The 143394-nt window shown below is 35.9% G+C and overlaps 12 protein-coding genes, 2 long non-coding RNA genes and 1 pseudogene across 25 annotated transcripts; 3 read left to right on the forward strand and 12 right to left on the reverse strand.

Moving 5' to 3' along the window:
* Positions 1–5554: 5554 nt before the first annotated feature.
* LOC132295661 (pyruvate kinase, cytosolic isozyme-like) lies at positions 5555–8454 on the reverse strand. Its single transcript, XM_059793964.1, has 3 exons — positions 8191–8454; positions 6658–7119; positions 5555–6529 (listed from the first exon to the last, which is right to left on the reverse strand). Exons 1-3 carry the CDS (start codon positions 8452–8454, stop codon positions 5753–5755), a joined length of 1503 nt encoding a protein of 500 aa, XP_059649947.1. The 3' UTR covers positions 5555–5752.
* Positions 8455–16369: 7915 nt separating this feature from the next.
* On the reverse strand, positions 16370–22279 carry LOC132293718 (uncharacterized). The gene is made up of 6 exons (XM_059791309.1): positions 22135–22279; positions 21929–21979; positions 21693–21744; positions 19583–19641; positions 18906–18951; positions 16370–16781 (listed from the first exon to the last, which is right to left on the reverse strand). The coding sequence occupies exons 1-6, from the start codon at positions 22201–22203 to the stop codon at positions 16651–16653; spliced, it is 408 nt and encodes a 135-aa protein (XP_059647292.1). The 5' UTR covers positions 22204–22279; the 3' UTR covers positions 16370–16650.
* A 725-nt stretch (positions 22280–23004) lies between these two features.
* On the reverse strand, positions 23005–31560 carry LOC132293719 (conserved oligomeric Golgi complex subunit 1). The gene is made up of 6 exons (XM_059791310.1): positions 29127–31560; positions 28144–28338; positions 26992–27272; positions 25721–25900; positions 25252–25429; positions 23005–23627 (listed from the first exon to the last, which is right to left on the reverse strand). Exons 1-6 carry the CDS (start codon positions 31335–31337, stop codon positions 23460–23462), a joined length of 3213 nt encoding a protein of 1070 aa, XP_059647293.1. The 5' UTR covers positions 31338–31560; the 3' UTR covers positions 23005–23459.
* Positions 31561–34102: 2542 nt separating this feature from the next.
* LOC132295662 (F-box/kelch-repeat protein At3g23880-like) lies at positions 34103–35314 on the reverse strand. Its single transcript, XM_059793965.1, has one exon. The coding sequence runs from the start codon at positions 35312–35314 to the stop codon at positions 34103–34105; it is 1212 nt and encodes a 403-aa protein (XP_059649948.1).
* Positions 35315–37418: 2104 nt separating this feature from the next.
* On the reverse strand, positions 37419–38138 carry LOC132295663 (F-box/kelch-repeat protein At3g06240-like). The gene has a single exon (XM_059793966.1). It carries the CDS (start codon positions 38136–38138, stop codon positions 37419–37421), a length of 720 nt encoding a protein of 239 aa, XP_059649949.1.
* A 2316-nt stretch (positions 38139–40454) lies between these two features.
* On the reverse strand, positions 40455–44173 carry LOC132293720 (uncharacterized). The gene is made up of 3 exons (XR_009477904.1): positions 43191–44173; positions 41055–41300; positions 40455–40810 (listed from the first exon to the last, which is right to left on the reverse strand). It is a non-coding gene; the product is annotated as an uncharacterized LOC132293720 (long non-coding RNA).
* Positions 44174–44207: 34 nt separating this feature from the next.
* LOC132293721 (myb-related protein 2-like) lies at positions 44208–47872 on the forward strand. Of its 3 annotated transcripts, none has more exons than XM_059791312.1 (7): positions 44208–44401; positions 44491–44701; positions 44793–44869; positions 45258–45312; positions 45413–45485; positions 45592–45661; positions 46913–47872. In XM_059791312.1, the coding sequence occupies exons 2-7, from the start codon at positions 44491–44493 to the stop codon at positions 47660–47662; spliced, it is 1236 nt and encodes a 411-aa protein (XP_059647295.1). In that variant the 5' UTR covers positions 44208–44401; the 3' UTR covers positions 47663–47872. The 3 variants fall into 3 exon arrangements, with proteins under 3 accessions (XP_059647295.1, XP_059647297.1, XP_059647296.1); XM_059791314.1 differs by having other exon boundaries at positions 46919–47872; XM_059791313.1 differs by having other exon boundaries at positions 44208–44701.
* Positions 47873–50221: 2349 nt separating this feature from the next.
* LOC132293722 (uncharacterized) lies at positions 50222–51720 on the reverse strand. 3 transcript variants are annotated; one of them, XR_009477907.1, is made up of 4 exons: positions 51544–51720; positions 51331–51402; positions 50999–51191; positions 50222–50605 (listed from the first exon to the last, which is right to left on the reverse strand). It is a non-coding gene; the product is annotated as an uncharacterized LOC132293722 (long non-coding RNA). The 3 variants fall into 3 exon arrangements; XR_009477905.1 differs by having other exon boundaries at positions 51502–51720; XR_009477906.1 differs by having other exon boundaries at positions 51047–51191; positions 51502–51717.
* Positions 51721–62329: 10609 nt separating this feature from the next.
* Positions 62330–85573, forward strand: LOC132293723 (general negative regulator of transcription subunit 3). 6 transcript variants are annotated; one of them, XM_059791316.1, is made up of 17 exons: positions 62330–62609; positions 62702–62833; positions 64218–64355; positions 64807–64857; positions 65408–65497; positions 65586–65732; positions 66038–66148; positions 67382–67450; positions 68981–69676; positions 70958–71128; positions 74959–75121; positions 75422–75570; positions 79212–79490; positions 79583–79717; positions 79807–79988; positions 84529–84643; positions 85156–85573. In XM_059791316.1, exons 1-16 carry the CDS (start codon positions 62517–62519, stop codon positions 84593–84595), a joined length of 2673 nt encoding a protein of 890 aa, XP_059647299.1. In that variant the 5' UTR covers positions 62330–62516; the 3' UTR covers positions 84596–84643; positions 85156–85573. The 6 variants fall into 6 exon arrangements, with proteins under 6 accessions (XP_059647299.1, XP_059647300.1, XP_059647298.1 ...); XM_059791317.1 differs by having other exon boundaries at positions 85022–85162; XM_059791315.1 differs by lacking the exon at positions 85156–85573 and having other exon boundaries at positions 84529–84782.
* Positions 85574–89273: 3700 nt separating this feature from the next.
* On the forward strand, positions 89274–93652 carry LOC132293725 (glucan endo-1,3-beta-glucosidase 8-like). The gene is made up of 2 exons (XM_059791321.1): positions 89274–90515; positions 92425–93652. The coding sequence occupies exons 1-2, from the start codon at positions 90181–90183 to the stop codon at positions 93539–93541; spliced, it is 1452 nt and encodes a 483-aa protein (XP_059647304.1). The 5' UTR covers positions 89274–90180; the 3' UTR covers positions 93542–93652.
* A 9610-nt stretch (positions 93653–103262) lies between these two features.
* On the reverse strand, positions 103263–104947 carry LOC132293727 (GATA transcription factor 5-like). Its single transcript, XM_059791325.1, has 2 exons — positions 104599–104947; positions 103263–104237 (listed from the first exon to the last, which is right to left on the reverse strand). Exons 1-2 carry the CDS (start codon positions 104722–104724, stop codon positions 103497–103499), a joined length of 867 nt encoding a protein of 288 aa, XP_059647308.1. The 5' UTR covers positions 104725–104947; the 3' UTR covers positions 103263–103496.
* Positions 104948–107761: 2814 nt separating this feature from the next.
* Positions 107762–124098, reverse strand: LOC132293726 (uncharacterized). 2 transcript variants are annotated; one of them, XM_059791323.1, is made up of 8 exons: positions 123584–124098; positions 114024–114078; positions 112899–112973; positions 112621–112712; positions 108935–109016; positions 108438–108521; positions 108179–108262; positions 107762–108072 (listed from the first exon to the last, which is right to left on the reverse strand). In XM_059791323.1, the coding sequence occupies exons 1-7, from the start codon at positions 123940–123942 to the stop codon at positions 108218–108220; spliced, it is 792 nt and encodes a 263-aa protein (XP_059647306.1). In that variant the 5' UTR covers positions 123943–124098; the 3' UTR covers positions 107762–108072; positions 108179–108217. The 2 variants fall into 2 exon arrangements, with proteins under 2 accessions (XP_059647306.1, XP_059647305.1); XM_059791322.1 differs by lacking the exon at positions 108179–108262 and having other exon boundaries at positions 123584–124094.
* LOC132293728 (uncharacterized) lies at positions 120325–123577 on the reverse strand. Of its 2 annotated transcripts, XR_009477908.1 has the most exons (3): positions 122834–123577; positions 120816–122569; positions 120325–120666 (listed from the first exon to the last, which is right to left on the reverse strand). XR_009477908.1 is itself a non-coding variant. In XM_059791326.1 (2 exons), the coding sequence occupies exon 2, from the start codon at positions 121776–121778 to the stop codon at positions 121152–121154; it is 627 nt and encodes a 208-aa protein (XP_059647309.1). In that variant the 5' UTR covers positions 121779–122569; positions 122834–123577; the 3' UTR covers positions 120673–121151. The 2 variants fall into 2 exon arrangements, 1 of the variants encoding a protein (XP_059647309.1); XM_059791326.1 differs by lacking the exon at positions 120325–120666 and having other exon boundaries at positions 120673–122569.
* A 3554-nt stretch (positions 124099–127652) lies between the features above and the next one.
* Positions 127653–133444, reverse strand: LOC132293729 (TATA-box-binding protein). The gene is made up of 9 exons (XM_059791327.1): positions 132816–133444; positions 131863–131950; positions 131560–131631; positions 130488–130538; positions 130063–130107; positions 129830–129922; positions 128505–128606; positions 128337–128410; positions 127653–128119 (listed from the first exon to the last, which is right to left on the reverse strand). Coding segments are annotated over exons 1-9 (603 nt in total). The 5' UTR covers positions 132893–133444; the 3' UTR covers positions 127653–128118.
* A 5414-nt stretch (positions 133445–138858) lies between these two features.
* Positions 138859–139821, reverse strand: LOC132295665 (NADPH-dependent aldehyde reductase-like protein, chloroplastic; annotated as a pseudogene).
* Between the last annotated feature and the right edge of the window lie 3573 nt (positions 139822–143394).

Raw genomic sequence — 143394 nt, forward strand, 5'->3', positions numbered from 1 at the left:
TCATGTGAATAGTAACTCAGGGTTTTTTTTTTTTTTTTTGTTACCCGAGAGAACAGTACTTTTCCTTTTATAAGGGAATAAATTATACGAGTTTCGTCCCTTTAGTAAGAGAATTGAGCTTTACGAGTTTTACCCAGCTCACCTCTTTAATAAAGGATTTTTATTTATTATCCCTTATTGTAAGGGGATATTAATTATGGGATTCATCCAACCCAGGTCATTGTAGTCTAGGACATTTATTTATTATCCTTATATTACAGGAATATGGATTACGGGATTCATTTAACCCGGGTCCTGATAATACAAGATACTTATCCCCTACAGTCCAGGGATATGGATGACGGGATTCATTCAACCCGGGTCCTTGTAATACAGGACACTCATTTACTATTCCCTTATAGTACGGGGATACGGATTACGGGATTCATTCAGCCCGGGTCCTTGTAATACAGGACACTCATTTACTATCCCTTATAGTACGGGGATACGGATTACGGGATTCATTCAGCCCGGGTCCTTATAATACAGGACACTCATTTACTATCCCTTATAGTACGGGGATACTGCACGTATAAACTAAAAGGAATTTTATTAAAGACCATCATTATTAAAAACAAAATAACACGTGATGGAGCTACCCTCCATTTAAACTGATTAACTAAGATGCCCCCAGTCTTTATTGTGAATGACTTGATAAGGCTAATTCCAGCCGCGAGACAATTTCTAGTCGGTATACTCATCTGAGTTATTCTCGTGATATGTGCTGTCACTCTGGCTAAAGAACGATTTCTTATATTTGGTATTATTTTCATCCCTGGCGAGAGGGGCTGGCCTCTTCTTGTCCTCTCCTTCCTTCCGTGCACTCATGGTGTCTTCAGCGTTGATGTGTTTTTGCGCTCTGACTAACAACTCTATCATGCTGGTGGGAGGTTCTTTTGATAAGGAGAACAAGAATCTGGAGGTTTGGAGTCCTCCTATGAAAGCGGTCAAAGCTACCTTGTCGTCCGCCTCTTCTACCTGCAACATCTCTGCGTTGAATCGGGTGATGTATTCCCGAATCGACTCTTCCTTTTGTTGCTCCACAGTAAACAGGTAGGTAGTCGGCCTCCTATGCCTCTGACCTGCAATGAAGTGGCTCACAAACTGCTTACTCAATTCTTCGAAGGTGTTGATGGTTCTTGGTTTCAACTTGTTGAACCAAACTCTCGCTGATCCCTTAAGTGTAGTGGGAAAAGCTCGGCACATGATTTCATCTGGCACAACGTGTAACTGCATAAGAGCTTGAAAAGTTTCTAGGTGATCGAGGGGATCTTTGGTCCCATCGAAGCTTTCGAACAAGGGCATCCTGAACTTGCTAGGTAGTGGACATTTCATAACGGCGGGGCTGAAAGGCAAGTTGGTTCTTTGTACCAGGTCGTCTACGGTGGCAGGACCTTTCCCTTTCATAGCCTGCATTACATCTTCCATTTTCCCCTTGAGATCCTTGATCTGCAAGTCGAGATGGGTAACTTTCTTTGTCTTTTCCTTAAGACAGAAGGCTATGCTTTCAGGAGGTCGGGAACTCCGTAGGAGAGATAGGTGAACCACCTCTCTATGTCGGGTTCCCACCTGGCTTTGTTCCACTTCAGTCTCATTTTGGGGGGAATGATTATCCCTCTCTTCAAGATTTTCATTACCTCCGTTTGGACCTGAGATATCTTGTCCTGGAAAGTTTTGTTGAGCCAGTGGAACAAGGTGTTGCAAGAGCGTTGCATTTTGTTGGATCAACTGGTTCATACCCTGACTCAGAGTTTGAACCTGTAGTTCCACGCTGCAAGCCGTGCCTGGTCGTTTGGGACGTCTAGGTTTTTACCCGACTCTACCCTTTGACCAGATCCCTGCGACGGTGTTCCTTCGGTAACCATACCGGACTGCAAAGGTATATACCCAACGAGTAATTAATTGATTCAAGGGAATCGTGATTCCCACAGACGGCGCCAACTATTGAGGCTGAAATTCGCGCAGTCCGATATGATACCGTTTTCCTGCAAGGAAGAGAGGAGAAGATCGATGAACCTTGACGGCACCGGTGTGGTGCCTGCCAAGAGCTCTCCGACGATCAAATTAGTCATGGAAGTCTAAAGAGAAGGCAGGGATTAATAATAGTTTTTACGTCGTACCTTCTTTAATGGCTTGATGCCCTATTTATGGCTGTCGATTGGAATCAAAATCGTTCCGCTGATATCGATGGTTGACCTTATCTTCCGCTTGTGCAAAATCATAGGAGATTTATTACCAGATTTGTCGGGATATGATTTAATCATTTTGACCTCCTCTAGTTATAGTAGAATTATTCTTACTTGTTGAACCACGTCAGGTTTGATTTCATTATCCTTGATAATGAAATCTAATCAATCTTATCGAGGGTAGGATAGGTTTATATTTTTCCCTATCATCAACTAATAAATATTTTTATATAAATAAACTCTTTAGCAGAACTTCTGTATTTTACTCTGGAATTTTTAATAGGATGATTACATGTGTCCTCTCCTGATAATGACATATTTTATAGAAATTATTTTTATATTAATTACTAAATAAATACTAAAATACTCAAATTCTGAAACTTTTTGTACATTTAGTATAGAATAGATATAGATATAGATGTGTGTGCGCATATTTTAGAGCTTTAATGCCCTGCTAATGGACTCTCGTCTCTGTTAATGCAGGACATGATCCACATTGTGGAATCTAAACCGACCAACATATATGGGGAGATTACTTTTTGCGTCGGATTGTTAAGGTATGTCATTCTCTCTTATTTTGTAACTTTGCTGTATTATCTCATGCTTACCAAATTTGTGGACAAGCTTTATCATAAACTCATAAATAATGTTTGATTACAGATTGAAGGAGTGATGACTGATATGGACAGGATAAAGCCGGACTGAGTTTCCCGGTCTCTGTTTGGTCTTTTCCCTTTCTCTTTTGAGTTTTTATGGTAGTTGTAAGAGCACTCCCCCCCTCCTCTGGTTCTGGATAAAAAAAAGCCCTAGTTTTTATGGTAGTTTATTGTCTTGTATTTGCGGAAAGGTTGTGTGTAAGAGAGAACCAACAGTAGATTTCATTAATTCTAGTATTGGCGAATATTTTTCTTTCTTGAAAATAACTCCAATTATTTTATTTTTACTGATAAAATTTATCCTTATTGTCATAGAATTCAGACTCCCGAATGGATCTTGTCGAGTGAATCATGTGCCGTGGTCTTATGTCGTTAGTACATAAAATTTCGGGGGGTGTTACCAACCCATTCCAAAAAAAAATCACAATATTCATGTCGGATCCGTTGTAGATAAAGGTCCCCCCTCTCTTTGTAATTAATATTAAAGAAGATGAATAGCTCCTCCAGTGATAGCCTAATAATGGCCACTTCAAACCATTAACCAATCGCCTTCAGAAAAATTAACGTTTGACACACCATATACGACTGTAACCTCCTTCTCTAGGAAGCAATCTCCGCCTTATTTGTCAACTGTACGTATACGTCTCAGTTGACAAATGCCGAAAAGTCTGACGTTGCGATCGAAAAATCTGTGTTTTTCTGATTGATGATCCGTCGAAAAGCAATCTCTCCGCCAAACACCCCATCTTCCTCAGCAAGAAAACCATTTTTTTTTGGATCTAGATTGAACTTGTCGACTCGAGCCCATTGAAATTAATCTGAAACAAAGCCCTAATTACAGAGGAGCTTGTAACATGACAAAATATAAAAAGTGGTTTTTGTATAGTTTTGCAATTTGTTTCAGAAAGTTGGTAGTAAACCTAATAGCTTGAAAAAGTTGGCATTTTTTAAAATATGCAAAATTAAGTAGTGAGATTTTAAAATTTTCCCTTGGGTGAGATCTTAAAATTTTCCCTTGTTTACCGGTTGGGTTTCACTCGTTTAACCATGGGTCTTCTCCATTTTTTTTTTTTTAATACTACATAAATTTTTGTATAAATGTTTTTTTTTCTATTGGGCCACCTAACCAATTACGATTGAAAGACGTGTGTCTTTGTCTAAAATGATAATTTTACCTACTTTATTTTAAAATATTATTTCATTTTACTGGCAAGAGGATATTATAGTCTTTTTATGTAGACAGGGGGCTATTTGCACCAAATTAAAAGTAGAGAGACAAGGAATTTTTTGCACTGTATCGATAGTAAGGTTTTTTTTTTACACTTAACCCTATAGATATTGATATATAAAGAACAAATAGTTCTACCATTGAAATTTAGACAAATATCAGTGCTATTTTGCAAAATGATCAAATTTTAGTGGAGTGGCGTGCACCGTAGGATAGCAATGAAGCAATTTGAGACTGCCCACATTCCCGTCCCTATTTACATAATCGATTTTTCAAAATCGCCCCTGTCAGGGTGGAAATTCACCCAGCTAAATGTTAGACAGCGGAAATTAATTTTTTACATTCACCTGTCCAGAAATCTAGCTCTGCATATCTATTTGAGCTTTGTTCATTTGAATTTTTTTTTTTTTTTTGTCTTTCTATTCGATCATTAAACTAACAAGTTAAGCTCAAGTCTTTTCTAGGATTTGTTTACTAGACCCGGTGTTCTGCTGGGTTAAATCCTTCAATTCAAATCTGAATTTTATTTGTTCCCCTTCTCAACTTGCAGGGTTGCGTGTAGGAAGAAAGGTGGAATCAAATTTTTTTTTTAAATTTTTTTTTTTGTTTTGGGCTAGGCTAAAGGAGCAAATAATTTATATTAACCGATTCGGTTCGGTTCGGTTCGGTTTCAAAAAGTCTGGAATCGGAATCGAACCGAAACTTAACAGTTCCACAAATTTGGAACCGGAACCAGGCCGGTGAGAAACCGAAACACCGATTCAGTTCTCTGATTCCACCGATTCTTTATACACCCCTATTAAGAATATCTTTGGAGTGCCAATATCACGAAGCTTTAAAAAATTTGCACCTTTGCTTTTCTTAGTTGTTTGTTAAATAAGGAGGTAAAATGAAATTATTATCCATTATTTACGAAAAATATATTATTAAATAGAAAGTAGATCACAATGGTAATAATGACGTATGGGCCTCAATGACTACTAGTTTAATTTATTTAGTAATATAGTAGAAGGAAATACTAGTAGTGAATAATTCTATCATTTTATTATTATTATTTTTATCTTTAATGGGCAACAAAGTGAGATGCAAGTGTTATGCAAAGTATACATTAGAGGTATTTTATGCCCTTGGCCCTTGATATTGATATATTAAGACGACAAATAGTTTCACAATTGAAATTTAAACAAATATCAGTGCTATTTTGCAAAATGATCAAATTGTAGTGTAGTGATTTGCAGCCCAGCTAAATGTGACCTCTGCAGCAAAGTGTTCTACATACCTTTCAAAACTTCACATGTTGCGAGACAGTGTTGGTCTTATTGGGACGGTTATCCCATTATTGTTTAGTGCTTCCTTTGCTATTATGGGTTTCTTTTCCCTTCGTTGGAATAATTTGGTGATCTTCCTCTCTGTTTGTGTTTTGTTTAGTTGTTAATAAAAGTTTACTTAGGAAAAAAAAAAACAAGAAATTAGAAGTTTAATAGCTGAATGAGCACCAACCATATGACTCTACTACGGCACTCAATTACTCATAAAGTCAGTCAACTAAAAAAAATTATATATCTTATTTAAAGAGTAAATTGCATCACAAAAACATGTATCTCCTATAAAAAATTCCCAGAAATAGGCCATAAAAAACTATCTCACACTGTCAAAATTTTAATCACAGCATTAGTTCCAGGACCGTGCAGCGCCACAATTGAGTCTCCTGATTTGCAAAGGTGTTCAGCCTTTGCATATTGAATAGCAAAATCCAAAGCTTTTTCTTCGGATTGCAAATCTCTGCTCAAAATAGACTTAATGCCTCGAAAAATAAGGCTGTGTTTTGCAGGAGCTTCATCACACGAATCTATTGTAGTATCAGACATCACTAATGAAATAATGGGCACACTTGGTCTGTACTTAGACAGAAGCTTTGCCGTGGTTCCACCTTTGGTTAGGACCAAAATAAGAGCTGCTTGAGAGGTATATGCCGTCTGCACTGCTGCAGAAGCCAGTGTCTCTAATGGGCTCATGGGCACTGGTGCAGCTGCCAAAATCTTCCTGAAAAGATTCTTATAATCCAATGAATCCTCTGCTTCAATGCAAATCTTCGCCATGGTCTGAACAGCGATTTCAGGGTAGGCACCAGCAGCAGTTTCACCACTGAGCATCACACAGTCTGTACCATCAAGAACGGCATTGGCAACATCTGTGGCTTCAGCTCGAGTAGGCCTTGGAGAAGTGATCATGGACTCCAACATCTGTGTCGCAGTCACCACGGGTTTTCCTTGAATATTGCACTTGTTTATCATCACTTTCTGTGCTAGAAATATCTTCTCAATCGGAATCTCCATTCCCAAATCACCTCGTGCCACCATAAAAGCATCCGAGTTTGCAAGGATTTCGTCAAAATTAGACACCCCTTCTTGATTTTCAACCTACAAAAATAATATCAAAGTTGAACAATGTTAGTTAAAAGATCCAAAAAGTCTTAAATCAAAATATATATATATATATAAATATAGATATATATAAATATATATATGCGCACATTGCACATGTATACCTTTGACATGAGGATGATAGTCTTGGCATGATCTCCGAGTAACTTTCGGGCCTCCACAAGGTCTGAACCTTTGCGAACAAAGGACAAAGCAATAATGTCAATCTTATTGGGTATTCCCCAATTCAAGATATCATCTTTATCTTTCTCAGTCAAGGTTGGGAGATCCACGATAACTCCTGGAAGATTGACATTCTTTCTCTCACCAAGCAATGCAGAGTTGTCACAACGACACCGCACCAAGCCCAATTCCTTATCACAAGAGAGAACTGTGAGTGAAATAGTCCCATCAGAACACAAAATCACACTCTGTGGCTTCAAATCCTCAGCCAGCTTCTTGTAGCTCATACATATGAGCTTATCATCACCCTTTATGCTGTAATCTGTGGAGATGGTGATTTCTTCCCCCTGCCTCAGTTGAATGGGTTTTCCATCCTTCAGAAATCCCGTTCGAATCTCCGGACCCTGTAAAATATCAAACCTTGTTCTTAATTCAACAATGCTTAAAAAAATTTCCCCAAGGTAAGGTTAGTCTTCATGTCAACGTAAACAAAACCCAAAAAAAAAAAAATATGAATAATCAATCTTTTAACGCAATTTTTCTATTTATTTTAATTAATATTGATAAGTCTCTGCTCATCAGAAAAACCCACACAGCGATTTAAGGAAATTGATTTTTTTTTTTTTTTTGGTAAGTCTCTGCTTATCAGAGGTAAAAAAAACTTTTAAGGAATTTGATTTTTTTATTTTATAATTAAGATTCATAAGTCTCTAATCTTCAGAAACCCTAAGAAAATTGTTTCTTTTTCTTTTGTTTTTTTTTTTATTTGGGTTGTAGATATATGATGCTAATTATATCAATAAAAAAATTAATGCCTATAAAAAAATAAATTACGGAGTAGAAGTTTAATAGAAACAGAGAGGCCATTAACAAAAATGCTTAAAAAAAATTCCCATAAAAGGTAAGTTAGTCATAAAGAAAACCCACACTTGATTAGGAATTAAAAACCCGGACTTGATTAGGAAATTAGGAGAAAGAAAAGAAAGGGGACTTGAAATCTGGGAAGGCAACATTAAACTTTTTTGGAACTTAATAAGAGGTCAACATTATGTATTAATAATCTTAAAATATTTAATTGTGTATCAAAATTTATGAGTTTAATCACAGTACTAAAAAAGGAATTTTTCCTTACAAGATAACCCAGACAACCTTTAAGGAAATTGATTGATTTTAAAAAAAATAAAAAATAAAAGAAATTAAGATTGCTAAGTCTACTATGCTCATCAGAAAAACCCACATAACAATTTAAGATTATTATTATTATTATTTTGTTATTGTAGATATAAGAATCTAATTATAATAACAATACTTATAAAATAAAATATAAAAAAAATGAAGAAGTCTAATGGAACAGAGAGGCCACGAACAAGAACAATTAAAACAGAGAGAGGCCAATAACAAGAACATGCAAAAACAAAGAGAAAATAGATTAATACATACGCACATTGAATTGAGGTGAGAGAAAGTAAACAGACCTTGGTGTCCAACATGACAGCACAGAGTATGCCGGTGTTATTCATGGCAATACGGAGGTTATTGAGAGTCTCTAGGTGGTAGGAGTGAGAGCCATGTGAGAAGTTGAATCGAGCAACATTCATTCCGGTTTTCAACAACTTCTCTATTATCTCCACCGATCTCGAAGCCGGTCCCAATGTGCACACTATTTTAGTCTTGGGCCTCGCCCCCTTCCTACCCTCATTTATTAGAGAGAGAAAATTACAATCACTTACAACCGCCATAGCCAACCTTCAAGATCGAAAACACACTGGAAAGAGAATATTTTTTTGCAGTTTAAGTCACTCCTCGGTATTGCTATTTATATAGAGAAGATAGTCAGTCACAAGTCCCAAATAAACCAGGAATTTGATTTGAATCTTGTTAACGTAATTTCCTATTTTATTCAGAGTTGGGAGAGAAAAAGGAAACTTTGACTTGGGAGAGAAAAAGGAAAGTGGACTTCTTATGCCTTTATTTAACTAAAGTACGGTGGTGCATAACATCCTCTGAGGGGTATTTTTGATAAAAATTCAAAAAACAACACCCGTAATTTTTTAATAAAAAAAATAGTAAATGGCCAATCTAGCTAGGAATTGGGCATCGGCCACTGCAGTGATCGGACTCACAAGCGCTTGCGGACTTATTCGTTGGCTCGCTCATTGGCTCTGGCGATTCCGCCCACAATTACTTAATCTTTTTTAAAAAAAATTCTTTGGCTGACCAGCTATCGGATGGTGGAAAAAAAAAAGATTTTGCAAAACTAGGCTATTTTTAAAATAAAAATAAAAATAACAATTCTTGCTCAAAACGACGATGTTTTGAGGATATAATTTTTTTTTTTTTTTAAATAATTAATTCAACTTACACTCCTTGACGTTTGCCTATATTCCACACACACCTCCTCTACGTTTCATAATTCCACCTACAACCCATATCAGTAACCACCGTCTAATTTACCAACGTAAATGTGTGATTTTATTATTTTACCCTTGAATTATATATTAAAATTTATAACTTAATGAAAAAGACTTTAACACCTTCTATTTAACTCTATTAAATTTCTCTCTTTCTACTAACACACACATATATATTCGCACTATATATATATATATATATATATATATATATATATATATATATTTCTTTTTTCTTTTTTTTTTTCTTCCCTTTCTTCTTCATTGTTGCCGGCGATGAAGAAGCTATGCCACCGATAAAATACACAAACAGCAACCACAAAAAAAGATGGTTCTTATCACAACCAAGCCGTTCTCCTTACTGTCCACCGTTCAATTGCAAGGACAGTTCATTACAGCTCCGTTGCGAGACCACCAACGTGCAGTGAACAAACCGCGAAGCTTCGCCGGACTGAACTGAGCTTCACCGGACTTGGGATCGCCGGACTGAACTGGGTCGAGGTAGCTGTGAACTTCACCATCGTCGTCTTTGATCCGGCTTACCTCATTCTTGTCCAGCGTTACGACGGTGACTACACAACCGTAGATTCGACGACATTGAAGTCCGGCGTTTGGACTGAACTAAGGATTCCTCCTTTTTCAGTTCAGCGAGCAGTGATTCAGTTATACGAAACCCAATTCAGTGATTCAGTCGTTCTCAAAGCTAGAACGAGAACGAACTAAGTTCGACCAAACCCAATTCAGTCTGGCGAGCAGCGATTCCTCAACCCACCTCGGTGAAACCCAATTCAAAACGGCCATAAACACGCCGGACCCAACCCTTACAGCCTTTCCAACATTGTGCTGTTGATCACTACCGTCGGCGCCGGAACCCTCGACCGTGACTTTTTGGCCTCGACCCTTGGGCAAACTGAAACTCTGGCCTCTCTCAGTCGACAAACCACTTTAAGAATAAGCAATTGAGAGCTTGAAGCCAGCAAAATGAAGGACCAATTTGGGCTCCACAATTGCTTCAAGGGTAGAGGGAGAAACTTTATAGAGAAATCGATGATATAACTGTAACGACCCATTCCACCACATGGTGTGATATTGTTCGCTTTGGGCCTGAGCTCGCACCATTTTGTTCTTAGGCTTTACCCTAAAAGGCCTCATGCCAATTAAAGTGACACACCTACATATAAGCACTTCACATTTCCCTTTCCCAGGCGATGTGGAATTATACACCCGTAGTTCGCCAATGTGATAATCTGTCAGTATCTTGCACCCGCCCACAGAGTCATCACAATCCACCCCCCTTAGAGGCCCAACGTCCCCGTCGGCACACTTCCGGCTGGGTCAGGCTTTGATACCATTTGTAACAACTCACTCCACCACATGGTATGATATTGTTTCCTTTGGGCTTAAGCCTGCACGGTTTTGCTCTTGGCCTTTATCCCAAAAAGTCTCATACCAATTGGAGTGACACACCTACATATAAGCACTTCACATTTCCCTTTCCCACCTTTCCCTTTCCCAAGCGATGTGGGATTGTGCACCCGTAACTCACCAGTGTGATAACCTGTCAGTGTTTCTCGCCCGCCCACAGGCCATCACAATAACCAATCTCTGACCCTAGAAAAGAATTACATGGGTCTGTGTGTGGAAAAAAAAGATGATATATGAATATATATGTATATATATATATATATATATATATATATATATATATTGAAGTGAAAGGAAGGGTATTCTTGTACACTTGAGTTAACAAATTAAGGGCAGTTTTGTAATTGCGTATTAGCGAATGAGGTTAAAGATGTCATTTTAGACATTAGAAGGGCAAAATTGACTTTCTAAAAATTTACTGATGCTGACATCAGCACACACCGTGAGTTGCTTAACGACATGGGGTAATTTGCTATACAAATCAAAACCTCAAGGGAGGTATATAGAATATTAAAAAGTAGAGGAGGTGTAAGTGAAATATGGGCAAACGTTAGGAAGTGTAGGTGGAATTAACCCCCCCCCAACCCAAAAAAAAAGAAAATAATGTTGTTTTGCAAACCTTTTTTCTCCACTATTGGGCAACTGATCAGCCAAATAGTTAGGGCGTGTTTGGCTGATCATTTCCCACAAAACCTGTTTTTTCTACTTTTTTGGGTAAATAAATAATAAAGTCCTTAGTCACTGTTTTGCTGACCCTAGTAGTGCCTAATTACTATATTGCCCTAACAAATTTTCTTTTTTCTTTTTTTTTTTTCCTTACACTGCATGTGCTTTTGTGTGTTTGTATATAATAAATATTCACCCCAATATAAAGTCATCGAAAGTATACAATGGTCATCCAAAGTTTATTGGAAAAAGAATTAATAATAACTTTTATTAGATAAATTTGGTTTATGAAACAAATTATAAATTTTTGTCATATACCGTTAAAATATAACTGTTGGTAAAAAAAAATTATTAAAAAATTTTTTTTAGAGAGGAAAAATTTAGAGAAGCGGCTGCCGTGCTAAAATTTGGAGAGTAAAAATTACCTTGAGAAAATTAATGGGCATTTCGAAAACCTGCTCTTGAAACAATATTTTAGGAATTATACTTTATATGAATCATTCAATTGCAAGGTCAAACACTCATATAAAAATGCCAGTCACTCTCGTTTGACTGAAATCCAAAATACAAAAATGTCCCAAATTGTATGTTAAATACTGAGACAAGCGACTTGGCCAGAGAAATTTGTTAGCAACTAGGCATAAATTTATGGTGGAGCCCACCAATCATGAATCATGATAACCTTGTGGGCAAAGAAAAAAAATTTTACTAAATTATTTAGGACCATGGCAATGTTACAATTATATCAAGGGTAAAGTGAACTAAATTCCCTAAACTATAATCCAATTGTAGGAAACTCTCTAGAGTAAGTAAAACCCTTTAAACTATCATTTTGTTGCATTGAAGGACAAAAGGTTAATAGCTGTTAACGGAAAAGTTAAATTACCTTTTAGCCCTTTAGTTGAACGAAGTCGTTTTAAGTTCAATCTATCTCCAGCTGCTTACGTGGCACATGCAATTTCAATTTCCAATAACAAAGTGACAGCACATCAATTTTTATTTTTTATTTTTTTTGATCGACTGTGTAGCAAAACCTCCATTGTTGCAGAGGATAACACAAAGGAGAGGTAGAGAGAGCGCAATCGCGTTTGTAACGATGGCAATCTGTGTTGAAGTGGTGGCATACAAGCTCGCACCGCATCGGCTTCACTTACGTTCCTAACTAGTTCCAAATAAAAAAATAGCTTTGTGTCTCTAAATATGGCCACTAAAGACCCAGCTCCTTTTTGGGTTGCTTCATTGTCCTTTCGTCTTCACTTTCTCTCTTCACCTTCTTCCTTCTCAGGTGAACCAAAATTTCATTCTCTTGTTACCCAGTTAAATTTCATCACATTTCGCTGACAAAAATCCCAAAATTAAGCTCTGATTGATTCACACTTTTATTTATTTATTTTTTCTTTTGGGCGTCTTTTGAAATTCATCCAATTATGTGGAATTTTTTAGCATTAAAATTGAAGTTTGGGCATGATTCAATTTTGGGTTTCCTTCAGTTGATTCAATTTGGTGTTTGATTAGTGAATTAAGTGATTGATATAAGGATTTTGTACTGGAAATTGATATAGGGAATTCTTTCATTGATAACAAATTGAGTAGAATGATGGAATTGGAGTAGTTCAAAAACTGCTATTCACGCGTGTTAGGATAGGCACTTCAACTGTAACCTATTATATGCAGTGTTATTTTCACGTTTTGGCAAGGATCCGACGCTTTTTCGGTATACTTCCCAATTTCAGACCTCCCTGCTTCGCTAGACGACGCAATCCTCCACATCGTCGCCGACCAACTTTCTGGTCAATACCCACCTCGCAGATGGCGAATTCATCGGAACGGTTGAAGGTGATTTGGTGAAGAGAGCTTTGGTTGCTCTGATTCTACCTTTGTCTCACCAGTAGGAAAAGAGAGAGAGACTGAAGATGGCCTATTTTGCCGAATATACAAATATGATATATATATATATATATATATATATATATATATAATAATATTTTATCTCTGATATAAGGGTTAATTTTGTCTTTTTAAAAATTTTGCCCCACACGTGACAGGCATGCTGTGGTTTCTATTATTTTTCTAACGGATATTTAACGATTTGCAACAAAAGAGATAGTTAAAGGAGTTAAGTGTCTTTCAGTTAGTTCAGGGGGATTTCTTGAAAAAGATAAGAAAGTTTAGGAGGATTTAGTGCACTTTACCAAACTGATTTAGATGTTCGATCGAGGGTCATGTTTTTTAATATTGGACTTGGGCATTCTTGTTGGGTTGGGCTTATTGCCTTGTAATGTGTATTGTCTAAAAGACTGGGTTTTTGGGCCTGTAAAGAATATTTACACACACATATATATATATACAATTTGAAAATTAATCTTCAATAAAAAGAAAAAAAAGTGTTAACTTGGCCCAATAGCCACACAAATATATTCCATTAAACTATAATCACAAACTCATTCTCTGTCATATTAGACTCGTGATCCAAATGTCATATTCATGTAACAAAACGTCATTTCTATGATTAAATGAATGGTAGATGTATGAAATTGTTATAAAAATGAAAACTCCATGATGAACTCACAATAATAAGTATAAAAGTTTGAACTCTCTTTCTCAGAAAAAATAATAATAATAATAATACTAACCCTCTAAATTACCATCCAAAAATATGCATGCATTTCTTTCCTTTTAACCATTTTAATTATTTTGATTCTAATTCAGACCTATCAATTAAGTTTTAATTTATCTGTAAATTTGTGATATTGGAGGTAATTAACAACCTTCATATATCGGAGAAGTTGAATCAAGCAACATTCATGCCAGTGTTCAACAGCTTCTCTATCATCCTCACCAATCTCAACGCATTGCGGCCCTAATATTCACACTATCTTAATTTTTGGTCTCGCCTCCATTTCTTTTTTAGCATATGTTATAGAAATAAAAAAATTACAAACACTTACTATATTGGTTTTTCTATGTCCAAAGACTAATCTACGTGATCAAATAAAGTAAGCAAGGTGATTGTTTTACTAATTATATTTGAAGTACTGAATCGATAATTTGAATTTAGAATATATTCAAATAAATAATAAAATTGTATTCCTCACACAATCTTTATACTCTTTTACGAAGTTATGGTGATGAGCATCTCAAAACCTGCTCTTGAAACAACATTTAGGGATTATGACCATTCAATTGCAAGGTCAAATCGTCAGAGAAAAATATTGCAGTCACAAAAGCTACAAAGATCATAAACCTAGGAGCATAAAAAGTTTTAAACTTTTTTTAAATATTACAATTTTACATGAATGGTCTTTTTTTTCAGGTGAATGCGGATGTTTTTTACATAAATGACCCATTAATTTGTAGTTGAAAATTTTATATTAGAAGTGTATAGTCCTTAAACACTAAACTTTCTTTTCATTGAAATCCAAAATACAAACATGTCCCAAATTGTTTATGTTAAAGCATACTTTGACACAAGCTTGTCGCTTGGCCAGAGAAATTTGTCTACAACTAGGCATAAATTCATGGTGAGGCCAACCAATCATGATGAACCTTGTGGGCAAAGAAATAAATTTTTATTAAGTAGAAGTGAAGTGTTACAACTACATCACTTATGCCTGTCGCAATGTTACAATTATATCAATAAACTGATCTAGATGTTCGATCAAGGGGCTCCCTTGTTGGGTTGGGCTTATTGCCTTGTAATGTAATATCTAAAAGACGGGAGCTTTTGGGGGCTGTATAGAATATATATATATATATATACCTTGGAAAATTAACCTTCAAAAAAAGAAAAAATAGTTTTAACCGGTATTCCATTAAACTATAATCACAAACCCATTTTTATGATTAAATGAATGGAAGAGGTATGAAATAGTTATAAAAATAAAAACTCATGATTAACTCACAATAATAAGTATAAAACTTTAAACTCTCTTTCTCAAAAAAAAAATAATAATAATAACCCTCTGAATTACCATCCAAAAATATGCATGCATTTATTTCTTTTTAATTATTATTTTTTTTTTTTTGTAAATTTGGGATATTGGAGGTAATTAACAAGCTTCTTGTATATTAGAGAAGTTGAATCGAGCAACATTCGTGGCAGTCTTCAACAGCTTCTCTATCATCACCACCGATCTCAACGCCAGCCCAACGTTTCTGGTAATGTGAACAATATTTTGGATCCTAGAACAATGTGGACTTTTTGGATCCTAGAACAATATTTGGAAGGTAATGAGTATCAAATTCTCATTGACATTACAAAAGGGTAATGTGGTAATCTTTCGGAGACAATGTTTTGCCTAAAACAAAAAGGTGAATTGTTTTAAATTAGTGATATGTTTGTAAGAACAGATGGATGGATTGGATTTGAATTGAAAGAAATTTGGCAAAATTCATACCACAAATTTCATACTCCCAAAAATATATATATATTTAAACAAATAATGAGGGTGTGCTCTTAAAACAAAATTTTGGGATTACCCTTGTTTGAGTCCTCTTTTGCTCTTGCTAATTGTTCTCTTATCAGAGTTGTTTGGATCGGTATGAACCATTCAATTGCAAGGTCACATTGTCTTCAATTGCAAGGTCACATTGTCAGACAAAAAATTGTAGTCACGAGCTTTTAATAGTTGGAGCGTGAAAAGATTGGAGAAATCCTTTTTAAATATTTCCACTTTTCATGAATGGTCTTGGGATGACATGATCACAGCTTCAGTGTGCAACAAAGAATCACAGCTTCAGTGTGCAACAAAGAATCTTTCCTTCTCTTTTATTATTATTATTATTATTATTATTTTGTGCACATATCTCCAACTTTATAGCAAAACAAAAGGGAATAAAAAAAAAAAAAGGAATTACTTACTTAAAAAGGGCAAATGTTACACATGAAAAAAAGACTTCACGGTCCATAGAAAGTTAATTTGAACCAAACACACCCTAACATACAAAGGTCGTCCCATTGTCACTGCATAAATTCCCAAACAGACAATTACTTCCAAAAACACACACACAACCATGCTGTTGATAGTTTAAACAAAATTAGTTCCCCAAAGTTTCTAACTGAATTCAATTCTTCTCTAACAGAGGAAAAAAAAAAAAAATGGGGGGGGGGGGGGGGGGGGGGGGGGGGGGCGGGGGCGTAGCATAATAATCATTTCACAGAGCATAGAACTTTTTTACTTCAGAAATAATGATTCTTAAATAATGAAGATTTCTATAATATTAAAGATTTTCTCAGGTGACTGTCGATGATTTTTACATAAAGAGGCTCCTAGGTCAAATTCACGGCATTTTATACATGAGAGCCATGTATGTGCATCCCACCTAGGTACTGTTGATATTAGCTCATACGAGCCAGGTCCACAAAGACGGACAACTTCCTGGCCTGACCATTTTAGCGGGCACCACCAAAATTCTCTTCAACTCTTCGAAAAATTATAGTGTGGAGGAAGTTCTGGAGTTCTGAATCTTATCATCCCGTGACGTTGGAGGTGGAAAAGATGAAGATGAAACTGCTGCATGATAAGACGAAGATGCAAGTTGGGCAAAGGCTGGAATAGCTCCACCTGCAATTTGCAAGCCCATGAGGCACATTAGGTCCAATCAACTAAGCATACGAAATATTCATAGTCCTGCGGAGAAGATCCATATTCTATTCTAAGAAACGAAAAAGATCAATTTCCCACATCCAAACTTTCTCTTTCCTTCTCTCTTAACATATTAAATTGTTAGTTTATTCTCTTCTCTTCTATCCAACCGAACAAAAAGAAGGAAATACACAATCTCTTCCCTATAGATATTTCATCCATCCTTTCTTCTCTCCCTTCCATCCAGATTTTTTATTTTCGTACCTAACAAAGCACAAGTCACTCAAATAGACAAAGTTGTACCTATTGATATCAATAACTCCCAAAACAACTTAGAATCTGGAGGGGACTAATCATTCACATTCTAGTAACATAGAGGAGTAGAGGGAGTAACTACTTTTCTGTCTCAAATAGGAATGGAACAAGGAAGCTTTAGAAAACACTAAACTACTAAAGCAAAGCCCAAAAGGACAGAATGTATTTGGATCCGTCTGTCCACTGTATATAAAATTTACTCTCTCAGAACACTTCTAGTATACCCTTGTATTCCTCCCCTCCCAAAGAACCAGCAATGAACCTAGCATTTCTTGAAACAAAAAATTGGCCCGTAGCACAACTAAACATAGAAACTGTACTCTAAAAAAGATCATGCAGAGAGACAGCTACATTACTTCTTGCTGTGTTTTTTTTTTTTTTGGGTGGGCGGGTGGGGGGAAAGAGACGAGAGAAAGAGAGGCAATATGGAGAAAAAAATAAATATAATTATATGTAGGAAAATGATATTCACACCCCACTTGCACTCCACTTGAACTTTTATTATATAAATTGACTAAATAACCCACAAAAGTGGGGGAAGGGACAAGAGAAAGAGAGGCAATATGGAGAAAAATAATATAATTATATGTAGGAAAATGATATTCACACCCCACTTGCACTCTACTTGAATTTTTATTATATAAATTGACTAAATAACCCACAAAAGTGCAATGCATGAATACCGAGTGTGAACATGTTTTTGAGGGGTGATTGTGTAATTTTCTTTTTAATGAAGGGCAAAGTATCTAAAACATCCCCCTAAGGTTTACTTTTTGAGCAAATAACACCCCTTTTTACTTTGGGTATATAACTCCCTCAAGAATTTAAAAATGTTGTAAAGGACTTTTCGGCTGTTGCTGTTAAAAAAACATATGTCTCGCACATGACTGATTAAATTAATAAATACCAAAATTACCCTTTATTGATCCCCAAAATGCCCTTCCCTTTTGTAAATAAATCTAAAAAATATAAGATATAATAGTAATTTTACATTAACTGAATTTTTATTTTTTTTAAATTGAAGGAAGGGCATTTTAGTATTTTCATCACCCCATTAACGGTCAATTGATGGGAGGTCCTTATTTGCCCCTACAATAAACGTTAGGGGGTTTTCAGAACCTTTAGGAAGTTATATGAGTTATATGCATAGTACAGGGGTGTTAAATGCTCACGAGCTTTAGGCTCCGTTTGTTTGGAAGTAAAATATTTTTCAGAAAATATTTTTTAACATATTTTTTTACTTTCTGGTGTTGGTTGTCGTAAAATATTTACGAAGAAAAAATATATTAAAATTTAACAAAAATTATTTATCCATAAATTTTCAACAAGTTATTTTACATGCCCCGCCCGATGGACTCGACCTCAACCTCGACGTAGATCTTTGCCAAACACTAACAAAATAAAAATAAAAAAATATTTTACCTGAAAAAGAAAAATATTTTCCAAAAAGAATATTTTACGTCAAAACAAACGGAGCCTTAATGAAAGCAAGTGGAATGCAACTATCATTACCCTATATATACATGATGATCTGCTTAGATATGGTGTCACATATTCAGGAAATAAAAAAAGATATGGTGTCACATGCATAAGCAATTATATTCATTTTTACCTTGACCACGTCTTTGTCTCAAACCTCAAAAGGATACAGCCCAAAAAGTACAGTTACTTTTGTTCATTGAGAATTTATGTTCAGTTTCACAGCAATACTACTAAAGTAAATGACAGTTCATGTAACCAACAAAAATACAGCTACAATTTTAACTGATCTATGGAGAAAACTCTAACCTGCCAACCCCGCACAGGCTGAAGAAAAAACTATCACTGGTGGAGCCTGCATCCATGAAAGAAATGTCAAAGAGTCACCAGCAAAAAGATTTTAAAAATTATATATACTTATTGGTTGCATTAATTCTTTCAACATCATTATCCAATGGTTCCTGTCTTTCCTTCCTTTCAATCCACTTGGGTCTTTTCAGTCAGGGGAAAAAAAATAAAATCCACTTAGGTGGAAAGTAAATGGTGGCCTAGAAGGAAACTTTCTCCTTTTCCATCTCTCTTCACCTATCTTTCCTACCAAATGACAGATACTCACCCCATTCCCTTCCTTTTACTCCCCCTTCCCTTCTTCTCTCTCCTACCTTGAACAATAAGGAGCATAAATAATGATCAATAAACCTACAATGCAGCTCGTCAACATAGGAATTCTAAGGCTTTATTCCACAACATTGTGGCAAAAATCATCTTCCTAACTTCCAGCCATCGAATAATTTTTTTGCACTCACTCCTTATAAAAGAGGCCATATACAGTGTAATCCGCATTAACAGACTCCAAAAGGTTGCCTTTTAACAATTCAAAAATGAAATGCACTTCAAATAGAATGTTTAAGTTATCTCAGGACTCCAAAAGGCATGGGAAAGAAGAAAAAATAACGGATCTCAAATAAAAAGTACTAGTCACTTACACCAATGAGGAAATGTAACCACATAGGTCCTTTGACCGACTTCTGAACAATTGGCATCACTGTAAAATCAATAAAAAACAATAAGGGAAAAAATAAAAATAAATAAAAAAAGGCCCAACACAAAGGTTAGGATTATTTTCATGTTCTCTTAGCAAATAATTTTTACTTGACAATTTCAATGCACGTGGAAAAAACAAACAAACAAACAAACAAACATACAGAACAAAAACAACAGTAGCAACAATAAGAACAAGAAGAAAAATAAGGAGAGAATTTAAAATGATTGACATAAAACATAACCTAATAAAAGTTAAAAACCAACACATGACAAATGACTAATACATCTTTTGGTTTGTGAACCATCTATATTTCAAGAGGAAATGCAACCATGAGTGCTGATAACATGTTCAAAAGTAACTTCATGACTTTAACTAAACTAAATATAGCAATTGTTCTAGAGGTTAGTGAAAGTGAATATATATAACAGGAATCAAGACATTTCATGATGAAAATAGAGTGCAAAGAAAGAAAAAAAAAAATGTTGCCCCCAGCACTAGTTGAATCACACCATCAGAATACCAACTATTAGTTTAAGTATTGAAGGTTCTGAATCGCAAATTATTTATAATTTATGCAACATTATATTACATTGAATTTCATACAATTAATAATAAAAAAAGGACTAGCCCAGTACACGAGGCGCCCGCCGTTGTGAGGTCTGGAGACAATCAAATGTATGCATCCTTACCCCCGCATACGGAGATGCTATTTTTTGTTTTGAACCCGTAACCTGATCAACCTTATCGGTGCGCAAATGCCCGCCATCACATAATAATTGATAATTCTTTTGGGGGGAAAACCTACTCTTTAATTGATCTAGAATAGGAACACAGCGAACCAAGCAACAATTACGAAATACAACAAAAAAATAAACACATCACACAAAAAGAACACAAAGATTTATACGTGATTCGGCAAAGCCTACGTCCATGATGGAGAATTGGCGAAAGTCTTCACTATGTAAAATCAGAGATTACAAGTTTCAGTCCCACACTCTCTTTCTGTACGATTTTCAGTATCTCTCTATCTTCCAACTCCAAACCCTAAACGCCCATATATATCAGGCTACAAAAGAGTCCTAATTAGGATCCACGACCCACAAACAAAGACGGGTCAAAAAAAATTCCTCGGGCCCAAACCCCCATCCAACGGGTCGAAAGTAGGTCGCAACACGACCCCACACCAAATTCGGGCCACGACATCACAGGAACATACATAAAAATGCAACCAATCACAAAGAGGAAATGAGGATGTTCTCACATAATCATGTTTTAGCCAACGAGATTCTTGAACAGCCAAACATATGGGGTTGTTTCTCTATATCATTACATTTATATGATAATTTGCTTTCAATAAGAATAGCTGTTTTCTTTTCATACTTTGCCTTGTAATAGACATGAGATAATTGGTTATGAAAATTTAGACATAGTGTAACTAGTGTTGAAATATATGCATAGTCTTTTTCTCCCCTTTTTGTGTGTGAGAAGTTTTGGCTAGTCATAACTGGATAAATTTAAGTTATAATTATAAATTAGTACAGATAGTGCCACCACAATGATTAATTAGTAGAGAGCAACTGGACCTTGTATCTAAATTTACCAAGAAGCATAAGGTATGAGATTCAAAGGAAAAAGGTACAAATATAAATTCTTGTCAGCAAAAAATTCAAGTCAGTAGCTGCACATTGATCATTAAGTAAGACGCACAATAATTGTAGAAACCAAATTATCTAACACAATATAGCTAATTTCTCAGGCCAATAATTCAAAGGTTGGAACCACAAATCAATAATCATGCTTTACCACCCCAATAATTTATGACATACTGTTCTTTTAGGGTGTCAAATTTGGATTTGACAAAATTATATTATGATAACTCAGACTTTAAGTCAGATGTTGAGAAGACCAATCAAAAGTTGTTGGTCAAGAAAATCATTTTCCAACATTATATATTACAACTCGCTGATCAATCGATTGACCTAACTATATAAAGTCCCTAGAATTAAAGCCACAGAAAATAGAAAGACTAAAAATGAATAAGATGAAATTACCACGGTTGAATCCGTAAAATGCACTTGTCGTACCACCAACAGCAGAACCAATCTAAATCAAGCAAGAATAGTGATTATAATCATATCATAACTGCGTCTGAATTAGCAGAAAGATACAACAAGACATACACATATTGTATAATCTATATATATATATATATAAACATGTGTGTGTATTGGATTGTCTCTGTAGTATGATATATTTAGTAGATAGATGATGATAACCAGACATTTACCATGGAGAAGCTATCCCTGATAAGCGGTGGAACAGTCCAATTGCTAGTTTCCTGTCATGAATTGATAAATGAGACAAGAACACAAAAATTATAGGCTATATAATTTACAAATTCAAACAATTACACGGACGAAATAGAAATACATATTGATATATGGGAGCACGAATAGTGCGCCGAGATTTATCAAAGTTTAGCTGAGAACTTACCATCTCTTTCGAGAGAGGACCAGCACAGTGCGGACATCTCAAACTGTTTTTAGGGTTTGAGTCCCCCATCGAAGCTCTCTGTTTTTCTCTCTTTAGAATCAACAGACCTCCCAGTTCCTGAGAATAATTGGGGGAAATGAAAATATATATAAAACAAATATAAAATCGTTTCTTCTTTTTCTTTTTTCTTTGTTTTTTTTTTAAGAGAAAATTGCATAACCATGGAGTCGGACCTCAAATTACAGAAACATGAAAAAATCCAACTCCATCTTTAGCTAAAGTGGAAATAATTAAATAAAGGCCATGTTGGCAACTGCGGCTCATGTTTTTGGGTGTTTTTGTTGTGATGTGATTTATTTTTTAAAATAGACGTGTGTTTGGTAACTAAATTTATTCCATAATATTTAAGAAAAATTTGAAAGTTCTGAAAACAATATTATGATACTATTTACGACTTTTTTAAAAAAATTGTGACAATTTGAAAATATATATTTTTAGTTTTATATTTTCAAATTTGACAAATTTTCTGAAGTCAATGAGGCAAATTTATCAATTACATTAAAACATATGAAATACCATGTTTAATCTTTCTCTCTATCCACTACTCTCTCTATGCTTTATTAATTTAGGTTCTCTAAAGCCCTTACTCCTTTTTAATTTCCATGTAATTTATTTTCTCCATCGTTCTAATTCTGAGCGCAAGTTTTCTACTCCCTTAATCTCTCTTTTATATCATGAATTATTTACATGTAAATCTCTCTGAAACAAAATTAATGATGCTAAAAAATAAGCAACGAGAAATTACAAAGAAGTTAGCAGAAATGTAACAAAATCAGTATAACTCAAATATTTGCCCATGATACGATCACGTAACCAAAATAATTTGATAACAATATGTATATGTATATGTGCGTAGCATTCATCGCATTTCTTCTCTTTCTCAATCTGGTTTTAAATTCACAGACACTACCCAGAATAAAAAAGAATGATTTTGTACTATATAATTGCACAATCCCAACAAAATACAAATCGTCGACAAACACAGCCTCTCATTCTTCCATACCCCAATCAAAATTCTTTACATTTTTCCTTCTGTGAAAACCCTCCGAGACATCATCATCTTCGGTACCCAGATTCCTTTTCACCTCTCCAACATTGTCCACTGCAATATGGTATAACGTCTATTTTCAACTTGGGATCAAGCTTTAATGATACAGCATCGAAACCTCTGAAATTTTTTGGACAATTTCCAAGTGTCGCACTCCTCTGAACTACAAAGATCCATCTCTTTTAAAGAGAAAAAGGGACTGCATGTGTGCCTGCAATCAGGAGTCTGATCTTGTAGCAGTGAAGGATGAGAGGAGACCTGCGGCTTGGACCGGTAGAATGTCGCCGAACATGGAAGCTGCCGACTTGTCCTTGAACCTTCCAACTTGCCCATCTGTCAGTATGGACCCCAGTTTCAGTGTGCTCTCCCCAAATCTGCTGCCAACCTGCCAATTACAAGAAGGAAACTTTTTCCTCAAATGCGGCAAGAAGAGAAACAAGAAATAAATATAAAGGCCCAAGATCATTTTGCTTGGAATTTTCCCCAAATTCCAAGCAAATGAAGAAAATGGAAACCTTAATAGCGCAGGGATATGGACGAATACACACACGAATCAACATATGAGAAGGATGCCTATTCCTCAAAAAGGTGGCGTATTCTTAGAATCACTAGCATTTTAAATTCAAAACAAGAAATAAATATAAAGGCCCAAGATCATTTTGCTTGGAATTTTCCCCAAATTCCAAGCAAATGAAGAAAATGGAAACCTTAATAGTGCAGGGATATGGACGAATACACACGAATCAACATATGAGAAGAATTCCTATTCCTCATAAAGGTGGCGTATTCTTAGAATCACTATCATTCTAAATTCGAACTTATCCACTAAACTGGTAAATCAGTACAAACATAAGGATATTGCAAGAAACTTGGCCAATCTTGAAATTGACCATCTTCAAAAGCCTATTTTACCCTTTTTTATGCCCATCTTAACCTTTATACTCTCTCTCTCTCTCTACCTGAGGGTTCCAATCCAACATTCTGCAAACCATTGTCCACTTCTATGATAATGTCCATCAGTTGGTTTGGGCTAGGAATGGATCAGTTCCAGCCAGTGCAAGCGATTCAACATCTCTTGGAAAGTTAGCAAAGGGTTTTACAAATTAATTGTATACACCCAAAATACTTGAAAATCACATCCAAGAGCAACTACACCGGGCTGTTGTTGGGTGTATATGGGAGGTCCGATTTAATTTGAAAGCACCAGAAATGTAATTACCATATGTATCATCCAGGTCTAGAAATTTAATTTGAAAGTTTCAAACAATCAACGCCAAGTTGAAAAGGACTGCGAGTTGTTCAAAGCTAAGGTTGGGAAAGTTGGATTTCCCATTGCATCATCAGAAAGTTTGAGAGCACAAAACAAAGAACATATCAGGTGACATTTTCACATATTCCATCTTTTCTTTTTCTTTTTTTATATAATACATGGTTTTAGAGCAAAAAAGTAAAAGCACATGGGACAATAATGAGAATGTGACAGCCATAAGTGGGAAAGGGATAAGTTGCAATTTTTGAAAAGATTATAGAGTTAGTTGAAAAAAATAGTTCAGGGGAGTTTTCCAAAAAACTTGATAGCTCGAGGGGGTTTTGTGCAATATCCTAATGAGTTTGAAGGGATCAGTAATAGTGATTGATAATAAAGTCCTTTTTCCTGAATATATGCATCAAACAAATGTGATTCCTTAACTGGAAGCTTGCTTATTCTTATAAACTCTACTTCAAGAAGTTCCAACCCTGACTTCACTTCTCATGAATACATGCACAAATAAGTTTTTTTTTCCTTTCTAATTAATGTGATTACTCGGATCTCCTAACGGTTTCTAATGTTATATGGATTCTAAATGTTTGTTAAATTCTCTAGTAAGTGTCCAAAATGAGTCTGTCATTGCCATCCTCAATGAATGCAACTCCATGACTTTGGCAGGTTGTCTACTAATATATTTGCTAATGCAAGGTTTTATGTGTTCACCTGTAACTAAACAAAAATGCAATGGTGGAAGCCTTACCTGCATGAAAGACTTCAAAAAAGGTGCAGCCACCCCAAAACTTGAGTTGTCATCAATATCAATCTTTCGAGAGAGTTCTTCATTCGTAAAACTTCTCCAGGAGCTTCTTGAAGAAACATCATCCAGAGACGTTGAAATTGATGTCTTAGTTGTCCCCCTTGAAGACAATGCTGGAGCACTGGATAACCAATACAAAAATTAAGAATTTACTTCAAAGAACAAGTAATCTGGGGCACTAATCCTTCGCATTGGATCTAAAGGTATAGAAAAAGGCCTAACCATCCTAAGTATGTAATAAAATGTAAACAAAAAAGACAGGCCATGTAAATAATATAATTTAAGCACTCTATCAAGTTTAAGGTTAAAGACAGCAAATTTACCAAGCTTTTAGACAAAGATGAGATGTAAAACAATACAATATGACAAAAGACCAAATAAAATCTTTGTTAAAAGGAATAACAACATTAACCTGATGGGAAGGTATTTAAAGCGAGGAACAGTGGAACATCTCATAACATTTGACTCTGAATTAGAAGGCATTCTCTGCATAGAGTCCATGTACATCCTATTAAGTTGCACAAAGAAGCCAAATAGCACAGCATGTCGTAGGTACGACTGCCTCTCATTCTCCCAGAGATATGGCTCATACCTGAAATGTGTTGCAATGAATCAGAAATCATTATCAAATAGGAATATCAATAAAAAAAGTAAAACAAAATAAATTATCAAATCAGAGGAAAATTCAATTTTTTTTTAAATAAAATAAATTTGGAAAGAAGAAACATTGCATCAAAACAGAAGCCTTTACGACGACAGGTGACATGCATCTAAGAATAAAATCTATTGTTTTTTAGTCCAATAATAGTTTTGCGCAAGGAAAAATTGAACTTAATGACTTTAATAACACAACTTTCCAAATGAAAGGACGTGTCACGACTATCCTTTTTTGGTGAGTTGAAGTTGTCACGGTCTGCAAAACACAAAGAGAGGCCATACAGTTAGCATTTGTGTAGTTTTTTAGTTTTAACAGTCGAGACGTTTCAGTTTGCTAAAAAAACCTAAACCTTGAGGTAAATCCAAAACTTTCTCACTGAAGTAATCATATGTCATGTCCACTACAAGTCTATGTTATCACTTATCATAAACATAAATATATTCTACTTTAAAAGAATCACCATTTGAAGAGTCCATACGATAAGTTTGCTGATCATGTTAATCTTTCATGATCTAAAAAGGGCTAGCCACTGCACTAGACTCCCGCCATTGCCTGGTAAGGGGGGGTCAGGGGTGTCAAATTACGTAAACTTACATCCGCATGCGGAGAGACTGTTTTCCGCTTCAAACACGTGACCCCAGGCCAAAATGGAGCCCGTGATTTAGACATTTTTTTTAGTTAATAGTGTTAGTTTTCTGAATTATTGTGCTATTTATCTTGTGCGACCAAAACACTTCCATTTTTGGCCAATCAAACATCATGTCATCCTCGGCAGTAAAGTTTGAACAGTGGAAGTTTGGGCCAAAAGATCTCCTTAGCATCCCCCAAAAAGATAATTATTTGTGTTCTAAAGTAATTCACATGCAAGCTCAAATCTCGATTTACATGATAATCATGACAAAAGTAGTATGTATACGTATGTATGTATATATATATATGTATGTATGTATCTTGAAGTTTGTAAATCAATGATAGATATCTAGACTTTTTTCTGTACACAAAAGCACCGAGCTAGAAAAGCTTACGTGAGCCAGTCTATGGGGTCCAGCCTCTGCGAAAGACGACTAATCAACCCATCAACCTGCTCTCTGATGACAGACTTTGTCTGATTCACATCTTGCTTCCGCCTGAAAGGAAACTTCGCCTTTGAATTTTTTGATAACTCCTCATGTGTATCACAATCGCCCCCCGAAAGAACGTCAACAACAAATTTTAGGTCTAATAGAACTTGCAGAACCCCTTTATCTGACAATTTAGAACTGCAAACCTCTTCATTTGAAAGCAAGTCCGCATAAATATCAATAACCTACAAGAACATTACAAACAATATACAAAAACCAGAATAATTATGAATTTTCTATCGAGCCAAAAGGATAATATGATCTTATTTAATCAAAACTTCTAGATGAATGGAGAACCAACAACATACACTCAGAGAATGTACATGATCTTTATCTTGAATTCCATACTCAAATCAAATTCTCATGGTTTCTTTTTTTTTTTTTTTCTTTGGGTGTGGGGGGCACTGGATGGCTGTAAATTATCAAGCTAAGATGGTTCTTCTCCTAACCCATTTTTTTTTTTTAATGTTAACGTAACATTACTCAAGTGGACCAGTTGAAACTAGGGGTGTTTCATAAGGGAGGAATCATGTTCAAGTTTCCAGGTGTTTTATAGAATTCCCTGACTATCAGTCACTCCGAGTCTGAACTCAGGCAACATTGAACCATAAAATATAATTTTCCATTGCAAATGGGGGGATTTAGGGAAATCAGAACAATTGCACTGCTTTAATAACTATTACTTTTCGGAAAGAGGAAAAATCCAGAATTTCTACAAAGAATTTTTGTTGTTTTAATTTCATTTCCAAAGTATCTCCAAGGAGTGTCCATTTATGAAAAAGCCAAACTAAACTTTAGCCTAAATCCAAAATACATCTTCTCATTTCTAACTGATACAGCACTAACTTCAGAACAGGCTGTAACTTAAATATTTAAACCCATCCACATTTATATTAATTCAAGACAAGCATAACTATTCGCAAAGGTCAGATATCCCATAAGAACAACCGAATGGCTTCCAATGTGACAATGATGAGCAAATATAACAGCATGCTAGGAGAGTTAATTAAAGATCAAGTACGATCAAATATGAAGGCAAGTTTTACTAGTGCAAACCTTTTTCAGTAGTGTCGATGCGAATTTTTGCAGAATTGTCTTGTCAAGTACATGACCTCCAACTCGGTGAATTTCTTCACATGCTTGGAATAGAAATGAGTTAATATAAAGAGAAGGCATGGATGGGAGCGATATTTTCATCTCTGACTGGCTCTCGGTAGACTGCTCTTGCTTGACTATTGTCTCCTCCCAGCCCTGCCAAAGACTTAAAAGATGACTGAGCTTGAAATATTAAGAAACGATATTCAAGTATCAGTCCTCAATTAGCATATTATCTGGTGCAAGATAAGAACTTAATCTTTATAGAAGACAAAAAAAATATTTGACCCTGATGAACGTAAATAACATAATTTTTGATAAGTATGAACGTAAATAACATAATGGAAATGCAAAAAAAGTAAGAAAAGATGGAAATCCGCATGTACCCTGACTGATATATTCACTGAATAGACATTCAACTGATATATTCACTGGAGAGATTTTCAAGAGAAGCCTACCAATAAAAGCTCAAGATAAGCCCACTTAGTTAACAGGAAATGATACCTGAATTGCGTTTTCAACCACGCTTAATAGAAAATTCATTTAATGTTCAGTTGTTAGCACTTATTGGGTTATCAAACATTAATGAAGTACATCTAAGTACCCAAAGCCAAATGCATGATTTTTTCTTATTTATGCAGGAAGAGAACCTTTCAGCTAACTTTGTGGAATTATTTTCCCAAGAATATGGCATTTAAGGCTTTGTTTGGTGTTAACTGTTAAGTTATCTAACAACTACAAAAACAATGTTACTGGAACAACACCAACCAATCAACAGTATAGTAGACATATTTACACTAATAAATTTGTGAATGCCTAAAAGAAGCAGAAGGGTGTGGATGAAAGCATAAGAACCTTGATAATTTACTCAAAAGGGGGAAGCTAGTTAGCCAAAATTTAATTGATAACAACAACAACAAAGACATCCAGCAAAGGTAACTTACTCTCAAGGGACTTGTCGTAGATAATCCATCATCTCGTCTAAAATCCTCTGAGAGAATGGCTGAAAGCTCACCAGAAACCCATGATATCCACAAGTCGTGAGCTCTAATGCAAAGATCTCTTGTTCTTCTACTAAGTTCTTCAAGTTGTGGGCTTGAGCTATCAGCCACTCCAAACAAAGCAGAAGTGGCCAGAGAAGTTTGTCTTTTAGAGGAGTCAAGCATTTTCTTTCCTATGCTGTCAAACTTGGGAGAATCAATAGTAATGCTCGAATGCCTCAACAGGGATGGTGACTTACCAGAAACAGCAGCCGCAGTTTCATTGATCCACATCCTTGGAGAACCAAGTATTACTGGTATGTGTCTTGAGTGCTTTTGGAAAGCAAACAGGAGTCTCCCAATGAACAGAGATCTCTCAACAAGTACAGGCAAAGGCACAGACTCACTGTCCCTTTTGCCATTTCCCAGGGCAGCAGACAAGTGTTCAAGCTCGTTCTTGAGTTCCATCAGTATGGCTGATATGCTTCCATAACACTTATTTTGTAGATATGGAGCTAGATCCTTTAACCTCAAAGATGCCTTTGGAGACTCTAGAAAGCTCAATAGGTCCACAAGAACACTCTTGCAGCTGCTGTCAACTGCATCCCTTATCCGGCTGACTTCAGCCCCAAAGTAGGCATTGAGACAGCTGTGAAAATCACTCTCCACAGGCAGTTCCCTGGAACCAGCTAAGGGACCAGTCTTTTTATTGTTCGGCTCCATGAACCAAACCCCACCAGCCGTAGCAGATCTTTTTAAGTATGCCTGGAAATCAACCAGGTCAGCAGAAGTCTCCACAACAGCACAAACTGACTCCTTCACTTTAACAACTCCAGTCAATTCATCAAATCTGGAATCTATGATAGTTCTCATCCTCCGTACAAATGCATCTTCAAATATTTCATCCCAGAGATCCACATCGTCTTCCAAAACAAGCTCACGGATTCTGTTCCATGGCAACTCAATCTCAGAGCCAAAGACAGTCTTCAGCCAGTCTATACTCCCCTGCAACACTTGCTTACTATCCATGGTCTCCCGTATTAACTTCTCGGCAGAAGAAAGCTCTTGACCGCTACCAATCACATCGATCAAGTACCTCCCACTAATTTTATTAACAATCTCTTTGCCACAATTTCTCAACCAATCTGAACAGGTCTTTGCAATGAAATCTCGACTAAGCATAACCATAACAGACTCTAGTTTATCCCTAAACAGTTCCCACAACCTGACTTCCTCATCAGGATTAAGAATTCCGCCGAATAATTGAGAAGCAGGAGGAAAACCCAATATGACTTTGTAAAACAATGGCATATCATTCAACACTTGCAAGAACAATTCACCTACTTGTCCTACACTAACCTGAATTATCTTCATGACTTCACAGAATACCAAAATCACATCAGAACTAGCAGTAGTGGCAACAGAACAAGTACTCAATTTTTGTAAAATGCATGCCTTTCTCGAATCAAGAAACAGAGACAAAACCTGTTTGGGATCGAGCTCGTCCATGACTGCAACGGCGGCGAGAGCGTCGGCATACGCAGAGATCCCGAGACCAAGAGCTTGATCCAACAACCTCTCCCGACTCCTCTGCGAGATCTGTACTTTGAAGCTCTCGACGATCTGCCACTGGTGCTGAAGCAGAGGAAAATTCGGCAACATGTCCTTGTTATCCTCATTGTTGAAAAGGCTATGGTGGACCTGCTTTGCCCTAACATACCTAGCCGCGGCTTCGAGAAACATGGATTCGTCGAGACGCCCCCAGATACTCTCCGTCGTGTCCATCAGGTACTTGACTCGGCAAGCGACGTAGTAACATTTGAACCGTTTAGGGTTCGGAGAGACGGTGAATTTGGGGGTTTCGGCGGAGAGGGAGTGGAGGATGGCGTGGTGGATGGCGGAGATATTGGCGGAGATGGACTCGCAGGAGGCTTTCATTTGGACAATGGAGTCCGCGGAGTCGATGAGATCGCGGTAGCGATTGCCGACGAGTTGCCGGAGCTCCTCGCTCTTGTCCTCGATCTGCTTCCTGGTACCGGCCTCCACATTGCGGATCTCGGAAATCGGCTTCGCGCGGAAGAGAGATTCGGCTTGTCTGTCTCGGTGGTGTCCACCTCCTCCGCCGCCGACAACGCCGACTCCATCAGCGGTGGCTGGTGACGAAGGTACTCTCATGGTAATGGCGGATTTGGAGAATCCAAACTGATTCAATATATGGGTTTGAAGATTAGTATACAATCTGATAGATCTGTTTCATGTAATTTTAAATGCCCTCGAATTTAAACGAATTTTATATTAAAATATATTTTAGAGCGTAAGAAGACAATTTTATGAAAGAGATCTATAAAATTCAATTGAGGTAAGTCTGATTGTTTGGTTCAGTCCAAAATACTTTTCGTTATCAGAAAATTATAAAATATGGAAAAGAAGATGAAAGACTAGGTTGTACTCCGTAATATGTTTTTGAAAATTATTTTTACTATATATATATATATATAAATTATTTTTGGGTCAAACTTATTTTTATTTTCAAATTTTTAAATAAGTAACCAAACAAGTCATTGGAATCTCGATTTGCAGGTGATGAAAAATTGTGAAAGTGATACTGCAGTGTTCCCAACTTCCCAGTTGGATCTTTACATTTTTTTTTTTTCTCTTCTTTTCCTTTTATGTTGTTCGCTTTCCGGATTAAATTTTAAGAATGAGAGTCAAAATGGACAAAAATAAGTTCATGTTCGATTTGTTAGCTGAGTTGGTAATCGCTTAAAATAAATTAAATAATTAATGTTTAATGTAACTTATGTAAGTAACTTTCAAAGAAGAATTTATTTTAAGTTGTATTGTTTATAATGGAACAGGTCGAATTTTATGGTTTTCTTTTCAGTGCAATATCGTTAATGAATTTAATTTATTTCACACGTGCTTGCTAAGTGTTTGCACCATATAAAATAAATCTTTTTAGGACGTTGTTTCATTGGAAGAAAAAATTTATACCGTGTTATTAAAATAGGATTCTTATTTTTTTTTTAAATAGAGTCTAAAGTTACGTTCAAAACAAAGTTTGGATAAAGATAAGATGGATAAGGTTAAGACAAAGTTAATTTTTATTCAAATGATGTTTGAATTTTAAAAAGAAATTGCTGCTACATTTCTCTATAAATAGAAGAAGGAGGAGGCCTTGTGGAAAAACACGATCATTCAACAACTTCAGTTTTTATTTCTCTGTAATTTCATTTAGCCTTTAAATGGTACTCTGTATGAGAATTTTATTTATAAAATAAAAGTCGATACTTGGCTTCAGTCCCCTCTACTTTTATAGTCTATTAGAATAGATGAATGTTCGTATAATTTGTTTTACTCCCTTCATCCATTTACTTATAGTGCTGAAAGTCATCTTTGTTGAGGCATTGAACAACCTTTACTAAGGACTGATTTCATATTCAATCAGTACCAAGAATAGTTTGGCTATTTAACCCCTTGGGTTGAAAGACTCCGACACTGCCCCTAAAAAAAAAACAGCCAAACACTAAGTAGTTTCACACTTCTGGGTTCAACGACCTACCATCACTTGTCAATTAAGTGACCTCCTACCATTACAAACATATAACCCAATAAATATATATATATATATATAAAATAAAAAATTAAGCCATGCTTGAAACCTAACAGATTGGAAATGAAATAAATTTAAGTAAAATTTTAACCTACATGAATTTTAAACTACATATCAAAAATTTAAGTAAATTTTTTGAGTTAGATTAGTTATTTTTTGAGTTAGATTAGTTATTTTCTCTTAATATAATTCTCTTAATATAATAAAGGGATGTTTTGGACCATTGTGACTACATGTCATGAACTTTTCATTCAATGAGGTTTACTGTAGCATAGTTGCTCTCGCACTTTGCTGCAGCCCAGACAGACAATATATTATCTATATATGGTTATTTAATAAGATCATATATATATATATCTACTTGGAGAAGGTATAAATTTAACACATTGTATTGCAGATATAAACGAACCAAATTTCAAATTAATGCTGGCCACCCTAATTCAAGACTTCCAAGCTATGGTCCATAACCCATTGTTGATGTTTCTTAAAGCACAATATATCAGAAGGTTCAGAAGGTAACAGTTTAGAGCATTTTTGCATTGCCTAAATGAATTCAGGTTGATTTTTAGGCTATAATAAATCAAGAAGCATTGCGTTTCCCTTCCATTAAGAAATTTTCCACCATTCTCTTTGTGTTTAAATAAACTACTTCCTTTTCATGTGTTTCTAAAGTCCTCTGTTCTTGTTCTTTTTTTTTCTTGAATATATAGAGAGAAAAATATATACACCGAAGGTTCCACTCCAAGACATATGAAAAAATAAGAGCTAACCATCAGAGTGTGATAGATGAATATATTATCTGCATATGATTATTCAACAAGATCATATATATCTACATGGAGAAGCAATAAATTGTTGACACCAAAATTATGTGGCAGTGACGTGGCAAATGATGGATCTTCGTAATCGTTCTATTCTCTCAGTCTTTTCTATATCTCTCCCTCTTTTCTTTCTTAGTCTATTGTTCCGATCATTACAATTCATTCATTATTAAAGTCCTTTTATGTTTTCTTTCTTCTTCAATCTCCAATCACTGATAGTCAATTTTATCAAAGAGAGTAGGATTGACTACACCCATTCAAACCACATTGTTGATTTTCGCAGGCCTACACACATAAATTTTTGAATCGAATTAACTAGTCGATTTTAGAATCAACATAAATATAACACATTATATTGCAGACATGAACTAACAAAATTTCAAATTAATGCTGGCCACCCTAGCAGTGGTGAATATCATCATCGTTCGAAACGAGGAGTTAGAAAAAAGAGCAGCATACACAACTCCAAGAAATGACAAAATGAGTAAACAATTAATCTCAACTCTCTAGCTTCCCACGAATCCTACCCTTTCTTGGTTACCTTGTAAATAGCTGCATCTGCTGACTATTTTCTTTTTTCTTTTTCTTCTGCTAGCTAATTCACAAGATGGATTTCCATTCTCAAGTGGAAAAATACTCTGTGCACCATCAAGTTGAATCAAACTCTCCACACAAGAATATAACAATAATAAATATCCATGGATTCCTAGATCCTTAGTTGTTTGGGTCTCAAAATTATAAGACTCCAGATGGCCCCCGGGGTTAAATTGTAGCTGTTCACCGCTCTTCCCCATGCAATTAAAACACATCAGTGGGTTGTTGAAATTAGCAACATATTGTTTTGTCCAACAACCCATTTTACCATACTCCATTGTCCATACGTCGTAACAGTTCCAATTCTTCCAACCCCCATTCCCACAAGAAGGTATAAAAAGATAGAGCGATTCCTCCAAAACTGCAATATTTTCCGGGCATCTACGTCCAGCAGCAATCGCATCTGGCAGCCTTACCTCTTCAAAAACTCCATCACCCATTTCGAAACGCACAAGTAAATAACACCACTCATCATCAGTTTCCTTCTTCGCAACCCAATATGCAGCTCCATTGAGGACGGCGGATCTACCACCAATGAAATAACATGAAGGCGGGGCAACATCAATTCTTCTCCAAGAGTCGGTGCTTGTACTGTACACTTCAGCTTTTCTGGGTTCAAACCACTCGCACAAAATCCTTACTACCTTGTAGTCATTAACTTGGGGGAGGAACCCAAACGCCACATAGTTCGTACACATATCCGAATCCGAGTAAGAAATTTGTGGTATTGGGAGGGTCTTTAGTTTTCCGAGTGCTGGGTTCCATAACCATGTTCTGCTTTTATTAACTAAGCATACCAGGCCATTACAGGACCCCTTCACAACTAAAGATTGTTTTACGATGCTTGAGGGAAGCTGGGGTGCATAATACTTGCGAAAAGATTCATCGTCATAATGTATTGAGTATTTGGGATGCGGCCGAGAATCACTGTATCTGATGATGATGATATAACTAGTGTTTTTGCTTGAGGTTTTAAGATGTACTTGAATGAAAGTAGGGTCAATGATTAGAGAATGCCATGATTTGCGTACTGACTTGAATCGGAGTAGTGATTTTACCGGCAGTCTAACCAGGATCTGAATCAAGATCTCTTCCGGGAGATACTTTGCCTCCGCTCTTCTCATACTCCTTCTAGAAAGGCTTACCGGCCAAAGCTAATACGGTTTACGGTTTCCTTGATGGTTATTCTGGATAGAACCAGTGACAATTGATCCTCAAGATTAAGAGAAGACCACATTCACATGTCCCTTTGGAACATTTGCCTACAGACGTATGCCCTTTGGGCTATGCAATGCACCGACAACTTTCCAAAGGTGCATGATGTCCATATTTTTAGATATGGTGGAAAAGTTTTTGGAAGTATTCATAGATTCATGGATGATTTTTCCGTCTTTAGATCTTCCTTTAACTCATGTCTCCATAATTTATCCCTTGTGCTTCAAAGATGAAAGGAGACAAATCTGATTCTAAGTTAGGAAAAGAGTTATTTCATGGTCTAAGAAGACATTGCCTTGGGGCACGATATTTCTAAAAGGAAAATTAAGGTCCACAAGGCAAAAGTCAAATTGATCTCCAACCTTCCTCCTCCAAATTCTGTCCGACAAATCCGTAACTTTCTTGGTTATGCCGGCTTTTATCAAATCAATACACACAAACTTATAATGATCACAAACCCTAGACGCTTAATTCTCAACTCCTAGCCTTCGTGGAGTTGAGTTTCTATATAATCTTTGTGAGGTTACTTGTAATTATATAACTTACCATATCTATCTCACATGTTCCTTGTATGTTTATAATCGGAGTATATACTGTTCTTTCTTTCTTTTTCACTTTTTCTTTATATTTTTTCCAATTTAGAACTTGGATTACTATTAACTACACTTTCCCATCCAAACACTATGTAGACGCCTGGGATTAATTACGTCTAAGCATCTCACTCAAACTTTGATGTAGGTTATTAATAATTTTGCCTATATTAATTAATTCCCTTTTATTTCCAGTTATTTCTTTTTATCGTGTTAAAGTGCAGTTTAGCAAGCAACCAGTAAATAATCTCTTTTAGAAACCATCTTTGAATAAGCCTTTTTTATTTATAACGATAGGGACTTAAATTTCATGAATATCATAAATTGTACAATGATCTTCAAAAATTTAATAAAAATTAATTTCTATTGAATTATGTTATTAAAAATTGTGTGTCGGCCCATTTTGTCAAAACTATACCGGCCCAATTCTGCATCAACTACTCTTGCCTATTTATATATCTTTCTCTCAACAACCTGGCACTAATGTGAGTCCAACTCGATACTTGGATTGGGTAGGACACTTCTATTTTTTTTTTTTCGGTTCAAATTTAAACTTAGATAAATATATTGTGGTTATTAGATCCAACTTGAAATAAATTAAATAATTAATGTTTAATGTAACTTATGTAAGTAACTTTCAAATAAGAATTTATTTTAAGTTGTATTGTTATAATGGGAACAGGTCGAATTTTATGGTTTTCTTTTAAGTGTAATATCCTTAATGAATTTAATTTATTTCACACGTCGTTGATCAGTAGTTTCATACTTCTGTGGTTCAACCACCTACCATCACTTGTCAATTAAGTGACCTTCTACCATTACAAACATATAACCCAATAAATATATATATATAATAAAATAAAATAAAAAATTAAGCCATGCTTGAAACCTGACAGTTTGGAAATGAAATAAATTTAAGCAAAATTTTAAACTACATGTGATCGATCATGAACTTAAGTAAAATTTTAAACTACATCTCAAAAATTTAAGTAAAATTTTTAAGTTAGATTAGTTATTTTCTCTTAATATAATTCATGTTTTGGACTACTGTGACTACATGTCATAAACTTTTCATTCGATAAGATTTACTGTAGCATAGGTGCTTTCGCACTTTGCTGCAGCCCTGACAGAAAATATATTATCTGCATATGATTATTCAACAAGATCATATATATATATATATATATATTGCTGATTTTGTTACGACTGCAGACATAAATTTCTAAATCGGATTAGCCAACCGATTTTAGGATCAACATAAATTTGACACATTATATTGCAAACATGAACTAACAAAATTTCAAACGAATGCTGGCCAGCCTAGCAGTGACGAAAATATCATCATCGTTCGAAACGAGGAGTAAGATAAAAGAGCGCAACTCTAATAAATGACAAAAATGAGTAAACAATTTATCTCAACTCTCTAGCTTCCTACCCTTTCTTGGTTACTTCGTTCCTCGTAAATAGCTGCATAAGATGCGTTTCCATTATCAAGTGGAAAAATACTCTGTGCACCATCAAGTTGAATCAAACTCTCCACACAAGAACATGACGATAATAAATTATATCCATGGAATCCTAGATCCTTAGTTGTTTGGGTCTCAAAATTATAAGATTCCAGATTGTCATGGCTCCCGGGGTTAAATAGTAGCTGTTCACCACTCTTTCTCATGCATTGAAAACCCACAAATGGGTTGTTGAAATAATTAGCAACATATCGTTTTGTCCAACAACCCATTTTACCATACTCCGTTGTCCATACGTCATAACAGTAGTTCCCATCACAACGTATGAAAAGATACAGTGATTCCTCCAAAACTGAAATATTTTTCGGGCATCTACCTCCGGCAGCAATCGCAGCCGGCAGGCTTACCTCTTCAAAAGCTTCATCACCCATTTCGAAACGCACAAGTAAATAACGCCAACCCTCATCATCAGTTTCCTTCAGTGCAACCCAATATGCAGCTCCATTGACGACGGCGGATCTACAACCAATCAAATGACATGAAGGCAGGGCAACACCAATTCTTCTCCAAGAGTCGGTGCTTGTACTGTACACTTCAGTTGTTCTGGGTTCTAACCCCTCGCACAAAATCCTCACTACCTTGTAGTCATTAACTTGGGGGAGGAACCCAAACGCCATATAGGTCCTACAAAACTTGAAATCAGAGTAAGAAACTAGTGGTATGGGGAGGGTCTTTAGTTTTCCAAGTGCTGGGTTCCATAACCATGTTCTACTACTGTCATTAACTAAGAGTACGAGGCCATTACAGGAACCCGTCACAAAAGATTGTTTTACGATGCGTGAGGGAAGCTGGGGTACATAATACTTGTGAAAAGATTCATCATCGTGTATTTGGGATGCGGCCAAGAATCACGGTGTCCGATGATGATGATATAACTAGTGTTTTTGCTTGAAGTTTTGAGATGTGCTTGAATGAAAGTAGGGTCGATGATTAGAGAATGCCATGATTTACATACGGACTTGAATCGGAGTAGTGATTTTACCGACAGTCTAACCAGTATCTGAATCAAGGTCTCTTCCGGAGATACTTGGACTATGCTCTTCTCATACTCCTTGTCATTAATCAGAAACCCTAGCTATATCTTGATATCAAATCAATACACACAAACTTATAATAATCACAAACCCTAGACGCTTAATTCTCAACTCCTGGCCTTCGTGGAGTTGAGTTTCTATATAATCTTTGTGAGGTTTCTTGTAATTATATAACTTAGCATATCTATCTCACATGCTCCTTATACGTTTGTAATAGGAGTATATCCTTTTCTTTCTTTTTTTCACTTTTTCTTTATATTTTTTCCAATTTAGAACTTGGATTACTATTAACCACACTTTCCCATCCAAACACTATGTAGAGGCCTTGGATTAATTACGTCTAAGCATCTCACTCAAACTTTGACGTAGGTTATTAATAATTTTGCCTATATTAATTCCCTTTTATTTCCAGTTATTTCTTAAAGTGCAGTTTATCAAGCAACCAGTAAATAATCTCTTTTAGAAGCCATCTTTGAATAAGCCTGTTTTTTTATAAGGACTTAAATTTCATGAATATCATAAATTGACACTAAATGATCTTCAAAAATTCAATAAAAATTAATTTTTATTGAATTATGTTATTAAAAATTGTGTGTCGGCCCATTTTGTCAAAACTATACCGGCCCAATTCTGCATCAACTACTCTTGCCTATTTATATATATCTATCTCTCAACAACCTGCCGCTAATGTGAGTCCAACTCGATACTTGGATTGGGTAGAACAATTCTTTTTATTTTTTCTGTTCAAATTTAAACTTAGGTAAATATATTGTGGTTATTAGATCCAACTTGAATTATACTCATCTAGAAGTATGATGGTAAATTGATGCACTATAATATATATATTTTTCAATTATGATTTACTTTGAAAGAAACATACCTACTTGTCTTTATAAGAACTTGAACCTTTGATTTTTTATTTTGAAAGGTAAAGAAATACCATTAAGCCACACATTCTATTGATGAGACTCTATCTTATTTTGACTACTCCACTGTATAAAATATTTGTTGGACTTTTTACTAAAGTCACCAAAAAAATTAATTCGAATATTATAACATTACTCAGTTAAAAATGGAAAGACTATTATTTACTCTTCAGTCCTCACTCAATGTTCCAAGTAAAACTTCAATTGCTAGAAGCCAGCATAGTATTTCGAGGTTATTAGCCACTTCTCTACATGAAAAAATTATCTTAGCATTAAAATAAATCTTCTTCATTTTCACTTACTTTAATTTCCAAAATGTTAATAAAAATTAGGTGAACAGAGGACAATTATAAAAGCAGTGTGATACGTATCAATGATAGATGGAAGAACAAGTTGGGGTTAGGGCAAGAAACTTAAAGATGACTTTATATATAGTATTGCAACAAGAGATAGGTTTGAAGTCATTCATTGATGAACGATTGGGAACTAAGGGCAAATAAGAAGATTTGACCATTCACAAAAAAAACCTCTCTAACAGCATTTGCAGCATCATTTTCAAAAATAGGCCAAGTTTTTTTTTTTTTCCCCAAAAAAAAAGGCAGTATAGCCATCAAGGAGATTTGTTACGGTTGAGACTCAAAAAGCAGTTTCTAATCTCTTCCAGATGGGATAACAGCAAGTGATTCAAGGAACTAGTTAGATATGGTCTTAAAATATTATTAAATTGTTCAAATTAAACCTTTTAAATTGGCATACACTCTATCGGTTGTCAATGGAGTTAAATTCTTTATTTATTTATTTATTTATTTTTATTATTATTTATATCCAGGTAAACTAGGCGAGAGGAGACTTGAATACAGGCACACCCGCTTGGGGAGCTGAACGCTCTACCAACTACGTAACTAGGTAATATCCGAAATAATCTCAATGAATGAAATTGCACAATTGCAATTGTGACTGTCCATAGCAAAACTTTAAAAAGAATAGATGGATACAGAAAATGGTTTCATTGTATTCTGTGTTTCTCTAAAAATGTAAAATTGCTAGGTGCTCCTTAAAGTAGGAAGATGGATTCCCTCTGTGGGTGAAAGGTTCATTGATCAGGCACAACAGAAGCCCCAAAGAGATTCTAAAAGTAATTGCAATTCTGAATAGATTATCATTTGGCTTTAGATGTACATCCTTCTCTTGCATATACAGCATTTTCAAGTCCAGGCCTAACTCATGCGCCCGCACCCCCATCAAGTTTGGATTAACCGATCCTTTGAACTTCTCAGCGGTGAAAAGGGACCGGGATACTGATGGACCACAACGCCAGTGACGCGCAAGCTGTTCAATGCAACAAGATCAGTGAGTGCCACAAAGACTCTTTAAGTATGCAAAATATCAGAACATGCCCTAATCTATTTCTGAAAAAGGTAAATACTTATGACAAAGTGACACTAATCATGAATACTGAAACTTCAAGAGCATCTAATCATATACAGCTGAAGTTTAAAAGATGGGTGGGAACCCATTTTGTGTGGCTTTGAGTGGAAAGAATAACAAAAATTCTTGACTTGAGAATACAAACCATTGGCTTTAGTTTGAGTTAAGATTCTCACATTCCATTCCACAGCATCTTTCCAACTTTTTCTCCCCCAACTTTTTTCCACAAGGAATTGCATTCCGTGGTCATTTCTTTTGTTTCAGCCAATGCCAGCACCAGTAACAGATCGCCGCCAATAAGCATCTTATGTGTTTTATCCTTGATGATTGACTAATCCATAAAAACGATTCTCAAATGAAATGGTTACTTTTGTATGAGCTTCAGCTTGTCCTGAACAGTAAAATCATATAAACATAAGAGCCTCAAAAGGAAATATAAGTACAACAATATCTCTCCTTAAGTGAAGTGGATAAGATTATACTCAAAAGTAACAGCAGCTAGATATCAAATGTTGAAAGCTAAAGCATCCCTCGCCCACACGCAGCGAACACGGTGCGAATAACTGTTAGGGCTTTATGGCAACATCAGGGAAAGGTAAGTACTTTACTTGTACCATTATTTGAAAGATCACTATCTTGTCTTTCAGAGACATGAATTTGAAAGTACCAGTAATAGGCTTATTCTATTTATGATTTGGTATAACTACAATAAAACATCAAATGGTTTCTCAACTGACCAATCAAGAACTTCATGTTTTGTTAAAGAAAAAGGTAAATGACAAGATAGATATAGTACAAGCAACTATCATAAAATGGATCATCGTCAGATTATATCGATGCGCAATTAATGTTGCCATGTGATCGTACAGAGATTAAAAATCTTATACCCCTTCTTATTATAAGGTCTGGGTCCTAAAAAGGCAACTAAAAAAATCAAGATTGCAATTCCATACATCACAAGACAGGGTTCAGACAGCTGATTCTGATTGGCACCTCAACACTTTAGACAAGATGGGCATTAGAATTACAAGCTACCGTGATTTACCAAAACGGGCTAGAAACTATATGCAGACAATTATGGAATAAACTTTCATGCAACCTGGTCATACAAAACTAGGAGTCATAAAAATGTACATAAATCTATTTTAAGTATATAACTAAAATACATTTCTTTGCAGAACCCAATACAATCCAATTTCAATGCAGTCATATTGATCATTGTTAATGTGATCCAAAATGGGATCAGAATATATGGGAGGTCTCATATACCAGAAGCCATTTAATGTTGTAACTTGTAGGGCACAAAATCATGTCCCTCATGCAATATTCTTATCCACATGCCAGCAAACTATTAAAGAATTTTGCTTTAGAACTTTATCTAAAGGCTTCTATAGATTCTACCGAACTGCATAAAATATGCTGACATATCAGAATCAATTGATCTTCGTAAAAAGTTCAACTTGAAATACTGTGTAAATGTTGCTTAGAGGAGAAGAATTAAACTTACTTTACAAATAAAAGGTGGTCTTATAATTTTGATGTTATCTTGAAATGCTTGTTTTAGACACTAACAAGCACCCTTTAATGGGCATCTGTAAATCAGTATTATCCTCATATATTCACTAGTTTTGTTTTCCCAATCGTGTTGGATGAATGGCGAGTTGGCAGATACGATCTTCTATTGCTTTACATACGAATTTATACCGCATTAGCTGTTGATCATGTTAATTCTATTCGCTGTGTAGCGTAGACAAATAAAATAAATAGTATTATTTAATCATATTGCAAACTACCGATAAACAGCTCAAGTATGCACTACCTTCACACACACACACACACACACACGTAGCTTTAGAATGAAATTTGAATAAACAAATCAGAATTCTTTATAGAAGTCCAATCTAATAGTTTAAACAATATTCAATCTCCTGGTATGGCTTTTCGCAAGAGGCTTAAAACAATATGTACTTTATGTGATGCCCCACAATTAGCAAGTTTGTAAGCCATGTACATAAGGATCCATTGAATGTGTACATGCACACAAGGAGTGAAAACAATAGAGGAGTTGTTAAAATATGCATATAGCAATAGAATGAATTTGTAACTTTAATGTACTATAATGTGCACATTAAAGCTAAATTGCAGAGAAAAATATACCACAATTATATTTTTCTTATGGTCATAAAGTGACGTATATTGTACATCATGCATACCCAACAATCTTTATTACAAAAATGGGAAAGGTAATCACAAACAACAAAGAGAGTCTGTAGATTCATACCAGAAAATCTGCAAAGCCAACCAAGGCTCAATTCAAGGACAGGAGAGTGGTCCTCTTCAGGCCATAATTTGTCATATCTTCCATGAAATGCAAGTAACAAAGCAAGTACAATCCTTTTCTTTTTTAGCTTTCAATGGGTCCCAGCAGCTTCAGATTCGTTGATGTGGGGCATGCTGTCATATTCCTTTTTTTTTTTTTCAATTGAAGAATGAAAAATTTTGGGCCCCTCTTACTTTTTTTTTTTTTTTTTTGAACTGTAGGATGAATAAGTACCAAACTTAATAAAGGAGACAAAATAGAATGTGTTCCATATTCCATTCCCGTCCTTCAAACAATCCCAAGGAGGAGCATCTCTCAACCATTTTTTCCTTCAGCTTGTGTCAAATTCCAAGTTTCTAGATGCTCAAGTCAACAGAATCTTCTTCTACATTCTCCAAATTTAACCAGTTACATTTTTATTATGTCTCCACCTGCACCCTTTAACACAGATAACCAGAAACTAAGTCCCATATGTAATATCATTAATTTAATAGCCATACTAGCAAGTTAAAAGTAACTCGAGTTTAAGCTAAGTAATAAAGTTATGGGAGTTCTAAGAATCATTCTCTAGGAAGGAAAGGTGACTGAAGGTTTCAAAGACCACAAAGATAGTGGATTTGCCTAAGGAAATTTCTCTTAGAACTGAGAATACGGTGCCTACCTTGCTAGACGACGAATATGAATTTGCAGAGAAAAATATCTGGTGGATCAATTCTGGTACCTATTGTAAGGTGTGAAATGTTTCGGAAGTTATAGTGCAGAGGAATTCAAATGGCAAGTGTTGTCTGAAAGTGGAAAGTATAGTTGCAGAACAGGGCCCACAGATGCTCAAAATTGAAGAGCGAGATATCTTTTTGAGTTGCTGTGAGGATTGGAGTGGATTGGGCATTCTGTTGGTTCTGTCCAAGATTCTATCCCTTGCTTGGACCCCAACCATAAACTACCACCCCCCCCCCCCCCCCCCCCCCCCCCCCCCCCCCATTTGCTTTATAAAGACATCACTAGGAACACCTTTGCTTTGTGAGAACTGGTCAAAAAATACAGGAGATAGATAATAGCAGTGGCAGGCAGACTTCTTGCAGGAAGTAACAAGGCTCAGAATTGCACGGAAGAATCAAATTCCACATTTCAGGGGTAGGCACATTGGATCAACAGAAGTTGGAACTCGTCAGGTAAAAACACAAATATTCACGAATTGGATCATACGACCATTTGTGCTGCTAATATGAAGCTAATCATAATTTTTTTATTCTGACCACAGATGTATCATCATCAGAATCATCAAGGACAGAACACCCATCATTTCTCAAGAATGCCGATCACTCCACAAAGGCATTTGTTCCTGCAAGGTGGGAATGGCGCAGGAGATTCAGGACTTGTCCTTTCAACCGATGCCAAACCTAGACTGAAATGGACCCCGGACCTCCATGAGCGGTTTATAGAAGCAGTCAATCAGCTCGGAGGAGCAGACAGTAAGTTTATACAGCACTCTTAAGGTCAAAAGGCACCAACGAAGATTTTTCCAGTGTTCAGTTTATTGAAACATGTCTTCTTTTGCTGCAGAGGCTACTCCAAAAACTGTTTTGAAACTTATGGGTATTCCAGGACTTACTTTATATCACTTAAAGAGCCATCTCCAGGTAAACATTTCAGACCACCCAATGCTAAAATTTCTTCAGAATCAGGGTTTTCTCCGGTATGTATTTCCAGTTCAACAGTTACCAGTTCAAGGCAATAATAAGCAGGTCCACCATTTCAAACAAAAAACAATTGCCTAAGAAAGTATGTTGTTCCATGTCTTTCAATCAAGACATCCATTACGTATGATGTGACCAGTAGGAACCTGACTAGAGGCCCAAAACACAATGCATTAGAAGAGAAAACCTCCAACAATATACTACAGAGACCCTTTTTGTGTGTCTGGGGATGTGTGTGTGTGTGTTTTGTTGTGGGGGACGGGGGAGCTGGGGGGAGGGGGGTGGTTGTCATAACATGAGTCTCACAGTAACTCCACCTTTTGGCTGGCAGAAATACAGGCTCAGTAAGAATCTCCATGGACAAGCTAGTGGGATCGACAAATTTGGTAAATTCAAGAATCACCAGAACAGAAATTTTCAAATAATTCATCAATTACTAGCATTAGACAATAAAAAAATACTTACCAAGTTTAGAAACGTTTGCAGCAGGAGGAGACAGGATATCCGAGGCAAATGGAATCCATATGAGTAATCCCAGCATTGGACCTCAGCCAAATAAGTAAGCAGCGAAAACCTTTTCTTTATGTTCATTCATCCATTTACTTATATTTGATAGATGACATTCCAAATGATATTTTACTCTAACTACGGCATCTTATATTCAGAAGCTTATATATGAACGAAGCAATACAGATGCAAATTGAAGTGCAGAGAAGGCTACATGAGCAGCTTGAGGTATAAAAAACTGAAAGATCTCCCATGTATATAAAACCATTAGACGGTCTTTACACTATTGACAAAAATATCAGCAATCATTCATGCATACAAGATGTCATTGTACTTTCAGTATATCTGTTCTGTTTCTACATGCTAAATGAAGTTCTATTCCCTAAAGAGGAAAATGAAAATTTTTTAAAAGAAAAAGAAGGAAAGAAAAAAGAACTGATAAATTCCTGGCTCCCCAGTTTACAACTACGTTAATTTTAATCATGGGAAAGTAGGAATACATACAGTGGCGGAGCCAGAAAATGATTTGAGAGGGGGAGGACTCGAACAATAATAATAAGATATATATATAATAATAAATAATAAATAAATAAATCAAACTACCATAATAAACAAAAGAACTTTACTTTAATAGACATTTTCATTGAAAATCGCTCATACTTCCATTTCAATAATTTGTTTGGCAATACCTCGGTTTCAATTATTATCAAGCTAACATATTAAAAGCAATTTAAATTAAAATAATTCTAAAGAGCCATGTACTCTTATAAAAAAATTAATTTAGAAAGAAAAATAGATATTGGAACCTATCGAGTTTTACATGATTAATCTTGGATTTTTTTGTAGACCAAGATGGTAATTAAAAACAATCTTAGAAAATTTGTGGTCAACCCATATCCAAGAAGCCTGACATATTTGTGAAGTTTAAAGAGAGAGAGAGAGAAAGGATGACCGTGGTAGGTTTTGGGGCATGTATAAGGGGTTTTGTTAAAATTTTAACAATCTTTTCAGCAATGACATAACGAGTTGATGTTACTTATCAAAAAAAAAAAAAAAATGACTTAATGAGTTGATGTCCATGGCATCCAGCTTTTAAGTTCCATAGGTACTTGCATTCAGTGCAAATAAGTATAAAGTATATCCAGAAACAATGCTCATCCCAAAGAACCATCAATAACTATGACATTTATAGAATTTCATCATTTTAAAGTGTCACAAAATGTAAAAAAATCTGTTATTCAAATCAAATATGTTGTTACCTCTCTAGAAACTGATGACCAACTTACTACCTTCAGAGATAAACCTTGCCCATTTCTTCCGATTGTGTTGAAATTTCATACTGTTTCATGAATGTAATACTGTAAATCTAACCATTAGAAGACGCATTGTTCTCTTGATCCTGTCTGCTCTCCTACCGAATTTGGCAAAGAATTTTCTTGGTTCCTCCTTGAACAAATTTCTAATTCTGAACTGAAACAGGTACAGCGGCACTTGCAACTTCGTATAGAGGCTCAAGGAAAGTACCTGCAGGCAGTGCTGGAGAAAGCTGAGGAAACCCTTGGAAGACAAAACTTGGGTATGGCAGGATTGGAGACCGCCAAGGTTCAGTTATCTGAACTGGTTCCCCAAGTGTCCACCCAGTGCCTTAATTCTGCATTTTCAGGGCAGAAAGAACTTCCGGCTTTGCACCCACAGCAAACACAAACAAACCAGCCCACTGATTGTTCAATGGACAGCTGCTTGACCTCCTGTGAAGGTTCTCAAAGGGACCAAGAGATGCACAATAGTGGGATGGGGTTGAAAGCTTTAAATGGTACTGCACCCTTGGAGCCAAAGGAGATTGGCAATGAGACCAGGCTACAGGAGACTGAACTCAGACGGTGTACAGAGATGAAAGAGCACAAAAAATATCTTTCTTCCATGGCCGAGGATACAGAAATACTATTTCCTGCAAAATTAAGCCCCAACAAGTTGTCAATGAGCACTGGACTTCAGGGAGCAAAAAGGAATAGCAGCAACCATTCAGAGGGAAGATTTATAGAAAAGCATATCGATTTGAACTTCCATGACGAAACCACAAACGTAGCGGATTCAGTTACAAATGAGAAACTACCACAAGGATATAAACTGCATTACTTTGAAACAAGTTTGGACCTAAATGCCCATGATGAAGTTGATGCCGTCTTAAGATGCAAGCCATTTGACTTGAATGGTTCCAGCTGGAGCTGAGAGTGTCAAATGTGACTAAAATATGAGACTAGTCATACACAACTGGTACTCCAATTTTGATTTTACATCAGAGAAGGAAGTTAGTATGTCAGCACATGAACCTGCTTCTCTCTCATCTAGGTCAGTACGCTAATAAGTTGAACTGTTGAAGCAGGTCATGCATTTTAATCTTTGTAATATAAATTGATCCAGTAAAATGTCATTTTACTATCTGGTATTTTGTTTAAATATTTAAGGATTACAAGATAAAAAATTATGCATGGATATTTACTTTGCATTAGCATAATGTAAAAGATCACAATAACAATTGTTAAAATGGAAATCTAGGTTAAAACAGGAAAGTTTCTGGCAACCAAGCAACATAAGAAAATAAGCACTGCTTTTGAAAAAGAAATATTCAGGCAAGGAAGCAACATAAGAAAAATAAGCAGTCTTTAAATTCTTGCCCGCTAAAATATTCTGAATTACTTCCAGAAAATTGCAAATTTGTGTATAGGCACTTTGTCCAGCTCAAATCAGAAATTTTTTTACAAGTAAGGTCAACATAAAACTATTTTGTCTCTAAACTCTTTGTGATAAAATATAAAATGAGGCCGACAGTTGAAAATTTTAAAATGCTTATAAGATATTAAAACCGAAACAAATTTATAAAATATAAAGATATGCGGGCTTCCTCTGAAATCCAAAATTCTCAAATCAAAACAGCCCAAGAAATGAAAAATAAAGTGATGTAATTTAGTCCCAAGGACTTGTTTTATAGTAGAAACATAAACCTCAACCCAAACTTTTACTTGCATCCATGAGATACTAGTACATAAGTAATTTTTACTTGTATCCATATTCACAGTTCCATCACGTAATTCTTGGTCTCTTCTCATTCTATTTATTAGAAAATAAATAAGATAACCGATAAAGACTCATATTCTTGTATATAACAACAACAAAAAAAAGGGAAAAATCAAGTATCAAACATAGATAGCAAGTATGCCACATTAAAAGAACGCCATCCATCCACAAGTAAAAGACAATCATATCTTATTTGTTATAAAATAAACGTCATGAATTCCTTTTCAATATGTCCTAAAATAAGTGTTGGAAAAATTAAAACTCTCCAACATTATCCTTAGATTTTGAAAACTTCCCCAAATTATCAATGTAAAGCTTTAAATTTTGGAGGGTTACTTTTGAAATTTTAAAGAGGGACATGCATCAAATGCATTCCCTTACGAAGTTAAAGTCCCCAAAAAAGGACACTTATTTGTGATTGAGGTAGTAAGTTGATGATGATAAATCAATGGTATTTTGAATCTAGCATCACTGACAAAAATCATTCACCCAAAGAGGAAACAACACCTTATGCTGCTTGTTCAACTGAAAAACTTCACAATCTATGCCAGAATTTGATTGTAATGTCAAAACCGAATCCTTCAATGATTCAGCAAGGATGACTGAGTATACGATGCCACTGTCAAGGAGATACACTTACTAGTACTAGTAACGAAACACCACTAGAGTTGGATTCAGCCCCAAGGTACATGAGTCATCCTTTTCATGACCTCCATCATTCATATTCCCATTTTGAGGATTTAAAAGACATGAGGGAAATATAATGTTACATAGCAATTAGGAGTTTTAATCAATTTTCTAACAGATAGGAGATTCGAAACATAGGATTATGATATGCAAATGATAAATTAACAGATGACGTATTATTACCAGAAGAACTACCCACAATATTACAAGAATGGCAATCAACATGAAAAGAAACTGAAATACCGTATGAACCGATGCTTCTCGGTGAATGCCCAATAGCACATATTAGAGGAAGACACACAACATTACCTGGATTGGCAAAGCTAGCTACACCATCGGTAGATTTTCTCCGTGCTTGTTGGACTAAAGCATTGTACTCCTTGGAAAGTGTCTAAATCATATTGGAGACATATGATGGAACAATAAGGGCACTGACATTCTTTTGGGAAGAAGTACCAGCTCTGAGGAAAAATTTCCTGATTATTGTGGTTAGCCCATGCATATTCTATAATGTTATAGTACTTATCAACAGTTTGACTCCCTTCCCCACACAGTGTACCCGCTCTGTGTTACTGTGTACGATCAATCACAACTTCTGCGCCATTAAAAACATAAAGACATTACTCAGGCCTCTAAAACCACCAAAAGATCTTGCTGACCCCTTTTGCTAGTACCACGACGACAAAAAAACAAAAAAACCCTGTTGACCTATTAAATTGATCAAAGTCGAGCTGCCTCTTCCTACAGAAACCAAAGAAGATAATGATGATGATGATCTAATGGAAGCTCAAAGAAATCATGGGTACACAGTACGCTTAAGTTAAATGAAGAAATACTACTATCATTTGTCAAAAACTGCCTTTGAATTGTCTAAAGATAATAATTAAGTATAAATTACTTGCAACTAAACTCCTCACACTGTTTCTTAAGAATCAAAAGGTCTTAGTAAGTTGATGATATTGATTTAATTTGTCCAAAATCCCCTCAAAAGCGCTAGAATATTCATTCAGGATCTTATCTCATTGCTAAAGGAGAAACAAATTTTTTTATACAATTAATAAACTCCAGAAACATTCTTTTACATAGAAATCATGTAAGGGAATACAGCCCAATATTCCTCTGCAGTATTCTAAAACATAACAATAGAACTAATACAACAAAAACAACCACCAAACCTTTTTCCCAACTACTTGGGGTCGGCCACATGAATCCTATGTGTCCATTCTGCACTATTTAAGGCCATAGCCTCAGTCTCCATATTATTCCACAATCAAGTCATCAGTTAGCAGAAGACACGAGTTAATTCTCAAACTGCCACTCATCCAACTGTGTGCTACCCTTACATGGGTGGTGCAAACAAACATTCTTTAACTTCTTTCGAGCCCACAAGGCTACCCTCATAGCCTGCGTCTGTAAGTAATTAGAACAAATTGAATTTCATCATTATAATATATATAGAGAGAGAGAGAAAGAGATATATGCTTTCCATGGAATAAATAGGCACAATTTCTACTTCACTAGTTTTCACCAAAATTAAGTGCACTATATAGCACTCAAATAACTACTTAACAAAAATCACTAATCAATGAGGATTGAGGAACCAGCAATCAATCTTTTTTTAAGTAAGACCACAATCTAAAACCAAAGTCCCAAACAACTTAAGAAAACGAAATAAATTGAGACAAAAAAAAACAAAAAATGTGAAATCACCAGACTCAATCTAGACATTTATGATCCATTTATAATCATAACTTCCTGAGTGATGGTAATGTTTAATAAATAAAAACAAAAATAACTTGGTACCTAGGCAAAATGTCCAAATAATATGGTTCAATAGTAGAGTTTAGGCACCTCGTTTCGCTTCAAAACCCGTAACTGATGAAGAAGAGGTAACACCCACAGCATTGGAATACCCGACAGCCCATACAAAAGGCATTCTTTGGGACAGGCTAACCCTAACCCATTATGCACCTCTGGTACCTTTATTGATTAAAGGCTGTAAAAAAATAAATTAACAATGAAAAACATTGAGGGGAAAGGGAAAATAAAAAAAGGAAAACCAAAAAGGAACTCAAGACTATCTTGTGATTCATCAATTTCGTTTTCAAAAATAAAAGAAAACCATGATCTTCAACCTTTTCAATCACAAAAAGGAACGACTTCATCGTAATATGCAACCTTTTCAAATTTAGCCGACCATCTAATCACTGCAAGATAATAATAATAATAATAACATTAAAGAACAAAATAAAAAACACAAAAAGGAAGAAGAATAAGAACAATAATCAACTACGGCTATTATTTACCTTCCGAATATATATATATATATATACGCGCATTCAACTTACAATCAATGGCAACTACACCATCTGGACGAGTAAGAAGAAAATCTCGTGATCGCCATTGGTTTCGAACTTGCGATAAGCATAAAAAATAAATGACTAACTTCGTCCTAATCAATACCAAATTTACTCTTGGTTTGTACTCTAAAAATAATTATCAGAAGACTCGGGATAATTTCAGAAAACAATAAAAGTGTCTGAAAATTGAATCAAACAAATATATATATATATATATATATATATATATATATATATATATATATACAAATTAGAAAATAAATGAGTAACTTCATCCTACATAAATCACTACCACATTTACTCTTGGTTTGTGACTCTAAGAATAATTATAAGAAAGTTCAGAAAACAAATAATTAGAAAGCTCAAAAAAACAAATAATAAAAGTGTCTCTGAAAACTGAACCAAATATTAAAAAAAATAATAATAAATATATTATATTTTCAATTTTCTAATAATCAAAAATTATTTTCGTAATTACTGGGCAACCATACTGAAATACTTTAGCTCCTCAAAAGCTTGTTGGCAGTGTTCATCCTACTCGGACCGTACACCCTTTTTAGTCAGATGCGTAAGTGGTCCCACTATATTCGAGAACCCCTTGATGAACCTATGATAATATCCGCCAATCCGAGAAACTCTGAATTTCGGTAGGTGAAGTAAGCTATCCCCACTCAACTACTGCTGAAACTTTGGCTGGATCCATCACAGATCAATCTTAGAGAAGTACGTAACTCCCTTCAACTGATCAAAAAGATCATTAATCCTGGGTAGAGGATACCTGTTACGTATAGTAATCTTATTCAAATCCTTGTAATCTATACACAGGCGAAGAGAACCATCCTTCTTCTTTACAAACAAAACCGGTGCTCCCCATGGCGATGTACTTCTGCGAATACAACCCTAGCTGAGTAATTGCTGAATTTCATCCCTCAGCTCTCGCATCTCTACTAGTGCCATCATGTATGGTGCTTTAGCAATAGGCGTAGTACCTAGAGCTAAGTCTATCACAAGGTCTAACTCCTGACCAGGTGGCAACCCTGGAATCTCCTGAAATATATCCGGGAAATCCTGTACAATTGGTATATTATCCAATGTTACAGTAGTCCCCTCCTCCGTTTCCTCCACATATGGAACAAACAAACGCTAATGACCCTGTCAGAATGTAGCATAGCAACGATGTAAAATATCCTGGCCAGGTATGGTGAACACAAAAGACCTATCCAAAACAATCAACTTGAGCGGTAGAGATAACCAATCCATCCCAAGTATCACATCAAATATGTGCATGTCCAGGACCACTAGATTGGCTATAAATCTGAGTCTACCAATATCTAGTGTCACAGGCACATCACTCCCAAGTAAAATGGCAACATCGCCTACAGGTGTAGAAACACTGTAGATCTATTAACATACTTGTGTCCACTAACTATCAAAACCAAAAATGCTGAAAACAACATAGAGTTAAACACATAAGGTATGCAAAAAAATTCTGAAATCCTCTCATATTTAGAGCATCATTCTATCTTGAGCATTTTTCATTTGAAATCAAACTTACCATATAAGCTCTTTATAAACTTGTTGATAATCGTCTCGTATCAATACAATGTATTTACAAGCAAATATCTGTGTGCCTGTCAAAACCAATCACTCCACTGTGATATGCCTCTATGATCGCAACATACATAACCCAATATAGTCTAGTAAAACCATATGTGTACCTATCACAACAAATACTATCATAAAACCAATAGAGGTAACCAAAACCACTAGTTTACTTTATTATAACTCCTTTAAATCCATAAACCTCCAAAAGAATAACCGTCATATATTCTTTAAATCAAAACTAGTGTAAACAGTACTATTATTTAAAAACAATACTCCTACTCCTACTAGTAGTTAAAATCATAGTACTCTTAAAAGAGCATTCATCCTTGAACTCTGGTGCTCTCCATCTTGGATGCTCCGGTATCTCCTCCATCCTGATCTTCTTCAGGGTCTTCCTCTCCGCTTGGCTCAGCTTCGAGCACCACTGAAGTTGTGTTAGGTCCACTATATGGTGGCCAATCCCGCACACAATAAACTTTCCTTGACCTATACTCCGAAGCAACCCCTGTTGGAAACAACTCCCTGGTCTCCAATTCCGCCTTCTTGATCGGCCTTCGTAGGGGAATTACCGGAGTAATCTTCCTCGGCCTTGGGCCCTTCTTTGCTTTCATCGCGGCCCTCGTCCTCTTCCTAGTGCCAACCATTCTGCAATTACAGAATAACTTGACATCAGTAACTTCTAAACGAACCCTAAAGGAATACGACAAATCCTAAACTTAAGCTCTAAACAATAGAGAAAACAATACGCGGAAGTCTTAAACGATAGAATCCTAGAGACACTTGAACCTGGAGTGCTCTGATACCAACTGTGATACCCCTCGATTCTAGAGCCACGGGTGATCAAGTCCGAACACAGATCCGAGGGATACCAAACAATTAATATGTAAATGAACACGGAATACAAAACAGAATTTGAAAAGAAATAAATAATATAGCTGAAAAGAAATCTAAAATAAAATCCTTATAGTTTAAAAATTAAAATAACAATAATATTCCAAACTTTCAATCTCTGTACAACTCGGAAATCCATCTAGTGGACCCCTTAGAATCCAAACTGAACTAAACAACCGAAGATTAAACCTCAATCTAGAACATAAAATAAAATCCTACATTATCGGAAGAGTGAGTGTCTGTATCTGCTCTGCACATCCAAGCTTTAGCCCTGGAACTGACGAATACCTGAAAAATAAAGGAGTGGGTCATGCCCACATGCAAGTCCTATTCTACTACGATCCAATCAGAAACCCGATACGTAGATACATCCTAGATAGCTTAACAATATCTAGAGTAGTCCATACATATATAATTACACACTATAGGATGCTCACTAGTCCAAGCGGTACGTCTCAACCTGAGTAGAGATACCATGCAAATCGCACATACTGTAGTCATGTGTATCTGGACCTACCAGGGAACAGAAACCACCGTCCAATTATCCATCCTAGGCAATATATGCACCCTAACCATGGTTCTGAGACTCAAGCTCATACCATGGCACCATAACATAAATATATAAAGTCCGTTCAAGGTGTGTCATTCAAAAGGTTTATTGACCCGACACATAGTTATAAGTAAGACTTAACATTTTGTAGTTAATACATCTTATTTTAAAATAGGTAGAACTTAGTGTTTGAACTAATCCATCCCCAATATAGGTAGGTCTTAGTGTTTTGAACTAAGCCGTCCCCAATATGCCAACATCCCACACCGATGTATATACATACATATAAGTAGGACTTAACTTTTATAGTTAATCCAACTTATTCCAACACAAGTAGGACTTAGTATTTTAACTAATCCATCCCTAGCATAGTTAGGTCTTAGTGTTCTGAACTAAACCGTCCCTAGTATGCCACCGTCCCATACCGGTGCATACAAACCTCCACATAGTATAATTGATTAAATAATATTAAGCAATTCATCAACCATACTCCAAACTATGCATCAATACAAATTAATACATATATATATATATATATATATATATCAATATTAGGCATTCATTAAAGGGCCTAAATAGCATTCCAATAATGTAAACTGCTAAAATAATCTAAGCATTTACATTCTCCAACTTGTCCATAAATTGATGTAGTTAAATAGCAAACATATATCAATTTTTAATCCAAACCAAGCATAGATAATTTTAGGTAAATCACTATACTTATAACTCCATCTAAATATGATTTATAACTTTAAATCATAAATAAAAACAATCTCCAATTTACAGTAATAAATTCATTAACCATAACAGTGCACAACCTACAGGTTTTTCCTCAAGTTCACCTTACTCCATTCCTTAATCAAATTATGAATTGATGTTTCCCTATTGGTTTTACAGGTTTACAACATTCATACACATGATTTAAAATAGTTTAAACCAAGTAGAAATATCCTGCACCGACCAAACAGACCCTAAAAATACATAATAGTGCGTTTCAGAGGAAGAGAAGGCTCAGAAAAATTTAGAGCCTTCTCCAAAATATGGGAGCCGGCTCCCCACCCTTGGGAGCTGGCTCTAAGGTCTTGGGAGCCGGCTCTTGCTTTGTGGGAGGCGGCTCCCTCCTTTTGGGAGCCGGCTCTCTCACCCTTAAGAGCCGTCGTCCGTCCCTGCTTCGTCTTCCTTGCTTCCGGTGATTCCCAAGCCTTCTGAAATTTTTTAAACACTTGTTCTAATGTTCACTCAGTGTCCTAATTCATTTTAAAGACATCAACAAACTTTATTAAACAAGGTTTAACAATTTATGTAGAAGTTTGCAATTAAACGGTTTAAGAGTTTCCAAAACAGTTTTACTTAACAAAACAATTCCAGTTTACCCAAGTCTCTGTAAAACTTGTAATACATGATCTAATGTTCAATCAATGTCCTATAGTAAGTAAAAAAGCATCAATGACAACAATTAAGATAAGTTTAAACTCAACAAAGCGTACATCCGTTAACAGAACGGTGAGAACTTGTAATCCAGTTTAATTCAACAAAATTACATATAGTTAAAGCATGCATAAAAACCTGTTTTAGCATCCATTAAAGCCCTGGAGTCTACATAAGCATGCACAGAACACGGATAAAAGGGAAAGAGTAAAAACAAGACTTGCCTGCAATTTCAGATTTTGAAACTGTAAACCACTGTCTCTGAGTTCTCCGTCAACGTTTTCGACTACAGTTCTACACCTCTGGCGCTCTTAGTTCAATCCAGAAGGAACCCCCGTTCCTTTCTCCTTGAACCTCTCTATTAAACCTTCAAAGATCTCACACTCTGCTGCTCTCTGTATATCTCTCTGCTTCACAGACGTGACTATGGTGACTAGGGTTTTATTTGTAACTCTAAACCAACGTATAATATGTATATATACAGGCTTCACACCACAATCCTAATTCTAATATAAAACCATCCCTAAAATCCACTCCCTAACTATTGTCGGCGTGTAAAAATAAACCCTAATAAAACAACCACAAATAACATTTAAATGCAGACCCACATAGGCACGTAAATAATAAAAACTCAACAATACAATTCAGTGAATAAAACATAATAAAATACATTTTAATTTACCAATTAAAACAAAAACAATTAATACAATAAAATAAGCAATTAAACAAATAAAAACAAATAAACAGGCAATTAAAACAATTAACTTAATAAAACGCAATTAAAATACAATAATTAAATTCCAGAACTGTCATTTTTTAAAATTAGGGGTATTACAGGTTCCGCATATATTCTTTCAGCTTGATCAGTGCTTGCCTTTGCTCATCCCCCCAGGACTGTTTTCCATGACCCCTAATTGTATCCGAAGAATGGTTTGCATCGGTCGGATAACTTAGAAATGAATCGACTCAGTGCCGCTATGCGTCTGGTGAGAGCTTGGATCTCTTTGAAAGTACTTGGTTCAAAATTTTTTAGCAAAGTTTCCGCTTGGGCTGGACTAACCTCAATTCCTCTCTTGTTGACCACATGTCCAAGGAATTACCCGGATCCCACGCCGAACGAGCATTTAGTTGGATTCAGCCTCATTCCATAATTTATTAGCACGCCTAACACCTCCTGTAAATGCTTTAACTGATGGTCCTTCTGTCTGCTTTTGACCACCATATCGTCGATGTAGGCCTCTACTGTCCTGCCCATTTGATCCTTAAAAATCTTGCTAACCAACCTCTGATACGTGGCTCTGGCATTCTTCAGTTCGAACGGCATAACCTTGTAACAATAGATCCCTCGTTCGGTGACAAAAGAGGTATTTTCCTCATCGCCTGGGTCCATCGGGATTTAGTTGTAGCCTGAATATGCATCCAGAAAGGTCAGTCACTCATACCTAGTTGTTGCATCCACCATTTGATCAATCTTTGGAAGTGGAAAACTATCATTCAGGCAGGCTTTATTCAGATTAGTGAAGTCAATGCAAACTCTTTATTTTTCATTATTCTTTTGTACTACAACCACATTCGAGAACCAGTCCAGGTACTGTACTTCTCTGATGAACCCAACCTCCAGCAATCGATTAACTTCATCTGTAATGATCTGGTTGTGCTCCGGGGCAAACCTTCTCTACTTCTGCCTCACTGGCTTGACATTCGGATCTACATTAAGAGAATGGCAAGAGACTGATGGGTCGATCGCTGGCATGTCGAGATGGCTCTAAGCGAATACATCGGCGTTCTGGGAGAGGAAATCAACCAATTGACGTTTTTCTTCCTCAGCAAGCCCGGAACCTACCTTCGTGGTCCGATCTGGGCTTAAATGATCAATTTGAACTTCAACCAGTGGTTCCTTGGTCAGCACCGGAAGCTCTTCCTCTCCGTTCATGCTAAGGGGAGGCTTTTGTAATTGCTATTACTCAGCAACAGATCGGGCAGGAGCTTTTCCCTTCCCTGCAGCTTTTAGAGTCACCAAGTAACACTCCTTTATTGCGACCTGATCTCCACGGATATCTACCACCTTACTCCCGTCTAGACTTATGCATCTCATCACCTGATATAGGGTCGATGGGACTCCTTGTACCCTATAGATCCACCCCTTCCCCATTAGCAGATTTGTAGGAGGGATGGATTTCCACCACCACGAAACTTTCGACAAGGTTCCTTTCTGCACGGACCATCAACTCCACTGTGCCGATTGATTCTACCCATTTGCCATCAAACCCCAACAGTGGGTTTCCAGTAGACTTCAACTCATTTGGATTGATTTATAGGCGATCAAAGGTGACCCTTGGCATGATATTTGCACTACTCCCTGGATTAATTAGCACTCTTCGTACTAAACACTCAGCCACTGTCAAACTGACAACCAATGGGTCTTCATGAGGAATTTGAACTCGCATCAGGTTTGTCTTATCAAACCTTATAGGCGTTGTTGAGCTTGGTTGGTACAGAGTGTTGACACTGCCTATTCGTCTCTTCATTTGTGCTTGTCGAAGACACGTTCGGGTCAATTCTTCGGACTCTTCGGCTCGTTCAGGTCGACCATGAATGGCATTTATAATCCGAAGGGGCTGAGTGTTATGGTGATTCGGCTTTTGATTTCTTTTGACTTGCTCAATTAGTCGATTCTGCTCTTGGGCTGGTCCTTGAACATACCTTGCAAACTCTCCCCTAGTGATCAGCATCTCCACTTGTCTCCTTAAGTTCCTGTATTCATTAGTCTGATGACCAAAATCACTATGAAAAGCACAATGTTTGGATTGATCCCTTTGCTCAAGAGGTTGTCTAATTGGCAAGGGAGAGCGAAACTTATCTTTGTTCTCTTGGTGTAGCCTTACCAGTGTAACTTTGAATGGAGTAATCAAGTCATCCTCCCTAGGTCTCTTCTCTACCCTCCAGGAGGTTTGACTCTGCGTAGGAATTTGCTTATGCCGTATCTTCGCTTTGGACTTCTCTTACGTGGAGATGATAGATGTCTTCTTAGCATTAGCTGCTTCTTCCTCTTCCAGGCGTATGAAACCATCAGCTCTCTCATTCAGCTCGTCCATTGTCTTTGGCGTGTTCACCACCAGACTGGTATGGAACGGTGTCCCTCGGGTCATAGCTAACTTGAACGCCTGAACTGCTGTGGAAGGATGACACTCTATCACCACGCTCTTGGTTAGGTTAAACCTGGTAAGAAAAGCTTGGAGACGCTCATCGTCATGTTGTTTCATGGTGAACAAGCTAGAGATATCTTTTGCCGGGCGCTTATTCTTATAGTATTAGCTTATGAATCGATCACACAAGTTACAGAAGTTGTCCATTGAGCCTTTCGGCAGGTTCTTAAACCAGTTGAGCACCGGTCCAGCAAAGCTTGTAGGAAAACATTTGCACATCAAAGGATCATTATCTGTGTTCAGTGCCATTTTCAACTGAATGTGATATACATGATCAATCGGATCGGTCGTTCCATCGAACAGAATGAAAACAGGTATGGAAAACTTCATCGGGTTTTGAGCATTCAAGATCTCGTCAGTGAACGGCGAATCAACCGTCCGTGCCGCCGAACGGAGGGCCTCATTCTCTCTTTCAAACCTTGTGACAACTCTTTGGTCTGTAAATCTTCTTTCCGAACTCCTATAATCATATGTGGCCATTGAAGGCCGATAAGGTGGATCGAACGACCTTTCCTCAGTGAACCAGGGTGAGTTAATCTTGTGACCATCAAACTCCATATCCTGTTCGCGGCTGTGCCTTTCCTGATGCGGATTGAAAACAGTATTTTTATCCCGCCTGATATGCTCACGATGAGGATCAAGATGTACAGATCCTTCTCAATCCTCAGCTTGACGAGCGTTTGGCGGTAAATTCTCCATCCTAACCTCCTCGCGGTGGAGATTGATGTGGTTATCTCCTTCTTGCTCACTTTGATGTACATCATCAGGTCACACACTTCTTTCACCCACCGGAGGCGGTCGCGGCGCAACCAGAACCTCTCGGCTTTCCATTCCAGCTCTTAACTCTGCATTTTATTTTCTCAGTGCCTCAATCATGTTCATCAGTTCATCAAGCTTTATTTGCTGGTTATTCTCCACTGGATTGAACTCTCTTCTCCGATCATCATTCCGAATCGTAGCAAAGTCATCAATCGCAAATTTATGATCGGATCTGAGTTTTGCCAATGCTGACGCTCTAGATTTGGATTCTAGTGCAGCTGAATTTTGATCGTGATTAACCAGATCTGAATTGCTCCGGCGACGAACTTGCCAAATTTAGCAATTTCAGCGATTCTCGACTTCACAGCTCTCCAAAACAAACACAAATCAGAACTGCGTAGATCGAACGCCAATTTCTCCGATCACAATTTCACCGATCTTAATTCTGCCTTCAGCGATTAGGCTTCGTCTTCAAGCGCTATACCACTAGATCAAATCAATCTGAGTGAATCATCAATGAATTCTCATCGTTTCCCACGGATGGCACCATTGAAGATGCAATAAATTTTCTCTCTCTAAATTGACAGAGTTTCATTATACTTAAAAAATTTTCATCCCCTTTTTTCTTTTATTTTCATCTATTTATAGATTGTTTGCAATGTTCTAGAAGTTCCCTAACTATCTTTTTTTATTGGGCTTATCATTGAGGCTTTTGCATTCATGGATCTATTCGTCTTTCAGGCCTTTAGCTTCCCTCTTTGGCATTGGGCTTGCCTCACGACAGCTTGATTTGGGCCCAGGCCATTTTCCTGGCCTATTCTTCATCATGCGGGTTGGATTTGGCCCATACCGCCTTTGGTATCCTCATTGTCATACGACCAGATAAAATTAAACCCTCTATATATAAGCCTAACAACCTCAACCCTCTATTGACAACCTCTCCATCTGAATTGGATGTGAAAACTGTAACATAAATCTGCTACCATTATTACAATATTACCATATGTACTACTGTTACTTTGCCATTGTTTTCCAAATTGTCCTTGCATTTTACGTGATAACAAAAATAATAATAAATTATTATGTAGAAAAACAATTAAAATATAAAATAACTAACCATTTATTTGATTCTATTTCAAATATCCCTTTGATTTATATTTTTTTAAAGCAAACACAACGTGAGTTATTCTTTATTTTTCTATTCTCTTATTATGTGGGAAATTTTTGAAGGAAATGTTAGTTACAATAACATATTTTCACAGATTTCCTAAATTCAGCAATCAATTCTAGTATCATTTGAATCCACGAAATTAAAATTAAGGAAAAGGTGATAAATAAAAAGGAAGGAGAAAAATGTAAGTCACATTGTAGGGAAATGAAAAGGACAAACGAACACGTGATTACCATTCTGCCCTTATATTCTCTATCAAGGGAATTCAAATTTATTATTTTGCTAGAAATATCCTTTTTGGTTTTAGTGAAATGAAAATACAAAAATCACAAAAATATTATTTCATTGAAAGTTTTCAAGAACTTTTTTTGGGAGGGGGCGCCATTGAAGAATGAAAAATTTGAGGATAAGTGTACAGTGACAGACCTAGTATTATTTTATTTTTTATTTTTTGAGGAGGAGGCGTCATTGAAGAATGAAGATAATTTTTTTTTTGTTTTTTTGAAAAATAATGAATACGAAAATTTAAATTTTCGTGGGCTTGTCCAACACGTGTTGAATAGTGTTATGTTACATGCGTCGGAGATTTAGATTATTTGACCTTTTTAAGTGTCTGTTTTATATATTACAACGAATGTGAGACAATAGAAAGTGAAGAAGTGAGAGATTACTTTACTTTATTTTGGATATAAAAATATAAGTGGGTGCAAGAATGAATATTTTTAAAAATTAAGTGGAAATATGAAAGTGTGTGAAAGAGAATTAATCACCATGAATGTGGAGGTGGGTAGAGAGTGAAAAACGAGATGATTAATTTTGGATCTAAAAAAATCAGCGGGGGCAAGAATGTAAAGTGGGATATTTTTATAAATTGATCAGGGTATTTTTAAAAATTTAACAAAAAAATAGGTAATAATGTAAATAAAAAAATTACTGGGCCTTAATTAGGTCCGAGCCCACGAGCCAGAATTTCATAAAGCTTAAATCTAAAGCCATGTTTTTATAAAACCTAAATCCCAAGAAACACATTTAGAAAAACTATAAAAGCCCAATCCATGGACCATTAGTTGAGAGATGAAAAAGAAGGCAAGCCCAAGTTAGGGTTTGTGGGAGCAAAAGTATTATAAAGCCCAGCCCACAGTTACATCGTGAAACCGTTATTTCGTCTCGTCTGCCAAATCTTCATCTCCGTCTCATCTCCATACCTCGATCTCTATATTTGTGCGCAACGAAAACCCTAGACAATCACAGACGAGCGAAGCCCTAGAAAACACAGACGAGAGAAACCCTCTCTACGATCTTGGATGATAAATTTCGCTAAACCTCTCCGTTTCTCCTTTACAGTTTCACAATGGGGGCTAGCAGAAAGTTACAGGGCGAGATCGACAGAGTTCTAAAGAAAGTTCAAGAAGGCGTTGATGTTTTCGATAGTATCTGGAACAAGGTTTTCTTATTGCAATCGTTTTTTCCTTGTTCAATCTTGCATTTAACACCGACTCATAGTGTTGCTCTTTGAATGTTTTCTTGACTGCTCAGGTTTATGATACTGACAATGCTAATCAGAAGGAGAAGTTCGAGGCTGACTTGAAGAAGGAGATCAAGAAACTTCAGAGGTACAGAGACCAGATCAAGACATGGATTCAGTCCAGCGAGATCAAGGATAAGAAGGTCATTGCACTGTTATTTCATCATTCATTTATTGCTTCTTATTTTCCCAATTTTCTTTTATAGAACTTAAGAGATAATCTTTGCCATTTTGAGTTATTTGGTTTTCTTGGTCATTCATTTTTACAATTTGCTTGAATATGATTAGTTGAATCTACATATCATTGTTTGAATATCTTGAGTTTTAATCAATACCAGTATTTTGAAGCGGGTGAGTTGTAGTGGGTTTGACTTATCTGAATATTTTGCATGATTTGCTGCCAATAAAATTATTACAATTTCATGGCTGGTTGAATCCTGGGTAATGACTTAGCTGACCTTGTCTTATTGGAAAACTATTAATATTAGAAGTACCTGATCTCAAGTAAAGTCATATGCTATTTACATTAGTTACAGTGTAAAGTTGATGCTTATCATGCTGGGTTTGGGGTCTGTCAGCTACCTAATGTCGGAACCTTTGATTTTTAAATGGTAAAATATATTGTCGGTTATATTGTGGAACTAGTCAATGTCCAGTTTCGGGGCCCTGGTTCAATTAGCAAAGCTGGTCTGGTGCTGATAACATGAATGAGACATTGAGTGGATTTTGTTTACTTATCAGTGTGTTAATAAAAGTATTATCCTATTATCCTCGAACTAGCTTGAGGTTCTCCCCAAGCGATATTAACGACTTTGCCTATTTATTCGTGCATGCTTTCAGCTTTCCTACACCTCTTTCTCAGCATCCATCCTTGTTCCTTTACTTGTGAAGTTTTAGCTGCATTTCTCTTTCGCCACATGGCACATACATGCCACACGTGTATTATAATGATCATTAGCAAGAGCTCCCTGCTCTTCTGTGCATGGCTTTCTTTGAAAAAGCACCGGCCACCGGCCAAAAGAACGTGTACACATTGTTGCACCATCACCATTCAAAGGGAGCAGAATGAAAGAGCTCTATGCTCTTCTGTGCGCAGCTTTCCTTAAAAAAGCAACTGCCAAAACAACTTGTAGACATTGTTGCACCATTCAAGCTTTGTAGCAACAAACTTTGTACCTGGAGAAGAGACGTGTATATGACTTAAGCAATTTTATCTGCATCATTTAATATATTTACGTTATTCATTCATAGCATTGTCTTAAATATTTTGTCCATAATATTTTTCTTTTTGTTTTTAACCTATTATATATATATATATATATATATATATATATATATATATATAATGTCATACATTTTTTAATGTTTTAGCTGTTTTAGTATACCCGAAAGTTATTATTTTATCTTGTGCTTTTTGAGTTAACTATGATCTGTTTGATGTTAATCATGCTAATATTATTCTTTAAACATACACTTCTTGATTCTGATGTTGACAGAACTTTTTTCTTTTGATATATGTTGACATAGGTTAGTGCCTCTTATGAGCAGGCTCTGATGGATGCTCGCAAGCTCATCGAGCGTGAAATGGAAAGATTTAAGATATGTGAAAAGGAAACTAAGACAAAAGCATTTTCTAAAGAAGGCCTTGGTCAACAACCTAAAACAGTAAGTACTGCATTTGTTTTTTTCCTGGCTGATACTGATCAAAGTATGCGAGTCACTTAGGGCAGTTGCAAACTTGCTATGAAGTTTACAATTTTCAGTGAATTAATTATATTTCTGAAGTAATACCATTTAACATTTTATTTGTACAATGCGCGGATTTGATGATTTGAGGTCACCTTGTTGCTTTGTTACCTATCAAAATTAGCTTCTCTTTTAAAGCAGGCTCTTTTTTTTTTTTTTTTTTACCAATTACATAAAGTGACTAGGAAATCTTCACAGATTTTATTACTATTCATGGATTTAAATATGGTTTTGCATGTCTCTGGGCGGTAATAGTTTTACTATTGAAAATTGAAGTTTAAGTTTAAGTTTTCCGGAGAAAAACATTGATATTTAGTTTTAATTTAACACTTCTTTGTTTATCTAATAATTTGTTGTTTTTTGTTGATAGGATCCGAGGGAGAAGGCTAAATCAGAGACGAGAGATTGGTTGAACAATGTGGTATGAAACAAAGCATTTTGCATGATATCTTGTTTATCTAATAATCCGGTCTTGGTCAAGCCATTGGCACTTTTTCTTGATTTCAAATTTTTTTTTTTCCCACTATGTTGACAATACCGAGCCATCTATTGTGCTCTTTAAAGTGACTTGTATGGGAATAGGATGTTCTATTATGTATGCTATATTATACATGTGATAGATGGGATTATATGTTTAACTCATCGCTGGATGATATAGTTTATGATTCAAGGTGTATGTGTCATGCGTGCTTTGATTGTGCTTTTTCTTAGGTGCCTTTTTCAAAAGCTTATAAAAAAGATAAGTACTATAAGCAAGAAGGTTGGCAAAAATATTACTTTTCCATGCTTCCACGCTTTAGAGAATTATGCTCACTCTTTTATTTCCAAATAACATCTTTTAGATGTGTATGTTGGCGCCTCACATCTTTATTGCATTCAACACTACCACATTACCCTTTTTCTTACATTTCAGTATTATAAGATCAAATATTAAAAAAAAAAAAATTGATTTGTTGTATGTCCTTGAGTAGGTTTCGGAGTTGGAATCTCAAATTGATAGCTTTGAAGCTGAGATTGAGGGGCTATCTGTTAAGAAAGGAAAAACGAGGCCACCCAGATTGGTAGGACTGAAGACAAGAGTGCATGATCCCACAAAAATGATTGCTTATTCTTTTTAATCACAATTTATCAACAATCTTCATTTTACAGACACATTTAGAGACGTCTATCGTGCGGCACAAGGCTCATATAATGAAGTTAGAATTGATATTGAGGCTGCTGGATAACGATGAATTGAGTCCTGAGCAGGTCAATGATGTTAAGGATTTCCTGGACGACTACGTGGAACGTAATCAGGTTTACTTTATACAAACGTGGTTTTTATTGCCGAACCCTCCTTAATCAGTGTTATTATTTAGATCTAAAATTGTTTTCAGTATGATCAAACATATTTACTTTGAAGTTCGATTTCGTTTCTTTAGCATCCTTAGTGTCAGCATGTTCTTAAATGCGACATATGCTGTTAAGATCATGTACACACTTGCCTTCTATATTTTGTTTGTCCGCTGGATTCTCTAAGAATAGGTGGCTGTTTAATTTCTTGCAGTTGGGGGCACCCAAAACTAGTTTTTTACTTTTTTTTTTTTGAGTTAATTCTTTAGGATGACTTTGAAGAATTCAGTGACGTTGATGAGCTTTACATCTCCTTACCGTTAGACAAGGTGGAGACTCTAGAGGATCTAGTTACAATTGTTCCTCCTGGTATTGTTAAGGTGAACTCTTTCTTCCATACAGTACTGTATTTGCTGAATATTGTTTATGTGCATGTTTAAACTTAATCTTGTTTTCATCTTACTTCCAAACCATTGTGTTTTACTTAATTTATTGCTTTATCGACCTCTTCTTTTCCCTTCTGAAAACTTCCTGAGGCCATCCAACATTTATTGTAAAATAACTTGTCTCTATCTTGGCTATTGTTTTGAAACTATTGGGCATGAGATGATGTGTTAGTGCCTGTGATCCTTAAGCTGTATTGGCCTTGTATATCCATCTTTGTGTTTTAACTGGATTCAAAATCTCCCCGAGGTAGGACAAATGCAACGGCATACTTTTCTACCTACTCTGGTACCAAACTAGTGTATGACACTTGAAGATTCAGGGTAATCTTGGGTATGAGATGACGTGTTAGAAACCGTAGGTCCTCAATCTTGTTTTCGTCTTACTTCCAAACCATTGTGTTTTACTTAATTTATTGCTTTATCGACCTCTTCTTTTTCCTTCTGAAAACTTCCAGAGGCCATCCAACATTTATTGTAAAATAACTTGTCTCTATCTTGGCTATTGTTTTGAAACTATTGGGCATGAGATGATGTGTTAGTGCCTGTGATCCTTAAGCTGTATTGGCCTTGTATATCCATCTTTGTGTTTTAACTGCATTCAAAATCTCCCCAAGGTAGGACAAATGCAACGGCATACTTTTCTACCTACTCTGGTACCAAACTAGTGCATGACACTTGAAGATTCAGGGTAATCTTGGGTATGAGATGACGTGTTAGAAACCGTAGGTCCTCAAGCTGTATAGGATTTTTATCTCTGTACTGTAAGCCTCTTTGCATTCCGAAGCTTTAAAAGGTAGGAGAAGTGTGGAAACTACTTTAATACATGCTCTAATACTAAACTAATGTAGACAACAATAAAGAAGTAAGAACAATGCTGGCAATAGTTCATTATTTGTTTTTTGAGTCCTCATGTCCTTCTCAGGGTTTAATTCTGATTCTGCTTTTTGGGGTTCCTCGTTTGAACCAAGTGTGAATCAATCTTTGTGTTTGGAGGTCCTCTCTCTCTCTCTCTCTCTCTCTCATGTTATAGACAAGAAGATTGATTGGTTCAATTTATTAAAAATCCATGCATTTTAACAAGTTCCAGAATATTCTTAGTGTCTTGTCGTCATAGTCCCATAATAAAACTTCTTTAAAAAAGTAATGAGTATTTTTGTTTTTGGACAGAGTGTTGGGGTTGGCAGTGCAGTTTTAAGCACGAAAACTTCTCTGACAGCATCCGCAGCTCAACTGCCGGTAGGTGTTTCTCCATTACTTTGACCAGAAGAATTTAAGGCCCGATCATCCTGGACTTGGTGTTTCCCTTTAGAAAGCTTGGATAAATATGGTTAATAATGGTTAATAAGGAATTCTCATGTGTTGTTTGACCAATGACCTGACTCAGGCTCAATTGTTGTGATAGTTTATTCTGATTCATCTGCCTAGTTAAACCTAACATATCTGGAAACCTTAGCATAAATAGAAGAGATAAGGCACCTTTCATTGTAGGTTCCACTGCGGTCTTGCAGCTCCAACCACAGTACGGCTTCTAATTCTTTTTACCTTTTGCTCGGTAGCTTTTAGTATTGAAAGAAATGGGGTTATCTGGTTTAGTTAAAAAGTTTGGTTCTGGTTTTCAGCTTGTCAGTTGAAATTAAATTTTAGAAGTATATACCTAAATGTTGAATTTACCGACTTATCAAAAAAAAAAAAAAATGTTGAATTTACCGAGCAGTATAAGCCTAGCTATAACATTTTCTAATGGATATATCTGTTTTATATGTTGAGTTTTGCTTGGACTGTATTTCCCATTCTTGGAGATGTTAGAATTGCCCATTAAGAGAATTCTACTTCCTCCTCACATATTCATCGTTCTTCCTGCTCTGCTGTTATTTTTTATGTAATCGTCTCCTTGAGGATTCTTTTTCTTGCAGTGCTTGATCTTTGTTCGCTCTTTAGGCATGGTACATTTTTTTATAGCGGTTAGATTTCTTGAAAATGCATTCCTGTCCTAAATTGGTGTTTTTCTCACCTCTGACAATGGTTGAAGTTGTACATCCTCACAAATTGTTATATGGTAGTTAATACTAAACATTCATGTGAAATGTTTAATAAACCCTGGTTTGTATGGGTTCCATATTAAAGGACTACATGCTGCCTTGTCAACCTACATAGAAGAACTAATTACTTTGCTAGATCAGGTTTTGGGATTGCTAATGGGTTTGTTTAGCATAATAGCTGGAGCCTTATTTCTGAGGTTGTGAACATGCACATGTATCGAAAGAATACGCTTTACACATGCTTTTCTTGCTCATGTATTTGGTAATACCTGTGAAGTATAGGATAAGTGTATGCAATGAAGATATTTATTTTCAGAAAATGGAGACATCCAAAGTTGTAGACACATTTACAGGGTTTTGTTGCTGTCTGATACATGCAATGCACACACAGCTCGTTTTAGAAGTGTGCCTGCTATGTCAACGTTTGCCAGCTTGGGGAGAGCATTGGAAAGAGAGTGCTTTCTTTTTTCTCAAATGCATCTATTTTTGATTGTATACTACTTTTACTTTCTTTAGACAACTATATCCCTGCTAGTTTACTACAGTAACCTTGTATTGGGACCTATATTACAATTTTGTGCCTGCCAACTGGTACAAATTTTACTTAAGGAAGCCTATGGCTTAATTTCCTGTATTTGTGTTCTATGCCTTCAGCCGATACTACTGTGATGTATAGTATTATTGAAGCTTACCTTTCTAGGCTTCTGTTACCTCTTCTATTTAACAGGGTACGTCCATCCTGGAGCAAGTTGAGGAGATGGCTTCCCAGGACAGTAATTCTGATATTGTGGCAAGGACTCCACCCGCTAAAAATAGTGCAATTGGTTCTTCTGCTCCATCAACACCACCGGGAAGCCATGCCATTCCTAGTGCTCTGACTGTTTCAGTTCAGAGTCTGTCTGGTGCATCATCTGCTTCAGCAATCCTTTCAAGTTCAACGTCTGTTCGGGGTGTCTTAGAAAATGCAGGTGTTCCATCATCTCCCATGTCTAGTACTGCTAAGGAAGAAGAAACTGCAACCTTCCCTGTTCGCAAATCATCTCCTGCTCTTGCTGAAACTGGATTTAGAGGCACTTGTAGAGGTGGCCTATCCAACCAACCATCGACCAGTATCCCCCTTAATTCTGGCAGTACAATTCCTACCAATGGATCCCCTGGTGCTGTTCCCTTGGCCGCTGAAATGGCAAAGAGAAATATATTAGGAGCTGATGAGAGAATTGGGAGTAGTGGCATGGTGCAGCCTCTGGTTTCCCCACTAAGTAATAGAATGATATTGCCCCAGGTCACCAAGGCTAATGATGGAAGCAGCGGAGCTGACAGTGGTAATGCTGGTGAAGCTGCAGTTATGGCTGGCCGTGTTTTCTCCCCTTCCGTAGTTCCTGGCATACAGTGGAGGCCTGGAAGTTCCTTTCAGAATGAAGGGGTATGTAGATTTTTTGTTCCATTTTTATGCTTTAGCTTATCTTAGTTGGCACGGTCTGGTGTTTATGCGAAATGTAAATTTTTTCCCGTAGTTCTGAAGTTTCAAAAATAGGGATGTTACTATTTTATATTGTATATCATTTTTATACCATTGATTGCTTGTTTCGTTTTAAATTAGTTTATTTATTTTTCTCTCCTCAAGCTACGGAAGTTGATTTGGTGTATTATTTTGATGGGTGCAGAAAAGATTTTTATTGGTTTTTGTTTGTTTTTTTATTTTATTTTTTGTTTTTGTTTTTTTGTTTAAGCATTAGTTACATTACAATTGTCAATCGGGGAAGTCGTACAGATGAGGGAGGGAATTTCTAGCATTTTACATTTAGATATTATGTTCTTTATTTATTTATTTATTCAATTATAACAAGAAGTGCAGCCTCCCACATTATATTCTTTTCCCTACTCACAACTTTGAATAACTGCCCATTTAACATATCAAATGATGTGCATGAAAGCTACCTTTGAATTCCCAATAAAGAGAATAAGAGAGCTTAAAAACCGTTGGTGAATGAAGAAAAAGGTGACCCACTTCTATTCTACTTTCTTACACACAATACACATACTTGGAATTATCCATCATTTACTAATTAAATGTAATCATTGATAAAGTGTTTATGATTACAGAATCCAACTTTCGAGTCATCCTGGAGTCTTAAAATCACCTGCTTTGTAGAATTCTCTGCTTCTCTAACACTTACATAAGCCCATCCCATTACTCCATTGAACATCTTTTCTGGATCTGTTTTAGAGACCATGTAAGAACTTTTTAGTATTTTAATAAAACTGCTCTGGCATGGCTTCGTCTCACATCTTTGTTGGACCACCAATTTTCCTATTCGCACATATATTCTAAGCCAAAATTTTTCTCTATGAACTATATTTCCATGGCAAGCCTTCACTTTCTCTAAGTGATTCATTTCACCATAGCAGCCTCCTTCCCTAGCAATTCTCTCTTGGCATCATAATTTATTCCAACCAACAGCTTGAAATTTTTTCTCTTTATCAAGGCCTGCTAAAAGAAAATCCCATATAATCTTTGAGTGACCAACACTGGGTCTTGTAATAGAGACAAAATCACTATTCTTGCAATAACTAAGTTTACTCAGCGTTGATGCAGATAATCACGATTTTTTACTTGATCAGAGATAAAAATTTGAATTTCTTTTAGTTACATTCCTTTGATAAGAGTCATTCTGTTGAACTGAAAATTGTTAATTTGCTTTAGGGGCAGATCCGTGGAAGAACTGAAATTGCGCCTGATCAGAGGGAAAAGTTCTTACAGCGATTCCAGCAGGTGCAGCAACAGGGTCAGATTAACCTTCTTGGCTTGCCTCCTCTTGCTGGAGGAAATCATAAACAGTTCACCGCACAACAACAGAACCCACTCTTGCAGCAGGTGCTCTTTTATGTTTGTATTAATGATATAATTTGCCTTTTACTTGAGGTTTTTTAAGCTGTGGATTATTTCTTCATTTTTTTTTTTTTCTGTTTCTTATTTGATTGTTATTTCTTTTTCTTTCTTTTTGGAGCAGAGCTAGTTGATTATCTGAGTAACTTTAGATCTTGGAATTAAATTTTATATTGTAAAGTTTCATGATGTAATAATACATGCCGTATATTTAACAAGACAACTTATAGGAGAATGTAGGAGTAAACAAGAAAACTTGCATGTGGTTTTCATAAATTTAGAGAAGGCGTATAATAGGGTGCCTAGGGACATAATTTGGTGGACTCTACAAAGAAAACAAGTAACTATTAAACTTATTAATTTTATTGAAGATATGTGTAATGAGACATTGACTAGAGTTAAAAGTTAACACTACATGCGGGGAAACGGGTGACTTCCCTATAAAAGTGGGACTACACCAAGGATCGGTGTTGAGTCCATTCTTATGTATGTTAATATTAGACTAAATAATGAAAGATGTTTATGAGAACATCCCATTGTGTATGTGATGTGTGTTTTCAATAATAAAACCACTCGCAAAAGAACAAATTCTTGTAGGATAGGGCTATATTGAGGGTGTCGAACCTCAAAGACCGTGTTGGTATTGCTAAGGGTAAAATTATTTCCGAATTTTATTCAAGAGAAAAGATTGTTAGATTGTTTTCTTATTTCTACTTGCAAAGAAAGAAAGAACTGAGATTAAACTAAGTTAGGAGAGAACAGATATCAAGAGAAAGAGACCTAGGGAATTTATTTCACCACTAACCTCATAACCATGGCCATTTATATTAAATCCAGGGAAATTCATTGAATGTATTTTGTTAATCATGTGGCTACACTCACCTTGATTTAATTAAGAAGATATATATAATCAAGTACTAATCATAAATCATCTTCGGTTGGCACAAATTGTCTACCTAACTATTCTAAACTAAGGTGTAGTACAACCTATCTTCCCTAAGCATGAACTATCAAAACACTTGTTTATATATTCAATGAAAACCATTGCATGTTCGTTACCTTTATATTCACAGAAAATAAAAGTAAATCGACTTTTATCATTAATAAAACCTGAATTTAAACATTAAAACCCAATTGCTTAGTACAACTAAGTCAATCCTCTAACCATGCAATCACAAGATACACAACCAGAAAAGATCCCCCAAAATAAATACAATTAGACCATGTTACTTGATTAGGGTTACATCAATTCCCTAAGAAGGAGTTTAGCTACTCATGGAGAAGGTAGAAATCTTCAATGATGTTATGAACGCCATCTCCATGGATTGAAAATCTGATCGGAGTCACCTTCCTCAAGCTTCAACAATGGAAGATTGCTTCAAGCCGCCAAAACTCTCCTGTGTGTTCTCCCCCTTCAATAGGCATTAATTTTGACCTATATTGGCCAACAATAGGACCTAAATTCGTGCTCCAATTTTTTGAAGAAGTCAGGCCCAAGTAGGATTGGAAGAAGGCAAAAATCAACAATCCCGCAAAAATTAGGAAATATGCCCAGGCATTTGAACTTTCAAAATGGAAGTTTGGAAGTTCAAATGCAACCTTGGAAGTTCGAACTTCCAAGGCTGAATTTTCATGGCATTCTGTTTTGTTCGGAAGTTCAAACTTCCAAATGCTGAGAAACAGTGCATTTAGTTTGATTGAGCTCTAATTCGATCCCGAGCAAGCTGCTATCTTCCTCGATCCTTGGAAACATCACTGAAGGCCCGAAGCAAGTAGAATTGACCACTTTTGAAGGCGAACACCTGAAAATAACCGAAACTAAGAAAATGATATAAGTACTACTACATAAGAATTACTAAAGAACTATGATATGCAACTTTACGGGCTCAAATGTGCAACATTCACCACTTTTCAGTATGTTATTTGTGGATGACATAGTATCAATTGATACTTTTAAGGAAGCCTTAGCAATAAAGTTAGATATATGGAGAAATACATTAGAAAATCAAGGGGCCTAAGAATTAGTAAAACTGAAACGGAATGTATGGAGTGTGAATTTGATAAAGTAGGAACCAATGACAATATAAACATTACACTTCAAGACCAAAGAGTCATGCAAAAGAACTATTTCTGTTACCTAAGGTTAATATTACAAAAAGATGGGGAGATAAATGGCGATGTAGTAAGTAGGATTGGAGTCGGGTGGGCAAAATGGAGGCAAACTAGTGGTATCCTTTGTGACAAATGAATGCCAAATAAATTAAAAGGAAAACTCTGTAGAACAGTTATTAGGCCTGCAATATTGTATGGAGCAGGGTGTTAGGCATTGAAAAAGACACAAATACAACACATTCATGTAGTGAAAATGAGGATGCTACAATGGATGATAGGAATAACTGGAAGAGATAAGATAATTAATGAATGTGTGAGGGGAGCATTAGGTATAACGCCTATAAATGATAAAATTTTGGAAAGTAGACTTAGGTGGTATGGTCATATTCAATGTAGATCCGATGATGCCTCTATTAAAAGAGGAAGAGTTGTTTGCTGAGAAGGCAAGCGACAAAGAGGCCGGGCCGACCAAAGCTTTATGTAGGATGAAGTAATTAAAAATGATATAAAAACCTTAAATTTAAGAGAAGACATGGTGTATAATAGGAAAGAATGGAAAAAGAGAATTGATGTGGCCGGCACCATCCATATGAAATAAAGGCAAGGATGATGATGATGATTGTGAATTTTCATGATTTTAATCTAGAGAACAAAGAATAAGTTCAGTGATTCATTCACATCATGTACTTAATTTACAGCATATAGTTTTTTGAATCCCCTCTCTCTCTCTCTCACACACACACACAAAAAATAAAAAATAATAGCCCTTCTCAAAGGTGTCCAATATTTCTATAAAAAAGATTTGTGCAGTGGTTTGGGCTGCAAGTGCAAGAACACGGGTTCAAGTATGAAGATAGTCATTTTTTACAATTAATATATCTTTATGCAGTCCCATCACTTCCCAACATCCTTTATTTAAAAGAACACTGGGTATACGAAATTTTGAAGTTTCAGAGGTAGGGTAGTTTTGATGACGCTAGTTTGATAAATCTAAATAATCACAACTGCTACATATGCAATAAAAGCTACCAACAATGCCTCTACAAATACCAGCACCACCTTTGACACCACTCAGCAAACCACCTTCATCGCTCCTCCCTTTTTCATTTCCGCTGCCATTTCCTCACTGTAAGTATCATTTATATGCTGCTGTTGGCTCCCCAATTCACATCCTTCATTGTTACACTGTCAACAGCCACCATCATCCAGCACGAACATCTTCACATCATCAGCTTACACACCCTCCGTGGGAATCTTTACTGTTAAGGGACTTGAATCTAGTTACCTAATATGTAATAGTTATAGCTTCATTGAATTTCCTTCAATATTTAGTGGTTGACCCATAATATGAAAGAAAGCTTACTCTAGAAGTGATTTCCGGATTTTGGTTAAGTATAAAGTGGTGCATGACTGCATGTGCATTGAACATGACAGAATAGAGAAAAAGATACGTATCTGATTGCCAAAAAAAATAAAAAGTTTAGATTCCTATTTAATGCTGCAAACTCCCCTCTACAGTCTGTTAAAAAGTAAAAAAATGAAACTTATATTCTTTATTTCTGCCTCCACTGTTTGTTTCAGTATGTGAATCTGTTTAAATAGTAATTAATATGCACTTTCCTTTCTGATCCGCTTTGTTCTGCATTTTTTTTTTCAATAATTTTTTTTACCAGTAACCATTGCATGACATTTAATAATTTGTTCAGTTCAATTCTCAAAGCTCATCTGTCTCACCTCAAGTTGGGTTGGGACTTGGAGTCCAAGCAGCAAGTCTCAATACTACATCTGCCTCCTTACAGCAGCAGCCAAATTCAGTCCATCAACAATCTACCCAGCAGGCATTGATGTCGTCAGGATCAAAAGACTCTGGTAGTATTTTAGTAGTCATCTTTATATTTCTTTATGGCGTGCATGCCATTTTTTCCCTTTTAAACAAAGTTGATGTGACACTCTGACCTAGTTGTCTGGGGTTAAAACATTGTTGGCGAAACTAAAATGACTTTTAAACAAATTCAATTTCAAGAGCTTTGTTCTACCAATCTTGTCAAATTTTAGCATATTCAGGTAATTAGGATCGGGCTTGATTGTAAAACTCATATTCCATAAGTCTCTTGAAATAAAACTTAATTCAAAATCAGAATAAATGAATGTTATTTATCCATGATGCAGAGGTTGGGAATGCAAAACTTGAAGAGTTGCAGCAGCAACAACAGACTCTATCTGAAGATTCTACTGCCGAGTCTGCTCCGAGTTCTGGTCTCGGCAAGAATCTCCTGAATGAGGATGATATGAAAGCCTCCTATTCGTTGGATTCACCTGTATGTTTAATAACTTTACCTTATGTTACTGTTCTTTAACCTGGTTGGATTTTTACTAATTATTAGCACCTACATAAAACACAAATTTTCTTATATTTATTAATTTTTAATCAGAGCATTTGTAGTTTAATTTAATTGCCATGTAAGGATATATATATGCGAAGCAATTTTTGTGTTCAATGGACCATACATACTGTTAATTCTTTTTATATATATGTTGGAGTGCATACAATGCAGAAAGCAAAGCAACCTCCTTTTTTTGGTGGTTAGCTGGTTACTGTACCATCTAAGCCATTTTTCAAAAAAAGCATTCCTTGAAACGTAAAAATCTTGAAGGGTATTTATGTAGAACTGCCCATTTCCTTCCACAATATATTCCATTCTTGGGAATTAGTGTCATTTTTTTGATTGTTATGATTTAAGCAAGATTGATAGAATGACTTAGAATGTGTTTCAGGACATTTTTACCTGCAACTTGGAATGTATTGTGGGATATGGTATGAAATATATTGCTTATGGGATAAGAAACTGAGGAGAAAAAAGGGATCCTGAAGGAAGTTCTCAAAGAAACTAAGGAAAATATCCAGAAGGACATGTTTGAACATTGCTTATTGCTAAGGAAGAGTTGCAAGGGAGAATTCTGGGAACTTTGTTGAAATCATTTTTATTTTGGAAAGTGTTGTAACCATAATATTACAAAATTTACTTTTGTTAAACTAGGACTAGAGTCTGGTAAGATATGTGATGCCTTAACTATCATAACCAAACCTAATATATGGCTGCAAACGAGGCAAGCGATGCTGAGTATTGGAATGTTTGGGCCTCGATGAGTCATGATTAGGTTAAATTGCGCTCACTTCAAACAAGCGTACGAATACTTGTCTGAGTTTGGTACAGTTGTGTTTGGTTAAGCTTGAGCTCAACTTGTCTTTGATATGCTTGCATGAAAAAGATCATTAATTCTATCATTGATGGTCTGACTGTTAAACCTTACAAAATGTGGAAGTAAAGAAAAATAAGATGAGAAGCAGGAAAAATAGTTATTTTAAAAAACATGAATAAGATTTTGTTTCTAGTAATGTTTTTTTGATGCAATAACAGTGTCCATTAATCATAGACTTTATATTCCTTATCCTCTACAAATCATACTATCCCTGTATGTTTGGACTTTGGGCCTACTGTTTCTATATGAATACCATGCCTCTTCAAATATTTCAAATGCCCCTGATCGTGCCTATGAACATTGAACCTTAACTGCTCATAGCTACATGGATAAATCGTTTAGAGAGACTATTTAAGACTCCTTAGAGATCTTAGAAATCCACATGTTTGAGCCCTGTCTACTATATTTATTCATCCTGAGTTTGTGGTTTACAATGAGATTTGGGCCTAAAAGGATGGTGTTAAAGTTTTCGCATGTAGGGGCTCTCAGGAGATTATGGGAGTGCTAAATTAGCATTATTCCCAACTTGCTATAGCAGTGATGCCATATCCATATTGACACTGGAATTGGGTGGAAAACTGCAGCTATTGTAAAAAATATAGGCACTGGACAGTAGTCATGTTATGATTGGTTTTGAAGATGCTATGTTGCTTAGTGGAAAGGCTTTTATCTTTGATGGACGCTTTATGTTTTATCAAATAAATTGATTTTCCAACCGGAATGGATTGATGAGTTGAGCAAGGCATCGTTCAGGAATCGTACATCTCAGCTTTGACTCTCCCCAGACAAACCCAATGCATGTGGGCTGGAGGTTATTACAGGTATCCCCACGGATTAGTCTTTACTTGAGACCTATGAAGCACGGACACCGACACGAGACACGGGTACCATACGACACGGACACGGCGATACGGCAAATTCCAAAAAAATAGGACACGGACACGGACACGGACACGGCAAGGATACGGCAATAAAATTATAATATAATTTATTTTTATATAAATAAAATTAAATTTTGTTCAATTTATTTTATCTATATTATTAAACATGATATTTAAGTCCCACTATTTTTATTAAAAATAAAATAAAGAGTACAAGCCCAAATGAACAAGGATGTCTTTCTATTCCAAAATAATCCAAAGCAATTCTTGTAACCAAACAACCACTAAAAGTGATAAGATTTGTATCTGACACTTCTATCTCTTTCCATATTTCTCTCTCTTACATTGACACGTCTGTTCACATTCTAAAAGGTCCTTCTTCTCCGGCTCTTTCCCATCCTTTTCCTCACCAACCTCACTGACGCACCGGCCTTGAATCGACTCATCCGATGAAATCAAGGCAAACAACTCCACACGATCTGAGCCAAGATTGCATTCTGTTATGTATATATGGTTGTATTATCATTTTACAGTTTATACAATGACTTGTATGTTAACTCTGATCTCTCTCCATATTCTTTTTCTTGTGTGTTTTATATGTATATACTGGATATATACTCTATATGTATCGTCTCGTTCTCTATGTTATGAAAAAAAAAAAAAAAAAAAAAAAAAAAGCTCTGATCAACAGTCCGCCGTGTCCCGACGTGTCCACAGCCGTGTCCGTTGCAATTTTTAATAATAAAAAATTGCGACATAGATTCAAGGTGTCGGACATGTGTCCGAGCCTCGGATATGCGTGTCCGTGTCGTACATGTGTCCGACACCAGTACCTTAGGTCAAACACACGTGTCGGTGCTTCTTAGCTTGAGACACATTTGGACACTTAATAACAATGCTACATGTGCTGATAGTGTGTGTCAAATCAAACTCCTAACTGGTTCACATTGAATCTCTACTATATAATTGTTGGCCTTGACAGTACTCAATCTCTCTCAACTCTATGTCGCTGGGTTTTATGAGCTTAGTGATCTACAGTATAGATTCTAAGGATTGAAGCTTTTATAGTTCTATACTCTAGTACGATTTTTTGTCTTCTAAATTGCCTTCCATTACACTTTTGAGTTTGTACATGGATTTTTGGTCAGACAAACAAATGGTCCATTTTAAACCAAAATGTTTTAAATCATATAAGCCTAGAATTGGAGAAACATGCGTGGCTAGTCTTGCTAGCAGTTTTAGCATGACTTGGTATTGGTGGTACTTGGTATTGAGCTACTGATTAATAGGTTGTAATTGAACAAATTAATGATAGTTCAATTTGATGTTGGGCATTGTTATAGAATATCTGTAGCTAATTGTAAAAACAACACATTACCTAGTTTATTTAATCAAAGTTCCCGTTGTCACTTATTCATATAACTGATACATGTAATATTCTGTTGGGTATATAAGTTCAAAATGCTAGCTTGGCAAGCTGTTGGTCCATTTCGACCACCATAGTCCTACTGTACAGTTGTATGTTGACTCAGATGCATAATCAATTACATCCATTTATTTAAAGCTTTGGAGTCACTTTAGAACTCTTCAAAATTAAAAAAAAAATTAATAATTATAATAAAATAAAAAAAATCAACAGTCTACAGGTAATATTTTACATTGTTGAAGCCAGTATAGTGACATCCCTTGGTTTGCTGACCGCACGATTGTTGTATGACATGGAGGTGTTTGTTAAAAGAATAAAGTTGATTCTTTGGTGGTATATTGAGTCCTTTTCTTTTTGTTTGTGTTTGTGTGTAATTCTTTCTATACTACAGGCAGGAATATCAAGCTCTTTGACAGAGCCTGCCCAAGTGCTAAGGGATACTGATCTCTCTCCTGGGCAACCTTTACAATCCAATCAACTTTCTAGTGGACTTGGTGTTATTGGTCGGAGAAGCGTTTCTGACCTAGGTGCCATTGGTGATAATCTCAGTGGATCAGCTGCGAGTTCTGGAGGAATGCATGATCAGTTATACAATTTGCAGATGCTTGAGGCTGCTTATTACAAACTTCCTCAGCCCAAAGACTCGGAACGTGCAAAGAGCTATACTCCAGTATGGAAGTTACTTGACCTAGATATTTGTTGCACCACTTGATTTGGGAAAAAAAAATCATGTAATTTAATATTTCTTTTGGCTTCCTGCAGAGGCATCCTGCAGTGACCCCTGCGAGCTATCCTCAAGTACAGGCACCAATTGTCAATAATCCTGCCTTTTGGGAACGTCTTGGAGCTGATAATTATGCCACTGATACATTTTTCTTCACGTTTTACTATCAACAGGTCGTTTGTATTTTCTATGTTCTCTTATATTGTATTTTTAGGTGTACAATTTACTTTTAACATGTTCTCAAGTTAACCGTCCATTGCAGAATACTTATCAGCAATATTTGGCTGCAAAAGAGTTGAAGAAGCAATCATGGAGATACCATAAAAAATACAACACATGGTTTCAACGGCGTGAGGAGCCAAAAGTCACTACTGATGAATTCGAACAGGGGACATATGTGTACTTTGATTTCCATATCGCTAATGATGAAATTCAACATGGATGGTATGCTTGCTTGAATCTTATTTTTCGAATAAACTAGTATTCTTGTGTTTCATTCAAAGTTTGATATGAATTGATTATTGGTTCCCATTGCACATTATAAGTCCATTTGAGATGTCATTCATTTATAATTTGGTGGACACAGCTGCAGTATAGGTCTTGCACATGTAGATACGTAATTCTTTTCGATAGTTAGGATCCCGTGTTATTAAAGGCGCGAGGTGCACGGCGAGGCACGCAACTACCATAAAAGCATTCACATCTCATTAGTCATATTAATATTCTTATTTAACATCAAATATAAAAAAGTAATTCCATCAACTATATAAGAATTCAAGAACCATAAAACAGAGCACAAATTGAAGGCAAAATAGAGCACAAAAAGAGGGGGGATCTGTTAACAAGAAAAGAAAAGAAAAGAAAAATAGAGCCCAAAAAAAAAAGAAGAAGTCGCAGAGACGAGAATTAGATGAGAAGAGAGAAAGTGTTAAAGAAGAAAAAGGAGAAAAAATAGAGCCCCAAAAAATAAAGACAGAGAGGAGAACTTGACAAAGAGAGTGAAGTAAACAAAGATGAGAAGAGAGGATAGAGAAGAAGAAGAACGAAATGACATGGCTTCGTCTTTTGTCTTTGCCACTGGGGTTTTGTCGTTGGTCTCACAGTCTCACTCTTTCTATGTTTGGTTGACACTTGACTCTTGGACTTTCCTATTTGTTTATTCTTTTGAACAAAAGTTCCTTCTGTCATATGCGTAAGCTTTCTTATTTGTTTATTAAGTTGCCAAATGTACCCCTTTTCAGCTTAAGAAATAGAATAATAGTTTTTTTAAAAAAATAACAGTGAGGAGCGCCTGACAAATAGGACGAGGCGCAACTAAGGCGCGTGCCTAGTAAACATCAGTGCGCCTGGGATGACAATAGACGCTAGACCTGCGCCTTGAGCATAGGTGCACACCTAGGCGCTCCTTTAACAGCACTGTTAGGATCAATTTTACAAAAAAGATGAAGAGATTGATGATGATATAAATAGTAGAATTGGAATAAGTTGGACAAAGTGGAGGAATGCTAGTGGGGTTTTATCTAAATGGATACCAATTAAATTAAAAGGGATAGTTTATACTACAGTCATTAGACCAACTACTTTAACGAGCCTCCCCGCATATTTTCTATCTATGTTCCAAATTCCATGCTCCGTTGTTGATAGGATTGAAAAAATTCAAAGGGATTTCTTTTGGGGCGGAAGGGGAGAAGAGTTCAAGTATCACCTTGTCAGATGGGAGCAAGTCTGCAAGCCCATGAAGTTAGGTGGTCTTGGTATTAGACGATTGATTCCTTTTAATCAAGCTCTCCTAAGAAAATGGTTGTGGAAATACGGGAAGGAAAGACATCGTCCTTGGCGAAGGTTAGTCTCAAGTCGGTATGGGGAAGACGTTGGCGGTTGGACTACCTGTCCGGTTTCTCTTGTGGGAGGAGTTGGGGCGTGGAAATCCATTCGGAAGGGATGTGATTCCTTTTCCTCACATATCAGATTCAAAGTTCGTGATAGTAGTTGCGTCTATTTTTGGGAAGATCTTTGGTGTGCGGATCAGCCATTATTTCGTAAATTTCCCAGATTATACAGTATTGCAATTGATAAACATGCCTATGTAGATGACTGTTATCGGCTTGATAGTAGTGGGATTACGTGGGATGTGTATTTTCGGCGTTCATTTTAGGATTGAGAGTTGGACGAGGTAAGTGTTTTCCTGAACCAATTGTATCGGCAGGAAGGAACTGGCAGGGGTTATGAAAATTTGATATGGATTCCCTTTTCTCACGTTCGCTTTGAAGTAAGATTTTTATTCTTATGTCTGTCTAATTTTGTCAGCCTTGACTTCCCATGGAAGACTCTATGGCTCCAACTAGGGTGACATTCTTTGTATGGACCGCTGTTTAGGGCAAGATACTGACAATTGATAATTTGAGGAAGAGGGGAAATTGTTTTGTTAATTAGTGTTGCCTATGCAAGCAAGATGGGGAGTCAGTTGATGCATTGCCCCGTGGCGCACGATTGTTGGAATCTTATTCTTGGGTTGTTTGGCATATGTTGGGTGATGCCATGTTCTTCTAAGGATTTGATTTATGCTTGGAGAGGATGTCGTGTGAGTAGGGTGTACGCGATTATTGGAGAACTGTCTCACATTGCGTTTGGTGGTGCATCTGGAAGGAGAGAAATAGTAGAATGCTCGAAGGGAAGGGGTCATCTACGGCGACGTTGAAACTTTTTTATTATTCGTTCTCTCTTTAGTTATGTGAAGAGGAGTTCATGCTCCTCTTTTGATGATTTAATTACTTTTTTGGATTCTTTGGGGCCTTGGGCCCCGGTTCCACTAATGTCTAAGGAACACGTTTCCTTTTGAACGCCTTTTTTAATTATTATTACTTATCAAAAAAAAAATAATTAAAGGATTAAAGAAAAATTAGGTGTGGTGTTTGTTAACTAGAAAGTATGGGAGTAGGCTTAGGTTGTGTGGATATATTCAACAGTGACTTATAGATACTCTGTTGAGGAGAGGAAGATAGATTTGCATAGAAGATAAAAGACAAAGAGGTCAACCAAAATTAACATGGATTGAAATGATAACAAATAATTTAAAAAAATTAAATATAGTAGGAGAAATGACTTGTGATAGAAAAGATTGGAAAAAGAGAATCCATGTGGCTGACCCCATTTGTACGGGATGAAGACAAGGTTAATGATGACATGTAGATACGTTGTCAATAGATCTTCAGAAATTTAAGGCAGTGTCTATAACTGGTTGATGATGATGACATGTAGATATGTCGTCACTCGTCAGTAGACCTTCACAAGTGTAAGGCAGTGTCCATAACTCCATTTACAAGTTTCCAGCTACTTCATGTAACTGTTTATCAGGCCTCTAAATTAAAATAACAATTTATCCAGTAAAGGAAGCTGATAGCATCTTGTGAAGTGGTAAAATGATCTTTCCAATAAGTCTACTTTTGGTGCACATGAATGGAATGAAATTAGAATGTTGTAGGAATGGAATGATCACTCATATTCTACTGTTTGATTGTAGAAATGGAATTATCATTTTAATCCAGTTTACAAGTTGAAATGGTATTAATTTTAAATTAATTTCTCTAAAACACCCATGTCTAGTAATAAAAAAATTAAATTAACAATATCACAAAATTTAATTATTTAAAAGTTTAATTATCAAGAATCGCCTAAAAAAAATACACAAGAAATCAAGAATAGTTTTATAAAGAAAAACAAATGGTTGTACGCATTACAATGGGCATATTGCTACCATAAATTGTGCGAGCAAATCAACTCTACTTGTGTAGCTTTTGAGGATGCGTTCCCCTTAAAAAGAAAAAAAAGTCATGATCCGTTAGGTTTAACTAATCAGAGACATGGTTATAGGAAGAAACCTAACTACTAATCAGAGACATGGTTATAGGAACTAAACCATTTTGTTATTTGTTTGAGACTAGTACCATATTGGCCTTTTGGCTTACATTTTGGCTTCCATAACTCCATTTACAAGTTTCCAGCTACTTCATGTAACTTTTTATCAGGCCTCTTAATGAAAATAACAATTTATCCAGTAAAGGAAGCTATTAGCATCTTGTGAAGTGGTAAAATGATCTTTCCAATAAGTCTACTTTTGGTGCACATGAATGGAATGAAATTAGAATGTTGTAGGAATGGAATGATCACTCATATTCTACTGTTTAATTGTAGAAATGGAATTATCATTTTAATCCATTTTACAAGTTGAAATGGTATTAATTTTAAATTAATTTCTCTAAAATACCCATGTCTAGTAATAAATAAATTAAATTAACAATATAACAAAATTTAATTATTTAAAAGTTTAATTATCAGGAATCGACTAAAAAAAATACACAAGAAATCAAGAATAGTATTATAAAGAAAAACAAATGGTTGTACGCATTACACTGGGCATATTGCTACCATAAATTGTGCGAGCAAATCAACTCTACTTGTGTAGCTTTTGAGGATGCGTTCCCCTTAAAAAAAAAAAAAAGGAAAAAAAAAGTTATGATCAGTTAGGTTTAACTAATCTGAGACATGGTTATAGGAAGAAACCTAACTTCTAATCAGAGACACGGTTATAGGAACTAAGCCATTTTGTTATTTGTTTGAGAGTAGTACCATATTGTCCTTTTGGCTTACATTTAGTTCAGATTGAATTGGTCAAATTATGGGGCTTTGGGCCCCGTCAGTTTTTGCTGCTTAAATGGTGAGATTAGAGTGAAATAAAAACGAAGGCTACAAAGAGGTGCCAAATACCCAAATTGTGAAATGGCGGTATTCTTGTTTTGTTTAATTTGATTGTTTTAAGATCCTAGGAGGTTTTTAAATGTTGTTGCTCGATTTTGAAAATTTTGAACTTTAAGCCATTTTGAATTAGTTAACGTGTCCAAGTTTCCCTTTCTCGATTCTTAACTATAGTGAAATATGTATTTTTGTGGTTTTAATGATTTATGTTTGCTCTGATACTGATGCTCAGGTGCCAGAGAATAAAGACTGAATTCACCTTCGAGTACAACTATCTTGAAGATGAACTTATCGTATAGAAATATGTACATAATCCTGCAACATTGATGATCCTTCATTAACTTCTGGTTTGTACCATACTGACTTTGCTCAAGTTCTATATAATTTTGAATTGTGTTTTGTAAATGAATAGTTTGTATCTACTGGATTTTTCCAGTGATTGTATCCTTCGGATTAGATATATCTTCAATTCCATTCATTGTCGTCTCCTTAGACGCAGTAGTACCCTTTGCTTGACCAAACATGCGTTTTTGAGTGCCATGCTGGGTGATAAGGGCACCACACAATCACTCATTCGAGTAAGAGCATTTCTTCCTATGGTAAAAGTAAAAAGTAAAACACATACTTGTGAAGTAGCCAGCTCTCAAGTTGTGTAATTTGTGTTGTTTTATTGGTCAAATATCCTCTTTAAACACTGATAGGATCCTTGCATAAATTGTCAATAGGTTTGATGATTTTTAAAGATATAGACAATTGGAGATGAAATGATGGTTTAGAGTTGGGAACTTGTAGCAGCAGCTCAGTTGCCTTGTTGGTATCAAGTTTTTCAATAATTCGAATTGACGTCACTTCAATGCAGGGGGTTTATTGATTGATTGATTGATGCGATGATAAAAAGTTCTGGTTTAGAAGACGCAAGAGTGGAGAATATTGTCACTTCAATGTCACTTGCACTTCTTTATGCTCGTAGGTTATTTTCTAAAGATTGGGTTGGAAACTGGTTTTAACTAGAGGTGACAGACAATTGTTGAAATTAATTTGGGTACGCAGCTTTTATGGGACATTCACTGGTTTCATCTGTAGTTGTGTATGTGAGAGAAATGTTGACCTGCCTCATGCGTTGCATATTTTGGTAAATTTTTTAACGAGGTTTTATTATTTGATTGATTGTTTTACCCTATTGGACTTTTGGCGGTGGGGGTGGTAAATCAAACGGTCTTCAGGATACTAATTGTTATTATATATATTTATAATGAGAAGTTGGATGGAGTTGGCAATATCCTACGGCAAGTTGGTCTGAATTACGTTATTAAATCGATTTAGTTGAAATTATTAAATAAATAATAATAATAATAATCAGAATCTTACAAATAAATTGTTATCATTAGATCGTGATTGACTTTGATATTGTTGAGCATTCGTCTAAATTAAAGTAGGAATAGCGTTTTAAAAGAATCTGTACTTTTATTAAGCATGCAAAGTACAAATTCTTGGAATATATTAGTTTGGAAAATATTTTTTAATTTAGGTCCAACTGAAATTAGTACGCTTATATTATTTCCCTCTTTCAAGAGAATTGACCTTTGACATATAGAATAATTTTTAATTAATTATTTATATTAAATACAACTAGATAGATTTTACTTCCTTGTATAAATAATTAATTAAAAAAATATATCTAATAATTCACTTAACTATTTGATGTAATAATTATTTTTTTTTTATTTTTAAAATTATTATAGGTAGGTTTATTTCTCTCTTTTATATTTCATTTCTCTTTTCTATCCATTCCTCATTTATAATCCCTGCTCGTAAAATGTCAGGGCGACCCCACTATGATATATGATACATCCATAATGTGACACGACATCTAATAATTTTTCCATTGAATGGGCTTTGGTACCTTGTCTCTTTCTATTTTTATTTTATAGGAATGGGCTGTGGTACACTCGTTTAATTTTATTTATTTTTTAATTTTTTTCTTTTCCCTCTTTCATCTTCCTTTATGTTTCAAAGTTTTTATATATTTATTTATTATTAAATTCAATTTTTTTTTTTTTTTTTTTTTTTTTTTTTTTTTTTAAGAAAACGTAAGTACTAGTAGGAGTGACAAAATAGGTCACAACCCATCAATTCATTCATATTCGTCCATTTTTTTATTGATTTTGGATGAATCATATTTAAGATGAGTTAAAAATGGGTTGGGTAATTTTTAACCATTTAATTTAAGGGTCAAGATACCCATATTCAATCCATATTTTTACCCATCACATAATAGGCACAACACATATCTATTCTCTATTGCACTCAACTCATTTCTCTCTTTAAAATTCTCTCACTCACGAAGGGCTACAAGTTGAGCTGGCCCAACCCAGCCTAGACCCAATCCAACCTCAACCCAAAATCGGGTTGGGTTAGGCCAGGCCTAATTTTATAAAAAATGGGTCATGTTCATAACCCAACCTAAATATTTTGGATGAGTCGGGTGGGTTTCACAGGTCAAATTATTATTATTATTTTTTTTTCAAATATGCAAATTACATTTTCCTTTTCCATGTTGTAAACATTAAAATTTTTAAGAAAATTTTATTTTTAAAACATCAAAATTTTGGGTGAGTCGGTCGTGTTTTACGAGTCATTTTTTTTTTTTTTTTTTAATAATATACAAATTACATTTTCCTTTTCTAAGTTTGTAAACATCAAAATTTTTAAGAAAATTTTATTTTTTAAATATCAATATTTTGGGCAAGTCGATCGGGTTTCATGGGTCAATTTTTTTTCAAATATGTAAATTACATTTTCTTTTTCCATGCTTGTAAACATCAAAATGAAAAAATTTATTTTTAAAACATCAATATTTCTTTTTTTTTCCTTCACTTGTCTCTTTAAAACGAGTCGATAAATATCGATGAGTTTGAGATTGCTTTTTTTTTTTTTTAATTTATTATTAAATAAAATCTTAAAACTTTTTGGAAAAGAATAATAATAACGAATTCACGAGTCATAACGGGTTGATCATATATATTTTTAACCCGCCTATTTTCAATCAATTTTAAAAGAGTTGAATATAAAGTATTACCTCATATTTAACTCACCTATCTTTAACCTAAACCAAATCTTATCCAACTTGCTCATTTATCATCTCAGGTATTAGCACTAAAATTGGATAGGGACCTCTTTCTTTGACAAAGTTGCTTGTGTCACACTCAATTGTCATATTCATGCCCAAATACGTGAAATCCCTTTGAGGTTTCACATTAATTATCAATATAGATGTCACTATTCTCATAACATAACTCAAGGAAACATATAACAAATATTTAAGATGGCCAGAAAAAAAACATCGTACCTCATCAAGTCCATCATGCCGGGGTTGTCGCCGTGTGCTTATCAGTTACCCTTGATATTTAAAGAAAATCTTAATTAGAAAGTGTAATAAATTTGTATTGTTTTGCAAGTGTCCAAGGTGGGACCACAAGAACAAGAATCAAACTTTGACAATGGTCCATATAAGTAAGTAAAAGAGTGAATATGACTTGGTGGGTGGGCTGTGGAGATTAGGTTGATATAATTACTTTATCCTCCTCTATCAGGCTCCACGTGTTGCTTGTAGGAAAATTTTGGCTGTTACCCTCTCCTATAATTTGAACCTGCCCCTAAAATGGCCTTTTCTCATTTGAGATGATGTCTTTGAGTGCTTGAGGTGACTTATTGCATTATTACGTTTTTTCAAGGACACGGCATCAATTATTTTTGGATGTTAAATTCTGTATTCGAAAATGTGTTCACAAACATTGGGAAGAAGGAAGGCCACATGAAGAATACTTTTGTATTTCACAGCTTGAGTTGCTCTCAATAATAATAATAATAACTAAAAAAAAAAAAAGTAAAAAAAAAAAAAGGAAATTTGTTGCGAAACATTATGAGACCGGAGCTCATGGTAGGCCCCACAAAAACGGTCATAACAATCACAAAAGCAAATTTGGCATCTCATAAGTATCAACCATCATAACAGGGGGTATGAAAGTATTAACCATCATAATAGGGAATGAATGGGAATTAGTTGGAGAATATATATATATATATATATATATATGTAAAATATTTTTTTTATTTGTGGGCCCACATAATTCAGACATATTATATACTATATTTTGATGATATAAATAAATATCAAGACTAATATTATATTATTTAGTTAATTTATAAATTATATTTTTAATAATTAATTATTGAAAAAATGTTTTTCTATTTATTTGTACTGTAATTAGGATTGAGTTAGTAAGGAAACTAGTTCTCTATTTGTCTTTATAAAAATACATATATTTACCAATTATGTATACTAATTCAAACAACACATAATGTTTATATGTATAAAATGTTAAGAGTGAAAATTAATTTTCACGTGGTTATTGATTTCACAAAAAGAATCTCAACACTTGACTTTGAATAGAGACAGGTGAAAGAAGAGGAAAGACAATTTGATAACCGTGACATACCTTTATAAAATTTCTAACTTTGATTCTATTATTTTGACAGGAGACATCCATAATTTCAATTTTTTTTTTTTTAAGGAATTTGTCCTTTTAGCTCTGTGAGTTATTGTTACATGAAAAGCTCTCTCTCTCTGTCTCTGTCTCTCTCTCTCTCTATATATATATATATATATATATGATGTATATATAATCTTTCCGCCACCGACTACCACGCTGCTCGTTAGTCGTGTGACTCATGACTCGCTTCCAACTGCAGTAACCCATACCGGGAAAAAATCTGATATGTCGGTCAAAACTCAAAACCCAGGACAAAAAACATAAAATAAAATAAATATGTCGGCCAAAACCCATAATAATATCTAGTACGTCGGTCAAAATGACACTACTACCCTTCTCATCGGATGATAAACGAGGGGTGTCAGTTACTTGCAGTAGATATACCACACACTTTTATATAATATTACATCCCAATCCCATTGATCGTATATTTATTGGGCAAAAGTACTTACAACTTGTTTACTCAGTTGTCAGATATAGCCGTTACGCTCCCCCAGTTTCTAAAATCTTTCAATAGATTATTCAGTGACAACCAGTTTCTTTTGTCTTAATCATCGTAACATTTCACCGTTTCGGTGAGACCCAGTTTCTTTCAAACTTTCTTTTTCTGTTTTGTTTTTTTCTTCTTCAAATTATAGAAACACAATTTAGTTACCAAATTCAACCAATCTTTCTAGTATTCCGACTCTTTTTTCCATAATCCATCTTTCTAAATCTCTCTATTGACATCTTTTTTTTTTCTTTTCTGAATCTCTCTATTCACATCCTTTTATATTTGGTTTTGTTTAGAGAAATTGTTGTTTTGTGGTTACTTTTCTGGGGAATCATCTTGTTCTCTTGTAATCTTATACCAGTACCGCTTATTCTCCTCTCTCTCTCTCTCACAGAGAATAACGTTAACTTTTGTCGATTCCGTCCGTCTATAGGTATAAAGTTTAAACCTTTTGATACACCCTTTATATACAGATTCGCTTTCAGGATATATATATATACACACACATACTTATATTTATTGGGATTTTCATCCCAGTAAGTTCACATATTTTTTCCATCACGATCTCTGTTTTCTCGGGAAAAAGTCGCTCGTTTTTCGCTTATACCCCAAACCCACCTTCAAAAACCGTTGCCTTCCTAAAATATATATATATATATTTTGGCTGGAAAATACATATACTTGAGCCAAAATAAGAATAAACCATTCCCTATCTCTTTTTCCTAGAAAAGCCCATTATTTTCTTGGAAAATCTTTTCCGATCTATCATAGAAATATTTGATTTTTCTCTTGCAAACTACATTGGGGATTTGATTTTCTTGTTGGGTTTCATCAGAACATGTCAAAAATGTGGTTTTCCACAAATTTATTGTTTCTGGGGATTTTTGGGTTTGTGTCTGTTGTTGAGGGTCTTGGTGTGAACTGGGGAACTATGGCAAGCCACAAGTTACCTCCTGAAACTGTGGTTCAGATGTTGAAAGACAATGGGATTTCTAAGGTGAAGCTGTTTGATGCTGATGAGTCCACCATGAGTGCTCTGTCTGGAAGTGGTATTGAGGTTATGGTTGCTATTCCGAATGATCAGCTCGCTGCCATGACCAACTATGATCGAGCTAAGAAGTGGGTGCGGAGCAATGTCACACGATACAATTTCAAGGGTGGTGTTACAATCAAGTAAACTCTCTCCTCCTTCGATTATAGATTTTCATATTGATTTTTTTTAATCTCTTTGTAATTAATAGTAATTGTTATTTGTTATATTAGTATACCTGCATAAAAATTGAGAATGTGCATTTGAAATTCAGAGAATTACACTTCTTTAGTTTTCTTCCTAATTCTTTATCTCAGTATAGAATTACAATCAAGTAAGAATTTCGTATTGAATTATCAAGGTGTTTGTAAATAAATAATTGTTATCTGCTGTATACCTGCATAAAAAAATTGATTATGTGCATTTGAAGTTCAGAGAATTACATTGCTTTAGATCAGAGAAAGTATAGTTATTATCCTAATTTTATATCTTTATGCATATGCATCAATTTTGAATTAATGCCACCGGACATCAACGGCTTTGACGAGTCTTTTGTGTCACTTTTGGTATTTAATATTGACATAAATGCAATATATATGGATCTGGGTAAGGAGGTGGGAGTTGCTTATTGATTGACTTAACTGTGCTTTATACCTCCCAATGTGCATTCAATGCCATGCCTTCAAATATGGGCCATTCCGAAGAATTTCAGAAAATGGGCTTGTTGTCTTTTAGTCTGCTTCATCTCAATTGATCCCTTTTAATTATCTGAGGTTTCATTTTCATTTTAAAATAAAATTCGTTTTATTTTGTTTGATACTTTAAGGTGCATGATATTACCTCTTCTAGCCCTTCTTACAAATATTCACTTATTAAATTCCATGACTTTGTAAGGAGATACTATGAGATAATGTATATCTTACAACCGCAACTAGGCCTCCGAGGCTCCAACCTGTTAAAGGATTGAGAGTTCTCTTCTTTCTTCTATATATACTTGCAAAAGTTTTTTTTATTTTCTTTTATATGCTTAGCAATGAAACGGAGTTATTAAGTTATTTTCTTTTAATATTTCACTACATCAATTTAGGTTGGAAAATGTTTTATAACATTAAATCTGATGAATGAAGCATTAAAAGAAATCTAGTGAGTGTTGAAACTTTGTTTATTACATGGTTGTGTTGAAACTTTGTGTATTACATGGTTGTTTTACTCCAACAGAGCTCGGTGTGCTCAACATTGGAATTGCAGTCATTGTTGAGTTGATGGCTTCCACTTCAGAGAAATTCCTAGTTAGGGAGGGGCAACCTTTTTTATCTAGTATCTGATGTGATATGGATTGGGAGAAAGGTGAATTTTAGGATGGAATTACCTTCATTCCTTTTCTTTTGCTGTGGGGTTACTGTTTGGCGATTCCTTTCCCTATGATCTATAACTTGTGGTTGGAGCTCAAATCCTAAGTCTGTTATAATGTGCCGAGGGTAGGCCACAATTATATTATTGGTGAAGTTGGTTCTGTATTCTGCTTAAGTTAAGAATGTGAATTCTTTTCGTAGAGAAGTTTTCGTGATTACTGTGGAAGAATACAACTTGGATAGTCATGTTAATTAAGGCCTTTCTTGACAATGATTTTAACCTAGACTAATGGGAAGGAAAGTCATTCCAAGCATAGAATTACCATTTTGTGCTGTAAGTTATCAATCCTGATAGTAAAGAATCTGTATGAGCCTTGTTTGTTGAAAGTTAGGTTTATTCTGAAGCAAACCGGTTGAGGAATTTAAGTTCACTGTTCAACAATAATTTGTTCCTTGCTTTGTGCTATTCGGGTTTTATTTAGCATAAGTTTGCCAGTGGTATCTCGTAATCTGTATGAGCCATGTTAGACATGTTGAAAGTTAGGTTTATTCTGAAGCAAACCGGTTGAGGAATTTAAGTTCACTGTTCAACAATAATTTGTTCCTTGCTTTGTGCTATTCAGGTTATATTTAGCATAAGTTTGCTAGTGTTATCTCGTAATTATGTTGTTCTTATTATTTTCAATTTGTCTTTGCACAGATATGTAGCAGTTGGGAATGAACCTTTTCTCAAGTCCTACAACAACTCATTCTTGAACCTCACCTTCCCAGCCCTTCAGAACATCCAAAATGCCCTCAATGATGCTGGACTTGGGGACTCCATAAAGGCAACCGTGCCCTTAAATGCTGATGTCTACAATTCTCCAGAAGACAATCCTGTCCCGTCTGCTGGAAGGTTCAGGTCAGATATCAATGGACTCATGACTGAGATTGTCCAGTTTTTGAACCAGAACAAGGCCCCTTTTACTGTAAATATATACCCTTTTCTAAGTCTCTATGGCAATGACAACTTCCCTTTGGACTATGCCTTTTTTGATGGGGCACCCAACCCCATTGTGGATAATGGGATTCAATACACCAATGTCTTTGATGCCAACTTTGATACCTTGGTTTCGGCCTTGAAAGCAGCAGGGTTTGGCGACATGACCATTTTAGTAGGGGAGGTGGGGTGGCCAACGGATGGTGACAAGAATGCCAATTCAAATTTTGCTTTTAGGTTCTATAATGGGCTTTTGACAAGACTTGCAGCCAATAAAGGGACCCCTCTTCGGTCTGGATACATAGAAGTCTACTTGTTTGGTCTTATTGATGAGGATGCCAAGAGCGTTGCTCCTGGAAGTTTTGAGCGCCACTGGGGAATCTTTAGGTATGATGGGCAACCCAAATTCCCTTTCTCTACTGATTTTTCAGGTCAGCTTCAAAACAACAAGTATCTTGTTCCTGCACAGAATGTGGAATATCTTCCGACGAAATGGTGCACATTTAATCCAAATGCCAAGGATTTGAGTAAACTTGCAGACAATATCAACTATGCTTGCACATTTGCTGATTGCACGGCACTCGGTTATGGATCTTCTTGCAACAGCTTGGATGCTAATGGAAATGCTTCGTATGCGTTTAACATGTACTTCCAAGTCCAGAATCAAAAGGACATGAGTTGTGAATTCGAAGGTCTGGCCATGGTGACTGAACAGAACATATCACAAGGGAATTGCAATTTTACCATTCAGACAGCTTTCTCCACCTCTTCTTCTCCTCTACGGCTCTCACCGGTGGCTTTGGCACTTTTGTCCGTCGCTTTAAGCTTCTTTCTGTAGATACCTCAGGTCACAATTTTTATGTTTATTTTAGTTTCTTGTTTGTTGAGAGAATATTGTGGGTCATTTTTTCCTCACATAGTTTTTTAATAAAATCTCACTGAATCATAATCCCTCCTCTCAAATTTATGGCGCTCCCATTCTATCAAAATGGTTTACTTTTGGTTGCTGTATTTTTTGAAATTTGTTTTCTTTGAATGTCGGAGAGAATTAATAATAGAACGATTTGGAGGGGGCCTAAATTATGCTTTGTTATTCTTGAGAGAACAATATTGGCTCTTTCTTGGGTGGGGCCTTGAGTCTCCGATACTACTACATTGTGAGTGGTCTCATGCAATACAAAACTCGTGCTATACTGTAGATAATTGGGGCTCCCGACCGTGTTATACTTCAATTTTGCATTTTCTTGATCAGTTGCTAAACATATATATTGGTTAGTCAAGCTTAGACTTAGAACCTGAGTTACACAATTCTTCTCATTGGATGCCGCTTTCACGCTCCGAGCGCGTTCCCGCTCTCTCTCTCACGCTCCGCACATGCTTTCGCTCTCGTTCCCTCTCACCGAGCGCGTTCCCGCTCTTTCTCTCACGCTCCGCACATGCTTTCGCTCTCGTTCCCTCTCACGTTCCGCGCATACTTTCGCTCTTGTTCCCACTCTATATGACTTAGATTTTGCAGCTTTCGCGCTCCCGGTTTCAAATTTACTCTCGCTCCCGCTTCCACTCCCGTTCTGTGTGTGATAGATTTTCCTGCTCTCGCTCTGACATTATGCCTTTTTGGCTTACATTTTTCCCCTACAAGCATGTGAAGGAACTCAAGCCATTGAATGAGTGTTGTATAAATTCATACAATTCTATACCGACCATATGTATGCAAATCCCATTCCCAGCCTTCCTAGTAATAGTACAGTGTATGGTGTTCTTGAACAAGTTGGTCATGACCTACAAAACTGGATTATGAGTTGGTGTGCTCCAGATTGGGCTCAATCTACCCAATTAGATGGGCCAATTTTAGTTTGCATAAATTTGGACAAGGCCCATCTGCAGATGCATTTCAACTTTAAAATGACTACTATACCATTTTACAATGTCGCTTCACTTTGATGCCATTATATTTTACTTCACATTTCGGGCAACTAAAAGGAAAAAGTTTATCTCGACATCGGCTATTAAAATCGATCGAGACTTTTATCATTTTATTTGGACTAACATCATTTCAACCAAAGTTCTCACAAATGTTTCTCAAAAATTCAAACATGGGTTTGGGTTTTGGCCCATTTTTGTCCAGTCAATCTATGCATAAAACCCTCCATGGAATTAAAAATAAATAAATAAATAAAATAAAAATCCTTAAACTAAAAAAAAAAGTTATCAAGTTGCACTCATACACGATTCGTTAACTTGGTTGTGAAATGACAAAATTGACCTTTCTTTTTAATATTAAATTAAAGAGTTTATGATTTTGTAATTTTAAAACAGCAATGTCAATTTTATAATTTAACATTAAATTATAATTTTGTAATTTAACATTATTTAATGATCCTTTATTATTTTTGTAATTTTAAAATAATAAATTTTAGTATTTTAATTTAACATTAAATAAGGTCAATTTTGTGATTTCGCAAACAAGTTAACAAGGCGGTCGCTGATATAGGAGACAACTTGATAATTTTTTTTTGTTGAAATTTTTTTAAAATTTTATATAATTTTTAAAATGCAAAGGGTTTCTGTAATTTTAACCCTTAATTATAACAATACATATAGAAATAATGACAAAGAAGCATATCATAGTTAACGACATTCCTTAATTACTAGATTGCTATGAAGCACGGACACTTCTCCCAGGGTCCTGTACCAGTGTCGGACACTTTTCGAACATGGACACGTGTCTGTCACTTCTGTGAAGTGTCCAGAAATTATTTTTTATTGGATACAGCTTGGTTACGGGATGGACACTGCTCGGACATGCGGGGGACACGGCAGGGTATATTTTGTAATTTTTTTTTAAAGATAAATAAGGTACCTAATGTAATTTTCTAATTTTAGAAGTTTAAAAGTAAAATTTTGAAAAAATAAAAAAACAACTACAGACAACAAAGTACTACAGAGTAAATTTATTCTCTATCACTTCCTCTCTCAGTCTCTCCTCTTATTCAATTATCTCAGTACATGAATAAGACATTTATTTTTATTTTTTTAAAGTTATGTAAACAAGACTTTGTGAAAAACTGAAAGTATATATGTTTATTTGTGTACATATTTAGCCCATTATAACTATATCTCTTCTGCACATTTTCGTTTGGAATTTGGATAAACTTTATTTTTCATTTATTTTTGTTTTGTCTTGTCTATGTTTTTTCTTATAAAAAAGAAGAAATTATTGAAATTGGTCATATTATTTGTTGTTGTTTTATTTGTAATTTTGTATTTATATATATCTGTTTGTTATTAAGAAAATAAGTTTACAAGGTTCTAGTAATTATATTTTAAATATATAATTATATATATATATATATATATTATAATTATTTTATAAGTTCGTATTCTATTTTTTAAAAATTTATTATATTATTATATTCGTATTATATTATATCCGTGTATTTCATAGTTGGATGGAAAACTTCTTTCAATGTATGACATTGAAAATAAACAAGGATGGTGGTAAATGGAGAATTTGTGATGGGACTTTAGACGTATGTGTGAATGGGAATGTGTTTCCAACTTTCAAATTAAAGTTGGATGAAAGAGTCTGGTGGGACCCTTTATCACTAAGCAGACAGAACAATTATAGATGTATGCACCCACGGACCCAACAGCACACCGAAGCCATATGATATGCTCCAATACTTTTGTGATGGATCTCATCCCACAATAATATGACCTCATTAAAGTGTTCAACTATCATTGTCATACCACTTAATGTTGCAGTTATGCATTAACATGGATTACAAATTCTCATGTGAGTTTTTCATTTTCTCCTAAAGAAATTGACATGAATCTTAATCCAGCTTTATAAGTTTCCTGGTTCAGAAGTTTGAACAGGGGTGGCAAGTTGTGTTGACTGCCCTAATTAATTTGGGATTTAAGCAAAAAAATAATAATAAATACCCTTGTCAATAATATAAATAAAAATAATAACAATTCACAAACAAAATATACAAATATATAAAATATATATACACAAATTTATAATAACAAACTTTAATAAAATTAAAAAATAATTAAATAAAAAAAAACCCATAGAACCTGATATAGAAAACTCAAATTCAATACTCTTATAAAATTTTCAATACAATAAAAGTGTATTCATATTGAGATTATATAATGAGTATATAGTGGAGAAGAAAAACAATTGTAAACTTGTAACGAGAAGAGATGAGAACTGGTTGAAAAAAAGAATATAGAAAGTTTTTGCCACTTGTAATGAGAGGAGAGGAGAAAACTTGTTGAAAAAAGAATATAGAAAGTTTTCGCCACTTCTCCAAAGAACACACGTTAAATACATATTTAATATTTTAGTACTAGTGTAAAAACGTGAATAAAAGAGAGAAAGAAGGGGAAATTTTGGGCCCAATATTAAATTTATATATTGGTTAATATTAAATTTATATATTGGTTAACGTGAATAACCAGTAAAAAAGAAGAAAAAAATTATATAAGGATGTAAATCTTTGAGGCCCAATATTAAATTTAGATTATAAGTTAGAGTTCAACAAAATGAAGAAGGAGAGAGAAAAGGAAAAAAAAAAAGAAAAAGAAGAAGTTATTTTAAGATATAAATATTTGAGGCCTAATATAAAATCGGAATAAGAGAGGAAAGAGAAAAGCGAAAAGAGAAAAAAATAATTATTTTAGGATATGATATTTGAGAACTAATATAAAATCAGAACAAGGGGGGAGAAAGAAAAAAGAAAAAAAATAAATTATTTTAGGATATAAATCTTTGGGGCCTAATATAAAATTTTTGTATTTAATAATATTAGGAAATAATTACAGTATAACTTAATTTAAGAAAATTTTAATTTTTTGGGGCCTTTTTATTGGCTCGGGCCTTAGCCGGTGACCGCTTAAGTCGCCTAACGCTCAAGCCGGTCCTAGTTGGTTTATCGTGTTCGTGTTGTTTCAAAGGATGTGTATTATGTTATATGGGTTAATAGGAACACGATATGATTATTATTCGTATCAAGAAATTATTACACGAGTAATATGACACGCATAACTCGTTTAATAAATAGGCCAAGACTTGGCATGGCATAAAACAACACGATTCAGATACGAACACGACACTTTTATTCAACATGTTAAGCTAAACGTACGGGTTTTTTTTAATACAAACACGACATGTTTGTGACACGTTTAATTAAACGGGTTATAAACGGATTGACAGGTTATACATGAACACGACATATTTAATTTTCTTGTTAATTTGGGTTGACTCAATTACAACACGAACACCACTAAGCAAAATATAAAACTCACTTATTTCGTGTTATATTCGAATCATGTTAGCGTCTCGTGTCAAATATTGTCACCCCTAATTTCAAGCTTTAAAGGTAAAAGGAAATTTCCAGAGCTCTTATAAATTTGTCAATTAGGTATAATTTTTTATTATTATTACTTTGAGCATGGAAATTTGTGCCCAAATATTTTAGAATTTATTTTTGTGTGCTCTTTTAATTTTCTACACTTTGCTTAGAACGGTTCCATTGGACTCGCTAAAATAGGTTTTCGCGAGCCTAACTTCATTTTTCTGCAATCCAACTCGCTCCAATCTAGACTTGTGTCCATTGCGAAATAGATCACGGTTATTGGCGAGTAGGCCTGCGTGTTCTTGCGGGGCCCAGAAAAATACTCTCTTCGTCTCAGAAAAAAGTATTAAACTTTTATATTTTTAATCGTCTCAAAATAAGTGTCTCATTTAAAAAATCAATGTATTATTTTTTTTAATATTAACAATTTAACCTTCTTACATTCAACATACAAAAATAGTACCGTCACATCATTGTGGACCCACTAGGAGTAAAAAAAAAAAGAAAGTAGAAATTCAATTTTTTTTCTACACAAACTGCAATTCTATAGGCTCCAAAAATTAAATATTATTATTATTGAAGCAAAAGCACACAACTGTGGCGCACTTTGATGATCAAAATCCTACGTGGTTATTTAAAAATGTTGATATGACAAAAATTGTGTCACAACTGTATTTTTTGTAGTACAATAATAATCTGTGCAAGTGCGAATAATGTATTATAAAATATATTTTATACGTATCAACCACGGTTTATTTTTTGTCTAATGTTTTACAAAATTATTTTTTTATTTTATTCTTATATTATTTTTATTTTTTATTTTATTAAAATAAATAAAAAAACATTTACAATACAAATTTAATTGTATACTTCGTATGTATTATCATGTTTATAAAAAGGGCAAATTACAATGATCTCTCTTGAGGTTTGAATTAATTGCAACTAAACCTGAGATTTGTCATTTTGTTGCAATATAACTCTCTGAAATTTTCACTATTTTGCAATGACCTCCCTTTTGTACAATAAATAATATTTTTTATCAAAAAAATTGTTTGAAGGGACTAAAATACCCACCAACAACGTAAAAAGATGCTATTACACTGGTAATATAAACAAATGAAAATAAAATTCATGTTAAATGGACCAAACTACCCTTAAACCGACTCACCATCGTCTCTCTCCAGCCCACCTTCACCACTTTCGTATTTTCCTTAAACCCAGAAATAGATCTGTTATTGTTCATAAACCTCTCTCTGTCTCTCTGTCTCTCTCTCTCACACACACATATGGGGATGGAAACTACTCTTGCTCCCAACTCTGAAGATGTACTGTTCCCGAGAAATAAAGAAAATGGTGCCGTTAGCTCTACCAAAGAGCTCGACGCCGGAGTTCTGTTTGTTCTTAAATCCCAAAGTCAGATAGATATATAGATTCATGATTCTCTCTGTCTATATATATTTCTAAAATTTTATTTTTAATTTTATTTTATTCACTGTTACTTTCTGGGTTTTTTTTAATCTGCAGTTGTTGCAGACGCGGGAGGCGGCGGCCTCGGAGACCGAGTCTGGATGGGAGAAGGCGGTGTGGTATGCGATGGCGACTAGCAGCGGGAATAAAACAGCGGTGAGGACTGCGAATCCGTCGCAATTCTGGCGACGAGACTATGAATCAGTCGCGATTCCGGCAAATTGGGTTTAATCGTGGTTTGATTGTATTATTCATTGGTTCGATTAAGATCGGATGGAAAAAGTGGTGGGGGTGGCAGTGACATGGGTCTCAGATTCGGTGGTGGCGGCGATGGTGGTTGGTGGTAAAAACGGGTCGGCGTGTTGGAGGTGGCGATGGTAAGTGGTGGTTGAAGGGTAGTCCGTCACCGCCGCTGAGCTTCCGAACCAGTCACGGCAGCCATCACCGTGCCTAGATCCTTGCTCGTCGTGGATTTTTTACCACCGCCCGCCATCAATTACAGCCGAAACATCTGAGCCGACGCAGCCGAGCCCATCTTCATCCTCGCCGGTCCGTCACCGCCACTGCACCACCCGCCAGGTTCGCCGACCATATCACACTTCTCTCCACAGCCGAGCTTCTCCCAATCCTCAAGCTCATAGCCGAGCTTCTTCCAATCCGCAAGCTCACGGCCGCAGTTCACCACCGATTCCGTCTATCCCATTCATCGCACAATCATCAGCGTCGACGAGAATTTGAGCAGCGGAAGCGGTCTGAGATAAGGGGATAGAGAGTGGGCAAAATGGTGATTTGTCATTTCTAAATATTTTAAATTTTTAATAATATAATAATAAGGGTAGATAAGTAAATTTACTGCAAAATCTGACATTGGGGGATCTTTGCAACAAAATGGCAAACCTCAGATCTACTTGTATATAATCCAAACATCAGGGGAGGTCATTGTAATTTACCCTTATAAAAATATACACCATTTGAATCATAATATGTTAATTTTCACGCTCTCTAACCATCAAAGTTATACTTTCCCAAAAAAAATTAAAATTGAGGAAGACTTAAACTCGTGCAAGATGTGTCGGCAGACCTGATTTATTTTATATACTTGGAGCAGTCAAAATTACGTTTTGGAGGGAAATGTTGAAGTTTATGGACCCCAATTTCAACTTTGTGCATTACGAGTATATTTAAGGAGGGACCCATCACCAAGTTTTATCAAGTAGTATATTCTAAACACTTTAATAACAACCACCAACCTGCCTCAAAAGTCGATTCTCTGTATCTCTTTGAATTTTGATGAATTTAAATTCTAAAGGTTGACATTTCGAGGGAAATTGAAAGAGCCAAAGAAGGAATAAAATGACGCATATTTGATCCAAAGTATTTTTTAAATGTTAAATAAAGTTAGTCCATGTTTAATTGGATGAAATTAAAAATTTTAAATTAAAAGTAATGAAATTTAAGAGCGGATGCTATTTTCCAATTCCACAAGTTCTAATTCTAAAATTATAATTTCATGCAATCAGACAATTTTACACAATAATATTTATGTTTATTGGAAGGCAATCTCTCATTTATTTTTATTTGTTTTATGTAAATCAAGATTTTAAAAGATTATTTCTTTTTAAGAAAGGCTACTTTAAAAGATTAAAAGATTGTTTATTTATTTGCTCACAAAGTAACAACAAAATTCCTCCCTTGTTTATGAAGTACTCCGTATATGATTTATTGATGGCGGCAAGGAAGAATCAATTTAGAATATCAAAAGGAAAAATTCTAATTGTTGTGACATGCAATTTTCACAACAATTAGATGGTCTTAAATTATAGATATTTAGTGAACTAATTTAATTTAGATTTTTTACTAAGAAAATGGTTTCATAATAATGTATTAATATATTACAAAAAAGAAAAAATTCAATCTCAACTAATAATTTTTTACAATTTACATGCAGAAGGATGAAAAAAAAAAGAAAAGTGACCGTAATTAAAAAACATACAATAGTTAATATGCTCATTTTTATTTCCATCACCACTGAATAGCAACGATCAAAACACACACAATCTTGTGCTTATTGTGGTAGTTAATAGGGATAAACTTGAGAATATAATGTAACTAAATTTCAAGCTCATTTATTAATCAATATTGGTTGAAATTTAAGTAGGAGAAAATCTAATGGTAAGATGAGAGTTGTTATTATGTGAGAGGACATTTTAGGTATAAATCAAACTTCTAATAAACAAATAAAAAGAGACGAAATTATGAAAAGGACGATACTACTATCATGTGGAAAAGAAGAAATGGCAGAGAATCTTAAAACTGGTCTCTCTATCTTCACGAGAAGATAACAACAGCCACGTGCCATGCCTCCAGAATGGGAACCCATAATTCAATCAAAATACCCAATTATTTATAGGCCCAACTTAAAAAAAAAAAAAAACACAGATTTTTTTTCTTAAAAGTAAAAGTAGAGTACAATATATGACTATTTTTTGCAAGAATTGTACAACGGGGAGAGAACACTTTTAGAGGACGGCTATATCTATCATTTCTCCCATATATATATATATATATATATACACACATACACATATACACATATTCAATCCCGTTCAGTTGCTTTTTGATATGCACGAAGTAATATAAGAGATTTTTATTTTAATCTAAAATTAAAAACAACTAATATTATTATTTGTTTATAATATTAGGACAGCGCATTGCGTGCCTCTCCATCTAATAGGCCAGAACTATCTTTCTCTATTCTAATCTATTTTCTGTCCCTAACGCTCGCGTACTAACGACCCCATATCTAAAAATGTAACAACAATAACACAAGTCCCGACACGAGGGAAGGATTGGCCACTATCCCTGACCTGTGATAACTCGCGGCATCATTTGGTGTTCAGTTGGCCGTTTTAAATAAAATAAAAAACCTTATAATAAGAAGGTAAAATTCTTAAAAGGACACACTTTTATATATTTTTTTTAATTAAAGTAACAAGTTGTAGTCAAAATTTTATTATTATTATTTTTTACAATATGAATATGGAATGATTTAGTAATTATGAAACAAAAAAAAAAAAAAATTTCTGTCAAAAATTTTGTACAAAGAAATATCCTTATCCTTAATAATTGTTAATAAAGAAAAATATAATTTTATAGCATATGTAATGTGCAGTAGTTTAATCAAAAGAAGAATAGAAAGTTTTAGACAATCAAACCAAATTAAATTATGAAAATCCACCATCCACCGTAAGCATACCTAACCCTAACTGCAACACAAAATAAAAAATTCCCCAAATAAAAGAAATGGTTAATAATGTCAAATTCACAGCAGCATGTTTGGGAGGTGGAGATACAAGAGAGAATGTTGTTTTATCTACATGTGGTCACTAAAATCACCGCACAGGAAACAATCAGCAATCAGCGATTTTCCCTCCTTATACACGCGCGCGAGAGAAATGATAGATATAGCTGTCCTCTAAAAGTTTTATATATATATATATATATATATATACTTCTTTTTTTTTCGAATTGCAAAAGCATGAAAGTAGAGTTCAAATATTGTTCTCCTTATCTCAAACACTCCGCTTTTTGAATTTACGACACAGCATGATTCGTGCCCTCAGCTCTTAGGGCTCACAAAACTCTAATAAACGATATTTTTATCATTTTAACCCATCAAACGAAATGTTTAGAGTCGCACAATAATGTGGTAAAGGAAAAAAAAAATGTCTACAAAATATTTTCTCAATATATAGTTAAAAAAATAATAATAGGTATTAATTTTCATTAAAGGCTACATATAAAAGGTGCAGGAAAATTTAGGTATATATACTAGTATCACTAAACCTGAACAAATAAGGGGTCTAAAAGTAGTACTACATTAAAAGCTAAAGCTTACTTAAAATCCTCCTCCAATTTCATTTTTCTTATGAGGGAGGAGGCATTCATTCGAAATCACTACTACTGCTGAGACATTCTCATTTCCATGACTTTCTTATGAGAATTTGAGTGCTTGTAGCTCACAAAAGTAGGGCTCTTGGCTGGCCTGTACTCGGGCAGCAACCTGCCCGACTTGTACCTAACACCACATGCATTGCACAGTGTCTTTGGACCCAGTGGTCCTGCCCTCCACTGTGGGGTCCTCTGTGCCAGACAGTGGGTGCACCTTCTTGGCTGCTGCCCCTGCCCCTGCCCCTGCCCAATGCTGCCCTCCAAGCTGCTGCCCTTACCCACCACCACAACCATCTCCTCCTGTTCCTGTGGCACCACCACCTCCTCCTCCTCCTCTTTTGAGCTGCTATCTTCATTTTTGGGCAAAATGAGTTCACTGTCGGCTAACCAATAGGCTTGTTGGAGCAAAAGAGGGTGTGAGCTGGTAGTCATTCGAGGGGTAGTTTGGTCTTTTGGGTGGTTAAGATGTTGAGACCAGCTGGTCAATGGGGTTGTTTTGGGTGCTGGGCCTCCTCTCTTTCTTTTGCTTCTGGCCTTGCCTGGAATCACAAACTTTTGCATGGAGGATGTGTTTGTTAGGGGTGGTACCATTTTATCCAACTCCAAGTGTTGTGAGGGTTTTAGGGTTGTTGTAGTAGTAGTAGTATTTTGAAGATTTGTGTGTGGCACTGTTGGAGGGAGGCAATTTCCACTGCTGGATAAACAATCTTCCATAAATATTGACAGCCATTCTAAGCTAACATCCCCTTCCTGCATTCATTTTCAGTTCCCCAAACACACAAACAAAATTAAAGGTATTAGTTGGTGGAAACTTCTAAAATTTAATTTATTTTGTTAGAAATGTAAGGTAAGTCCAAAAGGGTTGTTAAAAAAGCAGTGAATAAACCAGAAACTTGTACAAGAAAGAACAGAAAAGCAAAATCCTGAATTGGGAAACAAGTAAAAGAAAGAGCTTAAAATAGTACACACACTCATACACGCACAAAGAGTAAGTGCCACCACATACATCTGCTAAATTTTTCAAGAGAGAGAAGTACAAACTCTTCAAGAAGTGATACAAGAGAGACCATTTTCCATGAAAACTCAAAAAAGTCACAAGAAACAGACTCACCGTATTGTGACCAGAGAGGAGGTCATCAAGACTGCCAAGCTCAGAGCATGAGGGAGAGAGCACCTGCTCCGGCGGGTATTTGGACGGCAGGCCGCCAGAAACTGACACATTCCGGCAAAAGTCCATACCTTAAGGCCTCTTAACAAAGTAAAGAAAGACTCCCACTTGCAAACAACCACCAAATTTAGGGAGAGGAGAGAGAGCTCTGCTATATAAGCTCTATTATGGCCTCGTCTTCTGTCGGCAGAGAAAGCTAAAAAACAAAAATCAATTAATTTCGTCAATCAAAGAAAAACCCCACAATGCCCATCTCTCTCTCTCTCAACTCTCAAGTCTCAATCTATTGGTTTGTATGTACTCCACCTGTTTACCACAACCCTTTTTTATACACATTTCTATATTAAATATATATCACACCTTTTCTTGGTTTCAGCAAAAATGAACGTTGTTTACCCAAGTCATTGTTTCTCACGTCAAAAAGAGTGCAGTGTGTGTGACTGTGTATGAGAGAGAGAGATTATCTTTCTAGGGTAAAAGTGGGAGGGAGCTTTTGAATGTGGGAGTAATTGCCGGTAACCAGGCCCACCGACTCAGTGATGTCAGATGTGGCTCTGCCTATGTAACAAAAGGAGAATAATGATGGTCTGGTAGTGCACTCTTGGTGTAGTGTGTGTGACTCTCTGTGAGCCTCTAAAACTAATTTCAAAATACCATTTTTCTTTTATTCTTAGTACCTGTTACAAACTTTGTCTCAGCTGTGTACACACCATGCCCAAAAGAGAAAGGGAGTAAAAAGAATAGTCTTTATATATATATATATATGCAAAAACAATTATAAGTCTCCAATGTACTGCATGCATTGCATGGTGCCAAATTTTGAACTTTTTTAAACAAGAAAAATCTGTTGATGATGAAGGGTACAAGAAACTTTGGAATGCGAGAAATATAGGACTCAATAAGGATAGCCCATGCTGAAGAAAAAAACGAAAAAAGAGAGAGAGATTAACCCACCAACTATTTTTATGGTCTCAGTTAAGAAGGTATCAACTGTCGGTCAATTTTTCTAAAATGGGCTCCAAATTCTGGTTCAGGCTGTCCAGTAAATTTTTCTAAGATGGGTCTCCAAATTCTGCTTTGCTTATTTCTTATGTTCACGATTTTTAAAATGCGTCTACAAGATTAAGGGGGTGTTCACGCGTATAAAATATCAAGAATTTCTTCCCAGGCGATGTGAGACATCACAATTACCCCTTCTTGAGACGAGCATCTTCACCTCCCCATTTTCAGCTGGCTGTAAAGAACCCATCAATTTAAATTCGAGTAATCATCTACTTTCACCATTTAAACACAAAAATGAAGCACTGAACAGTTTTGAAGATACTTTTTTCTTGGCAGAAATGATATATAGAGCATGATGAAGTAACTTTGGTTCATTCATTTGCAAGTCCTAAGCACATTAAATCATTGAGAGAGGAAATGAAAGAAGGGACAAACAGACTTATTCAGCTGCTATTATTAAAGTAGGAGCTGATATCATTAACAATAATGAGAAGGAAATTTTCTATTGGGTGTTATGATTCTGTCCATCCATAGGTAATAAAGTCAGCACCTATAAGGCTATCACCAAAACCCTCCAAAAATAATTCAAAACAGGGAACATGGGTAGCATTGGATTCTGTTTGAATTTGTCTATGTATACTGACACATAGGTCAAATGCTGCTGCTGCTGCAAGTTGATCATTTTCATACTGGATCATTTTAGTTCACTTTGGCATCAACCCTAGAAAAAATCCCAACCCACCACCAAACCACCTCTCTGGTATTGCTCAACCAAAATTGCATGATCCACAAATAGAATTGAACCGAATTGGCTCAATTGGTGAAGTCATCCGCGAGGTAAAAGAAAATTTTCTTAACAGAACTTTTTACTCCCCTTTGCTAGTAATATACTAGTAGGAAAATACAAATTTAGACTCTAAAAAACAAAAAATACAAAAAATTAAATGACAATGTCAAACAATTATAATCAGCCCACATATTTTGTCTAGCATCAGTGCTAGGTTAAATTGCACCACTAGCTAATGAGAAGGAAAATAAACTAATGATCTATGTTCAATGAAAAAAATTGACCTACAGACTGTAACAGAGAACATGATGTAGGAGAACCCCAAGATTCAAGACTGAGGTGAGTCGCGAGCTTGATAAAATCATATTAGGATTGAGAGAAGAAAAATAAGATGCACAAGCTGATGCTTTTTCTTATTGTTTAGAGTTACCAGAATCTGAAATCAGATTCATTCTCCCAACACCAATGTTGGCCACAGGTCACTTCAGAGCTCATATTTACCCCCATTAATTGAAACTTAGTGAAACGTTATCAACAGGGATGACGAAAGTAGATATCAACAGATAACTGCAAGTGAGAATGTTTAAAATTTATGCTGGATTGATGCTAAATAAGGATGTTTCCTGAAAACAGTCCCAAATGTTAGGAGTCGAGGAATAATATGTTTAAAAAATAATTTTAGCCAAAATGAAAATGCTAAGACAAAATGGGTGGATAAATATTATGAAATGAATGTCCTAGGTGCTATTGCCGGTGCAATGGTAAAATACTCGGTCTGTCTGAGAGTTTCAAGTCTTAGAGCAGCTGCTTTTGGCCAAAACTGAAAAGGCTCGTATCTATCCTACCCTTCAGAGCCCTGCATAGACAGCAACAGTACTGGATAATAGCTTTTAGGAAATTGAAGAACTCGTTGCAAGCTGGGGATGATGCCCACTGAAATGAGGGAAGGAAAGCCTTGTGCATTAAAGCCAAATGAATGCACTATAAGGAGGAAGACTTAATTCAAATTGAAGATGTTAGAATGATAATAGGAGGCAAAACAATGTGGCTAAGAAAGTGAGAAAATACATAAAGATCTATGATCCTAGATAAAGACCTACTCCAAGTGGTTCTCATGTAAAGATTTTGTCTAGTACCTTAAGCGCCAGGCCAAGCCTACAAGTGTTGGTCCTTTACGAAGCAAACTGGGAGAACAAGCTGATCTTTCCAATAATGGTACAGGTGAATTTATATGAAATCCAATTATCAATTAATTACTTTCAGTTTATACAAGTATTTGGGCCTAAAAGATGACAAAGTAAAGCCTACAGCAGAAAATACAGCATAATACTAGCGATCACTATACATGAATATTATCAACATGGGAGAATTGTTTAGAAAAGTTAGACAAGTTTGACCCTTACATTGGCAGTGGAGTATCTAACAAGTTTTTAGGCCCTTACAGTGAGACGTCAAAAAGAAGAATATAACAGGAATATACAAACTGCTGCCACAGATTGCAGTCATGGCTCCGACGATGGCTTTGATAAGTACTGGCGCCACTCTTCTGGTGTCCCATTTCTCATTTTCAGCATCTTTATAGCTGTGGTTGTCAAGGGTATGGCTAGTATGTCATAGTCCTTAGGAGCCTACAACATCCATAGTAGTCATATTACAAGCGAGCAAAGAATAAATAAAAAGTTGGCATTCTATATATAACTCCTCAGAAGAAAAGTGATGTTCAATTGACTGAACTCGTTGAGCAAGTTTATTTGAACCGTGTAATTTGAAGGTTCAGCTTCTTTCATTGGTTATCTTGAAATATACTTTCCATTCCCTCTGGGGAAAAAACATGCATCAGCATAGCTATAACTATTGGTAAACAAACTTGCAGGACAGTTTTTTTAAATTTATTTTTCATTGTAAGGCTAAATGAACCCATAGCAAAAAAATAAAATCTAAAAGTAGTTTACTATCTTGCAGGTAATCTTTTGCAAAGGGAACTAGAAGATACCTTGGGGACCTTAATAAGTTTAAAATTTGATTCCTCTAAAGTTTTTTGACCTTTTTTAGAGTTGCATTTGGCACAGGCAGTGACCTGTTAGAGAAAAGAAGCACAATATCAATACAGATTCTTCAAATGGAGTATAATAATAATAATAAACATGTAAAAATATAATAAAAGGAAATTCTCTTCTCTAGAGGAGCCCTGCTTCGCATGTTATACTACTTAATTTATAAAATATATTCATGAGAATTTCCAGGAAACCCTCCATAATATATATATATATATATATATATATATATATATATATATATTATTGTAAGTGCCTTGGAGTGGAATGGTGAAACAGGATTCGTATAGCTGTCCCAAAGAGGAGGGAAAAAGGCCTTGTTGAGTTGAGCATATATTTTGATAACTTAAAGAAGAAACCCACTACAATCGAAAAAATCAAGAACCATAAAAGGACATATAAAAGGTTAGATTTTTGCCCTTCTCAGTTATCTTACCAGATTTTCCCACGTCCATTGTCCACCACGTGCAACTGGCAGAACATGGTCAATGGTCAAGTTCTCACGTGAAGAACAATACCTGTTAACAGAAGAAATAATGTTGTACACAAGTTCTAAATATAATAGAGAATACAAATATGAAAAACTATGATCTAGCATAGTGGCCAACTGTTTCTGTATTGTAAATGAAATCTTATTGAAACGAGGATCTCTACAATGAAAAATAGCAACAACAAAAAATCACAAGATCCTCACAGGTACACTCACAATTTCACCTCCAACTCACCAGCAGGGAGCAGCTGACTAGAGAATAATACATTAATATACTACCTCAAATCACAGAAACGTAAAATAATCCCCAAAAAAAATTATTCTACCAGAATAATCACTTCACCAATAATATAAGGATCCTCTCAACTAGTGCAATAAGATCCAATTCACCAAATGGGGGGGGGGAATTCCGTAGGTGTGTTTCTTCTGATGGAATTATTACTTATCAAAAAAAAAAAAAGTAGTAGTGTATGAGCTTTACAAAAAAACGAAAGAATGCAAGTTGGTCTAGGGTGCACAAAATCTATCTTTGATGATGCAGCATAGCTTATAGAGGCTCTGAATTTCTCATACCCATTTTAATATGATTTGTTTTTCCATACTTCCTTTTCCATTTTTATTTTTTTACACTTTTCACAAGAATGTCATTACTTCAATCCCCCTCAAGAATAAAATATTAGCATCCTAACCTCTCTTCTACCAATCACGTAGGCCGTGTTGCATGCTTCAGATTTAGGGGCATGATAGTTACACATTTTATATGTCAACAAAATAAAATCCGTGCACTTCGTGATTCTGTTGGTAGCTAGACCAATTGTCCTACTAGATTTAATACTATATCATTACACTCTCAGTCACTTTTAACCAATTACACACCTCCAGTATCAGCCCCCTCCCATTCCCCCAACTCTTTGATTGTGGGTATTACCCCTTGCTTGACACCCGATTGGGGCCGTTCACGGTCTGACCTCCGATGGAATGAGCTACATGAGAGGCCTGGCCATGCCCCTGGGTGCATCATAAGCCCTGGATCTTGTTCTCACCTTCGTTCTGTGTTGCATGGGAAAGAATGATTAACACTCACTTCATACAAACTTGAGAGAAAATTAGCAATAAATTCAGTGGTTGAAATGTAAAGTTATTTCATATGCTGGGAGAAGCAATTTGTTCCAGGTCAATATTAGCTTTAATTTCTACCTATGTGATGCAAGCTTTTTTGGTTGTTAGTCCCTAAATCCTGGTGCTCAGACAAATTCTGTTATGAAATTTTGGTTGGGATTTCTTATGACGAAAACAGGAGTCTACCTACTATATAGCTTGAAGCTCCCTTGGCAAAGCCTACCGTCATCCTGGCTTTCGCAGATTCAAGGACATCAATAAAGCCTCAATAGCTAAACTGCTTGGCTAGTAGTTTCAAAAAAGAAAATATATATATATGGCCGCCTTAGTCAAGAGAAAATCCTGTGACATACCAAAATTTCTAAACCCTCATAAGTGCTCTCGGAAGGCATTTTAGAGGCTAAGATTTTCATCCATAATGGCAATGGCGAATTTATTAACATGAGGACAGACCCTGGATTCCGTGGCTGCTGACCACAAAGCAATTCCTCAAGAAGTTGACAGAGACTTTCCAACTCTAGTACAGGAAACTATAATTGGTCCCCCACACCCGCTACCCATCCCCGGGCTCCCCCAACCCCACAAATGGAATCAAGGTCTCCTAAGCAATTTAGTCTCTGAAAAACATTGAACAAAATCTTGAATATTCCTATTCCAGTGTCTTTCAATCAGATGAACTCATAAATTGGTTCCAATAATGAAAACTTTTGCATCGAATCTGCATATCTTCTTAATCAGCATGCTAGACTTTCTCATGTGTGGAAGACCTTAAAGCCTTGAGAAAGAACATGGAATTTGAAACACGCGAGATGCAGAGAATGATGCTGTGGAGAATCTTCTCTCAAGCTATTCCAATGAGAGGTGTTGCATAGCAAAGTCGAAATTGCAGAATCTCAAGTCCTTGGATATCACCCAAAATCTACCTTGCATCTATTATTTCTTTGCCATATTCTTAAGATGCCAAGATTTGGTAAATGGGAAATCACATGGAAGAATTTGAACCTTCTTTTTCTCTACTGGACTGAGTACAAAGCATAATCTATCCTCGGATTCTAATGGGAGAATCATTCTGATTGCACAAATTTTGCTTTGCTCCAGGCTATTCCATGCTATAAGATTGGATGGCTAGGAACAGAGCAATCTTCCACAAGTAGAGCCAGCAAAGACTGGCATGATCACCAGAACAGACTCCCATTATCCCCAGCATACAGCATAGCTCTATCCTTCCCTATCATCATCTTGGCAACCTTTTGGGGGAGGGGAAAATTTTTATCTTATAATCTAAAGCGGCTGTAGGGTGGGGAAAAAAAACATTTTCTTGGTGCATAGCTAAGGACTCTGTTAAAGTCTGTGGTGCATGGACAGATATATTTCCAATCATAGAAGTATATCCAGCAGAGTTAATGAGATTGGCAGTGACCTCACCAGTTGATTATGTTTGGTATAATATAATTTTGAGGCACATTTCCAAGCTGTCACCTCATCAATATCCTTTATTTCAGCTAAGCCTTGGGACCTTAAAGCTTTCATCTGGAGTATCAACTCTCTTTAAGTGTCCATTCCTACAAGATTCAGAACAATTTCGAGGTTGGATCTGCTCAAAGGCTAGGGCATCTACCTTAAAGTTCTAGGAGCTCTTGACCCTTAAGTTTTGCCTCCCCTTGTTGCAAATACTGTAGCCAGGAACTAAAACTTGTTAGGTCTTACTTTTTAGTTGTTCTTTCCTGGTTGTTGGTGTTTCTAGTTTCTTGTTCTTGCCTTGGGCAGCACACAAAAAGAAAAAAATAAAATAAAAAGAACCTAAGGGCTTCAAAAATCTACCACCCAAGTTTGAATACACACAATTAAAGCGACATGTTTCATGTATATCAAAAGGTATCTGATGATAACCCACACAGCTTCATCAAGAGCCAAATCGAAGGAAATATAGCAACCCGACCCTAACTCAAGTTTAAGCGTTCCAGATTACCCAATGTCAAGAAGCTGTGAATAGTCTCACAGCCGAACAGAATTCATTGAAAGATAGAAGCAAGTTGAAATAATTGATTGTTTAATTTCCCGCTATTGCACCTATCCCAACTGCAAAGTTGGGAGGCATAGACATGACAGAAAAGAACTAGGCAATTTCCCATCATCAATGCACTCTTACAGCGGATGCTTATCTATATCTTTGTAATAGAAGAGAGTGATGTGGTGTCTCTGAATTTCAAAACCCATCCTAAAATACTAGACCGTCTGAAATACTCCAAAACAAAAACTCTACTGTGAAAATAAAAAACACAAAGCTAAGCTCATGGATTGGTTTTTCTACTTTGAGGGATTATTGATAATGAAATGTCAATACAAAGGCTATTTCCTATTCCCAGTCTAGTTTTTAACCAAAGAAGTTACAGGGACAAACTTCGTAATCAAATCGCAAAATTACATTCAATATATTACTGATTTCTAATTTATATGAAATCATAACAGCTAAATTAATCAAAATGTTTAGCATGCATCAGCAGTCAACTTACTGACAAGTGAAACTGTCCCGAAAAAATATATTTTTACGACTAAGGGTGTTTCTGATTGTTCTTCTCTTGACAACCTGAAGTAAATGTGGAACCTGGAAGAATAGACACCGTATAGTCTGAGGACTACTCATTGTTTGAGGAAACAAGTAAAGGCCAGGAACAAAATAAATCAAAGAAGAAGGAAGAGCAATAAGAGAAGGGACAGAAGTATAGGCATGATTGAATTCCAAGGAGAAGATAGAAATCTAATAAAACATTAATGCCTCTTAATTGCTCACCCTTAATACAGCAGGGATGTAGAAGGATCCACTGGGAGAGTTTACAGTTTGATCATAATATTCTAGAACATCAGCCTGCCCAAAAACAACAACCAGACCAGAAAAACAAAGGCATTTGTTATAAACATGTTTTCCTATAAATTTTGAAAAGAATGGGAAGAGGGTTGATACAATCCATAAGAAACACAAGAAAAAGGAAATTTAAAAGAAGAAAGAAATCATGGGAAGTGATTGACTTCAAAGCAGCCCATTTGGGACTTTCAAAAGTCAAGTTTCATGCATAAAAGTATCCCTTTTTATGTTTATTTTAAAGTTAGCATGGTGATAATCACTTCCATGAAACCTTATGTATTATGTAAGTTCTATTTTCTGAAAAAGAATAATCTTTAACCCAACCCGCCCTTCGAGCACACTCGATTAATAGTTAAAGATCTCTTTATGTACTTTGAGTACTGGGAACTAAATTTCTAATTTGAGATTGCCTTTTTTATCTTCGTTTTTATTTCATTCATGAATATGAGTTTAGTTTATCTATCTAATTAATGTGAATTGCATCTCTCTGGGAATGATATTGTAGAGGACAAGAACCAGTATCTGGACCTACGCTTTGTGAGTGGGCTAAAGGACGGCTTTATTTGGCTTCTAATTAAGCTCAAACAGTCTGTCCAGGCCAGCCCAAACTTGGCCTGAAGTCAATGCAAAAGTATGAACCGAGTTTGGGAAGACGGGGTCAGCTTTTAGACAGGCAGAACTCAAGCTTTGAAAGGACTTTTTCACCTTAGACTGAGCCCAGTTAGACCAGGGACCAGCCAAGGTTGACACCCCTAATTATGTTCAACGCTAAAGAGCCATACACTGACTGACAACAGATCTGGTGTTGATACTCACTTGTCCTACATTAGGGATGAGTAATTTTTATGACCCAAGAAAAAAAATTAAAATATTTACTCCATCAAAGTTAATATCAAGAAACATTTCCATTTATTAAAAGTTCAAAATGGAAAAGTATATTAGGTTTCCACTTCTAATTTATCTTCAAAATGCAGTCGATAAATAAATTTTCTAATCCCAAAAACAAAATTGAATGAATGAATTGAGAATCAGTGAGTCACGAGAGTCTAAAACCTTCTCCATGAACTCCAAGCAAATAGCACGCTTCCAGCAGACAACATTGACAGGCCTGGCAGAATACAATCAAAATCAACAAGAATTCCAAAGAACTTACACGAATTGGGTCTAAAACTTCTGGTTAATTAAACAAGTCATTTTGTCCAAACAATTAGTAAAGAATGAACGATAAACCACACAACTCAAGTATACTATGAAAATTTTGTTTTAGAAACAAATTTTCACTAATGGAAACTTGATCAAACCACAAATTTTAATATGTGAAGCTGCTTAAGCAATCCATTGCATGCAAAACCACTATAAGTTCCAAGAAACCAAGACTAGTTGCAAGAAAAGGTAAGGGAATTGTTCAAAATCATATGTGAGAGAGAGAGAGAGCAACCATTTCTTGTATATATTTAACACAGTAAACCTAATAAGCCTAATAAGGCTTATATAAAGGGTACAATTCTTACTTAATAACACAAGGGCCCTATCAACTATATGTAATTTACATAATGACCCAACACATGTGTGTGTGTGTGTGTGTGTATATATAACATTCTAACACTCCCCCTCAAGCTGGAGAATATATATCAAATAATCTCAGCTTGGAACAGATAGTTCTTAACCGGTTATAACCTAATGCTTTGGTAAACAAATCAGCTAATTGATCTTCAAACTTTACAAATGGAGTAGAGATGTTCCCACGTAATATTTTTTCTCGAATGAAGTGACAATCAACTTTAATATGTTTGATCCTCTCATGAAACACAGGATTTGATGCAATGTGAACTGCTGCTTGATTATCACAAAACAATGGAGTAGAAGCTTCAACTGTCAACCCAAGTTCGTTTAGAAAATTTTGTATCCATGTCAACTCACTAGTGGTATGGGCCATTGCCCTATACTCAGCTTCAGCACTAGATTGAGCTACCATCGTTTGCTTTTTACTTCGCCATGTAACAAGATTTCCTCCTACAAATGTGCAGTAGCTTGTAGTAGATCTCCTATCTGAAGGAGAACCAGCCCAGTCAGCATCTGTAAAACCTTCCACCCTAAGATGACCATGTGATTTATGTAGTAACCCAAAACCTGGAGCTTGCTTGAGATATCGAATAATCCGAAGAACAGCAATCCAATGTGGCATTCTAGGGGCTCCCATGAACTGACTTACAACACTAACTGCATATGAAATATCAGGTCGAGTGATAGTGAGATAAATTAATTTCCCAACAAGGCGACGAAATCTGCCCGGGTCATTAAATAAATCACCCTCATCAGACACAAGTTTTGTATTTGAATCCATAGGAGCATCAACCGGACGACCACCCAACATACCTGTTTCTTCTAATAAATCCAACATATATTTTCGTTGAGATAAACTTATACCCTTCTTGGATCTAGCAACTTCAATACCCAAGAAATACCTAAGTTTACCCAAGCCTTTAGTATGGAATCGATATTGTAGAAACAACTTCAACTTAGCAATGCCTTCAGAATCATCACCTGTGATCACAATATCATTTACATACACCACAAGAAATATGAAGCCAGCCTTAGTGCGCTGGTGAAACACCGAATAGTCGATCTGACATCTGTTAAGACCAAATTTTAATGCCACCTCAGAGAATTTTCCAAACCAAGCCCGTGGAGATTGTTTCAATTCATACAGGGCCTTTTTAAGGCGACAAACAGTGTGAAGATACTCCCCCTAAACAACAAACCCAGGTGGTTGCTCCATATAACCTTTTCTGCTAAGTCACCATGCAAAAAGGCATTTTTAACGTCTAACTGAAACAGAGACCAATTTCTATTAGCAGCAAGAGAAATCAAAACACGAATAAAAGAAATCTTAGCAACGGGGGCAAACGTCTCATCATAGTCAATACCATAAGTCTGGGTATAACCTTTGGCAACAAGACGTGCTTTTAAACGCTCAACGGACCCATCTGGAAGATACTTCACAATATATACCCAGCGACAACCAACAGGTTTGGCACCTGGAGGTAATGGAACAAGATTCAATGTGCCATTCTGATGCAAAGCATCCATTTCATCTTGCATTGCTTTCCTCCAGCCCGAATCAGACAAAGCATCCTACACCGTCTTAGGAACAAATGTAGTAGACAACTAAAAGGAAAAACATGAGAATAATGGCGATAAAGAATTATAAGAGACATATTGAGCAATGGGGAGACATATTGAGCAATGGGATGATTAGTGACACACGAGCGAGTATCTTTACAAAGTGCAATAGGCAAGGAATCAGATACAATGGAATCTGTTGGATCCAAAGACTCTGAAGACGATGGAGGAGGCACGACAGCAGATGGCTTTGGTCTTCGATTGTACACCTGTAACGAAGCAGGCGAAGGAACCAGAGATCTAGGTTGAAGAGAAGGTAAGGGAAGAGGAACTGCAGAAAGAGGCGACTCAAGAGTGATATCAAGAAGTTAATCAGTATCTGAAAAATATAAGATGGACTCATAAAAGGTTACATCCGCGCTAATAAAGTACCGTTGAGAAACAGGACTATAGCAGCTGTTGAGGGTGAAATCCACGCGGTCCGATACGACACCGTTTTCCTGCAAAGAAGAGAGTAGAAGATCGATGAATCTTAGCGGCACCAGTGTGGTGCCTACCAAGAGCTCTCCGACGATCAAGTTAGCCACCGGAGGTCTAAAAGAAAGGCAGGGATTTAATAATAGTTTTTTCGTCGTACCTTATTCCCGAGTCGTCTTCCTATTTATCGTTACTTCCCTTATTCTTGATAAGGGAATATCATAATCCTTAACTCATGGAACTTATCCAATGGAAATCGTTATCCTTGATAGCAAAATTTTATCTTTCAAAAGTAGAAGAGATCTGGCGGCTGGTCAACACTTAGTTGCCTCTATCGTTAGGTCAAGATACGTTAGGTTTATTTTCCCCTATCAGTTGCCCCCCATTCCCAAGCTTGCTCGTCTAGCTTTGGGAATGTAAATTTATAATTTTTTTTTTTTAACCTTTCGGTACTCTTCCCTTGGGTGATGTTCCCATGTGTAATCTTCCCTAGGGTACTCTGCCCCTGGGTAATGTTGGTACTCTGCCATTGGGTAATGTTCCCTTGGGTACTCTGCCATTGGGTAATCTTCCCGTGGGTACTCTGCCCTTGGGTAGTGTTCCCTTGGGTACTCTTCCCAATGGTGAAATTAACACAGATACCAAATCAAGGTTCTGGTTTAGAAAGGCGTGGATTCAAACCCATGGTCAATGACTCTTAGTGATGTAAAACTGGATTTTTCTTTTGAAAATCCAATATACTAGTTGTAAACTTCATGGGTTTCAGTCAACTCATCCCTTTTGGCAAGGGAATAAATTTTATGAGCTTTATTTAGCTCGTCACTCCTATAATAAGGGAACGAGCTTCACTCAGCTTGTCCCTTTAGTAAGGGAATTAGGTTTTACAAGCTTCACTCAGCCCGTCCCTTTAGTAAGGGAATTAGGTTTTACGAGCTTCACTCGGCTCGACCTTTTAGTGAGGGAATTAGATTTTTGTCAAGCGTCGGGAATGCCAAGTCCTACTGAGCTAAGCATGCTTGATGATTACTTTCTTGCCCCTTTTTATAAGGGAAGTAGATTTGCTCGAGCGTTGTGAGCTCACCCTTTAATAAGGGAGTAGTGAACCCTCCGTCTCTTTACCGAGGGAAGAAGATGAAGTTGACCCTTCGTTCCTTTATGGAGGAAAAAAGTGTAGTCTGAAGGAGGGTGACCCATTTAATACGAGAGGTAATCGTCTCATCTCTCTAGTAAATGAAAGAAGATTTAATTATCTCACCCTTCTGTGTAGAAGAAGTAATCGGTTTCTTGTCCCTTTAATGAGGGAAGAATGTGTTGTCTACCCTTGGTTCCTTTAATGAGAAAAATAGATTATGATGAGCTTAATATTACCACATAGGTAGGTAACTAAAAACGTAATATTTTATTGCATAAAAATTGAGGGTCATCCATCTCAATGGTGATGGTGACCTTATTGGAAAATAAAATAACACGTGAAATGATGAACTGAGATGCCCCGAGTTTTTATTTTGAATGACTTGACAAGGCTAATTCCAGCTGTGAGACAATTGTTAGTCGGTATACTTATCTGAGTCCTCCTCACTATATGTCCTATCGCTTTGGCTGAAGAATGATTTCTTATAACTGGTATCTTTTTCATCCCTGATGAGAGGGGCTAACCTCTTCTTGTCCTCTCCTTCCTTTCCCTTCCGTGCATTCATGGCGTCTTCAGCGTTAATGTGTTTCTGTGTTCTGATCAACAACTCTGCCATGCTGGTGGGAGGTTCTTTGGATAAGGCGAACAAGAATCTGGAGGTTTGGAGTCCTCCTATGAAAGCGGTCAAAGCCACCTTGTCGTCCACCTCTTCTGCCTGCAACATCTCTGTGTTGAATCAGGTGATGTATTCCCGGATCGACTCGCCCTGTTGCTTCACGGTAAGCAAGTAGGTGGTCGGCCTCCTATGCCTCTGACCTGCAATGAAGTGACTCACAAATTGCTTACTCAGTTCTTCAAAGGTGTTGATGGTTCCTTGCTTCAGCTTGTTGAACCAAACTCTTGTCGATCCCTTAAGTGTAGTGGGAAAAGCCAGGCACATGATTGCATCTGACATGGCATGTAAATGCATAAGAGCGTGAAAGGTCTCCAGGTGATCGAGGGGATCTTTGACCCCATCGAAGTTTCGAACGAGGGCATCTTAAACTTGTTAGGCATGGGGTATTTCATAACGGCGGGGCTGAATGGCATGTTGGTCCTCTGCACCAGGTCATCTATGGCGGCAGGACCTTTCCCTTTCATAGCCTGCATTACATCTTCCATTTTCGCCTTGAGATCCTCAATCTGTAGATCGAAATAGGTAACTTTCTCTGTCTTTTCCTTAACACAGAAGGTTGTGCTTGTTTAAGACTGGGGATTCCGCGGAGGCGGGGAAGGAGGTTCTCTGTGTCGGTTTCCGACTTGGCTTTGTTCTTCCTCGAACTTGTGAGAAGGATTGTTTTCTCGGTCCTCCTCTTGTTGTCCCCCATCATGCAGATTGGGAAGACATGGGTCGGACAATTCTTGTTGAGGTGGTGGTCCCGCTGGGATAAGATGTCACAGGATCTCTGCATTTTGTTGGATCAACTGGTCCATACTCTGATGCAGAGTTTGGACCTTTAGTTCTAACGCTGCAAGCCGTTCCTGGTCATTTGGAACATCTGGGTGCTCACCCGACCCTTCTCTTTGACTGGATCCCTGCAATGATGTTTCTGTTCCACTTACCATACCAGACTGCAAGTGCATATACCCAACCGAGTAATTGATTTAAGGGAATCGTCGTTCCCACAGACCGCGCAAACTGTTGAGGGTGAAATCCACACGGTCTGATACGACACTGTTTTCCTGCAACGAAGAGAGTAGAAGATCGATGAATCTTGACGGCACCGGTGTGGTGCCTGTCAAGAGCTCTCCGACGATCAAGTTAGTCACCGGAGGTCTAAAAGAAAGGCAGGGATTTAATAATAGTTTTTTCGTCGTACCTTATTCCCGAGTCGTCTTCCTATTTATCGTCACTTCCCTTATTCTTGATAAGGGAATATCATAATCCTTAACTCATGGAACTTATCTAATGGAAATCGTTATCCTTGATAGCGAAATATTATCTTTCGAAAGTAGAAGAGATCTGGCGGCTAGTCAATACTTAGTTGCCTCTATCGTTAGGTCAAGATAGGTTAGGTTTATTTTTCCCTATCAGCAGCGATAACCTTTATGAGAACGAAAGTAGCCAAGAAATACACACTTTGTGGCACGTGGGTCTAATTTATCAAAACCAGGACCAAGATTGTGGACATAACATACACATCCAAAAATTCTAGGAGTAAGAGAAAACAAGGGAGAATCAAGAAATAAAATAGAATGTGGAGATTTGCCATCTAATACAGATGACGGCAAACGGTTAATAAGATGACAGGCAATAAGAACAGCATCACCCCAAAACCGTTTAGGCATACGCATATGAAACAAAAGAGCACGAGTTACTTCTAAGAGATGTCGATTCTTACGTTCTGCAACTCCATTTTGTTTAGGAGTATACACATGAATTTTAATGAATAATTCCTTTATCATTAAGATATGTATCAAGGGAGTTGAAGAATATTCCTTAGCATTATCAGAACGTAGAATACGAATTGGGCATCCAAACTAAGTTTTGATTTATTTTCAAAATTTTTGAAAAATTAAAAATAACTCAGAACGATCTTTCATTAGAAACAACCAAGTCAAGCGAGAATAATCATCCACAAATGTCACAAAATAATGAAATTTATTTATTGAAGAATGCTTTATTGGACTCCATACATCTGAATGAACCAAATGAAAAGGACTAGAGACACGATTATTAACCCTAGACTTGAAAGACACGCGATGGTGCTTACTAAGTTGACAAACTTCACATGACAAGAATTTTAAATGACTAAGACTAGGAACTTGACGCTGCAAAACTTGAAGTGACGGGTGACCAAGACGATAGTGCCACTGGAATGGAGACAGAGAAGACTGAAGAGCCACAGGATAAGGTTCCAAATCAAAATAATATAAGCCACCAACTTCATGCCTCGTACCAATCTTCTTCTTCGTCTTGAGATCCTGAAACACACAAGAAGTAGGATAAAATGTAACAGAGCACTGGAGAGATTTAGTAAGCTTACTGATAGACATTAAATTAAAAGGAAACTGAGGAACATGTAAAACGGACGAGAGAGACAAGGAATCACTAAGCTGAGTTGTCCCCAAACCTGAAACCTTAGTGGATGAACCATTAGCAAGAGTAACACTTTGAGAAAGGGGTACAGAATTAAAATCAGATAGAAGAGAAGAACATTCAGTCATATGATCAGATGCTCCAGTGTCTATGATCCAAGGACTGCGAGTGGAAGACAATAGGCACGTGTGTGCAGTACCTGACTAGGCAAATGTAGCCGTGGAAGATGAATTAGATGCTTGGTTATAAGACAAAAACTGAGTATACTCATCCCGTGGAACAGGGACCGTGTCTGATTCAGCTACGTTGTGAGATCCAGAGGAGAGGAGGAAACTTGATTTGCATAACTAGATGGTTTGCCATGAAGGTCTCAACAAAAGTTCATAGTATGATTAGAAAGACCACAATGAGGACATTTTCTTGATTCCCTGCCACAGCCACGTCCTCCCCGTGAATCACGACCACCACGTGTGGAACGTCCCCCACGACCTCCACGATAAGCATTATGTTCACCCTTTGAAACTACCAATGCTGAACGCTCACCACTCTGTCCAGTATTCAAATTGGAGGTGTCACTTGCAAGTGTAGCACGCTGAAGTCGAGAAAACACCTCAGCAAAAGATGGAAGTGTGGGACTGCCCATAATCTGTGCACGAAGAGACTCATATGCTGATGACAAACCAGTAAGAAAACGGACAACATTAAAGTCCCCACGCTGTTGTTGCATACTTCGAACATCAACAGTAATGGGTTGATACAAATTCAGCTCCTCCCAGACTCCCACAACTTTGGAATAATACTCTTCTATACTGTAATTACCTTGTTCAAGATTGAAGTACTGCTTACAGAGCTCATAAACACGAGTGATATTACCTGTCCCAGAATACAATTGCTGCAATCTGTCCCATATCTCCTTGGCAGTATCCAAATAAAGTAAGGTTGAACTGATTTGGGGTTCAATACTATTTATCATCACAGAGATGATCCCTTTTCCCATGCAGCAAAAGAAGCATCAGTTTCCTTGATTTTATCTTTAGTCAGATGAGTACCAAGACCTCTGCCTTTGAGAAAAATTGCAACCGATATAGCCCACAGTATGTAATTCTTCCCATTGAGTTTAACTGAAGTCATGGGAGAATGAAGACTGGACGCGGGAGAAAGCAAGTCGGACTGGACGCCATGTTGAATCCAGCAAAACAGAGAAGAAATTTTTTTTTGCAGAATCTGTATTCTAGCAGAACTTGGTCAAACGGGCCGGATCTGGGTAAACGGTCCGGTTCTAGGCAAACGGGCCGGATCTGGGCTATCCCAGGTTTAGTAAACCAGGTTTGGAATAGCTATCCCAGGGTTGGAATAGCATAACCGTGTAGCCAAACACGGGTCTTCTTCTTCACACCTTCACAAACGCCGGTGAACAACGTAGCGGAGGCGACAGCAACTCAATCACAAGCAACGGCCGAATCAATAAGCAGCAACCGCTGTAACTTCCGGCCAAAAAAGACGAACCTCACCTCTGCAAATCTGCAAATCGAGACGGCAGATGTCGGCGAGCTTGCTGACAATCAAAGAGGAGCTGCCGGCGACGACGAACAAGGCAGAGATGGCGATGAACAAGCTTCAGATCTGACGACGACTAACGAGGCTGCAGATCTGACGACGGTGAACAATCAGCTGTTGATGGCGACGAACGAGGAACTGCCGGCAGAGACCACCAACACCACAATCGCGATGCCGATCATATACAAGAACAACCCAATTACAAACTCTCACACCCATGATCGTGTAGCTCTGATACCATGTTCAAAATCATATGTGAGAGAGAGAGAGAGAGCAACCATTTCTTGTATATATTTAACACAGTAAACTAAGCCTAATAAGGCTTATATAAAGGGTAAAATTCTTACTTAATAACACAAGGGCCCTATCAACTATATGTAATTACATAATGACCCAACACGTGTTTGTGTGTGTGTATATATATATATAACATTCTAACAGGAATGACTGGAAAAGGTAAATGAACCAAAGAAACCATTATATTCCCAGTTGTACCTAGTCCCTTGATATCCAATCTTAGATTAACCTTGCAGAATATTTTTGCACCACTCAACATGCCAAGCATTTCGTCAAGCCAAAACATGAATAACCTATACTTTGTAGTATTTTTGTTGATAAAGTGAATGTCGATGCACATCCTTGAAGGGTCATCCTTTTTCAGGGTGAGAAAAGCAAGAATTGCACAAGGACCCTCGTGAGCTTTAGACAAACCAATGGCATGAAGAGCAACTCATAAAAACCCTCTCTGGTCTTTGAAACCTATCTTTCACTCTTCCCTTGAGAACCAGAGCTGGCAAATATCACTTATAAGTCATAAGATCTCTCCAAGTCCCATCCTTATTCGGGGTAGGAAGAGCAGGAAATGCACAAATATTTGTGCTCTCTCTTCTTAACAAGTCATGAAACCTACTTTTTCAACTCAGCATGCTCCAATATACTCGAGCATTAATACTGTAAATAAGGTAGACTCAAGCCAAGAATATCATCTATAAATGATTGATTTCCTTCATGGGTTGGAAGGTCATCCAAAGTTCTCAGGTACAAGGTCAATAATTTCATCAAATTAAGGTTGAACCTCATTTGGAACTTCAAACAAACACTTATTATAATCTTTACCCCCTCCAAGAAAAATAACCTAGTTCCTCTAAAACTCTGTCTCAAATTGTTCCACATCAAAAACCCATAACACCAAATGCAATAAAATTTTCCAATAAAGCGAATAAAAATTTATGAAAGGAAACGAACCGGTAAGAGATGTCCAAGACCAAACCTCTAAAACAAGCCAACTCGTCCCTCTCAAATTCAGAGTCCGCGGAGTCATCGTAAATACCATCATTCCCAACATTTAAGCGCGACTCCGCATTGAAATGGCTGGATTTGTTCACAGAGGACGACGACGATGATCTGTTACTAGAACCATGGAATCTGAGATCACGCTTGAAGAATCGAAATGGAATTGGGGCTACGTCGGCGAACCTCAACCCACCACCAAGAACTTTATAGTGAGCGTTTTGGGGAAATGGGTCTCTGGGTTCCAAACCATTCGACACTCCATCACCGTTGTAGAGCAACCGAAGGCGTCCTTGTGCTGTAAACTGTGCCATTAAAGATGAGGGAGAGAAAGGGGATTTGTGTGAGTTCTGTTTGGAAGATTCACCGAAACCCTCACTTGACTTGCAAACCCAAATTAGTTTACTAAAATGTGAAGTGTGATAGTTGTGGGAAAACTTGCGTTTGATTTTTCTTTTTGTAGGAAGAATCCGTTACCACATATTCCCTCCTTCCAATTCCCAAATATCTTCAGCTCTTAACTTCTTATTCGCCAAATTACAAGTTTGCCCTCTACTTATCTTTCGTCCACGTGACTTAATTGTGTTTATCTTGGAAAAATTATTAAGTAACCCGGACCCGGACCATCTTCTATTATTACTATCTAATTTGAGTGGGCTGACCGCAGTGTTCAATTTGATATTTGAAGATTTTAGACAATTATTTGTAGGGATGGCAAGCGATGAGTTGGGGCAAATTTGATTAAACTCTATTTCATCACGTTAGAAAATTCATTACTAACTTTATTATTATTTTAGGACGAGTTTGTAATTAATATACTCTCTCTTTTACACCGACAGACAAAGTATCAACTCGACACGCGTACTTTGTTTAATTATAGGGTAGGGTGTGTTATGTCAATTTTATTATTTAGTCAAATAAAATCAGTTCAATGTATTCAAATTAGGTTGATAAATAAGTTGGTCCAACTATTAAATAACTAAATAATGAATTTTTAATATATTAACCGATATTTTCAGCAAAATAACAAGTCTTTATAATATTAAATATATATTTTATATAATTATTAAAAAAAAAAATTAAAGGTACATACATAATCAGGAAGGGTTCATCAATAAATTCACTCCCGTTCCAAACCTGTTTCGAGTTTTCAATTATTTTATCATACTTGTTCCAAACCCATTTGGAGGCTACCAAATTTACCCCATTAGGAGCGGGGCGGGATAGAAACTCGACAGGTCGAAAAAAATTATCATCCCTGATTATTTGTATAATTAGAGTTGAGATTTTGGATTAAAATATATTACCATAAACTTAATCAGGTTGACCTCAAGTTGAAATGTCAGCAACTTGATCCCAACCTCAATTTAAATTTTAATGAAGTTTTAAAATATATTGTATATACTTATAATCGTAATCGACCTTTTTCTTTTCCTTTAAAACTTGATTTATTATATATTAATCATTTCAAAACGAATTTATTAAGAATTTGTTTACATTTTTTATATATATTCAATTTTTTATATATATAAAAGGCAAATATCGAGACAAATCCAAAATGGCATATTTTATCCATCTCAAGATCAATTCATGTTCAACATTTTGAATATGAGTTATGTTGGGATCGTGAAACATTGGACGTGCTTGGATCGAGAAAATGGTAAAAGGACACTTTTGTTCGTGTCTTTTAGAAGTCTCTAATTTGTTATTTACTCTCACACTTCAACTTAAAAGATGATTACCTTATCTTAATATCCTAAATCGCATAAAGAGAAAGCTAATTCGAATGCGAGAGTATAAAAAGGGTAAAATTATGTTATAAATAGTGAGAATTTGAGTGAAAATGTGCACGGAGCGTGAGAACGAAAGCACACTCATAATGTAAAAGCGACGCTTGGTAAGAAAAATTGTGTAACTTAGATTTTATCCAATTTACACGGAAGAACTGTATATTTACTCAATTGTTGTGGGTTGGAAGAGCATGGTGAGAAGAACTCCGATCCACTCTATTTGTGGAGCCCACTCACTCCCTCTCATTTCACTGAATCATCTGGTGCCAAGGAAAGGATTCAATGAATAGTCTACTGCAAAGGAAAGAGTCCAAATTCATGTTTGAACAAGGGTGATTTAAATATTTAAAAAATATTAACATGTAATATTAAAAAAAAAATTTGTACAAGGTCCGGGATCATGTGACCAAACCAATAACAAATTGACAGTCCGATATACATGCAAATACTAATGGATCAGCTTTTTTTATTTACACGTTAATTTCATTTCACGTGGTTTTAATCATGTAATAATTTTATGCGTGCTTGTGTTTTTTTTTCTAATGCCCTACCTTATGTTAAAGATGATTTCGTAGTTGTTCCTGAGCACAGCCTGGTGGTTACAAGAAGGCTGTTGCAAATGTTGTTGCTTTGGAGCTAAGCTTTAGCTGGCATTACAATGGTGTATGCTGAAATCTAAACATTCACATTGGTGTTCGACTCGATTTCAAAATTGGCTTCAAGCTTGACTCGACTCAATAGGCTATAGCAACCCTATGGTGGAGCAAAGTTGGATCCAACTAAACTCAAAAATTCTTTAAAGGAGGCAATATTCACTCCACTTTTCTGAACTAATTAATGCTTCACTCATTATTTTATGATAGAAGAACTACCCTTTTTTATTATTTAAAGTTTAACTCTCTTTTTCCTTCTTTACTTCTTCTATTAATTTTTTTTATGGAACATAAACAACATGCTTAATTTAAGAAACAACATAATATAGACTTACCCAACAATTCTCTAAACTTACCCAACAACATGGAAGCTCTTTTTCTTAATAGCCAAGGCATATGCATAGCTATTGTGGACTCTAAATGGATGACCATTAAAGAAGTAATAATGTATAAGCAAGCTAACGAATAACTCAAGATTTTCTTATCTTTCATAGTGGTACTTCAAGCATCTTATCTCGTTTACTGCACTTCTTGCTACTGTTCTTTTCATTTTCTTGTGATTTTATTGTCAAAATATATAGGACTTTTATCATAAATTAGGTGAATTCATTATTAAAATATTCCAAATTAACTCTGAACAAATAAGTGTAAAAAAAAAAAACAGACCAAAAAAATCATATATTAATTAGAGAAAGAGGTAGTTTGATATATATCTAAAAAGGTAATTGTGAGATTTAAAAATAATAATAATTTAGTTATGAATTTATGGTAAAAAATGTCATTTCCTTTGAAGATTGAAGTTCAATCGTGAATACGGCCTCCTTTCTTTAATTCCTCTAAGACAACATTTAAACAATAGTAAGTCTTGCAACACATTGAGGGCAAGGGAAGGGTGTTGGAAACAACAATTTTTGCACCACAAAGAGATGACCCTCTAATAGCACAAGAACCCCTCTAATAATCCAGATCAACACAAGTTTTAGAACCAAAATCTTCAGTCAACAATCTGCCCAACTAGCTCAAGTGTCTGATTTCCTCAACATAACATTATCAACTAGCGGGGCAAATATTGAGTAGCCAAGAAAACACTCTTTGCAATCAGTGGGGAACAAAAACACTCGGAAAATGTTGAATGTTTAAGATGGATACATTGTAGGACATAAAAATAATACTACTCAGTAATTGGAAAAAGATACACTCCTAAAATGGGATGAAATCACTCAAGATAGTTTATACATGTACAAAGAAAACAGTTAAGGGACCGAATACAAAGACTACCACCAAGTCGGGCAATTAGAGAGAGTGACAAACCACTTCCAGAGTAATTCTAGGGAAGAGAAAATTAATAACAATGTGTTTTCTCACTAAGACTGCGAGGGAAATTTGAGGTCAAGAGATCTAATATGGAACACAATCGCCCATAGTTTAAGACTAGACCTGCGCACTATGCAAACACTCTAAAAGTGGCAAGGGCACAAGTTTGAGATCGTCAAGCAGCCATAATCAACTTCTCAACACATTATATTATGTTCAGCAAGCATTAAACAAACATCACAGCAGAACCACCCACGCATCGCAACGTTGTTAAGCCAACCAATCCACTATACAAGAATAAAATTTCAGACTCAAAATCAGAATGAGTCATTCATATCACAATAAGGGCCCTACAAGCAAAATCGGATTTATGTATCAATAACAGAAGAGTCCACATTAAAGAACCCAAAAGGTACTCTACTTGTTCTTCAGTCCACTCTCTCTGCCATCAACCTTAATAATTGGCAGACACTACATGAACATTCTTCAGTCACCCAGGTCACAGCAATGGGATCTTGCCCACTGCTTTTCGAAGGTTGGGGAACAATACCCACACTCAGGAAGATGAAAAATATTTAGAAACTGACACAACTTTAATTTATCAGAGGCACATCTAGGAGTCCCAGTTCCGCATATTCACAGTTGAACCCACTGCATTTACTAACATGCCTAGAAAAGAGCAATGTTTGCAGTTGAGCTTGTCACCGGAAGCTGATACTTTTCCTGGAACACATCTGCCATGAGAAAATAGAAGACAAGAAATTTAACTTCTTTAAAAAAATGACTGATAATAACACAGATCATGCTTTCGGACCAAAGAAAATTACATAAACCAAAGAAAAAATAACCATAACAGCCATCCTCCCTCACACGCATGTGGTTCTAATTCATTACAAGGACACTACCGTGTATGAGAGAGAGAAAGAGAGAGAGAGAGAGATCATGCCATACCATTGCTGGTTCTTCCTGAACTCTGTAAGGACGGGGTAGATGTTCTCAAAAGCAGTATATGTCTCATCTCTCACCTAAGGAATCAGAAACAAAAATCAGTGAGCAAAGAATACAACAAGATCACCACAAAATATATTTCAAAAGATGGAGAGAGAGAGCCTGCATCACCTTTGCTCCAGTAAGAACAATCTTCCCCGACACAAATATGAGAAGCACGATCTTCGGTTGCTTCATACGATATATAAGGCCTGGAAATAATTCTGGTTCATACTGCAACAATAAAACACAGATCGATCACCCCTAATGAAGTGCCCATAAAAAGCATGTGCATACAGCAGAAGCATACACCTCAGAAAACGTTTAGATTTTATAAAAGAAAATGTCATCTTAGTGATTATGGGTTGTACATGAAGCCACGGAAAGGATATTTTTATGTCAGCAAAAGAAGCCCAACTTCATGGAATTGAAAAAATATATATATATTTAATACTACACAGGGTGTGTTTAGTAACCCAAAACATTTTTTGTTTTCTGTTGTCAATCCTTAAAAAAGAGAAACAAACACAAAAATCATGTTTAGTAATTTGTTTTTGTTTCCTCTTATGAAAAACATTTCTCAATTTTGTGAAAGAAAGAGAAAACATCAAAATGATGTTTCTTGTGTTTTTTCACTGTAACAGAGGAAACATTTTCACAACTGTTTCCCTCATTTTTTACGCAACAACTGACATTACTCTTCCATTAATACACAACTGCTGACATTACTCCATCAGTACTTTCTTCTTCTCTTTACTCTTCCATTAGTACTTCTTCATTGTTCTCTCTTCATCACAGGGCTCACGTCTCTCTTTCTCTCTTCTCAAAAAGGTACGTCCTCATATCTCATTCTCTCTCCTCTATTCAATAGATCTAAGACTTGAATAGTATCTGCCCGTATGGGTTGTGGATTTAATAGTTTTTTGTTTCCGATTAGGAGGAGAATCAGTCTTGCTAGTATCTTGCCCTGTATTTTTTTTTTTTCTTTTTCTGATTGTTATACATGCATGGGTTGTGGTTTGTTTTCAGATTTTTTGTTAATATATATATATATATATATTCCCTTTTTCTGATTGTTATACATGTATGGGTTGTGGTTTGTTTTCAAATTTTTTGTTAATATATACGTATATATAAAATCTATTTTTATATTCTAAATATATACATTATATAATTGTACGCTTATCTTGTCCTGTATTTTTTTTTCCTTTTTGTAACAAATGTTTTTACTAAACACTGCTTTATGTTTTTTGTTATTAAAATTGTGGCAACAACAAAGGTTACTAAACGTTATTTTTGCTTTCTGTTTTTACTTCGAAAAACAAAATTATGTTTCCATTTCCTTGCGACTACAAAAACAGAAAACGAAAACGTTACTAAACGCACCCTCAATAAAAGAATTTATCCATCAGACCTTATTTCTTGAAATGAGAATTTTTTGACATATTGTGACTTACACTTGAAAAGGCACCATGGGAATATGCTAGCCCTTCAAGTCTGATAGGAAACTTCACATCACAGGAGCCAACTATGTTCTGAATCTTGAAGTCCTATATATCAGAATAATGGGACAAAAAAAAGGAGAAACAAATGTTTAGTTAGCTTTCGGTACGCAAGTATAGCTTAGCAGTAAAAAGCATGCATTTGTGCTAGTCACAATCATGCGCACGGAGAGAGAGGGAGAGAGTACCTTGAACTTGGCAGGAAACCCAAGTTTTTGAATAATACGTGCATACTGGAAGACAAAATATAATGTCAGATGAGAAAACTCCCCAGAATTATTTCCAGCTTAGATAATTGTAACTATATCTATACTGAAAAGGAGCTAGTGACGTAGCATTATTGAAAGTGTTAACAGCAATCTCTCGTGAATGGACTCAGTTGCAGCAGAATTCTAGACAATTCAAATTGACACGGGCCTCAAATTTCAATCAAGAAATCATAGAAAAATAGTCTATCTGAAGGTCATTGGAAGTAAATGGATACAAAATCAAAACAAAAATAATATTAATAAATAAATAAATAATCCACCTAAGTTGCATTTAAATTTACAACTATTGATAACGTCACAATTACAAGTTTAAATATTTATGAATTCCAGATATCTTTGCATACCTTCCTTGCAGCCAGTTTTGACTGTTGTTCGCTCTTAGCTCCAGTGCAAACCTAATATATTAGGCATCAATGAAGAACTTTAAGCTCGTAAGCTTGTTTAAAATCAATTTGGCAAAACTTAACACAGATCGCATGGAGAACCATTAAAAATCAAGACAAGACAAAAAGATATACAGCAACAAGAACATTTATTATACATCCAGAAGTTCCAACAGTTTAGTGTCAAAAACAGTCATTTGAAATATTAAGATATGAAGGTACTTTTGGAAAATAAAGTTGAAGTCAGCAAATATAAGTTCCACCCAAAAAGAAAAACTTAAAATCAAGCTGATTAGCATCTGAACAAAAATATACAACATATTAGACCCATTTAACAATTATGTACCACTACTTGATTATATAGGGAAGCTGATTGGTATCACTGAAAAGAGAAGTGCAGAAGAATTATACTTGATCTTACATGAACGCGTTCAAAAAAATTCTCACAGGACTTGAGCCGAATTAATTACTTCCAAGTTTCCATCAGTTACCTTGGTACTTTAACAAGCATTTGTGCTAAAAAGCCAGTGTATTTAAAGTTGAATATGATATCAATGATCCATGCTTTAAAGAAGGCACAAAATCATAAGCACATACAGAAGTATATAGCTTTACATCCATATAACATGAACATAAGCATCTCCATCTTAAAATTTATGGTGTCTGCATGGACTTGAGTCACTTGACAGTTTCTCTAGGCCACTAAACAAGCCCATATCCATGTCCACGAACAGACACCAAAGAGATATCTTAAACCTGTGACATACCATTCACCGCATGCTGATCAATACAAGTAAACAAATTGCTGTTAGATTGTATACCTACAAGGAGTGGTGCATAAAAATAGAAGTTCTCACAAACAACACTAACAATGATTGAGGAAGCAAACATTATCCCCCAAAAAGATATTACAAGGACATCTCAATTTATTCACTTAATTTGACAATTGTAAAAGCAACAGATGACATAAACTCGTGGCATAGACTCATAGATGACAAGAATTGCAAATTATATGACAAAACACAAAACTCACCATCTTCCCAGAGGCAAAAATCAAAGCCGTAGTCTTTGGTTCTCTTATCCTCATAATAACAGCAGCAAAACGCTGTTGGATTCAAAACAGAGACAAAAAAGAAAATGAGTAATCAAAAAGGTAAATGGGGACAAAAGAAACTTCCAATTGGGACAAAAGCAAGTAGCCTAAGATAAGCCATCGTATGCATGGGTATAGTGCATCTTTCTCTCTCTCCCTCAAATTATTTGCAAAGACTAAATCATCATCTATGTACTTCCAATCCATAACTATAAATATTAACTTTTAGAGGAAATTGCACACCTTGGGATTATACTCTGCATTTCGGGCTTGCAGTGCAATGGCTTTAAGTTCCAACTTGCAATCCAAGTTGACCGTTGAGACTATGTTTCTGGAGAAGCATAACACAATAGGGTTACATTGAATGATTTAGTATAAATAATCAAATGACACGAAGAGGAGGCATCTTTTGTAAGACAGCATAAGAACTAAAGCATTGACAGAATGAAATAGAAATAATATTAGGAACCCTAAGCATAAGCTTGAGTGATTCAAAACAACAGTCAATTTTAGCCAAAATTCTAAACCAAATGATTAAATCTTTCAATTGCCATGCTGAAAAAACCCAGCCAAACGATGATAATTAGAAACAACACAATATATACAAAATACATTTAACACGCAAAATTGTTTAAGACACGCAAACAACCCATCAAGAAAAAGGCAATGTTGTTGTTCTTGTTGCTGATTTATGTATGTTTGCACATTATTGCTATGGACACTACTTACTTCCATCTTTGTAAAAGAATCCTCTTTTCTTTTCTTTTTCAAATTGCTTTCTGTCTTTGAATTACCATATCTGTACACTTATAATCAGTTTTTCTTCAATTATAAAAGACTGTTCTTATGAAATGCAAAATTTGAATTACAGGACTGTAGAGGAGAGCCCAAAACGATATTTATATCATTTGATCATAGAGATACACTTTATGTAATCCAACTCCACTGGAAATGTGTAAAAAAGCACACACCGAAAAGAATATATATATATATACACACACCCTTCGTGATCATTCCAAAAGAAACCGTATCTTATGTCCAGGTCGTTTGTGTTTCCCAAACTATTGAAGGCTGTAATATGCGTTTGCGTTTATGCGTGTGTGTGTGTGTATATACACGACCACAAAGACTAATAGCAGCCGCCTACATAAAAAAACAGCTACCTGAGGAATTGATTGAAGGAGATGAAGACTTACTGAAGAGTAGGAACGATGCCAGACGGGTGCTTGGAAAGATCCACAGGTTGGCTCCCTTCCAAGACTTGATCCGCCATCTACGGTATCTACCCCTCTTCTCTTCCCCAAACAACAAACTTTTTGGAACCCTAATATCCCTCCTAACCCAGCCGATCAAGAATCGACCCGTTAATCTTCAATTTTCACAAACTTTTATATACTTATGCCCTGCCCTCTTCACAACCTTTACCCAATTTTAATTTCAATTTCAAAAGTAGAGTATAATGAAAAATAAAATTCGACAAATCGATTCTTAGTAGTTTTCGATCAAAAACAAGAAAGATCTGAGACAAACAGATGACAGATCCAAAACAATTCGAATAAAGAGAAATCTAGGGTTCGTTCAGATCGGAAAAATCCAAGAAATTTCTGTAGAATCGAGTGAGAAAGAGTGGGAAAATTGACCAGAGCGCCAAATTTTGAAAAGCAAGTGCCTTATATATGCAAGTATTGTAAAGATTAGAAGCCCTCTTATATGAGGGGGAGAGATAGAGAGGGAGGGTTTTGATTTGGCCTGAAGATATATGAGGCGAGGAAGGAAAGACAGCGTTATGGAGAGAGAAAGGATGAGAGAGAGGGAGATCGGTGCTCCTTTATCTAGGTCGGTCTATATTTATAGACGGTTACCGGGTAGGGATTCACCAGCCGGTGGCACGATATATCTGACCTGCTAATGCCCTTCTTCTTTTTTACCTTTTTTTTATTACGGAAATTTGGAACCCTAGTGAGTGAAGAGAAGGTAAAGTGACAATTGTACCCTCCGCAAATATTGAGAAAATAAAACAACTAAAAAATTCCGTGGCACGGACTTTTATTTTGTGGTTTTTTTCTTCTGTGCTTTGTTTTTTTTACAAATACTTGACTTTTACATAAATAGAGTTTGACGCTCCACCTTTTAATTTTATAAATTATTCTCCGTAACACTTTGTGATGCACCAACTGTTTTTCTACGTGTGAAAAAAGTCACTTGTGATTTAAATGAAAGGAATAAGAAATGCTATTTAAGAGATGAAATAGCAAAATTAAAAAAATAAATCTACTTTTAAAAATATAAGAATCTATTTTTTTGCGTTTGAATATTCATAAGAAAAAAAATGAAGAAGAAAAATGGATGGTGCAAAGGAAATAAAATTGATTAGTCTTTTGTATGGCATCAATGAGAGCCTGATTTCATTTTTCAAGTCAATAATAATCTTGGGCGCATTTAACATTGCAATTGAACTACACAAAATAATTTGGTGTTGCAATCCTATCCACATATTTATCCGTTTTAATCTATCACTTTTTTTTTCTTTCTTTTTAGCATTTAATATTTACGTATAAGTGAAATTTCATTCACTTAAATTTTTATTTTCTTTTTAAGTAGTAAGAAATAGGTGGTTGTCAGCTATATTTAAAAAAATAAATAAATAAAGAGATAACTCTATTGTAACTTTCTTAGATACCCTTATGTTTTATGACAATAACATAATTTGATGGTACACGATGCGTTGATATTTCTATCAATTATAAATCACTCGTAATAAAATAAATTCTTATGGTATATAACCATATAGAGGGTGTCAAATCTCAATGATCGTATTAAAATTGTTAATTATAAAATTACTTCAAATTTCGATTCAAGAGAAGAGTTGATTTGTTTAATTGTTATTTCTACTTGTAATGAATGTAAAAATTGAAATTAAACTAAGTTATGAGATGATAGGTATCAAGAGAATAGGAACTTATGAATTGACTTCGCCACTAACTTCATAACACGATCAATCGTAATATTTTATGGGGAAATTCATATATATGTATATTCGGGAATCGAGTGGCATCACGTTCACTTCCAATTCAATTATAAAGATATATATGAGCAAGTACTAAGAATAACTCATATTCGGTTGGCACGGACAACCCGTCTTCCCCATAAAATATACTATGCAGTACTCTAATCTACTATGCAGTACAACCCGTCTTCCTATACATGAATTATTAAACTATTCATTCATATATTCGTTAAGTATCATTGCATTGCATGATCATTACTCTTGTAATCACATAAAATAATAGAAGTTTGAATTCGATTAAAGCAAAATCAATTATAAGACAATATAGAGATTTCATTAAAATCGATTATAATCATTAAATCCCAAATGCATAGTACAATTAAGTCAATTGCTCTTAACTATGCAATCAATATATATGATCCATAAAAGATCTCGAAAAATAAGAACAATTAACACATATTACTTGGTTAGGGCTACGTCAATACTCTAAGAAGGGATTTAGCTACTCATGGATAAGGAAGAAATTTTCGTTAACGTGTTGAATGCCATCTCCATGGACTGTTATTTCTGATAGTAACCACCTTCTTCAACGATCAACAATGGAGAAAAGCCCTTAGCCTCCAATTTATCGTTATAACTTGTATAATATTCTCGTCTCTAATCTCCCATTTCAATTGCGGTAATTATAAATTAAATAACCTCAGAACGGGCCCAAATGTGAACCATGATCTTTTGATGAAGTTCGGCCCTTGTATGGTAAGAAATAAGTAAAACATGCAAATCCCGTAGCTATCAGGATTTAATTCTGATTACCTAAGATCGATCATAGGTGAGCTGTGGCGATCGATCGTAACATTGACAAATAAATTCTTGATCTTTGCAAAGCTTGTAACATGTAAATATATTGCTAGGGTGTTTATGACCTATCTTAACTTCATAAATTTCACTTTTTCATCATTTTAAGCATTGAATTGTCCCCGAACATGTCATTGCTCCTCTCGATCCTTGGAAACACCGTTAAAGGTCTGAATTAGGTAGAATTGGCCAAATTTGACAATGAACACCTAAAAATAACTGAAACCAAGTAAATTATATAAATACTACTGCATAATCATTATTAAAGAACTAAGATATGCAACTTTAAGGGCTTGAATGTGCAATATTCAGCGCTTATAAGTATAATAATCTATTTTCAAGGCAAAAGATGGAATGTTTAAGTCACTCTAAGAACATTTATAAGTAAAAAATTAAAAAATAAAAATAAAAATAAAAAATCCTTGCATTTTGAAATAAACAAATTAATAACATTAGTCCTTAAATTTAACTAGGTTGATTTTATAATGAGGTAAATTACATTGGATAATACTTATGTCATGTTCTAAGAGGATGGACTTTATTCTCTAACAGATGTGGTATAATAAATTTCTGACACTTATCCTAAATAACAAATGATTTATACCAATTTTTAACGGGATAACCGGACTCAATCTCTCTACCCATTTGAACAATTGTGTTTTCACTTCCAAAATCCCGTAATACCAATTTAACAACGTCATCCTCCACCACCCTTTCACCATCTCTTTCTCCACCACTCGCCACCACAACACCCATTAAACTATTTCAAACCCATAACTCAGACAACAAACAATAATTCATCCGAACCCACAACGCCAAAATCCACAACCCTTCTCATTCCTAACCTTTCACACCATCAAGAACCAGTTAAGTGAAAATGATCGTATTCAGGTTTGAATTTACCAACAAATCTACGGTTCTCACACTATGTTTAACAATCTCGTTTGACTCGTTTCTTGAATGCTGTGATGTCGGACATGATTGGAGACATTTGATTCCAATGTCGACAAAGAATTCCTTGGCGAATTCATGACTTAATTGTGGTACAGAAGTTGAACATAAATGGAGTATGGCGTCGAGGACCCTAGAATCCATCAGTGAGGTATAGTGCACGTCTAGGTAAAAAGATCTACCGAAGATCCTCATGCATTTTATAAAGATTTCGAATGTGTTATCTTTTCGTCCATGAATGGCGATGAAAAGGTGGCAAATGGTAGAAATATTGAGGGAGTTGAGAAGTTTCAAACCATGTTTATTTGCATCATTGTCGTAATTTTATAATGAAAGTGAAAGATGTAAAACTGACTAACCCCTTTTCTTTTCTTTTTTGTTTGAATTGATTAATTTTTTTTATATCGTTCTATTATTACACAAAATTATACAAGCACTGTCCCAATTACATTCACTTCTCCTACAACAATCTCTTAATTGGCGACTTACCCATTCTGTGACTTTGGCATTGGACGTTCCCAAAATGGGTACTATCGGGTCGGGTGAATTCAATAACAGACGCCAGTTGGCATTCCAGGCTTCTTTCTCCTTTCAGGCCTATCCGAAAGAAAATCCAGTACTTCTTGATCGCAAATGATCGAGTTGATTCAATGATTATATGTTCATCATAACCCTAGCCCATTCCCATTTTGGGCGGAACGGATCTACTAATTCTTTAATTTCAGTTAGTAAAAGGAATCTTGAACTAAGAAATAGACCCTAGAAGCTAAAAAAGGGTATCATGAGCAATTGCAAGTGTATTAATAAATTACACTAGCCACTTTTTGTTAAATATCATTGCTGGGAATTTTAGTATCCTCAATTTTAAAGAAACTATCCATTATTTATATTATTTACATAAAATATTGTGTATTTTATTTTAACCGTTTTCAAGTTTGGTAATGCATTTAATGCATGCTTTTTTACAAGATCTAGATTCCTAGTGACTTTGAATAGCAATTCTATTTTGAGATTGACTCGTGACATTTCTTCTAAACCCTTATTTAAATTAGCACATTTTGGACAAAAATAATAATGTAAAAATTATTTGATATTGTAATTTGATCAAAATATTATAAAATAAATTTATATGAGACAATAAAAGTTGATAGTCTAATTTGACCAAATTAAATAAATATTTATTTTTTTATAACTGTTTGACTATTTAATGTAATTTACTGCAAATGAACTTTGGAATGAAGTTTTGGTTGCATAATTATCATAAAATCTATTTCAAGCTATTATATATGCGTCTCAATATATGTACCCAATCACAACAAGAACATATATATATATATATACAGAGACCTCTCATAATGGCACTCTATTTTGAAATGGAATTGGTAAACAAAATACTAACATTGGTTTATAATTGCAATTTCACGATTCAGCTAGAATAAAAACAAAACAAAACTAGATTAGTTCGGAATTGGAGTGTATACACAATTTTCGTACTCTGCAAATAAAGAACGAAAAATCCTATATGATATACTTTGCAAAATAATAAAATCCCCTAATGTGCTTGTTGTGCACAATTTAATATGCCGGCGGCTCTGGAATTCTGGATTTTCGAGTCTCTCAATTTCTAGATATTTTTCTCCCTCCTCCATACCTTTATTTATAGACTTCTTAGATTAATATGATGATGACATATGTAATTTCTTAACAAGGACACAATTATAACTGGCCAGGTCGGTTATATTATGATTAATTAAATAATTTAAGTTGACCAAATTTGAGCCAATTAAATAATTTAATTAAATACGAGACCAATATTTGATGGTTCAATTTATCAAAACAAAAATCCATTAAATGCTAGTGTCTACATGGATATGGTTCTCATATCAATTGTAATGGTATATATAGGTCATGATTAGGTAACAACCTAAGTGTGTCGAAATGTAACCCAAAAACTTAAGTAATTAAATGGGATAATGCCTAACTCATGTACCATTTCACTTCTCATCCAAATTCGAGGTAGAACATCTCTAACACTAAAACACTAGTCAATACATATTTTTATCTTATAAATTATTAAATTTAAATGGTATTAATAATCCATATTTACCACTCCACGGAATAACCCACAATAAAACAAATCAATAATAACAATAATAAGAGCACTGTATATAAAACCTTCTCAATAAAAGAAAAGAAATACACTATAAATAAGTGGTAAAGCACAATTAAAAGCAAGCCAAGGTCAAAGATTCGAGTCCGCTGGGTGTTCTTTGTGGTTAGTCTCTGTTGTCCCTGTAGTGATTTACCTGACCCCGATGAGGAGGCGCCTTTCCGGGTCCTCGGGGATTAGTCGGGGTTATTGAGAGACCTAAGGGTTCGTGCCATCCAGGACACTCCGGGTTAATTTTAAAAAAAAATTAAAAGCATTAAACGAAATGGAAGCTCAGACAGCTTGGCCACCTAACGTGAACTATCTGACCATTGATTCACTCCCCGGTGTCACTCGCCAAAAACCCAACAACTGGCGTCACATCCCGAGCCTCTCCGAGTCAACCCATTGGGCACTGATCCACCACTCTCTTCACCATCTCCTCCGTTATTCCATCGAAGAACATCTCGGTCACCACCACCCCCAGCGCCACACAGTTTGTCGTGATCCCCGTCCCATTCAACTCCTTTGCCAGTATCTTCACCATTGCCTCCACTGCCGCCTTAGACCTCGTGTATGCCCCATACCCGACGGTGACAACGCCACCACCAACGACGTCAAATAGACGATCCTCCCTCCGCCACCGCGTCTCAGGCGGTTCACCGCCCCTCTGCAGCACACGAACGCCCCTTGGTGTTTACACTGAAAGTTCTATCGAATTCGTCGAGAGAAGTATTGGATATGGTTGGGCATTTGTGGTCCAAAACACTAGCCGAGTTGACCAGGATGTGGGTTTCCGAGTTGAAGGCCGATTCGGCCGCGTCGAAGAAAGACTTGACTTGGGCTGGATCGGAGATGTTGGTTTTTACGGCGACAGCACGGGGAGAGCCGGTGGCGGAGTTAATTTCGGATGCGACGAGGTCGGCTTGGGCCGAGTTGGAAGTGTAGTTGGCGATAAGTTTGGCGCCGAGTGAAACGAGGTAGAGGGCGATGGCATGGCCGATTCCTCGAGAACTGCCTGTGACGATTACGACTCGGTCTTGGAGCGGGAGTGATTGGGTTGCTTGAGCCATGAAGGAGGAGGTGGCTAAGTGTAATACCCCTAGTTTTAAAAAGGGATATAATTAAAATTTTACTATTTATTTTATTATTTTCATTTTTTTTTTCTGGGTGCTTACGTAGCTATGTGCTGATGTATTTATTTAAATTAATTAATTATTGATTTGCATTTATTATTTGATATTTGAATTAAATGGATTTAAGCACTTTATGTGAATTATTTGAATTATTTAAATAGTTTAATTATTGTGTGCTATTTAAATTGTTACTTGTATTATTCTATTTAAATTTCACTGTTGTAAGATTAGGTTATTAAATTAGGTTAGGGTTTTAACTTTATTATACATCTCACATTTGTAGCCGATGTTTATATATCATAGGTTGGTCTATGGGCTGGGTAAGTCAGTTAGGGTATAATTAAACCTAGGATTATTTAGCCTATAAATATACGAGTAATGTTCTGTCTAGGGTTGGAGAACCCTGTTCACGTTGGTGGAGGCAAAGGGAGACCAGAGAGGGCAAACAGAGTGTTCGCCGGGGAATTGAGGAAGACGTCGATGTAAGGCAAGTTCTAATCCTAACTCTTTCCCGTTGACTTATGTGCTTTGCATGTCTAATTCAACTCCAGGAATAAATAAGAATCAAACTTAAACTGGTGTTCATGTCTTTGATGTTTTTAAACTGAATGTGGTCGTGGGTTGTGTACTGTTGTTCTACATACTTTCCTATGAAATTCTTAATCTAAGTCATGTAAACTGATGTACAGAGAGTTGAACTAGTTTATGACACTCTGAGAAGCCTTAATATTACTCTGGTTCACATGATTGATTTACTTAAAACAGCATGTGTTCTTGAATTATAAACTGCTCGTTCTAACCTCTCGTTGTATAATTCTTGTTCCGATTGTTGTTGGTGAATGACTAAGGCATTAAACTGTTTTTGGATCATACTGAGACATAACTTAAACTAGTAGCAGTCTTAGTAATTTAGGACGGATGAACTGGACGTCGCCGGAGAGGACACAGTTGAAGGAAGTAAGCAGAACGGAGGAAAAGAGGAAGGAGACGGCTCCATGAAAACATGGAGCCGGCTCAAAGTGACTTGGAGGCGGCTCTAAGTGGTTTAGAGGTGGCTCCATCTTCTTTGGAGGCGGCTCCAACTTGGTTGGAGTCGGCTCCTTCAAGGTTTCTTCAGTTTTTTTTGGTTTTTTGCGATTTTTGGGCTACTGGGGTTGGATTTTAAGGTTCCAGATTAAATTAGGAGTTGTTCTAGGGGAGTACAGTGATGTCTAAACCCTTATTAAAGCTTCAGGAGGCATGGTAATACGTAAAATACCATAGGAAGTAATGTAAAAAACAGTAGGGAATTCTACAGAAAGTCTAAGTGTTGGCTTAGATGCGGATGATTTAGGTTGCTCATATTTTAATTAGCAATAGACTTAATGAATTTATGGTTTGAATCATGTCGCAATGTTATAAAAGTAAGCATACCAAGTACTGGAACTTAGTTGTTCTGTTATGCTTAATGGGAACCTAGTTGCTAAATATACAGTATTGTGTCTTATAAATTTACAGAATATCTTGGAATAGTTTAAAGTGAGCATGTTAATTTTGATAATGTTATTATTATGCTTATAGTGGATTACATAATGGATTATACCTATTATCCATATTTTAATCTTATTGGAGAATCATGTATCGGTAGAACAAAACAAGCATGTCGTATACATATTCTTATTATACTTGTGATGGATTCTGGTTATATTTGTTATGGACTTGTTGATATTCATTTTCTTTATTAGTGATATCAACTGCTGGATGGTATGGATTAGTTGGTATTTACATATATATCTGTATTATTAACTACTGGATGGATGGATGGTATGCACTGATATGGGACGGTGACATACTAGGGACGGATTGGTTTCAAAATACTATATCCTACCTACACGGAATAAGGGAATGGATTTTAAAACAAATCCTACATATACTTAAGTCAAAGAAGATGCACAAGCTGAATGACTAACTGGATTCTTTATGGATAGTTAGGATCGGGCTTTAAATATATTTTTTATGGTACCGCGATGTGAGCTTGAGTCTCAGAGTCGTCGGTTAGGGAGCATATATGCAGTAGGATGTGTAGCTGGATATGAGAGGTTGAGGTGTACCCTGTTAGGTCTAGGTACTCATGCTTACCTATGGGTGCGTTTTCGCGTGTTGCCTTCTATTCAGGTTGAGACCCTCTCCATAGTCAAGTGAGAGTCCTGTAGTGTGAATATACATACGTACGGACTAATAGCTATTATTGAGTTGGTTAAAATGTATATGGGTATCGAGTTTCTGCTTGGATTGTTGTAGGTTAGAACTTGTTCGTGGGCTTAACCCACCTCTATTTTTCAGGTACTCATCATGTAATGACCCGGATTTTTCGGATAAAATTTTTTCTGTTGTCTTTTCCCTTCTGAGCTCTGTTTCGTGTCACTTAGTGTCATCTCGAGTGCTCGAAAATGGTTTCTGAGACTCTTTTCCGTGGATTGACAACTTTCTTTGAGGACCGAGTCAATTTTGCATTTTCACTTTTCGGACACTATGCGTCTTTCGTCCTTTTCCTTGTTTCGTCTTTTTCCCTATTCTGTCTTTTCCCAGTTTGTCACTTGTTTGGCAAAACTTTACTTTTCGTGCTCGAAGTTAGTTTTTAACTTCACGTGTCTTCATCTTGAGTGGTTTTCTCGAAATACGTATCTTTACTTTTGCAAGAAAGTACTCTAGTTGCTCCCGGTGCCCATAGGGGCATGGATGCATAAATTTTTGGAATTAATTTTATTTCTTGGGGTGTTTTTCGTAAATATATTTTGAAGATATTTTATTTTAGGGGTTTTTAAGAAAATATTTTTGAAAGATATTTTCATTCTGGGCTATAAGTGCAGTTTTCACTTTTTGTAGGGGCCATTATGCAATTAATGAAAGTTATTGCAAAATATCTCGTCTGGAGCCTGGATCCTCGTACGGGATTCATTTTCACTTTTTGTTGACTCGTAAATTCATAGAATTTCCTTCTGGTCGTTTTTCTCCAGTTTCAGGGTTTCTGGCCCCGGTTTGTGCTAAATTTGTTTTGGGCATAACTTTCTGATCAAGGCTCTGTTTTCAATGCCGTTTCTTCCGTTGTTCATATTTTATTATTTTGAATCTTTTTCGTTCACAAAGTTTTTCCATTTGAGCGCATCTGCTCAAATTTTACTTTTCCGGACCCGGTGGGGCCCGTTCGGGGCACTTTTTGAGATTTCTATAAAAGGGGGGTGAGATCTTTCATTTTTCATCTTTTCCCCTCTTTAAGCACGACTTGGAGCTCCCATGGCAGTCCAAGGGGTGCGGCCATCTTCTCTCTCCTCTTTTGGTTCACTTTTCCTTGATGGAAAGTCTTCGGCCTTAACGTTTGTTGTTCCCCTCGCCGTGCTCTATCTTTCACCCTTATTGGAACCCATTTCTAGCCAAATTTTGAGTTTGGTTTTGAGGTCAAGTTGTGATTTTGATGGGGCTTTCATGGTGGTTATGTACACGGTGTAGTCCCCGACAAAACCTAGTAGTTTCGTCGGATTCGGAGCCGTTACATTTTGATGGCTTTTGAGATTTTCATCTCAAATTGAGGTAGGGAATGTTTTAGGATTGTTTGTGTGTTGTATTGAGTGTTTTTCATGATTATACAACTCATATGTATGCCTTGTATCAAATTTAGAAAGTTAGTATTATTTATTTCT

Source organism: Cornus florida, unplaced genomic scaffold, assembly GCF_030987335.1.
Source record: "Cornus florida cultivar Cherokee Brave unplaced genomic scaffold, ASM3098733v1 CherokeeBrave_3.0.0_Hap2_Chr02, whole genome shotgun sequence".
Taxonomy (NCBI): domain Eukaryota; kingdom Viridiplantae; phylum Streptophyta; class Magnoliopsida; order Cornales; family Cornaceae; genus Cornus; species Cornus florida.

Coding starts and splice junctions, on each gene's coding strand:
- LOC132295661 (XM_059793964.1), bottom strand. CDS start 8,454: ATGGCGGTTGTAAGTGATTGTAATTTTCTCTCTCTAATAAATGAGGGT. Junction 7,120..8,190: donor CTGTCATGTTGGACACCAAG/GTCTGTTTACTT, acceptor GATATTTTACAG/GGTCCGGAGATTCGAACGGG. Junction 6,530..6,657: donor CTATCATCCTCATGTCAAAG/GTATACATGTGC, acceptor TTATTTTTGTAG/GTTGAAAATCAAGAAGGGGT.
- LOC132293718 (XM_059791309.1), bottom strand. CDS start 22,203: ATGGGGGACTCAAACCCTAAAAACAGTTTGAGATGTCCGCACTGTGCT. Junction 21,745..21,928: donor TCAGGGATAGCTTCTCCATG/GTAAATGTCTGG, acceptor TGCTTGATTTAG/ATTGGTTCTGCTGTTGGTGG. Junction 19,642..21,692: donor ATTTTACGGATTCAACCGTG/GTAATTTCATCT, acceptor TTGATTTTACAG/TGATGCCAATTGTTCAGAAG.
- LOC132293719 (XM_059791310.1), bottom strand. CDS start 31,337: ATGAGAGTACCTTCGTCACCAGCCACCGCTGATGGAGTCGGCGTTGTC. Junction 25,430..25,720: donor TTTAAATACCTTCCCATCAG/GTTAATGTTGTT, acceptor TTGGTTATCCAG/TGCTCCAGCATTGTCTTCAA. Junction 23,628..25,251: donor TTTTGAAGTCTTTCATGCAG/GTAAGGCTTCCA, acceptor TGTAATTGGCAG/GTTGGCAGCAGATTTGGGGA.
- LOC132295662 (XM_059793965.1), bottom strand. CDS start 35,314: ATGAGAAGAGCGGAGGCAAAGTATCTCCCGGAAGAGATCTTGATTCAG.
- LOC132295663 (XM_059793966.1), bottom strand. CDS start 38,138: ATGGCGTTTGGGTTCCTCCCCCAAGTTAATGACTACAAGGTAGTGAGG.
- LOC132293721 (XM_059791313.1), top strand. CDS start 44,491: ATGTATCATCATCAGAATCATCAAGGACAGAACACCCATCATTTCTCA. Junction 45,313..45,412: donor TAGTGGGATCGACAAATTTG/GTAAATTCAAGA, acceptor AAACGTTTGCAG/CAGGAGGAGACAGGATATCC. Junction 45,486..45,591: donor ATTGGACCTCAGCCAAATAA/GTAAGCAGCGAA, acceptor TCTTATATTCAG/AAGCTTATATATGAACGAAG.
- LOC132293723 (XM_059791316.1), top strand. CDS start 62,517: ATGGGGGCTAGCAGAAAGTTACAGGGCGAGATCGACAGAGTTCTAAAG. Junction 62,610..62,701: donor TCGATAGTATCTGGAACAAG/GTTTTCTTATTG, acceptor TTGACTGCTCAG/GTTTATGATACTGACAATGC. Junction 79,491..79,582: donor GTGCAAAGAGCTATACTCCA/GTATGGAAGTTA, acceptor GGCTTCCTGCAG/AGGCATCCTGCAGTGACCCC.
- LOC132293725 (XM_059791321.1), top strand. CDS start 90,181: ATGTCAAAAATGTGGTTTTCCACAAATTTATTGTTTCTGGGGATTTTT. Junction 90,516..92,424: donor AAGGGTGGTGTTACAATCAA/GTAAACTCTCTC, acceptor GTCTTTGCACAG/ATATGTAGCAGTTGGGAATG.
- LOC132293727 (XM_059791325.1), bottom strand. CDS start 104,724: ATGGACTTTTGCCGGAATGTGTCAGTTTCTGGCGGCCTGCCGTCCAAA. Junction 104,238..104,598: donor TCCTCTCTGGTCACAATACG/GTGAGTCTGTTT, acceptor AAATGAATGCAG/GAAGGGGATGTTAGCTTAGA.
- LOC132293728 (XM_059791326.1), bottom strand. CDS start 121,778: ATGGGAAAAGGGATCATCTCTGTGATGATAAATAGTATTGAACCCCAA.
- LOC132293726 (XM_059791322.1), bottom strand. CDS start 123,942: ATGGCACAGTTTACAGCACAAGGACGCCTTCGGTTGCTCTACAACGGT. Junction 112,713..112,898: donor ACATCCCTGCTGTATTAAGG/GTGAGCAATTAA, acceptor CTATTCTTCCAG/GTTCCACATTTACTTCAGGT. Junction 108,073..108,437: donor AACTTATTAAGGTCCCCAAG/GTATCTTCTAGT, acceptor TGGATGTTGTAG/GCTCCTAAGGACTATGACAT.
- LOC132293729 (XM_059791327.1), bottom strand. CDS start 132,892: ATGGCGGATCAAGTCTTGGAAGGGAGCCAACCTGTGGATCTTTCCAAG. Junction 129,923..130,062: donor GGTTTCCTGCCAAGTTCAAG/GTACTCTCTCCC, acceptor TCTGATATATAG/GACTTCAAGATTCAGAACAT. Junction 128,607..129,829: donor CCCATGGTGCCTTTTCAAGT/GTAAGTCACAAT, acceptor TTATTGTTGCAG/TATGAACCAGAATTATTTCC.